General features: G+C 41.1%; 5 protein-coding genes and 1 pseudogene across 24 annotated transcripts in view; 2 read left to right on the forward strand and 4 right to left on the reverse strand.

Annotated features, from left to right (window-relative positions):
- The window catches only part of UBXN7 (UBX domain protein 7), a 55,261-nt gene extending 52,607 nt beyond the window's left edge, over positions 1 to 2,654 (reverse strand). Inside the window, exon 1 of one of the 2 annotated variants that reach the window (XM_059391186.1) lies at positions 2,492 to 2,654. In XM_059391186.1, the coding sequence (XP_059247169.1) occupies positions 2,492 to 2,654 (163 nt within the window). The remainder of the gene's footprint in view (positions 1 to 2,491) is intronic. The other variant, XM_059391187.1, reaches the window with a different exon arrangement.
- LOC132011896 (uncharacterized) lies at positions 1,508 to 2,549 on the forward strand (annotated as a pseudogene).
- A 24,530-nt stretch (positions 2,655 to 27,184) lies between the features above and the next one.
- RNF168 (ring finger protein 168) lies at positions 27,185 to 75,096 on the reverse strand. 4 transcript variants are annotated; one of them, XM_059391190.1, is made up of 7 exons: positions 75,060 to 75,096; positions 74,127 to 74,463; positions 55,557 to 55,633; positions 50,596 to 50,775; positions 47,456 to 47,577; positions 37,328 to 37,409; positions 27,185 to 33,318 (listed from the first exon to the last, which is right to left on the reverse strand). In XM_059391190.1, the coding sequence occupies exons 2-7, from the start codon at positions 74,425 to 74,427 to the stop codon at positions 32,362 to 32,364; spliced, it is 1,719 nt and encodes a 572-aa protein (XP_059247173.1). In that variant the 5' UTR covers positions 74,428 to 74,463; positions 75,060 to 75,096; the 3' UTR covers positions 27,185 to 32,361. The 4 variants fall into 4 exon arrangements, with proteins under 4 accessions (XP_059247173.1, XP_059247172.1, XP_059247171.1 ...); XM_059391189.1 differs by lacking the exon at positions 75,060 to 75,096 and adding an exon at positions 74,810 to 74,896; XM_059391188.1 differs by lacking the exon at positions 75,060 to 75,096 and adding an exon at positions 74,686 to 74,774.
- Positions 75,097 to 79,427: 4,331 nt separating this feature from the next.
- Positions 79,428 to 107,701, reverse strand: SMCO1 (single-pass membrane protein with coiled-coil domains 1). Of its 10 annotated transcripts, none has more exons than XM_059391194.1 (5): positions 107,583 to 107,701; positions 107,365 to 107,445; positions 84,230 to 84,338; positions 80,824 to 80,973; positions 79,428 to 80,404 (listed from the first exon to the last, which is right to left on the reverse strand). In XM_059391194.1, exons 3-5 carry the CDS (start codon positions 84,307 to 84,309, stop codon positions 79,960 to 79,962), a joined length of 675 nt encoding a protein of 224 aa, XP_059247177.1. In that variant the 5' UTR covers positions 84,310 to 84,338; positions 107,365 to 107,445; positions 107,583 to 107,701; the 3' UTR covers positions 79,428 to 79,959. The 10 variants fall into 10 exon arrangements, 7 of the variants coding, with proteins under 7 accessions (XP_059247177.1, XP_059247175.1, XP_059247176.1 ...); XM_059391192.1 differs by having other exon boundaries at positions 107,529 to 107,701; XM_059391193.1 differs by having other exon boundaries at positions 84,230 to 84,335; positions 107,365 to 107,701.
- Positions 107,702 to 122,833: 15,132 nt separating this feature from the next.
- WDR53 (WD repeat domain 53) lies at positions 122,834 to 136,953 on the reverse strand. 7 transcript variants are annotated; one of them, XM_059391203.1, is made up of 5 exons: positions 136,870 to 136,921; positions 135,286 to 135,390; positions 129,797 to 130,292; positions 123,281 to 123,455; positions 122,834 to 123,160 (listed from the first exon to the last, which is right to left on the reverse strand). In XM_059391203.1, exons 3-5 carry the CDS (start codon positions 130,274 to 130,276, stop codon positions 122,862 to 122,864), a joined length of 954 nt encoding a protein of 317 aa, XP_059247186.1. In that variant the 5' UTR covers positions 130,277 to 130,292; positions 135,286 to 135,390; positions 136,870 to 136,921; the 3' UTR covers positions 122,834 to 122,861. The 7 variants fall into 7 exon arrangements, with proteins under 7 accessions (XP_059247186.1, XP_059247183.1, XP_059247184.1 ...); XM_059391200.1 differs by having other exon boundaries at positions 122,834 to 123,455; positions 136,870 to 136,919; XM_059391201.1 differs by lacking the exon at positions 135,286 to 135,390 and having other exon boundaries at positions 122,834 to 123,455; positions 136,870 to 136,953.
- Positions 136,954 to 137,112: 159 nt separating this feature from the next.
- The window catches only part of FBXO45 (F-box protein 45), a 16,416-nt gene continuing 9,684 nt past the window's right edge, over positions 137,113 to 143,844 (forward strand). The window contains exon 1 of the mRNA XM_059391207.1: positions 137,113 to 137,649. Within this exon, the coding sequence (XP_059247190.1) occupies positions 137,335 to 137,649 (315 nt within the window). The 5' untranslated portion in view covers positions 137,113 to 137,334. The remainder of the gene's footprint in view (positions 137,650 to 143,844) is intronic.

A 143,844-nucleotide genomic window follows, 5' to 3' on the forward strand; every position in this document is an offset into this window, starting at 1 on the left:
CTTAAGGTCAATTTAATTCAGTCAACAATGAATAAATATCAAATGCCCTTTTATCATAAAAACTACAATTTAATACATGTGGACAGAACCCCTAACTTTCTTTTTTAAAATATGTGAAAAAGACTAAAGGAGTTAATCATGTGTTTCTAACAATCACTGTTTTGTTAAAAAAAAAAAAAAATCTCCGAATTTATTTTTTTTTAATTTTTTTTTTTTAATTTAAGTAATCTCTACACCCAGTATGGGACTCGAACTCATGACCCTGAGCTCAAGGGTCGCATGCTCTTGTGACTGAGCCTTCCAGGAGCCCCAGAATCCCCAGAATTATTAGTAGAAATTCATAATACATTAAGAACAATCTAAGGTATTTTCCCTTTTGCAGACTTCCAGATACCATTGTCTACTAAGGGTCTCCAACCTGATTCAGGAACAGAAAGGCCTGTGGCCAGGAAACAAGCCATGTAAGTTAGCAGACAGAAACAGAATTTAAAGCAAGTGAGACGTTTTATCTCACACTTTGGGTTTTGTTCATATCTAACAAAAATGCTGAATTAGAAAAAATAATGTGAGGTTCTGTGTTCCTGAAGGGGTGGTCGTTAGCATAGAAACGGTCTGAGATCCTGAAGTGGAGGTGATTAACATAAAAAACTGAAATTAAGGGACGCCTGGGTGGCTCAGTTGGTTAAGCAGCTGCCTTCGGCTCAGGTCATGATCCCAGCGTCCTGGGATCGAGTCCCACATCGGGCTCCTTGCTCCGCAGGGAGCCTGCTTCTCCGTCTGACTCTGCCTTCCACTCTGTCTGCCTGTGCTCGCTCTCACTCGCTCTGACAAATAAATAAAATCTTAAAAAAAAAAAAAAAAAACTGAAATTAAATAGGTGGCATCTTAAACCAACTCTAGAAATATCTAAAAATTAATAATTCCTTCTACATCTGATTCACTACAAAGATTTTTCTATAAAAAGGTAATGCTGCCAATATTAACTTATATACACAATAATTTTCTAATTTTCCCAATAACAGCAATCTGCTTAGACACTGGGAAATGCATTACATCCTTAACAGTCCAATCACAAAAATTTTAATATATTAAGAAAAGTTGATCATTTCAATCCTCATCCCAATTTTACTGCAATTTTACTTAGCCAATTTTGACGTGATGTTTCATGCCCAGCATCTAGATAACGCATCAAACGTCTAGTTGTCATTGCAGAGCAAAAGAGAAAACTAGCTTTAAATTATAAAACATCAACGCGCATACAACTGTCTGGGTAGAACAATATAAAATTTTACTTAATCAGATCTTACATGTCAAACTCTAGGTACAATAACAGTAGAAACATTCTCTGCACCTAAAAAATAACAAGATTAAGTATAGATCTACTCAGGGAACTAACATTCTAACCTCCTTCCAAAATGACAAACTAGAACGGCAAAATTACACTCAGGCACATGGAGTACTCTTCTCTCAAATCACTCCACAGAGAACTTCATCATTTGCTCCGCCCTCTAATAACTCATGCAAAAAAAGTTCAGCACCATCAGAGAGAAACAAGGCATAGAGAATTCATAGAATGGCTTAGGGCCTTTCCTCCAGGCGGTAAGAGGATCTCCGTGTGCCCTTTTCAGGGGTCCAAAGGGAAAGAATAACCGAGGATTTGGGGGATGCTGACACCCCAAAACTGACTTTCTCTCAAAGAAGTTTCTGCCGCCATCCCTATTTAATCAGCGGGAGGCTCCGGCGCCATCGTCCCAGTCTTTATGATTTTATTATGGGGAGGTGGGAAACGCCACCCAGGATTCCTCCAGGCCTTCCCTATTAGGGTTGGGGGGGGGTCCCCCTCATTCTTCTCTTAAAACCTCTGTCTTAAAGGTACTCCGCAGCAACCCCCCTTCTAGCGGCCTATCCCCCAGGATCGGTAAAGGCACTGCCGAACCCACCAGTCTCGCCGTTAAGGCGGGAGGGCCCGAGCACGCCAGGGCCACGGCGATGGCTCTGAGGGGCCCAGAAAGGGGAAGGGCAGGCCAGGGACTGGGGGAGAATGACCTGGCCGAGGAAGAATGGAAAAAGGAGGTAAGAGATGCACTGCACCCCAGAGCTGCACAGAGAAGAGAAGGTGATGAAGGAGGAGGAGGGCGGTGGCCCGGGTGCGGCCCCCCACCTCTCCCGCCCCCAGGTCCCCGGGCCGGCGGGGGCGGATGAGATCGGCCCATTCCCCGGGTCTCGACTGACAAGGGGGGCGTTGGGGGTAGTGGGGGTGTCTCCCTCCACACTGTGAGGAGGCCGAGAACGAGGTATGGGGTGCGCGGGGGGGCTGTCTCCCGCCTGAACCCGGAGACCCGACGCCGTCGTCGCCTCTTCCTCAGAAGGGAGGACGGGAGCTGTGGGTAAAGCCCGAGGGAGAAATGCATGAAGGTAAGGGGAAGCCCGGGACGGAACGGCCGTCCGCTCCAGACCCCACTCTCCACCTTCCGGTAACCGCGTCTCTTACCGGTGATGGCGGTGAACTGCTGAATTAACCCCTTCAGCGCCGACGACGCCGCGGAGCCCCCGTGGGCAGCCATCTTACCGCCGCCGCCGCTGCCGCCGAACAACAACACAGACACACACGGACCGCCCTCCCCCACCTCGCCGCGCGGTTTGCGCATGCTCATTGACCGCCCCCAAGCTCCGCCCCTCCCTCCCCGCCCCCCTCGCGGCGGTCGGCGCAGGCGCACTTCTAGACCGGTCCGGGAGCGCTCTCTGCTTTCCCCGTTGGTGGGCTGCCCGGTTGCTGCCTCCTGGCAGCATCCTTTACAACCTTTGGTTCCTCCTATTCAAGCTCCAAGGCCAGTCTCACAGGCGCGGTATCTGTTCCTGGTTTCCGCAATAAACTTCGGGCTCGGCAGGTAATAGGTTCTTTGCGTTTCAACTTCACAAGTTTTATTGACAGACCCAACTGCCGATGACAGTTTTTCCTTCTTTTTTTTTTGCAGTTCCATGGTCCTCTGCTAGGTTTTTTGCAGCTCCTATCAAAATACAAATCCTACACTCATCGCACTGAAGCGTCTTTCGCACCTGCTCTCCAACCCCTAAATTAATTGCCTAGCTAACCAGTGCGACGACCCATTCAACAAAAGTAAAATACAGAACCCTTCGTGCCAATAAAGCACTGGGTGCAGAGTCTGACATACAGCAGATTTAAATAAATTATTGTCCAGTCCACTTTCCTTCAATAAATTTGTCAACCCATGTCTCCCTTCAAGGTCTCACTTCGTTTCCTCACCTATAAAACGAGGAGGTGTCATTTAGGTAAAAATAAAAATGTTTTTGTATATACAGTGTGTATATATATACATATATAGAGAGAGAGAGAGCGGGCACTGGAAAGTTGTACTCAAAAGGATACTTACTGATGACCCCTAGAGAGGGAAGCAATAAAGGGGATGGAAAAGGGGAACTTTGAGTGTTTTTAACCCTTTATTTTTTAAAAAAGATTTTATTTATTTATTTTAGAGAGAGCATTTGCAGGTGAGTTGGGAGAGGGCAGAAGGAGAGGGGCAGGCAAACTCACTGAGAGCTGAGAGAGTGTGGCTGGATCTCATGACTCTGAGGTCTTGACCTGAGAGCAGAAATCAAGAGTGGGAGGCTCAACCCACAGATTCATCCAGTTGCCCCATCTTTTATTTGTAAACAAAGATAATATTAATACATTACTTACATTTTAAAAACAATTATAGGGGTGCACTAAAAATTGATGATCCCTCCCTTTATTTATGAGAATAAAATTAAGGAGACTGAATTTAGGTTCTAACCTCCCAACCACACATATTTTGCATCTACATAAGAAAATGGCCCAGTAAAACATGAGAGGAGTCATCTGGAAAACTAACCCATCCTCAGAGTGTGTAAATGTGCAGTTGGGGAGAATTAAGAAATAACCAAGTCAAGTCAAGATAACTATAAGGTTAGAGCTTCAGAAAGGTATGACTGATATCTTATGATTGAAGATATGATTGATATGATATCAGAAAACGGACTCCTGATCAAGAGTATTGTCAACTAAATAACAAAGATTGGTCCTAGCACCTACAGGTTGCTGCAATTCTCTGGGTGTGTTGGGGACTCCTAAGGACTAGTCATTTGGGAAGCTGTTTGGCTCACACTGACACAGAAGTACAAAAAAGAGGAAAACAAGGGCAAGAAACAGTGTGACCTCTTCATTACTTTAAAAAAAAATTTTTTTTTTTTTTTGAGAGTGAGTAAAGTGGTAAGAGTTTTATTAAGTGAGGGTACAGGAAAAGCTCTCAGGAGTGAGAGGGGTCCTGCCAGGGTTGCCCTTACTTACTGTTTTATTAAAGTTTTGGGTTTTTTTTTAAAGTAAGCTCTATACCCAATGTGGGACTTGAACTCACAACTCTGGGATCAAGAGTTGCACACTCCATGGGGTGCCTGGGTGGCTGTGAGTCAGTTAAGCATCTGACTCTTGATTTCAGCTCAGGTCGTGATCTCAGGCTCAGAAGATAGAGCCAGTAAGCTATGCTTACCATGGAGTCAGCTTCAGACTCTCTCTGTCTCCTTTGGACACCTGGGTGACTCAGTCAGCTGGGTGTCTGCCTTTGGCTCAGGGCATAATCCCAGGGTCCTGGGATTGAGGCCTGCATTGGGCTCTCTGCTCGGAGGGGAGCCTGCCTCTCTGCCTGCTTTGCCTGTTCCTCCCTCTGCTTGTGCTCTCTCTCTGACAAATAAATAAATAAAATCTTAAAAAAAAAAAAAGACTCTCTGTCTCCCGCTGCCCCTCCTCCTTGCACTTTCTTCCCCCCCACCCAAATAAATAAACCTTCATTTTTTTCTTTAATTTTTTTTCTTTTTTAAAAAAAGAATTTATTTATTTATTTGAGAGAGTGAGATAGAGAATGACCTGGGGGGGGGGGGTGGGCGGTGGAGGCAGATGGAGCGGGAGAAGCTGAGCAGGGAGCCCGACAGGGGTCTCAATCCCAGGACCCTGGGATCATGCCCTGAACCAAAGGCAGACACTTAATGACTGAGCCACCCAGGTGCCCCAAGAAAGTATATTTAAATACATTCTTCAAATCATAGAAAATATTTTTTAATGGACTATCCTCAGAAAAGAAACTGCAAAAATATTATATATTGAATAATGAAAAACTTAAAAAAATTTAAGAATATTTATTTGAGAGAAAGAAATAGAGATAGTGAGAGAGAGCATAAGCAGGGAGGAGAGGGAGAAACAGGCAGGGAGCCTGAGGTGGAGCTCGATCCCAGGACCGCAGGACCATGACCCAAGGCTGATGCTCAACTAAGTCACCCAGGCACTCTGAAAAATTGAAAATTTTTAATAATAAAGGGTAAATATCCCAAAGCTAAACATCGATTACTATTTGAATTATCTCACCAAATTACACTAGGATTTGTTTTTAATTTTAGGTCTAGTTTTAAAACAATCTGTAACATGTTACTGTACTTTAATGGAATGACAGTAAATGAGCTAGAAGAGATAGTCAACATAATCTGATTCAACACTAGCATTTTATCATGACTCTTCTGAGATTCAGAGTTTGAGAGAGTTAAGGTTACAAAACAATAGGGCAGAGCCTAGAATCCCAATTCCTTGAATCGTAGACAAATGTAAATGACATTGATTGTAAATGACAATATTTCTTTTGTTTAAAAAACATAACTATATTAGACAGCTTTTAAAAATTCAACTGTTGACACAAGACATAACAAAAATGTAAGGATAGACTGAAGGAGAAAGTAAAAAAGATATACAGAGGTAGTATTAAGAAAATGAAGGCTGGAGTAGCTGTATTAATTTCAGACAAGATAAATTTTAAAGCAAAATATATCATCAGAGATAAAGAGAGTCACTATATAATGGCAAAAAGAACAAGTAACCAGAAACATAAAATAATTCCAAACCTGTATGTACCCAATGATATTGTCTAAAGGGTGTATAAAAAAATTAATGTTTAAAGAAGAAATTTGACATATGCAATTATATAACCCTCTTCTCTCAGGCAAAAGTAGTAAAGATACAGAAAATACTTATTCTATTCAAGTATATGTGGAATAAAATAAAAATTGACCACAAGTCTCAACAAATGTCAAATAACCATTATAATACAGAACATGTTTTCTGAATACATATGGGTTAAATTAGAAATTATTTTAAAACAATAACTTAAAAAGAAATTCATATACCTGGAAAGTTAAAAACAAACTTCTAAATAACTCTCGGACCAAAGACAAAATAAAAATGGTGTCTCCTCCAGAGTACCAACAGATAACAGATGTCATTCAAATGATTTATAAAAGAACACATCTTAAAGGTATAGGGTAGGTGGGATATGTGGGAATCAAGGGTCAGTAGAGGATCTGGGACCTGCAATAGCAGAATAGTCACAACCTGTAGGTCCAAAGGGATAAGAGAGGTCTTACCAGAATCCGAAAGGACAGCGAATCATATTTGTAGAGCAGGCCACCTTTTCCCAAGCATGACCTCTCAAGGGATGTAATCAAGCTGAGGCAATCTCAAAGAAGAGATCAGGGAAAGAAATATTCTGACCTTGCTCTCCTCTCGTTTTATCTCCTGCCAGGAATCCCCACTGGGGACGGAGGGCACAGCAGCCCACTGATGTCCGTATAGGCAGCCTGTGGGCCAGAGAACAGGGTAGAGAAGGAAGGAAGAGAGTAGGTTTGGAGGGGCAAAGGGAAGTTGATAGGCACTAAGGGAAAGTGGAAAGTATTTAAAACTGAATGATCATGGCAACATATATCAAAATTTGTGGCATAGAGTTTTCATAGTACCTAAAGGAAAAGTATGTAAACTTAAATGTTTATATTAGAGAAGATTAGAAAATGAGTATTTCAACATCTAATCAAGTAGTTAGCTGGGTAGCGCAGTCAGTTAGACATCCAACTCTTGATTCCAGCCCGACTCATGATCTCAGGGTTGTGGGATTGAACCCCACCTTGGGCTCTGCACTCAGGGCAGAGTCTGCTCGTCCTTCCTCTGCTCCTCTCCACACTCACATTTTCTCTATCTCTCTCAGATAAATAAATGAAATCTTTTTTTAAAAAGTTACTAATGGAGCAACAGGGTAAACCTAGGGAAATTTGAAGGGGAAAATGCAGGAATCAATAAAGAGAAGGAAAAAAAGAGGATCCACATACCAAACTCTAAATCTGTGAAATTAACAAGTAAAATTTAAATCCTTTGGCAAATTATATTAAGAAAAAAAAGAAAAAGACAAACAATATTGAAATAATGAAAAAATGGAACATAGCAGATACAGCAGTAATTTTAAAAATAAAGGAATATTATGAACAATTTTAAGCCAATGAATTAGGAAATGAATAAATGGCAGCTTCTTGGAAAAATAAAATTTGCCAAAACTGATTCAACTATGAGTAGACTTATGACAATTAATGAAGCTACCACTCAAATAAACAGCCAGACCCAGATGATTTTATAGGTGATCTCTATCAAAAAAAATAAGAGGGCGCCTGGATGGCTCAGTGGGTTAAGCAGCTGCCTTCAGCTCAGGTCATGATCTCAGGGTCCTGGGATCGAGTCGCACATCGGGCTCTCTGCTCGGCAGGGAGCCTGCTTCCTCCTCTCTCTCTGCCTGCCTCTCTTCCTGCCTCTCTGCCTACTTGTGATCTCTCTCTGTCAAATAAATAAATAAATAAATCTTTAAAAAAAAATAAATAAGAGACAGATAATCCTAATATGCAATTATTATGCATAAATAATACACAAATTATTCCAGAGAGAGAAACAAAGGGGACAAACCCCTCCTTCTATGAGGTTAGGAGAACCTTATTATCAAAACCAAACAAAGCAGCAGATGAAAGCTCAGTCTCACTTAAGGTTACAAAAACAAAAATATTAAACAAAAATTTAGAAAGCCAGTTACACACACACGCACATGCATATACGAATATATTTTTTAATGAATCTATCTCGGGAATACAAGCATAATTTTACAGTAAAAAGATCTTTCAATGTAATTCATAACGGTGGAACGAATAAGAGAAGCCATTTGATTGATTTGATCAGATACAGAAAAACCAATGATATAAATCAATATCCCTTCACAAAACAACAAAAAATACTTAATCTAGGTAGAGAAAGAAACTTCTTCAACCTAATAAAATAAATTTACCAAAAGTACAGAGTAAACAGCATTATACTTAACAAAACATGTAAAGTATGCACTCTATCCCTATTTCTAGTCAACCAGTACACTGGAAATTCTAGCCTTAGCAGTAAGACAAGAAAGAATATGGGGTGCGTGGGTGGCCCAATCGCTTAAGTGTCTGCCTTCGGCTCAGGCCATTTTTTTAAAAGATTTTTTAAAATTTATTTGTCAGAGAGATAGAGCACAAGCAGAGGGAGTGGCAGGCAGAGGGAGAAGCAGGCTTCCCACTGAGCAAGGAGCCTGATCCAGGCTCTATCCCAAGACCCTGGGATTATGACCTGGATTGAAGGCAGACGCTTAACGGACTGAGCCACCCAGGCGTCCCCTCAGCTCAGGTCATGATTCCATGTCGTCCATTGTCCAGCTCCCTGCTCAGTGGGGAGTCCGCTTCTCCCTCTTTTTCTACCCCTCCTCCTTGCTCATGCTCCCTCTCTTGCATACTATCTCTCAAATAAATAAATAACATCTTTTAAAAAGAGAAAAAGACGGGGGCCTGGATTGCTCAGTTGGTTGAGCGACTGCCTTCAGGTCAGGTCATGGTCCTGGATCCCACATTGGCCTCCCTGCTGAGCAGGGAGTCTGCTTCTCCCTCTGACTTTCCCCCTCTCATGCTCACTCTCTCTCTCTTTCAAATAAATAAATAGAGAGAAAAAGACTATGTAAAAGAATTTTAAAAGAAAATTTAAAGTATTATTATAGATTATATGGTTACACAGAAAATCTAAGAGAATCAACAGACAAGTTTTAGAATCCATAAAAAAGTTCAGGTATATTTCTGGATATAAAACCAATATACACGTTTTATTTTATTTTGTTTTATTTTAGTTGGCTTCATGCTCAACATGGGGCTTGAATTTACAACCCAAGATCAAGAGTCACATGCTCCACTGACTGAGCCAGCCAGGTGCCCCCACCCCCAGTATACATATTCTAAAACTGTATTCCTAAACATGAGGAGCAAATAGTTTGAAGCTGCAAGTAAGAAAAAAAATCCATAATACCAACTAAGAATGTTTACATGAAGTATGTACCCAAGCATAGATTTAACAAAAATGTACAAAGTTTCATGAGGAAAATTATGAAATTTTATTGATAAAGTTTGCTTGATAAGCATTAATTAAAGAAATCTATATTCATGTATGGGAAGACTCAATATTATAAAGATGTCAATTTTGTATATATTAATCAATAAATTCAATGTTATTCCAATCAAAATACCACAGTTTCTCAAGTATTTTAATAAGGTGATTTTAAAAGTCAAGAACAAAGCATCAACAATAGTCAAGACACTTTTGAAGTAGAAGAACAAGGGGGAATTCTAACCCACTATATCCCAAGAATTATTGTAAAAGTATAGTAACTGAGCGTGTAAGGAAATGGTGGAAGATAGACAAATAGAGTCTATTTGGTTATTTTTTTTCGGTGTCTTTCAGGTGGACCCAGTATTACACTATCAAAAAAGAGACACAGGGGCGCCTGGGTGGCTCAGTGGATTAAGCCGCTGCCTTCGGCTCAGGTCATGATCTCAGTGTCCTGGGATCGAGCCCCGCATCGGGCTCTTTGCTCAGCGGGAGCCTGCTTCTCTCTCTCTCTCTGCCTGACTCTCCGCCTACTTGTGATCTCTCTCTCTGTCAAATAAATAAATAAAATCTTTCAAAAAAAAAAAAAAAAAAAAGAGACACAAACATCTGTGACAGAAGTGACCACAAATCAGTGAATAGACTAACACATCCATGACCCCGGTACAAATAAAATTGGTTCTCAACTCCACATAAAATACAAAAATAAATTACAGATTTATAAAAGATTTAATTAAGAGCGAAACTTGACAACCTGCGGAAGAGAATCTAGGGGCCTATGGGAAAGACTTGAAGTAGAACTGTTCGGCTAACTTAAGGAAGTGATACCATGCACATTTGGTGCTCCAGGGGGCGCCATTCCTGTGGAACACAAAGTGATCTCAGGAAAGCCTTCCAGTGGATCACAAAAGTCCTGATTAAGGAAGGGAAAGATATCTTCAAGAAGATATAAAAGTACAAGTCATAAAAGGAAAAAGTGATAATTTGATGACATCAAATTATAAATGTCTGTAATGTAAGCGGTGAGGCTGGAACTTAAACCCAAACAAAAATGAGCTCACAAAACTGCTGGGAAGTGGTGTGTTCATAACTGTAAAAAGAAAATCCAAAGAATGAAAATATTTTGGTTATTTTTTTCGGTGTCTTTCAGGTGGACCCAGTATTACACTATCAAAAAAGTGTATTATCGTGAGACAGGCATTAAGTCATTTAGGGTACTATGTAATAAATCAGGAAATCCCAACCTGGCTGGCTTAAATAATAAGAAAAGTTAGGGCAGGGTCTCTGTCCCAGTACCACAGGCTCCAGCTCTGTTTGTCTTGACTTCCCATCTGGCTGAGCTTTGTCCTATGCTGAAAGCAAGATATCAACAGCAGTTCCAAGCATCACATTCAGGTACTATAACATCCAGGGAAAGGGGTACCTGGGTGGCTCAGTGGGTTAAAGCCTCTGCCTTCAGCTCAGGTCATGATCCCAGGGTCCTGGGGTCAAGCCCTGCATCAGGTTCTCTGCTCAGCAGGGAGCCTGCTTCCCTCTCTGCCTCTCCTCTGCCTATTTGTGATCTCTGTCAAATAAATAAAGAAAGTCTTTTTTTTTTTTTTTTTTTTTTTAATCCGGGAAAGGAACTACTTACTTCATCTCTTCTAACAGGTCTTTTTTTTTTTTTTAATTGAGAAACATTTTCTAGAAGTCCCTTGGAAGGCTTTCCTTCAAAATTTATCAGTCTGAATTGAGTCACAATTTTGTTCCTAAAGCCGTCCCTGCCAAGGGATGTGAGATAAACATAACTGGTTTAGTAAAGCATATGGTGTTGTGGAGGAAGGTAGATGCCTCCTTAAAGTCTGGTGCTTTTAGGAAGAAAGAAGGAAGGGGATGGATGTTAATTAGGCAATCAGAATCTGCTCCATTCATAAAGTTTCACTCTAACACGATGAAATATTCCTTCACTACCTTTACCTAGAACCGTCTGAGTGATAATTAACCTGTCTCCAGGCTTCTTGATACCAGGAAAGTGGTGAAGAGTATGTTGATCATGGAAACTTCGATCTTCTCATACAAGACTTAAAAATTGGTGTAGGGGGACACCTGGGTGGTTCAGTGGGTTAAAGCCTCTGCCTTTGGCTCAGGTCATGATCTTAGGGTCCTGGGATGGATCCTTGAATCGGGCTCTCTGCTCGGCGGGGAGCCTGTTTCCCTTCCTCTCTCTCTGCGTGGCTCTCTGCCTACTTGTGATCTCTGTCAAATAAATAAATAAAATCTTTTAAAAAGATTTGTGTAGGGTTGGAGTTTTCTATTCCTATGGCTTTAACTATTTCCAGAATGTTCTGTAAATGAAATTACACAGGTTATATCCTTTTGAGTCCAGCTTCTTGCACTTAGAGTAATGTATTTCTGAGTCATGCATGTTACTCCTGTGTCAGTATTTCATTCCTTTTTATTGATGACTAAAATTTCATAGTAAGGAAGTACCACGGTCTGTTTATCCAGTCATCAGTTGAAGGTCTTTTGGGTTGTTTCCCGTTAGGGGGAATTATGAATATAGTGGACACAAACCCATTTATATGCTGTGTAAATATAAATTTTCACTTCTCTTGGGAAAATACCTAGGTATAGAATTGTTGGGTTGTATGGTGAATGTATGACTTTATAAGAATCTGATAAACTGCCCAGGGATTTTTTTTTTTTTAATTTTATTTATTTGACAGAGAGAAACAGCGAGAGAGGGAACATAAGCAGGGGGAGTGGGAGAGGGAGAAGCAGACTTCCCACTGAGCAGGGAGCCCGATGTGAGCCTCAATCCCAGAACTCTGGGGATCATGACTTGAGCCAAAGGCAGACGCTTAATGCTGAGCCACCCAGTGCCTAATTGCTATGAAAAAATGCTAACAATTGTTGGATCTAAGTAGTAATGTATTGGTGTTTGTTATGCTCTTCTTTCCACTTTTTTGTATTTTGAAACTTGTTTACCCATTCATCAGTTGAGATAGCTGAGAAAAGAAATTTTAATTTTTTAATTGATTTTTTTTTAGTAATCTCTACACCATATGTGGGGTTCAAACTTGTGACCCTGAGATCAAGAGTCACATGCTCTACCAACTGAGCCAGACAGTCACCTGAAATAGCTGAGAAAATTTAATTACTGTATTTTTAAAAAATATTTTATTTATTTATTTGACAGAGAGCACAACTTGGCAGAGAGGCAGACAGAGAGAGAGGAGGAAGCAGGCTCCCCGCTGAGCAGAGAGCCCGATGTGGGGCTCAATCCCAGGACCCTGGGATCATGACCTGAGCTGAAGGCAGAGACTTTAACCCACTGAGCCACCCAGGTGTCCCTAATTACTGTTTTTTTTTTCATTTCTATAAGTTCTATTTATATTTCAAATCTGGTTAGTCAATTTTTAAAAAACAATTTCTTGTTTCTTGAAGATGCTTTCAAACTAACATCTTATTTCTTTAAACATGATAATCGTAACTGTTTTTTAAAGGATTTTATTTATTTATTTGACAGAGAGCAAGAGCTCACAAGTAGGCAGAGAGGCAGGCGGGGGGGGGGGGCGGTGGCGGGGAGCAGGCTCCCTGCTGAGCAGAGAGCCTAATGTGGGGCTTGATCCCAGGACCCCGAGATCATGACCCGAGCTGAAGGCAGAGGCTTAACCCACTGAGCCACCCAGGCGTCCCTCATAACTAATTTTTAATCCGTGTCTGATAATTCCAGTATCTATTCATATTCTATCTGATTTATACTGCTTTTTATACATGATGCCTGGGTTTCTGTGTGTGTTTAGGTTTTATTGTTTTGTTTGGTTTTGTTTTTTACTGTGAGGTGCTTAGTTTTTTCCAAAAGTATTTATGGAAATTCTTTGAAGTCTAAGGGGAAGGCATGTTTCTCTCAAGATTTACCTTTGTTCCTGCCAACCATTTAGGTGCACTACCATATGGAGACCAATTTAAGTCCAAAGTGATTTTGAGGCTTTCTTTCTTTTTTCTTTTTTAAAAAGATTTTATTTATTTATTTATTTATTTGAGAGACAGAGAGAGAGCACAAGTGGGGTGAGGGGCAGAGGGAGAAGGAGAAGCAGACTCCCTGCTGAGCAAGGAGCCCAATGTGGGGCTTGAACTCAGGACCCTGGGATCATGACCTAGCTGAAGGTAGATGCTTAACCTACTGAGCGACCCAGGCGCCCCAATTTTGAGGCTTTCTGAATCACACAAGAGATACGAATTTGGGCCACTAATCAGCATGTGAGAGCTGGTCTCCGCTACACGTTCTCACAGACAGCCCCCACTCTCCATTACCCATCTCCAAGGCAAGTTTCCATGCAGCCCCATGGTGACGGGAGGTAGAAAGGGTATTTATTTCTGGTTCTCTCTCTCTTACCAGAGAGGGCCTAGTGTTATGGGGAATGTTTCATATTATACTCCTTTTATGGGCCAAATTGTGTCCACCTCCTTGTCCAATTCATATGTTGAAGTTCTGACCCTTTATGCCTCAGAATGTGTCTGCATTTGGAGATAGGGTCTTTAAAGAGGCGATTAAATTAAATGAGACAGAGTCGGTCATAATCCAGCCTGACTGGTTTTCTATATAAAGAGGAAATGTGGACACAAAAGGAGACACAAGGGATGCCCATGCACAGAGGGAAGACCATGGGAGGGCACCGGGAAAAGGCAGCTCCATCTGCAAGCCAGGGAGAGAAACCTCAGAATTAAACCAAACCTGTCAACCTCTTGACCTTTGATTTCCGGTCTCCAGGACTGTGAGACAATAAATTTCTGTTGTTTCAGCTCCCCAGTCTGCAGTACTTTGTTATGGTAGTCCTAGCCAAGGAATGCAACTCCCCACCTTGCACGTCCTGGCCTTTAACTTCTTTTAATTTTTTTTTTAAGATTTTATTTATTTATTTGACAGAGATCACAAGTAGGCAGAGAGGCAGGCAGAGAGAGAGGTGGAGGCAAGCTCCCTGCTGAGCAGAGAGCCCAACTCGGGGCTCAATCCCAGGACCCTAGGATCATGACCTGAGCTGAAGGCAGAGGCTTAACCCACTGAGCCATCCAGGCGCCCCAGCCTTTGACTTCTTTATTCCACACCCGGAGGGACTGTGAAAATTGTAGCTCACATGGGCCAGATCTGGCATATGCCCTCCAAGAAAGGAGACTTCACTGTTTCTTTTCCTTTCTGAGATCCTACATTTCTTCTCTCTGACTTTGGCCCGACAATTCTGTACTATCTTTTTTTGTCAGCTCTTTAGTGGTTTTATGAAGTTTTGATTTAAAATAGTATCCAGGATTTTTAGTTGTTTTTTTTGTAAGACAGTCTATCCAAATACCTCTCTCCACAGACCAGCTTTGCCAGAGCTGCAACACCATCGTGGTGAGGAGTTCATGTAAAGACGTCCACAGTCCCAGTACTGGAAGACTTCAAGAAGGAGCGAGGAAGGGAAGGAAGTGGAGGGAGAAGAGAGGAAGCAAGAGAGGGAGGCAGGTAGAGAAAGAAGGAGGGGAGAGAGTGGAAAAGTGGGAGAGGGAGAAAAAGGGAGAGAGATTGAGGGTGGGTGGAGAGAAAAGAAAAGTCAAGAAATAGCAGATCAGGGCACCTGGGTGGCTCGGTTGGTTAAGCAACTGCCTTCGGCTCGGGTCATGATCCTGGAGTCCTGGGATCAAGTCCCACATCGGGCCCTCTGCTCATCAGGGAGCCGGCTTCTCCCTCTGCCCCTCGCCCCTTGCATGCTTTCTCTCTCTCTCTCAAATAAATAGTCTTTAAAAAAAAAAAAAAGAAAAGAAATAGCAGATCAGACATGAGAGATGCACGGCCAACCTCAAATCCTCAAGGTTAGGAGAAGAAAGAATGATAATTTCCATCAAGAAGTTTAGAAGAAAAGTGAATTTTCAGAGAAAATGACCACGAGTACCGTTCAGAGTGATAATAAGACAACAAAGGATAAGACAGGAATAACATTTTTAGTTAAATGAAAGCTACCATGTGGTAAGTATAAATCTTAGTGCACAAGCTTATAGAACAAAACATATAATTTTATTTTTCCATAACTCCATTTAATTTTTATTATTTCCAGGGGATTCCAGGAGATCTTCCTTTAGTCCAGAGGTAGAGTAGCCTGGTAACTAATCATCAATTTAGTCCCAGATCTATAGTCCATGCCCTAGGGTTTTCTTTCTTTTCTTTTTTTTAATTTTATTTATTTTTTAGAGAGGGGGCAGAGAGTGAATGCATGAGAGAACACAAGCAGGGGGAGCACCAGAGAGAGGGGAGAAGCAGACTCCATGCTGAGCAGGGAGCCCGATGTAAGGCTCTGTCTCAGGACACTGAGATCATGACCTGGGCTGAAGGCAGCCACTTAGCCGACTGAGCCACCCAGGTGCCCTTTTTCTTTTGTTTTTATTTACCACCTTGAGACCTAGGTTTTGAAATTCAGAAGCCAAGAATTGACTCCTTTCCTTTTCCTGCTTCCGACTTTGTCTCGGCATTAATTAAGGATGGTTTTGGCTGTCAACAGCAGAAAACCTGAATACCAGTGGCTTGAGTAACAGGAAGTTATCTTTCTTATACAAGATGTCCAGAATCAGGCAGGCTGATACTGGTTTGGTGGAGACAGGCCTGATAACCCTTGGCCTTTTTTTCATATTTGTAAGATAGCTTTTGAAGCTCTAGACATCAAAATCAATGTTTGAGGCAGGAGGAAAGGGAAGGGCAAAGCAAAAACTTTCCCAGAAACCCCAAGCAGTTGTTGGTGTTTTTCTCATTGGCCATGATTGTGTTATAGGGCATAATCTCAGAAAATGAATTCTCAGCCAAAAGTCCCTGACGTTCATGATGATGGGACCTGGGTATTTGCCCCAAATTAGATTCCACAACATAAGAACTCCCTCTTATAGGGATGCCTGGGGGGGCTCAGTCGGTTAAGCGCCTACTTCAGCTCAGGTCATGATCTAAGGGTCTTGGGATAGAACCCAAAATCAGAACTCCCTGCTCAGTGGGGATTCTGCTTCTCCCTGCCCCTCCCCCTGCTCATGCTTTCTCTCTCCCTCTCTCTCTCAAATAAATAAATAAAATCTTTTCAAAAATGTCTGGGTTTTCAGGAGAACAAATAGGAGATAAGTTTTAGTAATGCTTGTCTATAATGTTATGATTGGTCTTTCTGTCTCTTTCAGGGTCGTAAAATTTCTCTGGAGAAGGAATTTGGGGGAGGTTTTGTTCCTGTTTTCCCTTCTGGGAGTAAATCTTCCCTGAAGAGGTATTCACGGCGGCCTTATTTCCTAGATGTTGCTTTTAGTCACATAAGAAAGCTCTGAGAAGGCTATTTTTTCTGCAATTGTTGAATCTCAAATGTCTTCAGCTTAAAATAATCTTTATACTAAGTGACATATTTTTGGGTGGCATGTTCTGAGCTCCCTTACTCAGCATTAGGTATTCTTACAAATCTATTGTTCTTGTGTTGAGTTCTCTCTCTCGGGACTAGGTTTTGAGACTCAAATCCTACAACTAATTTATTTTCCTCTCTTTTTTCCTGGCTGAACTCTTCCCAGAGAAATGAATGTCCAATAGCTTCAATGAGCAAATGTGACCAAATAATGCAAGTACAGAGTAAAATATTGGTTCATATCTCAAAAACAGATCCCGTCTTACATAGGTGACATCACTGAACCTCCTCAGCGATTCTGTGAGGAAGGGTTTATTTTCTGTTTCACAGCTGAGGAAACACTCAGAGAAGTCAGGACTTTGGTTACAAGGTAAATTTGAATCCACATCTATCTGATTCTAGAACTCTCTTCTTGTCACTTCACATATATTATGTATGCATCAGCCTTTGGAAGTGTAACCTGAAGGCTCCAGGCCTTATCAGCGCCTGGGGATGCGAATGGGGTCACATTAGCACTCACCAAGTCACCCTTCACTTTTTCACACAGGATCTCAGCCCCTTCACAATGTCTCCCAAAGAGATTCTCACAGAAGTTCAAGAACAAGTTTACTGAGTATTGCTTTTGTCTGGGCTCTTCTCCCTGGCGAGGAGACCTGACCCAAAACTGATGCTCATGCTGCCTGCTGTACCATGAGTAATGAGGTCCTTTTTCTCTGACCCAGCCATCTCAGGACTTCTGCCGACATCCGTGAGACAGGAATCGGCTCACTTTTGAGCTTGTAGGGAGAGTCAGATCCCATCGCAGACCCGATACCCAGCACAGGCTGGTGGTTGGGTTCGACGTGGTGGCAGCCACACGGAGCAGTCGGGAGCCCAGGCTGAAGTGGCTGCAGTAAGAGCTGGTAAAGCCAAGGGCATCCAAAGAGAGGATGCCATGTCCCTACTAAGTTTCTCTCTCCCCAAATCTTGGGCAGCTCCCTTCCCTGCTCACTTTCAATGGAGAACCTGAAAACTGGAGCCATCAGGCAAGAACTCCATTGACCTGGAGTCACAACACCCACAGATATGTCTGTGTCATTTCACTCACCCCATCCCTTCGCACAACGGAAAAGCCATCTCTCCTCCCGCTCAAGATCTATCCCTTCTTTCGCCTTCGTGTGTGTAGATGGCGACGTTCCTTCTCAACGAGAGCCTCTCCGCTGGCATTTCAGTGTGCCCAGGTGCCTCCTCTTCCCACCCAGCTCCCCACCTCCTTTCACAGAGAAACTTCCCTACGTTGTTGTCCACACAACCACCTCTGTTTTTCTCCTCTCCTACTCACTTCAGAACCACTGAATGCGCAACTCCACTCACACAGCACCCAGTCTGCTGGGGTCACCTAAGACTTCAAAGTTGTTAATTCCTATAGATGTTTATTGGTTTTTATCTCAGCTGAATTTTGGGGTAGAATTCAGCATTTGCTTATTCCTCCTTCTTAGGACAAGCTCTCGCTCTTAGCCTCCAAGGTACTGTATCTGCTCATCTTTCCTCCTATCTCTCTGGCCCTCCTGCCCTCTCTCTCCTCTGCGGCTGTTCTTCCCTGGTGGCCATTCACTGTGTCTCAGGGCTTGCCCAGGCCCATCCCTCTTTTCCTTTGTGGGGCAGGAAATCCTACCGTAGCCTCAGCTTTAAGTGCCAAAATTAAATGTGACTTACACATTTGAGGTGTTATATAAATAAATTAAATCCTTATGTTTACTTCATATAATTTATATTTAGCAAGGCAGCACATTTTGGGCTTCTGGGTGGTTCGGGTGACTCAGTCTGTTGAGTATCTGACTTTTGATCTCAGCTCAGGTCTTGATCTCAGGATTGTGAGTTCAAGCCCCACATTGTGCTCTGTGCTGAGCGTGGAGCCTTCTCAAAACACAAGTGCGTGCGTGCGTGTGCGCACGCACACACACACACAAAACAAGGCAGCACATTATACTTGAAAGAATTGGGTTTTAGACTCTGATCTGGATATAAATTCTGACTTTTTCCACTTACTGTCAGAATCCCCTTGGGAAGTGTTGACGGCCCGGGTCTCAAGTTCTTCCTCTAGAAAATGGGGCATCCCATGCCCTTACTTGGTGTCTAGAACTGCACATAATCCCTTCCTTTTTTCCTTCTAAATTGGATCTTCACTTATTCCCTTTCTGAACAGAATAGAGTCAGAGTCCCGTCTCTGGAGTCAAGTCCTCGGTTCAAATCCTTACTTGTCCTCACTATTTCTCTCTGACCTTGGGCAAATTACTCAATCTCCTTAAGTTTCAGGTTCCTTCATCTGTAAAATGGCATAAAATGGTATCTGCCTCACAGAATTGTTGAAAGGATTAGATGAGATGTTAAGCACATAGCATAGTACCTCACCATAGTTAGTTTTCAAGAAATGTTAACTCTTAGAAATATTATCTGATACATTTAGGCAGTCGTATTTCAGTTTTGATTACTTGAAACTTTAGGACTGTCCCCAAATAAGATGCAGTTTAGAGGTGATGAATGAAATTGAATAGCTCGAGGAGGCTGGCACACGTTTTACTAAGGTTAATAATAGAGTAAGTTAGACTCCCAAGTGTGACTCATAGGAGTATCATAATCTGAAACTCATACATCTGATGCCTGTAATTGGGACTTCTTTTAAACATATAATGATAATTTAGTTTTTAAATTTTATTTATTTATTTTAAGGAAGTTCTATATCCAGTATGAGACTCAAACCCATGGCCCCTAGATCAAGAGTCAAATGCTCTACCACCCCAATAAGCTAAATTTTTTATAATGAAGATGGAGGAAGCCAATACCTTCTGAATTTAGCATTTTTGCCTTTATAATCCAAAGTATGTGCTATTAGTAGTGCTATCCTTGACTGATGTCCATTATAATAAAGACCAATACATCCAAAGATCACATAATGTCTTTGTTCCTTGATATTGCTCCTGCATCCCTCCTCATCGAGAGCCCCAGGATCAGAAGGGGCATAAATGGGAAAGGTGTTGAAAAGCAAAGACAATTCTGGAAAGAGTGACCTGAGGGGGAGAATGAATGCTGGGATTATCCCAGGCAAGGTGTCTCTTCAACAGCATTTCCAGAAAAGCTCTGAACTATTTTTTTTTTTTTCGTGTTTTTTGTTGTTGTTGTTGTTTTTCTAGTAAGCTCCATGCCCAACATTGAGGCCAACATGGGGTTTGAACTCACGACCCTGAGATCAATACCTGAGTTGAGAGCAAGAGTTGGATGTTTAACCGACTGAGCCACCAGGTGCCTCTGCTCTTAATTTCAACTTGTCTTTAAATACCTGAAAATTTGTCACTGAAATGAATAAAAAGTATTTGGACACAATAAGTAGTCACATAATTGTATACAAGAATAGGGGTTCCTGGGTGGCTCAGTCGGTTAAGCATCTGACTTATATTGGCTCAGGTCCTAATCTCAGGGTCATGAGATGGGCTCCTTGAAGGGCTTAGAGCTCAGCCTCTGCGGGGAACCTGCCGAGATTCTCTCCTTTTGCCCCTCCTCCCACCCACACTCTCACGTGCTCTCTCTCCCTCTCTAAAATAAATAAATCTTTTCAAAAATATATTTAATTTGTTTATTAGGGAGAGGGAGCATGCATGAGCAGAGGGAGAAGCAGGCTCCCTGTGAGCAGGGAGCCAGATGCAGGACTCTATCCCAAGACCTTGAGATCATGGCCTGAGCCAAAGGCAGAGGCTTAACTGACTGAGAGACCCAGGCTCCCTAAGCTAAATAAATAAATCTTTAAAAAAAATAGTCCATGTGAATAGGTGTCATCTCCTCCTCATTACTGCTTAAAGATAGCTAAAATAAGGAATGGCGGAGAGAGTAGAAGAAATAGATGACTATCCCCAAATGTAGAGTGAAATTGTCATTTATATAGATCTGCAGACAGGGTAGAGAAACAGGTGAAGTTCAACACTCCTATTACTTTAAAATTACAAGCTTTAAAAAAATGTACCTTTATTAAGGACAAAATATGTGGAACTAGTATAATAACCTGAGGAAGCCATAAGGATTTTTTCCCCCTCCCTGTTAACTGTTTTCCTCTGTGGTCCAGGGGCTCTCTTGAGACACAGGGGAGCATGTAGGCAGGGGTGCCTTGTGATATGGGAACTATGCAAAGGGTCATCGAGTGATCCATAGGAACCAAAGAGCATGGGTTACAGATTTCATGGATTATTATTTTTTTAAAAATTTTATTTATTTGAGAGAGAGAGAAACAGAGAGAACATAAATGAGGGAGAGGCAGAAGCAGACTCCCCACTGAGCAGGGAGCCAGTGCGGGGCGTGATCCCAGCACCCTGGGATCATGACCTCAGCCGATGGTAGGTGCTTAAGTGACTGAGCCACCCAGGTGCCCCTTCATGGACTAATTTTTTAAAAATTGAGATATTAATTAGTTAAACTTGAGATAAAATTTACATGCAATAAAATGCATAATTTTAAGTGTACTGTTCAATGAGTTTTCAAGATATGGAACATTTCCATGATTTTCAGTAGCTGGTATGCTTCCTAGTCTAGTTAAGAGTACCACTCAGGGGCCTGGCAAGAGATAGATGGCTCAGTTAAAATGAGATAATTTGAGAAGAGGGATTATTTATAAAGGCGTGGGCATGGTGTGGGGAAAGCACAAGATGGTTCCTTGTAGCAATGCCAGAGAACTGTTACCACTCCTAGATCAGAAGGGTAGAGAGGAGGAAGCAGTTACCAGATCCAGGAAAGAGAGGCTGTGTGGTGAGTACTTCCTTACGGGGCTATGACTCAGTTGAGACATGCAGCCAGCCAGCCAGCCAAACCAGGGTGATCCTGGAGAGAGGTGGGGGAGATAAGCACTCCAATCATACCCACCTCTCCCTCTTATTTCCTGCTAAATATAATTCAACTAGAAGTCAGAGGGTTAGCAAGGCCCCTTACAGGTTATCTTCTTGGGGCATTCCAAGGACAAGAGTGAAAAGTGGAATCTGAAGGGGCAATCAGAAAATGGGTTATACTGATAAGTGAGTTTAAGGAAGATGGAGCAAGACCTCTGGTGGGAAGGTTTTCTTGCGGGGAGCGGCAAGTGGGGAGGAAAGGCTGTTGCAAACTCAGCGGTTTCTCAGGCCATATGATCTATATTGTTTAACTACTGATGCATAACAATGTAACCACAGGGGCGCCTGGGTGGCTCAGTGGGTTAAGCCTCTGCCTTCGGCTCAGGTCATGATCTCAGGGTCCTGGGATCGAGCCTTGGCTCACCGCTTCCCCCTCTCTCTGCCTGCCTCTCGCCTACTTGTGATCTCTCTCTCTCTCTCTCTGTCAAATAAATTAAAAAAAAAAAAAGGTAACCACAGTGTCTTGAAACAACAGCATGTAGATTATTACCCAGTCAGAAGCTGGGCACCGCTTAGCTACATCTTCTACCTGGGGTCTCGCAAGCGGGTATCGAGGTGTTGGTAGGGGCTGGGTTCTCATTTGGAGGCTCCAATGGGGGCAGGATCTACTTCCCTGCTCATGTGCTTATTGGCAGCATACTTCTCTGTAACATAGAGAATTTTTTTTTTAAGATTTTATTTATTTATTTGACACACAGAGATCACAAGTAGGCAGAGAGACAGAGAGAGAGGGGAAAGCAGGTTCCCCACTGAGCAGAGAGCCCGATGCGGGGCTTGATCCCAGGACCCTGAGACCATGACCTGAGAAGGCAGAGGTTTAACTCACTGAGCCACCCAGGTACCCCGAGAACTTTGGGTTTTGCTGGCTGTTGCTTTGAGGCTGTCCTCAGCTGCTAGAGGCCACTCATGCTTCCTTGCTGTGTGAGGTTCCCCAGTATGGCTTTAAACACTCATCGCTGGAACAGCCAGCCTGGGGAGGTTAAAAGGTGCAGTGGATCAGGAGCAGCCACTGGGCAAGAAGGGGAAATGCCAAGGGGTCCTAGAGGTGGAAGACCTCAGAAAAACATCAGCAAGCATTCATTTTCAGAAGGTGAGGGCCCCTGTGGGCTGAGGAACTCCTGTGTGCAGGTTCCTGGAACAAATAGGGCCAGGCATAAGCATTGCAGGGGAAAGCAGGGAAAGGCAGGGGGATGCAGGGAAAGGCAGGGGGTGGGCAGGAGAGGCAGGTAGAGAGGAAAGTTGACTAGTGGTGGTGAATTTGAGAGGGAATCCCTTTAGAAAGCAGGGACAGTATCCCTTGGTAGCAGCTACCGTGATTAAAGAAAAGGAAGCAGTAAGAGGCAAGAGACTGCCAGAAATAGAATGGGATTTTAGTTTTTATGGAAAAATAACAAGAGGGGCACCTGGGTGGCTCAGTCATTAAGCATCCGCCTTCGGTTCAGGTCATGATCCCAGGGTCCTGGGTTCAATCCCGGCACCCAGCTCCCTGCTCAGTGGGAAGCCGGGTTTGCCTTCTCCCATTCCCTCTGCTTGTGTTCCCTCTCTCACTGTGTTTCTCTCTGTCAAATAAATAAAATCTTAAAAGAAAAATAAGAATAGCCAGGTTATTGTGAGGGAAAAGAAAAAAGAGCAATTCAGGCAACTTGCTGTATCATAAAACTTCAGTAGTTAAAACTGTGTTAGACACACGGATGGATAGCATGGCAATGAAACAGAACGGGAAATCCAGATATAGACCGTAATATGTTTAGTATACAGTAAAGAGGCCTTCTCAGATCAGCGGTGATAATGGGCTTTTTTAAAAAAAACATGATTACTTAAAAATTAAAGAATAAATAAATTACTCTCGATATTGGGGTTGTGAGTTCAAGCCTCACACTGGATGGAGAGATTACTTAAAAAATTAAAGAATAAATTAAAAAAAAAACGTGATGGGGGTGCCTGGCTGGCTCAGTCAGAACATGCAACTCTTGATCTCAGGGTCATGTGTTTGAGCCCCACAGCAGATGTAGATACTACTAAACAAATAAACATATGAACTTAAAAAAATGGTGATAGGAAAACTGGATAAACAATGGGGGCAAAAAGTTGAACCATAATTACTCCATACAGTAGATTAAACATCAAATGAGTCACATACACTGAAATGTAAAACGTACACACACAGACACACACACACATTTCCGGGAGGGCGGGTAGGAAGGGTAATACCTCTATAGCTGTGGAGAAAATCCTTTTAACAAAAAAATCAGTATTTGTTTTTTAAATGATTAAAAATTAAATTATGTAAAGACACACTTCGGGGCGCCTGGGTGGCTCAGGGGGGTAAGCCTCTGCCTTCAGCTCAGGTCATGATCCCAGGGTCCTCGGATTGAGCCCTGCATCAGGCTCTCTGTTCAGCGGGGAGCCTGTTCCCCCCACCCTCTGCTTGCCTCTCTCCCTCCTCGTGATTTCTGTCAAATAAATAAATAAATAAATAAATCTTAAAAAAAAAAAAAAGACATACTTTAAACAAGGCCAAAAAAAAAAAAAAAAAAGGCTACTCAAGCCAAATGACAAATTGGTGTCAAAATATAATATTAACACTCAATAACTAAGACCTCAAATCTGTTTATTACCTAAGAAATGGACAGGTATGTTGGTGTCTGTTGATCAGCATTTCACAAAGCAAAGGTCAATCGTATATAGGGGAGCGTAATAGTATTGATGGTATGGAAAGTGTTCCCTGGCAATAGACCACTGATGATTAGCTGACTTCTAAAGGCTGTCACTGACTGGTTGGTTTTCAGAGGTGTGTTCAATGAATCAAGATGTCATTGATTCATTAGACAGGCTTATAACCTATTCTGGCAAGGTTACTTGTTACCACAGCTATAGAACAATCTATCTTTTTCTCAGAGTGTGGGGACTTTTTTATTCCCATTGGGAAATTTTTTTGTAACTTACTACAAAGAAAGGGCCAATATTCCCAAATACATAAAAAGTCCCTAGAAATCAAGAAGTCCAACAACTCAGAAAAATAAGAATGCAAACAGAAAAAAGTATTGTTCTTAGAACTTAAAAAAAAAGAAACTCACTTCAATCTCATTCAAAATAAGTGTTTTCTATAGTAACTGCTCTTAAGACTGGAGAAAAATAGAAACAGATTCCATAAAATTAAGGTAAAAATGAAAAAATAATGTTTTTTCTCTTCTCTCACCAAAATAACTTTTTGACATTTAAAAACGATTCAGTGGCGTGGGGGCACCTGGGTGGCTCAGTGGATTAAGCCACTGCCTTCGGCTTGGGTCATGAGTCCTGCATCGGGCTCTCTGCTTAGCAGGGAGCCTGCTTCCCTCTATCTCCTTCTCTGCCTGCCTCTCCGTCTGCTTGTGATTTCTCTCTGTCAAATAAACAAATAACATCTTAAAAAAAAAAAAAAAAAAAAGATTCTCTGGGGTGCCTGGGTGGCTCAGTTAAGTGTCTGTCTTTGGCTCAGGTCTGGATCCCAGGATCCTGGGATGGAGCCCCACCTTGGGTTTCCTGCTCAGTGGGGAGCCTGCTTCTCCCTCTGTCTCTGCCCACCCCCCATGCTCTCTCTCCCACTCACTCTCTCTCTCAAATAAATAAAATCTTTAAAGAAATAGAAAAATAAAAGTAAAAATAATTTAATGCAAAAGCCACCAAACTTAGAATAAATGTTTCAGAAAAATATATGGTACTCGAAGATTTTTTTTAAAGATTTTTTTTTAAGCCAAAGGTTGGGCTCCATTCTCATTTTTCTTTTCTTTTTTTTTTCTTTCTTTTTTTTTAATCTTTTGCTATTATGCAACATTAAAATTGCTACTTCTCCCCCTCTCCCAAAGACTTAGGTAATTAGGCCACTTACCTATTTTTTGGTTTGTAACCTGTTCTTATCAGCAACCCCCCAAAATTCTCTTCTAAAAATATACCAGTTAATGTAATTTTGAAATTTATGCAAATAAAAGCTTTAAGCAGTTTGCTATGCATTTGCCAATAGAAGTAATCAAGTAAAAAAATTTTTTTCTTACATGATGCTTTTGCAAGCAGGCAATCATTCTTTAAATCCTGGGATTTTGAACAGTTTTTAATTCAGTAAATTAAGAATACGGTTGTATAAACTACAACACTTCTAGCTCTTTGGAAGTGGAACAATTCTCTCACATGTTAAAACCAAATTGATCCGTGGTATTCTCTTAGTGCTCTTGCTAAAATTATACAATGTCTCTGCCATCTGATTTTTTTTGTAATCTAGGTTTACTCTGGAGAGTTACTTCATTATGATCTACTTCAATTACTCAAATGCCCTCCTTTAAATTTTATTCAGGATCTCTGAGATGTACCCAGAAACACACTCCTGGGAGCTCTGGGAATTTAGTGATACTGCTGGAGGCCTTCATTTTCCATACAAGAAATTTTAGAGAGGCGTGCCTCGCGTCCCTGTAGGTGAGGAACTGGGTAGCTGGTAGGGAGTCAGGACAATGGTGGCTTTAGGTGATGTTAGTCTGTGTGGAGTGGCACGCCCAAAATGCTGAATGATCAACTCTGATCAAGATGGGACACTCAGATACCATGAGCCCAACAGAAGCTGGGCAGCTGGGAAGGTTCTCCATTATTTACTTCCATAGATCCTTAGCAAAGTCTTACTTCTGCACATTTGTGCTTATGCATCTCCCCCCCCCCCCCACATTACTCCATCTTGTCAGGATAAAAGCTTTCTGTAGTTTTACCTTAGAAATTTCAAGACCTCTTAGTCCCAGAAACCACTGAAGGGAATCCTCTCTGGTGTGGTTCCCCCACCCTCTTCTCTCTCAGCTACAAAAGACATTTTCCCACTCTCCCAGGCTCCTCCTTCAGCAAGCTTCCCGCTCTATTATAGGAAGTACTAGGAGGCAAGAGGAAAAGGGTTGTCTTGGTTTTTGCTGTTCCTATCAGTGCTTCCCCAGCAGTAGCAGTTGACTTGTTTCCAAATTCAACTTTCCTAAAACAAGACTCGCTGGACCCTTTCGGAGCACCAGCAACACCTACGAGGGTTCTTTCTCAAAGGTTTGAACACCAGCTCCGCAGTACACCCTCCCCCACCTCTTAAGTGCCTCGTTCTAGTAACTCAGACTCTTCCCTTCTGTTTCCCAGCTCTGAGGGCAGTAGCCACTTCCTGCAGTTACCATCTTTGGGTTAGAGATGTGTTCGTTCCCTTTGGTCTAACACTTGTCTAACCAATTCCTTTTTATAACCTCTGCTGAAATACTGTGGTTCTTGTTTTCTTAACTGGACTCAGATCAATACACTACATTTGTCTACTATCAACTGAGCAAGGAATGGGGTTCTCATCCCCATCCTGGGACTCAGGAAAGTCTGGGGTTAGTCTAACCTGCAGTAAAAAATGGGACACAAAAGTCCATTACAGGACTTAAGAGAGGGAGATGAAGGATACAAAAACGTGGAGACTCCGATTTCCAGGGACAGAGCCTGATTGTGGCAACCTGGAACTACAAAAGCCAAATTGAAGAGGATAGTAAAAGTAAAATGTAGAGTCCCTTCAGTTGAACTCAAGGTTGCTCCAAGTCCTGCCAAGACAAGGCAAAATATTCTACGGGGAAAAACCAGACTCAAAATTTAAAGTTATAATTGTTTATTAAGAGCTTTATGCAGGAATAAGAAATGGGTCAACATACAGTAGTGGCTCAACTCCCATCTTTTTAATCTCAGAGTTTCTAGGGTTTCGCACACTTTTATGCACACCAGCTGTGAACCAGTACAGGGACTTGTAGAAGCCACTTAGGATTTCCGAGAATTCAGTTTCCTTTGGGAGGCCAGGGACTCTTGTGACCTGGGGACTTAGAAGCAGGGGTCTCTTGTGATGCAGGGAGCTGCAGACATGCCTGGCAGAGCTGAGTGGAGTCTCCATCAGTGGACGGAAGATAAATTGCAGCTTATTGGATGCCACATTTGGAGATTTATGGGAGACGAAAACAATGAACAAAGTGAGACTCTTCCAAAAGTGGGACTGGTGGAGTAGTGTGGTCAGAAAAGAGCCAGGCAGGAGGAATCATTGCTTATTCCAGTTCTTCTTTTGAATCAAGGCATGTGCCAGGTGCTTACCTCTTGATAGCAACTTGGTTGATTACATTAGGATTCCCATTTACAAATTAAGAAAGTGAGGTAATGGAAGGTAAGCAGTTCACCTAACAGGTAGAGACCAAATTAAGAAGGGAGGTCTAGGGGCGCCTGGGTGGTTCAGTCCATTAAGTGCCCAACTCTCCATCTCAGCTCCGGCTTGGGGTTGTGAGTTCAAGCCCTGTGCCAGGCTCCACGCTGGGTGTAGAGCACTTAAAACCAAAACCATTCTTAGCCCAAAAGTCCTACAAAAACACGAAGCTTGCAGAAGTGGCCCTGGGGGTGTACTTTACAGACCCCTGTGCTAGGGCTTCCAGTTGAGGTCCTGGTGTGTTCAATAGGCTCCCTTCCCTTGGTAGGTCATGAATGCTTTTTTTTTTTTTTTAAGATTTTATTTATTTATTTGACAGAGAGAGATCACAAGTAGATGGAGAGGCAGGCAGAGAGAGAGAGAGAGGGAAGCAGGCTCCCTGCCGAGCAGAGAGCCCGATGTGGGACTTGATCCCAGGACCCTGAGATCATGACCTGAGCTGAAGGCAGCGGCTTAACCCACTGAGCCACCCAGGCGCCCAGGTCATGAATGCTTTTGTCTCATCAGCAGTGTGAACCTGATGACAACTCTGCTTTTCTGAGGTTTTCAGCCTTTTAAGCCTCTGCCCTGAGCAGTTTGAAAACTCTGCAATTACCTTGATGGGAAAATTGGCCTTGTGTTGGATGACCCTCAAGTCTCCAATATTGTTATTCCAGCTTCATCAGAAGGCCAAGAGTTCTGCCAGTTTCTGTTCACTAGCAGCAGCCCTGATTCTTGTCCTGCATTCACAACAGGCACATGCTACCAGCAAAACCACTTTTTGGTTGCAAATACCATTTCACTTCTCATGTCTCCCTTCTCTAGAATCTTAGCCCTGAGTTTAGTCCTCATTGTTTCAGGAGCTCTCTGATGCTTTTCCGCAGGCAATTTTACATTTTTTTTTTTTACACCTTTTAAGGAGAGAGAGATCACAGAGGAAGAGGGAGAAGCAGACTCACTACTGAGCTCCATCCCAGGTCCCTGAGATCATGACCTAACCTGAAGGCAGACGCTTAACCGATTAAGCTACCCAGGTATCCTGGCAAGTTTACATTTCTTTCGTTTTTTTTTTTTTTTTTTTTTTAGAATTTTATTTATTTATTTGACATAGAGAGATCACAAGTAGGCAGAGAGGCAGGCAGAGAGAGAGGAAGGGAAGCAGGCCCCCTGCTGAGCAGAGAGCCCGATGCAGGACTTGATCCCAGGACCCTGAGACCATGACCCGAGCCGAAGGCAGTGGCTCAACCCACTGAGCCACCCAGGTGCCCCCAAGAAGTTTACATTTCTATCTGGCTCTTCTCATTACTCTCAGCAGGAATGTAGGCCTGCTGCAAATACATTCAAATCAACTCAGAATGCTATAGTTCTTTCCACACTGAAAAAAACTTCCTGAATTGATTTTTAATATGTAAAGGCAAAGAACACCCTTCAGAGTGGTGAAGGCTGAAATTAATAAGCTTCCTTTATCTTGCAATATCTTTAAAAAAAAGTTTTTGGTTTTTTTTTTAGGTTATTTCTAATATTCAACACCGTGCTCGAACTCACGATGCTGAGATCAGGAGTCCCAGGCTCTTCCGACTGAGCCAGTCAGATGCCCCCCTTTTTTTTTTTCCAGGTGCCCCTATTTGCAACATTTTTAAAAAAAGATTCATCTATTAATTTGAGAGAGAAAACGCGTGTGCAAGCATGGATAGGGCAGAGGGAGAACCCTGAGCCAACTCGCTGCTGAGCACAGAGCCAAATGCTGGGGTCAATTCCGGGACCCTGAGATCATGACCCGACGAGCCTAAATCAAGAGTCCATTACTCAACCAACTGAGCCACCCGGGTACTCTTATCTTGCAACATTTTAAAAACATTTAAATTTTGACTAGATGATATATTTGGTATGACTGAAAATTCAAAAAGTAGGAAAGAACACAGAGTGAAAAGTCATTCTTCCACCCTTATCTCCCAGCCACAAGGTTTCTCTCCCTGTTGGCAACATTTATTGCTTCTCTTTCTAGACATATTATGCAAATACATAGATCTATCTTTTCATATCAGTAACGTGGTTTTGTTGTTGTTAATTGCTATATAACAATTGTACCATCATTTAATATCTATTGATGTGACATTAAGGTTTTTTCTAAGCTTATTATTATAAACAGTGCCATACAAAAATATTTTGTACATGTCATTCTACACACATGTAAAGGCAGCTTTAGGAAATTCCTACAGATAGAATTGCCCAATTCAGAATTGGGGTTTTAAATTTTCTACTGATACCAACCAATACATAAGCGTGCTTATTTCCTCATACTCTTGCCAAGATTTAAACACACATACATACACAAAGCAAAACAAAAAAGCACCTTTATCTTAACTAATGTGAAGGGTAGACAGATGTATAAACCCGAGTATAAGTGACATTATGTATCTTTTCACACACTTAAAAGACATCTGTATTTCCTTTCCTGGGAACTGTTTCTTGGGAACAGTTCTAATTTTCCTTTTGAGTTATTAGTCATTTTCATAATCTATCAGCAGATCCTTGGTACAAAGGAAATGAGCTCTTCACGACAAATTGCATCTACTCCCCGCCCCTCCACCCCTCTCACCATTTGCCGTATTTTCCAATTTTCCATTATGGTGGTAATTTTTGTTATGCAGAACTTTTTAATTTTAGGTAGTTAATTTTTATTTTTTAATTGTGGTAAAATACATGTAATTGTCTTAATTTTTATTATTTTAATTTTCAGATTCTCAACCTTTGTATAGTTCTAGTGCTCCCTGAGAAGTTCAATATTCTCCTATCCCTCCACAAAAATGAGAGGAATAAGTAGCAATACACTCTAATGACTGACACAAAACATTTATTCGTTTCTAATGAAAAGAAATGTAAGGTAGGACTACCAGAAAAACTAATAGAGAAATTAAAATTTATCTTAAGGTCAGGAAGACTTCTTCACAAATGAGGGGTTAAATGCAGAAATCCTATATATGTCACACTATTTTCACCCCTTTTTGGTCATGGACTGTTCCAGAAAAATTTAATTATACAACTTTTGAGGAGTTCTAACAGTGTCTACCCTAAAATGTTAAGTGAAATTGCTCTTAGAAAAATATTGATTTGATGAGAAGACAGATTTTATCATATTTTGGAGAAATTTGGTTAGTTTCTGACTAGACTTCATTTTAGCACAATCATTACTCAGAGGGCAAAAACGTTTTTCTTTTTTTGAGAAAGAGCAAACTAAATTTTAAATTAGCATCAGAATTCTACCCATAATTACCCAATCAATATTGAAATAGATGCCATTAAGTATGCAAAGATTAACAGAATTTTAATTACAAAATTTGGAGAAAAAATCTTAATAATGTACAAAAATATTGATAAATTTAAGCTCGAATTAGCTCTAGATGTTTTATTTTTACTTCAAAAGGATGGACAACTAGAGATCAGCAGAAATGCTGTTAAAACTACTATTTGCTTAAAGTTGTTCATATCAATGTAAAAAAAAGATTAATGGTCTGTAAGTTAAATTTCACAAAATGAAATCACTGCCTTCTGATTTAACTTTCAAGGGTAAGACGGCAAAACCCAAGTATCAGACTTTCTTTTTCTGTCGATAAACACATATAATAGTCAGCATCAATACAAATGATAATATAAGGAAATAAACACATGGTTATATCTCAGGTCCCACAACAAAAGATATTATGATATTTAACTCTCCTATAGTAAAGTCCTACCCCACCCCCAGAATAGCAGATTAATAAAAAGGTGACATTCCTAAATTTCAGGCAATTTAGCAATTGATTTTGATTTTGACACCAGATACTATGGCATGAAAAGCTTTAAAACCCAAATGTTTTCCATGTCATTTAGCAAAGAGAGGAGGGAGAACCCTCTAATAAATGTCACCTGCTACTGCATCCCAGGCCCAGCTTCTGGTCACTCATTCCATTCCAACGCTTTCAATCAATCTGCTCCACTGAGCCGCACCCCAACTCTTCAACTCCCTTCGCATCAAGAGCCTAGTTTCCTTTCTGTCAACTAACTCCTAATTCTCCAGGAAACTCTTGATTTTTCTGATTTCACATTGATCACAAACCATTTTAAATCGAAGAAAATGCTATAATGGTTAAAATAATTAAAGTGGAGATGAAAACTAGATTCCTTTAGTGTTATGGGAGATGCATTTCAAGTGCTCTGCAAATATATGGGAAGTAGCAAGAGAACTTACCCTGCTGGGTTCCTAACTACTTGGTATGTATCATCTCACTTTGATTACTAGTTAAGACACGAAGGGAAGCAAAGGCTTTTGTAAAACATGCATTTCTGGGAAACAGAATGGCACTTGAAGATTTCTTCGGAGCTCGCCAAGGCATTCTTATACCCATAAGGATTGTCAAACTTAGTACACCACAGTTATTAAAAAAGCAAAGGATTGGGACTCCTGCTTACCACAGTTTGGCAGAAACACATTTATACATTCCTCCCTCATAATCATGCCATCCTTTATAGACAATGGGTGTGACCATTACAAAGAGTCTCTATATGAAAAAAGGCTTCCTAATCCATCCATTTGCTAGATTATAAAAACCTCTTTCTCCCCATACATTACTTTGTATACCTCTGAAACATCTGGAAAATACTTTTCTGTGACTTACTAGGCTGTAGGGAATTAGTGCTTTTAGATACATTAGTATTATCTCTAGAAGAATTTGGCATCTTTCTCCCATTAACATTAACTGAATGTTTCAACTGGATCTTAAAAGACGGCTGCCAATTTTCATTTTTCGAGCCTCTCCGAGATTTGGAATGCTCTGTATCAGTCTGTCTTTTGAAGTTCCTGTCTTTGGAATTCTTCCTCTGTCTATTTAGCAATCTGTCTGGAGGTGATGACGTAGGACGTAAATGATACTCATCTGGGGATCCTTTCTGCCGGTTTGGCTTCTTCTGTTCTTTATCTACTTCTTTCTGAAGCTGTAACGCTAATAACCTATCCTCTTCTTCTTGTTTATGTCTCTCAAAAAGTAAGCGTTCCAAATCTATCAGTTTTTGGGTAAAGTTGATTTCTGCTTCCTCTTGGTCTGAGGAAGCTTCGGGGAATGTTTTCCTTCTTTTTGCAGAAACGCACGGATCCCTGACTGCTTCAGACAAAGATTCTGGGTTTTTTCTTTTGGAAATATCCTTACTGATAGGTAGGCAAGACTCTTCATTTTCTGTCGTAACTGTATTACTTGCAGTTATCTGTGTCGTACCTGATACAGTGCACCCACTCTCGGTTTTGCCATAAGGCTTAGCTGCAGCTTCTCCAGAGCAGGGAACTCTGGCTTCAGGTCCTTCATGATTTAGGACACATAACTCTTTATCATGATTGGTTGGTCTCATTTTGACTTTTCCTTCAAGGCACCATTCTCTGCCACTGGCACATAACTGAGGCATAGGTGACTCTGAAGACTTTTCACCTTTTTCTTGAATTTCCATGCATATTTGTGGAGAAAGTGTTGGCATATCTTCCTCAATTTCTGTATCTTGCCATGCAGGGCTCTCTACAACACTACTGTCAGTTTTCTGTAGAAAACAGAAAAAGACTGACGTGAACCGGAGAAAAACATCAAGTCACAATACCGAAGTCTACTCTCTGAGTTTTCACAGTAAGATAGCATCACTACTAATAAAGCATATTAGTTCTTTTTTTAAAAAGATTTTATTTATATATTTGACAGAGAGAGATCACAAGTAGGCAGAGAGGCAGGCAGAGAGGGGGAAGCAGGCTCCCTGCTGAGCAGAGGACACCCCCCCCCAATGCGGGGCTTGATCCCAGGACCCTCAGACCATGACCTGAGCTGAAGGCTCAGGCTTAACCCACTGAGCCATTCAGGCGCCCCAATTCTTAATAGTATTTTTATTCTGTGTGCCAATTTAGATAAGGGCACTCCTTCGTTTTCACTCCCATTAAAACCTACAAACTAGATTTTGGGTATAGCCAATAAGCTGGCACCAGGACCTAACCTCTCTTTCACCTTATAAATTTCCCCTAGGCCATAGGTTTTTAGCCCCTTTTTGTGCCATGGACTCTTCACCTTTCGGCATTTTGGTGAAGCTTACAGACCTCTTCTGAATACTTTAAAATATAAAAATAAATCCATAGGATTATAATGGGAATAATTTGTACTGCAACACAATTATTAGAATTTCATTCCTAATGCAATGTGCAACTATTAATACATTAAATAATAAGATCTACTGAGGCAAGTCTAATCACTTGTAATGCTGAAGTAGGGACAAGTAACAATATTTTAAGAAACCTGCCACAAATTTAACATGATAAAAACCTGTGCTTTCCACTGATGATGACCAAAGGCACAGCTTTTGCTAACAGTATTACAGTTTGAAGTCTACATTTGTAACTAAAGGAATGAGAGTTGAGGTGAAAGTAAAGATAAACCTTTCCTTCCATTTAAGTTCATATATACTCTCTGGATTCTAACCACAGACCCAGGCCTTAGGTTAAAAACTCTTGCTTTAAAAAAAAAGAGAGAAAAAGAAAGAAAGAAAAGGGGGCGCCTGGGTGGCTCAGTGGGTTAAGCCGCTGCCTTCGGCTCAGGTCATGATCTCAGGGTTCTGAGATCGAGTCCCGTATCGGGCTCTCTGCTCTACAGGGAGTCTGCTTCCTCCTCTCTCTCTCTCTTCCTGCTTCTCTGCCTACTTGTGATCTCTCTCTGTCAAATAAATAAATAAAATCTTTAAAAAAAAAAAAGAAAGAAAGAAAGAAAAGAAGAGAAGAGCAGAAAAAAGAAACCCCTGACTTTTTGTCAGTATTATTTTTCTTTTCACTTATAGGTCTTAGGTAAGTAAATACCTAGAATTAGTTTTGACCACAGAAAAGCCTTAAGAAAGGCTTTGGTGAATATTTGCAAATGATGTATCAGATAAAGGGCTAGTATCCAAAAATCTATAAAAAACTTATCAACACCCAAAGAACAAATAATCCAATCAAGAAATGAGCAGAAGACATGAACAGACATTTCTGCAAAGACATCCAAATGGCCAACAGACACATGAAAAAGTGCTCCACATCATTCGGCGTCAGGGAAATACAAATCAAAACCACAATGAGATACCACCTCACACCAATTAGAATGGTTAAAATCAACAAGTCAGGAAACGACAGATGTTGGCGAGGATGTGGAGAAAGGGGAACCCTCCTACACTGTTGGTGGGAACGCAAACTGGTGCAGCCACTCTGGAAAACAGCATGGAGGCTCCTCAAAAAGTTGAAAATAGAAGTACCTGACAACCCAGCAATCACACTACTGGGTATTTATCCTGAAGATACAAACGTAGTGATCCAAAGGGGCATGTGCACCCGAATGTTTGCAGCAGCAATGTCCACAATAGCCGAACTATGGGAAGAACCTAGATGTCCATCAACAGATGAATGGATAAAAAAGATGTGGTTGGGGCGCTTGGGTGGCTCAGTGGGTTAAAGCCTCTGCCTTCAGCTCAGGTCATGATCTCGGGGTCCTGGGATCGAGTCCTGCGTCGGGCTCTCTGCTCAGTGGGGAGCCTGCTTCCCCCACTCTCTCTCTGCCTGCCTCTCTGCCTACTTGTGATCTCTGTCTGTTAAATAAATAAATAAACTCTCAAAAGAAAAAAAAGATGTGGTATATATATATACACGTGTGTATATATGGTATATATATACACACGTGTATATATATACACACATATACCTGTGGTGTATATACACACACACACATCTGTGGGGTGTGTGTGTGTGTGTGTGTGTGTGTGTGAGAGAGAATACTATGCAGCCATCAAAAGAAATGAAATCTTGCCATTTGCAATGATGTGGATTGAACTAGAGAGTATTATGCGGAGCACAATAAGTCAATCAGAGAAAGACAATTATCATATGATCTCCCTGATATGAGGAATTAGAGAGGCAGAGTGGGGGCTTGGGGGGTAGGAAAGGAAAATATGAAACAAGATGGGATCGGGAGGGAGACAAACCACAAGAGACTCTTAATCTCAGGAAACAAACTGAGGGTTGCTGGGAGGTCGGGGGGGGGGAGAAATAGAGTGCCTGGGTTAAGGACATTGGAGAGGGTATGTGCTACAATGAGTGCTGTGAATTGTGTAAGACTGATGATTCACAGACCTGTACCCCTGAAGCAAATAATACATTATATGTTAATAAAAAAGACAGACAGACAGACTGGCTTTGGTGAGAATTTGCCTCAGAACAAAAATTACTCCTTGTTGTTAGAGACCTTAAATCTATTCTTTTACCTATCTGCTTTGCCTTTATCATTTCTTATAGCATTTCTTACAAACCAGTCCCCTTTGGACTGGATAAATCCCAGGTTGCTTACCTGCTTTTGCTGTGAATATGAACACAAGGGTAGGACAAATATCCCTACACTACAAGTCCTCCTCCATCCTCAGTTCTAGTATGAGCCAGATCATTTGGACCTGAATCTTCCCTCTAGCATCTCTACTTAGGGGACTGTGCACAAGTCTCTTATTTGTGTGTGCCTTAGTTAACTCTTAACTGTAAAATGGGCACAAGAATGAATACCTACCTTAATAGAGTTGGTGCTTGTGGTGGACACTGAAGAAAATAATACACACATTATCTGGCACATGGTAAATGCCAATTAAATGACAGGTTTTAAACTACCTAGCTGAGTTTTTAAAAGATCTAGGAGCCTCTTAGTAAAGGGTTAACAAAACATCTCTGTAGGAAATCAACCTTGGCGTCAGCTCACATTTCCTAGTTCTATTTTCCTAAAAACCTGATAAAGGTGCAATGTCACCTGTCTTACTAGTTCACATAGCTTATGGTAAAAATGATTTTACTGGTGAACTGCATCTGTACTAGGAGAACTATGATGATCTATAAGCAAACAATGGGAAAACAAGTCTTGGGGCTTCTGTAAGTGACTTATAACTCTTCTGACCCGGTATGTTCCTTCCCAGGACCCCTGGAGGCTATACCCATGGGTTGTTACAATAAATAACTGACTCTTACAGGGAAGAGGGCTTCTGGGGCCTCCCCATTCTCTGCACTGTCTCATTTCCAGGTTGTCACTTAGGAGCTCTACAGTGAAGGTTCTTGGGGCACAGATACGCCTACTAGCATGCTTTGTTTCTTATCCTCTAATTTTCACTGACACTGAGGCTGGTACCAGGTGTAGCCTATTTGGTTTTGCAAGTTTGATTATCTAAGCCAGGCATCCACAACCCATGGCCCATGAACCAAATTCCGCCTGTTGCTTGCTTCTGTAAATAGTTTTACTTGATTAAAGCCTATTTGTTTATGTACTGTCTGTGGATGCTTTCACTCGAAAACATAGCTGAATAGTTGTGACAGAGTCCATAAGGCCACAAAGATATTTACTATCTGGCCCTTTAGAGAAATTTGTTGACCCCTAGTCTAGGGGAGCCTAAAATGACTAAGGAAGGGTATTCCCTATAGTACAGTGACTATAAAGAAGTTAGGAAACTACAAGTATTAGCAACCCATAGCGTTAGTAAATCTGCCAAAGGAAGAACATCTTTAGCATCCACATACCTTAGACATGCAGTTCTTTGGGCTTCCTTGTAAAATTTCAGACTGCGATGCTGACCCGAACTGAGATTTAGGTGACAAATACCTTACCAAAAAAAAAAAAAAAAAAAAAAAAGATTTACCAAAGTTTGAATGCTTTGACAGACAAGTGGCATGTGACCACTATAATAAGCCAGATTACCTATTTACATGAAGACTGTCTGATCTGTTTGGCTGATTTGATCACAAAGAGTGTATTCTAACTCCTTGTCTCAGGTATTTTGGCCCAATACAAGAGCAATACTTAAAAGGCTGGATATTATTATATTTTAGTGAAAAACAGCAGCAAAGGAAATAAAAGTCAAATCTAAATATTTAATTCTCAATAAACATCAGAACACAAGACTATAAAGTTGTTCCAAACGCAATTACATGACGTTTTAAATCAGGAGAAAAGAGATATTTCTTTTTAATGCCAGGAATTCTGGCTGTTTACTACATTTTTAATGTTTACCATTGGGAAAGCACTCATGATTAGATTCTCTACCACTCTTGTATAGAGATTTTGTTAGATACACATTTTGTATCAACTATCTGCCTAGAAAAATACAGATACATCAATATATCAGCATAAGGGTATCTCAAAACGTCTAAGCATCTTTAATAGGTTGTCTGCCACAGAAAACATGGAAGTTTGTAATACGATGAAAAAATGCTGTAAAACAAAAGGGAGTAAAAGGAGATAGCAGGTATATTTTAAAAACTGTAAAAAATTCAAACACATATATAACTATGCTTAAAAATGGCAAAGATGTCCTAAAATGTTGCCTGCCTTCAAGCAGTGGTAACTTTGGGTGATTTTCAAGGAGTATCTAGCTGTTGTTTTTATAATTAAAGAGAACAAAAGAAAAATGTCTGAACTGCAAATAATATGTAACACCCTAAGTTTCATTGTGTCCAAAGTACCAATTAGCATGTGGAACAATAAAATAAAATCTAGACAAAGATATCATTTAAGAACAAAGAATAATATCCCTTTTAGATCAAAGTTGAATCAAAATTTAGTTGAATCAATCTAAATACTTACTCTGCAAACTAAGTAAAAGAACTACCTTTTTTTTTTTCTTTTAGATTTTATTTATTTATTTGGCAGAGAAAGAGACAGGGAGAGAGGGAACACAAACCAGGGGAGTGGCAGAGGGAGAAGCAGGCTTACGGCTGAGCAGGGATCCCTGGGATCATGGCCTGAGCCAAAGGCAGAGGCCCAACAACTGAGCCACCCAGGTGCCCTAAGAACTACCTTTTCAATCAATAAGAAAACAGGAGCCCAGGTTTAGTCTCATTAATTAATTAATTAATTAATGGGAAAGCGTGTGCACGTATGTGCACGTGAAGGGGAGAGGCAGAAGGAAAGGGAGAAAGAATCTAAAGCAGCCTCCATGCCCAGCATGGAGCCTGACCTGTGGGACATGTGGCTCAATCCCACGACCCTAAGATCAAGACCTGAGTCAAATCAAGAGTTGGATGCATAACTGACTGAGCACACCTAATCTCATTTTAGTTTTGTTTCCCAAAGTTGAAGAATCCTTCTGCCAAAGCTGGATATTAGTTATCAAAATAGAATTACTACAGTGTAAGTTTTTTTTCTTTTTTGAACTCCATAAGCAGAGAAAACGTGACCAGATACTTATTCAACATAATCAGGAAAGATTGATGAACTATCCCAAATATTTTTTACGATAACTGGGTAATGTATGAATATATGCTCATTCTAAAAAAGTACAGAAATATAGGACATACATGCTACCATTCCTTTCCATTCCTATTTGCTTTCTCATATGTAACCAATTTAAAAAAAATATATGATTTCTATATAGTACACACTTTTTTTTTTTAAAGATTTATTTATTTAACAGATGACAAATTGGCAGATAGGCAGGTAGAGAGAGAGGGAAAAGCAGGCTCCCCAGCGAGCAGGGAGCCTGATGCGGGGCTCAATCCCAGGACCCTGAGATCATGACTGAAGCCGAAGGCAGAGGCTTAACCCACTGAGCCACCCTACAATATTTCTTTTTTAGAGGCGCCCCTACACTATCTCTTTTTTAAAACAATCATATTCTTCTGTGATTTCCTTTTTTCTCACTTATGTCTAAAGATCTAAGTATATAATATGTTTATCTCATGAAAACAATTAATTTACAAGAAAATAGTTGCAAAACATATGTAAGAATCATAATACACTGTGGTTCAAGGAGGGGGATACTAACTGGGAAAGGACACTAGTTAACCTTTTGGAAATACTCTGTAGCTTAATCTGGAAGATGCTTTATATGTAGTTAAAAATTCACCAAAACAACACTTAAGAATAGTGTACTTTAATATATGTATGTTACAATTTTTAAAAGTTTTAAATCTTTATATAAAAGCGCTTGTACTTGGGGCGCCTGGGTGGCTCCGTTGTTAAGCGTCTGCCTTTGGCTCCGGTCATGATCCCAGAGTCCTGGGATCCAGTCCCATGTCAGGCTCATGCACTGCAGGAGCAGTGCTTCTGCTTCTCCCTCTTCCACTCCCCCTGGCTGTCTCTCTGTCAAATAAATAAAATCTTAAAAAAAAAACAACAAAAAACATGGGGGGCCTGGGTGGCTCAGTGAGTTAAAGCCTCTGCCTTCGGCTCAGGTCATGATCCCAGGGTCCTGGGATCAAGCCCCACATTGGGCTCTCTGCTCTGCGGGGAGCCTGCTTCCTCCTCTCTCTCTCTCTCTCTGCCTGCCTCTCTGCCTACTTGTGATCTCTGTCTGTCAAATAAATAAAATCTTTAAAACAAACAAACAAACAAACAAAACCCCAAAAATCCCTTATACTTATCACCTAGCTTAAAGTAAGGGGAGGATCACTTATTTTAACAACCTTTATGGGGTCCCCTCTTTGTCCCCTCAGAGACTCGACTATCCTGAGTTTTCCCTTACCTTTTTTTAAAAAATATTTTATTTATTTATTTGACAGAGATCACAAGTAGGCAGAGAGGCAGGCAGAGAGAGGGGAAGGGAAGCAGGTTCCCCACTGAACAGAGAGCCCATTGTAGGGCTCGATCCCGGGACTCTGGGATCGTGACCTGAGCCGAAAGCAGAGGCTTTAACCCACTGAGCCACCCAGGCGCTCCTTCCCTTACTTTTAAAAATAGTTTTACCATACCTTTGAATCCTTAAACATGTATTCCTTAGTACTGAAGGATTTTGACCTTTACATAGACGGAACCATACCTCATGTATTCTATAACCTTTTTCTTCGCCCATTTTCATGATTTATGCGTGTTATTCTCAGCTAGATTCATTCTGACTGTTGGATAGTATTCAGTTCGACTTGGGGACATCTGGGTACTTCTGCTCTTTGCTATTATGAACAGCACTGGTGGGAACATTCCTCTATGTATCTTCTAGGGTTTCTTTGGCATCTATGCCCCCAGAGTTCTAGAGTATCAATCTTTTACACTTCCACCAAACACAGAAGTGCTCCTTATTGTCTACGATACTTAATACTGTCATAAAGCTATTTTTTTCCAATAGGATGAGTGTGAAATGCTACCTCACTGTGATTTTAATTTGTTTCCTCAATTACTAATAAGGTTCAGTATCTTTTCAAATATACATTAACTTTCAGGTTTCATTTACTATGAAGTCAAAGTTTTTTTTTTTTTTTTTAATATTTTATTTATTTATTTGACAGTGAGAGATCACAAGTAGGCAGAGAGGCGGGCAGAGAGAGAGGAGGGAAGCAGGCTACCTGCCGAGCAGAAAGCCTGATGTGGGGCCTGATCCCAGGACCCTGAGATCATGACCTGAACCGAAGGCAGCGGCTTAACCCACTGAGCCACCCAGGTGCCCCTGAAGTCAAAGTTTTTTACCTATTTTTCCTACTGATTGTTTTCTTACTCAGAGGTGGGTATTTCTTTAATAGTACATTACCTTTTCTCAGTTAAGTTAAAATTTCTTCTTTTTTAAAGCAGGCTCCATACCCATCATGGAGCCCAGCATGGGCCTGAATTCACTCATGAGATCAAGACATACACTGAGATCCAGGGTCAGATGCTTAACCTACTGAATCATCAAGGTACCCCAAGTTAAAATATCTTAAAGATAGAAGACCACCATTTTATTCTCTTAAAGGTATTTTGATAGAAACGTTCTTAATCTTATAATCTAATTACATGTTTTGCTCTTTAAAACTTCCTTCCCCAGGATGCCTGGGTGGCTCAGTCAGTGAAGTGTCTGCCTTCGGCTCAGGTCATGATCCCAGGGTGCTGGGAACCAGTCCTCCATTGGGCTCCTTGCTCAGCGGGGAGCATTCCTCTCCCTCTGCCTGCCACACCTCCTGCTTGCGCATGCTTGCTCTGACAAATAAATAAAATCTTCTCAAATAAAATCCTTCCCCAAAGATAATCTCCTTTATTATCAGTCTAAAGTTTCATAGTTTCATCCATCATAATTTTTCTACACAGTATGAGTAGAGATCCAAGCTCATCTTTTCCTTATATAATCAATTGTCCCAACAGCATTTATTGACAAATTCATCCTTCTGAACAGCTAAAGAGCAATGATGACTACTGTACTGGTTACCCAAAGTACCTCAAAACTTAGTGGTCTAAAACAGCAAATATTATCTCAGTTACTGAAGGTCAGAAATCCAAGGGCAGCTTAGCTGGGTGGTTCTAGCTCAGGATCTCTCATTAGAGTCTAGGGAAGATGTTGATCAGTGATCTAAAGGCTTGAGTGGAGCTAGAGGATCACCTTCCAAGAAGGCTCACTCAAAGGTTATTCTGAGGTCCTACTTCTTTACTGGTTGTTGGTAGAAGGCCCCAGTTCCTTACCACATGGGCTGCTCACAACAGGGCCGCTAAATTTTCCAGAGCAAATAATCCAAAAGAGAAAAGTCACATGTCTTTTACAACTTAGTCCCCAAATACCGTTCAGGTAATTCTATGTGTATACTTAAGTCCAGCCTCTATTCAAGGGGTGAAGAACTGGGCTCTGTCTTTTTGGGGGAAGAGTTTCAAAGAATTGGTGGGCATATTTTATAAACACCAAAGCCCTCATGAAGGCTGCAAAAATAGCTGTATTTCTAAACTACTACATTGCTTCACTTTGTTTATCCATCCCTGTGCAAGTATCATATATATTTATTTATACAATTTAAAGCATCCAACTCTCCACCACACATTTTCTCTCTCTTTGGTGGTATCTGAAAGCCCTTTCTCTTCTATATAAATTTTTAAGTCAGTATGTCAAGTCTAAGAAAAGGTTAGGATTGTGACAGATGTCAAAATTATCAAATTGGGATGCCTGGTGGCTCAGTCAGTTAAGCGTCTGCCTTTGGCTCAGGTCATGATCCCAGGGTCCTGGGATCAAGATCTGGCATCGGGCTCTTTGCTCAGTGGGGAGCCTGCTCTCCCCTCTGCTTGCCTCTCTCTGTGCTTGGGTTCTCTCTGTCTCTCTCTGACAAATAAATAAATAAAATCTTAAAAAAAAATTAGGACTGTGATTTCAATTGCACTGAAATCTGTTGGCCAGTTTGGGGAGATCTGACATTTAGCATTATTGTAATATTAGACATCTTCCAATTCATGAATCCTGCACATTTCTTTAATATGATAAAAATTTTTATAATATTCTCCATAAGGTCTTACAGATTTTACTGTAAATTTTTTTCTAAGGACTTTTTATTTTCTAATGCTATAATAAACTAAATCTTAGTTAAAGTTACATTTTCAACAGAACTTTTGTACAGATTTTATATCTACCAAACTTGCTAAACCCTTATTTTTTTTTTTTTTAAAGATTCTATTTATTGATTTGACAGAGAGAGACACAGGGAAAGACACAACAAGAGAGGGAACACAAGCAGAGAGGAGTAGGAGAGGGAGAGGCAGACTTCCCGAGGAGCAGGGAGCCCAATGTGGGGCTCGATCCCAGGACTCTGGGATCATGACTTGAGCCGAAGGCAGAAGCTTAACAACTAAACCACCCAGGCACCCCACCCTTATTAATTTTAAAAATATATCTCTGAACTCTCAGATTTGCAATATATTTTCTATATTCCATCTCTAATAACAATGGTTTCTTTTCCAAGCTCATATCTTTTGTTTCCTTTTATTATCTTACTGTGCAGACTGAAATCTCTAGAACGACACTGAACAGACGTGGTAAATAACAGACCACTCTTGTATTTTCCTGTTCTTAACGGGAATAATTTCAATTTCCTATCATAAAGTATGCTATCTGGTATAAATTTTCTAGCAGATATTCATTAACAGGTTAAGTTTATTCCTATTCCCACTTTATTAAGAATTATCATTCCCATGCTTTTGATATTGAAACAGTTAATGGGGGGGCACTTGGGTGGCTCAGTGAGTTAAGCCTCTGCCTTCGGCTCCAGTCATGATCTCAGGGTCCTGGGACTGAGCCCCACTTTGAGCTCTATGCACAACAGGGCGCCTGCTTCCCCCTCTCTTTCTGCCTGCCTCTCTCCCTACCTGTGGTATCTCCGTGTGACAAATAAAATCTTAAAAAAAAAAAAAGAAAGAAAGAAACAGTTAATGGGTTAATAGTTAATACGTTAACATTACATCATCATCTAATATTAAGTCAGTAATATATTCCTGGAATTGTCATTTTAAGTATATTCTTGGGCCACCTGAGTGACTTGGTCGGTTAAGCATCAGACTCCTGATTTTGGCTCAGGTCATGATCTCAGGGTCGTGATACAGAAAGCCTTGCATTGGGCTTTACGCCCAGCACGGAGTCTGCCTGGGATTTTTGCCCCTCCCTCTTCCTTCCCCTCTGTTCTTCCCAGATTGTGTACTTGAACTTTCTCCCTCTGTCTCTAAAATTAATTAACTAAATTTAAAATAAAGTATTTATTTACTTTCAGCTTTTCTCCCTTTTCTAATATGGCATTTAAGGATTTCTAAATACTTGAGTCCCCTCCCAAAAGTTTAGATGTATAATACTTTCAGTTTTATTATTTCCATCGAGATTTCTTTAGCCAAAGAATTACTCACCAGTTTTTCTTAATTTTCAAACACCTGAGTTTGTTAATCATTTTAAATTTGAGACAAAATCCATATAGCACAAAATAAACCATTTTAAAACATACAATTCAGTGGCATTTCATGAAGTTGTAAAACCATCACCTCTATTTCGTTCCAAAACATTTTTGTCATTCCCAAAGGAAACCATGCATATGTTAAGCAGTAACTTCCCCCATTCCCACCTCCCCAGCCACTGGCAACTCCTAACCTGCTTCCTATCTTATAGATTTACCTACTCTAGCTATTTCATATAAATAAATAAAATCATATAAAAGGCAACCGCTTTGTATGGCTTATTTCACAGAGCGTGTTTCTGAGGTTCATTTATGTTATAGCATGTATCAGTATGTCACTCCTTTTTAGAGCTGAGTAAATACACTGTTGTATGGCTTATACCACATTTTGTTTATCTATTCATCCTTCAATTGACATTTGCGTTTGTCCATCCTTTGGCTGTTTGAAGTGCTGACACAAACAGCTATGTACAGATATTTGTTTGAATTCCTGCTCTCAATTCTTTTGAATACATAGGTAAGAGCGGAATTGCTGGATCATATGGTAACTCTTTAACTTTCTGAGGAACTTCAAACTGTACCACTTTACATTCTCACTAGTAACTGTACAAGATTCCAATTTCTCCAATCCTCGGCCAACACTGATTTTCCTTTTTTTTGGATTACAGGCATCCTAGTGGATGTGAAGTGGTATCTAATCATGGTTTTCATCTGCATTTCCTAATAATACTAATCACTAATAATACCGGGAATCTTTACATGTGCTTACTGGCCATACGTATATCACTGGAAAAATGTCTATTCACGCCCTTTGCTTATTTTGGAACTGGATTCTTCGTCTTTAAAGTCATAGAAGAATTCCTTAATATAGTCCAGATATTAGTCCTTATTTGTTTTTAACTTTGCTTTAACTTTAATCTATTAGTTTCTTAATCTCTTCAATTTCTGCTTTTAAATTCATCTGTCCATTTTTAATTTTTATTTTTTTAAGTTTTTAAAAAAATTTTTATTTATTTATTTGACAGACAGAGATCACAAGTAGGCAGAGAGGCAGGCAGAGAGGTGGGGGAAGTAGGTTCCCTGCTGAGCAGACAGCCCAATGTAGGGCTTGATCCCAGGACCCTGAGATCATGACCTGAGCCAAAGGCAGAGGCTTTAACCCACTGAGCCATCCAGGCGCCCCCCATTTTTAAATATCTAGTAAATTTTTTTTAAAAAGATTTGTTTATTTACTTATTTATTTGACAGACAGAGATCACAAGTAGGCAGAGAGGTGGGGGAAGCAGGTTCCCTGCTGAGCAGAGAGCCCAATGAGGGGCTCGATCTCAGGACCCTGGGATCATGACCTGAGCCGAAGGCAGAGGCTTTAACCCACTGAGCCACCTAGGCTCAGTGGGTTATCTTTATTTTTGTCTTTATTTTTTTTATCTTTATTTATTTTTATCTTTATTTATTTCAAAGTATGTATTTAGGTACATGAAGATCCATTGACAGTTACATCCCTTAAGCAGAACAGTATTACATCGATATGAAAAATCTCTGCTTTTCTCTTAATGGTTTTGTCTTGATTTCTACTTTGCAAAATATCAGCGTTAATAATATTGATATTGAGACATCTATTTTTCTCTCTTAATAACAATCTCCTGTTTTAACTGCCCCCCAAATCTCTACCTCCCTGCTCCAAAATGAAAATTTCTGAGTTATGGAAGGACATAAAATTACCTGCACATATTTACTCAATTGAGCCAAAACCCCTTACATATTTTTATTAATTTATTTTTAAAATAGGCCCCAGGGGCACCCAGGTGGCTCAGTGGGTTAAAACCTCTGACTTCGGCTCAGGTCATGATCCTGGGGTTCTGGGATCAAGTCCCCTCCCTGGGGAGCCTGCTTCCTCCTCTCTCTCTGCCTGCCTCTCTGCCCACTTATGATCTCTGTCTGTCAAATAAATAAATAATATCTTTGAAAAAATAAAATAAAGTAAAATAGGCTCCATACCCAACAATGTGAGACTTGAACTCATGACCCTGAGATTAAGAGTTGCAAGACCTACCTACAAAGTGAGCCAACCAGCTGTCCCTATTTTTAAACTCTAGATTGTGGTTCTTAAATGTTTCCAATTGTTAATTACTATGGGAACGCTTATATCCTCATAAAATCATGAACTCTACCTGCTCCTGGGGGGGCATTATGAGGAGACTAAATCCACTCCACTACAGACTACCTGACTCGTGCTTTTTGTATAGTAGAGAAAAAATATAGTGCATAAACTGAGGGGATAAAAGGGTGGGGGAATGACCTAGATGGCAAGTTATAAACTATCAGTGAGGATGACCTTATATGAGACTAGCTTTTCTCATTTGAATCTAAACCAGGGGAAAAAGGAATCCAAGTGGTTAATTCTGAGAAAAAAGGAACATGAAAATCCTGAGCTATCAAGATAAAAAAAGACTTCAGGGACACCTAGGTGGCTTAGTCAGTTAAGCATCTGACTCTTGATTTTGGCTCAGGTCATGATTTCAGGGTTGTGAGAGTTAGCCCTGTGTCAGGCTCTATGCTGGGTGTGGAGCCTGCTTGGGATTTTCTCCTTCTCCCCTTGCCTCCCCTCCACCCCTCTCTTAAAACAAAACAAAACAAAACAAAATAAGGCTTCACATCTCTCTTCATGCTAACTAGGCATCTAAGCTATGTAAGTTGCACCCTTATTTTCACTTTACATCAATCTCCGACCTTTGGAGAGTTTTCATGCAAAGTTCATGGACCAAATCTTAACCATCAGCCGACTAAATGAGCAAAAACACCAGCATACAGTAAGTGATCAATAAATAATTGACAGAGGCACCTGGGTGACTCAGTCAGTTAAGTATCTGACTCTTGATTTTGGCTCAGGTCATGACCTCAGGGTTGTAAGATCAAGCCTCACATTGGGCTCCACTCTGGGCATGAAGCCTGCTTAAGATTGGCCCTCTGCAACCCTGTCTGTGCACACACACTCTGTTTCCCTCTCTCTCCCTCTCTAAATAATTACATACATATATATTCATGTTCACTTACTTATGAATATCTCCAGTGTTTGTTTGTTTGTTCTTACTTTTCTTTTGAGACTTGGTTGTGACTGTATCAGATTTTCTGGAATTCAAGGGCGAAGCCAAGGCACTTCCATCACTGAAATTGTTCTTCAACAGAAAAAGCATAACAAACATTATTTTAAAAAATTGTAATAAAATAAGCTATTATTTTAAGGTTTTTTTTTTTTTAAGATTTTTATTTATTTATTTGACAGATCACAAGTAGGCAGAGAGGCAGGCAGAGAGAGAGGAAGCAGGCTCCCCACTGAGCAGAGAGCCCGATGCAGGGCTCAATACCAGGACCCTGAGATCATGACCTGAGCCCAAGGCAGAGGCTTTAACCCACTGAGCCACCCAGGTGCCCCAATAAGCTATTATTTTGATTAATTCAGAGTCCACAACACAATTTTTCAGGAATTATGCTCACATTTAAATTCTACACATCCTTTGAATTATATGACCATGCAGAAATTAGTATAAATAGGATTATGTCCATCCAAGTTGGCCTACATTAATTATTTTTACTTTACATTATAAAGCACAAAGGGCATGATGATACTAATAACCCTTATTCTAATGAATGACTTCATATAATTATAATTACCTTAATCTATAGGGGAAAATTCAAAGACTGTGGATATACTTGGAATAAAAGGTAATTTTATGTAAAAGCGATTTAATTTAGGGATTTAAGAGCATACCAGTATCATAAATATTTACATGCTATACTAGTCTCATAAGCTTCTTACTATACTACTAGAAAAATTAATATACTTCATGGTATTACACAATTGGCCAAACTTTCTCAAGTAAACCTAGAATTCTTTTAAAATATCAATAGATCTACTCTTAAAATCTGTTTAAAACAAGAAGGTTTAGGTTTTTTGTTGTTGGTGTTTTTTTTTTTTAAAGATTTTATTTATTTATTTGACAGACAGAGATCACAAGTAGGCAGGGAGGCAAGCAGAGAGAGAGGGGGAAGCAGGCTCCCCGCTGAGCAGAAAGCCTGATGTGGGGCTTGATCCCAGGAACCTGGGATCATGACCCGAGCCAGAGGCAGAGGCTTTAACCCACTAAGCCACCCAGGCGCCCCCAAAACAAGAAGGTTTAGAAAAGACTGTTGACAGATAAAGATGACCCAAAATTTTCCTCTTTAATGTATTTTCTTACCTATGTCATTTATTTATTTATTTGACACACAGAGAGAGAGACAGTAAGAGAGGGAACACAAGCAGGAGGAATGTGAGAGGGAGAAGCAGACTCCCCACTGAGCAGGGATCCCAATGCAAGGCTTGATACCAGGACCCTGGGATCATGACCCGAGCAGAAGGCAGACACTAAACAACTGAGCCACCCAGATGCCCCTGTCATTTGCTGTTCTATTGATCAATGTCTTTTATTTAATTTCCGGATTATGTACCTTTTCAAAATTATTCTACTAAAATTTTAAAAAGAAGAAATATATGAAAAAGGGCAGGGGTGCCTGGGTGGCTCAGTTAGTTAAGCTTCTGACTTGACTTTGGCTGAGGTCATGATCTCAAGATCCATGTTAGGCTCCGTGCTGGGCATGGAGCCTGCCTGGGATTCTCTCTCTCTCCCACTCCCTCTGACCAACCTCCCCACCTCTAAAAAAGGGGGGGCATATAATCTAAAACTTAGGTACACTATCATGAATAGTATGCATCTCAAAAAAAAAAATCCCAATTCTGAATATACTTTGTTTTGGTAAGTGCATTTTAAGATACTTGTTCAAAAGCAGAGGAATTGTTTTTAGAGGTTCTCAAACCTGAATGTACACCAGGCTTCCCCAGATGTCTCTGGGAATGGTATTCCCCAAAACCCATCCTGAGAGATCTGATGCAGTAGATTTAGAACAGATATGAGAATTTGTATTTTAAACGAACCCAGGTGATTCTGCCAGGTTCGTTCAAATCACTGGGTCCCACTGTACTCTCAAGTCTTAAAAGTATGTCTTATCATCCTTCTATTCATTTAGTAATTTAACTATAGCAAGATAATAAAATCCAGGTCTAGTGTACTACTTAAAAATTAAATGTGCTTCACTTCCAAAAAGTGATTTGCATCCATGCAATGGAATATTATGCCATTCTTAAAAAGAATTAGATAAGACTATATGTATTCACAGGAACAATCTCTAAGATATGTCAAGTGAAAAAAGGCAAGGTAAAACAGTGTGACTGATAATGTTCTTTTTAGGTGAGTAAGAAAAGATAAACTGTTAGTAGTGCTAACCTTTGGGGCAAGAAACTAATGGAACAGGAATGAGAATACAGAGGTAGAAGGGGAGAAAGGAACCTTTCACTTTGAATAGCTTTCCTATATACTCTGAATTTACTAACATGTTAAAAACACTTGTTTACATATACTTCAATCAGAGCAAATATATAACAACATGCAAAAAACAACAATATACAAAAAAAGATTTGTTGTTGGGACGCCTGGGTGGCTCAGTTGGTTAAGCAGCTGCCTTCGGCTCAGGTCATGATCCCAGCATCCTGGGATCGAGTCCCGCATCCGGCTCCTTGCTCGGCAGGGAGCCTGCTTCTCCCTCTGCCTCTGCCTGCCATTCTGTCTGCCTGTGCTTGCTCTCGTCCTCTCGCTCTCTGATAAATAAATAAAAAATCTAAAAAAAAAAAAAAAAAAGTTTAAAAAAAAAAGATTTGTTGAAAAATATGTCACACTTGTTTACATATACTTCAATCAGAGCAAATATATAACAACATGCAAAAAACAACAATATACAAAAAAAGATTTGTTTTGTTGAAAAATATGTCAGAAATTGCTTCCAGTCATGGTGAAAGCTCTTTGAAAACCATGTTGTCGGGAAGCCTGGGTAGCACATTTGGTTAAGCGGCTGACTCTTAGTTTCAGCTCGGGTTGTGAACTCACGGGTGTGAGATCTAGCCCTGAGTCAGGCTTTGTACTCAGGGTGGTCAGTGTGAGATTCTTTCTCCCTTTCCCTCTGCCCCTCCCACTCATGCTCTCTCTCTCAAATAAGTAGATCCTTTAAAAAAAAAAGAAAAGAAAAGAAAAGAAAAGAAAGAAAACCACATAGTCTAAAGCAATAGGAACATTAATACTTCAAAGTTCTCTCCTAAAACTTACAATATTAATGCTTAGTTTTCTTGCTAGTTCTTCATCACTTTTCAGTTGTTCTTCCATCTCTCTTCGCCTTTTTTCTGCCTGTAGTTTTTCCTCCTCTTCCTCCTCTGCTAATAATTTCTGTATGTATTCTTCACTGGCTTTATTTTCTTCCTCCTTACTGGCTTGTCGCTCTGCCTCCACCTTAAAAATGATTAATAAAGAACATATCTCTGAACTTTTTAATATACTTGCAATATTCCTTTCTTTTTATTTTAAAGTAGGCTCTATGTCCAGTGCGCAGCCCAACACAGGGCTTGAACTCATGACCCTAATCAAGGCCTGAGCTGAGATCAAGAGTCAGACGCTTACCCAACTGAACCACCCAGGTGCCTCTATATTTGTAATATATTTTTTTTAAGATTTTATTTACTTATTTGAGAGTGAGAATGAGCAGTGGGAGAGGCAGAGGGAGAGAAAGAGAGAGAAGCAGACTCTTCCCTGCTGAGCAGGACCCAGCTACTGGGCTTGATCCCAGAACCTGGAGATCATGACCTGAGCCAAAGGCAGACGCTTAACCAACTGAGCCACCCAGGCACCCCTATACTTGTAATATTTCTTAAAAAGAATAGTAAAAGTAATAAAAAAGAACAAATTGGCAGGAACAAAATGTTTCAAATGGAGTACAAATCTGAAGGCAAATTCCTGCAGAACAGATCAAGAGGTCTCCTCAAGGAAGCCTTCCCTAGTCAGTCCAATGATATCTTGATCAAATTCCCATTCCTCTTCATCTCAGTCATAGAACACTTTCAACTACACTGTTTTAATATTTGTGGAAATGTCTCTAGGTAATACTTTTCCTCGGTTAACTCAATGCTATATGCTTACTAACTTAGGCCGAGGTTTCTGAACCAAACCCTAGCCAAGGGGATAGAATGATAAAAATTGACACTAATAAGGGTCTAACTGTGAAGCTAGGAAGAATACCTCAGGCCTAGGGCAGGAGTGGAGTGGCTGCCGAAGAAGCAACCACAATGGTGATTATGTAATTTACAGATGGGGAAACAGAGAAAAGCAGTAACTTTCTTAAGGTCATTAAGTGGCAGAGTGGAGACTCAAACTCAGATGCTAAGACTTAAGGCCATTCTTGTGATCATTTAAACAATTCCTGAAAGAAATAATACAAGAATCGTTTTAGAAATCCAAAGGATTTGACTCAAGAATAAGCCCTTGATCTAGTTCAAGTGTTGGGAGACATAAGGGAAAGTTTGTTGAAGACTAAGTTTTCTTGCTCCTAATGAAAGTCATTAGGAAACGACTGCTGCTTCTTCCTCTGCATGTTGTGTATGCACTTCAAGTTCAAAACTGTGCAGCCATTTTGCTATTAGCCTTAAGTTAAAGTAACTGACAAAGTTAACAAAGAAATGGAGCTGGAGCTCTGAATGAACTTCTGGAATTCCAGTTAATTAAAACCTTCTTATGTAAGGTAGTTTAAGTTGGGTTTTCTTTTACTTCTAGTCAAAAACATATTTACAGAACCTGTTCTCACTACATTGTTGAAAGAACTAAATTATTCCTTTAATTGCCACACAGGTACCCCCTTACTTAAGGGAGGCACAGTTAGTTAAGCGTCCAACTCTTGGTTTCAGCTCAGGTCATGATCTCATAGAGTTGTGAATTTGAGCCCCATGTCGGGCTCCAAGCTCTGTGCAGTCTGCTTGAGATTCTTTCTCCCTCGCCTTCTGCCCTTCCTGTTCATGCTCTCTCTCTCTCTCAAATAAATAAATCTTTATTTTAAAGATAAAATATAAAAATACTTTATATTTTTTATAAAAATATAAAAAAAACCCTTACTTAAGAACAGTGCTTAGACCATGTTAAGTTAACCATCATAATTATTTAATTTAAAAAAAAAATTTTTTTTAAAGATTTTATTTATTTGTCATAGAGAAAGCACAAGCAGGCAGAGTGGCAGGCAGAGGCAGAGAGAGAAGCAGGCTCCCTGCTGGACAAGGAGCCCGATAAGGGACTCGATCCCAGGACCCCAGGATCATGACCTGAGCCGAAGGCAGCAGCTTAACCTACTAAGCCACCCAGGCATCCCAATTTTTAAAAAATTTTTAAAAGATTTTCTTTATTTATTTGAAAGAGAGCATGAGAGGAGAGAACGTCAGAAGAAGCAGACTCCCCATGGAGCTGGGAGCCCAACGTGGGACTCGATCCCGGGGCCCTGGGATCATGACCTAAGCTGAAGGCAGATACCCAATCAACTGAGCCACCCAGGAACCCTTTAATTTTTTTTTTTTAATTTATTAGAGAGAGAGCAAAGTAGGGCAAAGAGTAGAGGGCAAAGGAGAAGCAGGCTCTCTGCTAGTCAGGGAGACCGATGCAGGACTCGATCCCAGGACTCTGGGATCATGACCTGAGCGGAAGGCAGATGCTTAACCAACTGAGCCACCAGATGCCCCAGCCATCATAATTATTTTCGGTCTTCTGGAACTTGCATGGTCCAATAAAATAGCCACTAACAACAGGTTGCTACTGAGTAATTAAAATGTGACTAGTCCAAATCTATACTGTAGTATAAAATACACAAAAGGATTTGAAGACCAAGTAAAAAATAATGTAAAAACTTTAGATGTTTATACTTTATATAATCAAGTCTTAATTATGTATAGTCTCATATATTATTATATAGTTAATGAATATAATTTTACATAGTATGTTTTATATTAATTACAAGTATTTTGGGTTACATGAAATATTTAACCATGTTGAACAAAATATACATTAAAATTAATTTCATCTGTTTTTTAAAAAATATCTAAAAAGTGTGGCTACTAGAAAATTAATTATAAATGGGTTCATATCCTACTTCTATTAGATAAACTGCTCTATACTAAGCAGGATTGTAGGGAAAATATTAGGGCTCTCCTAGTATTATAAAGTTCAAAGGCTCTTCTGTAAACATTACCCCCCTCTTTTTCCCATTAGGTTCTTCACAATTATCCTTCATGCTCTCCTCATCTAAACTTATTATTTGTGTCCCCCCAAATTCATATGCTGAACCCCTAATCCCTGATGTGACAATATGTGAAGGTAAAGGCCTTTGGGAGGTAACTGGGTTAAAAGGGTGAAGCCCCTATGAAAGGGATTAGCACCCTTATAAGGAAGAAACATGGGGCACCTGGGTGGCTCAGTGGGTTAAAGCCTCTGCCTTCAGCTCATGTCATGATCCCGGGGTCCTGGGATTGAGCCCTGCATCGGGCTCTCTGATCCGCAGGGAGCCTGCTTCCCTCTCTTTCTCTCTCTCTCTCTGCCTACTTGTGATTTGTCTGTCAAATAAATAAATAAAATCTTTAAAAAAAAAGAAGAAGAAACATCAGAGATATAATCTCTCTCTCTGCCATGTAGGACATAACAAATAGGCAGCCGTCCACAAGCTAGGAAGCAGGCCCTCATCCACCAGCAGATCTGCCTGTGCCTTGGTCTTGTACTTCCCAGATCCAGAACTATTTCTAGGAATTTTTTCTAAAGAAAAATGCTACCTGGGATGCCTGGGTGGCTCAGTTGGTTAAGCCACTACCTTCAAATCAGACCATGATCCCAGAGTCCTGGAATCGAGTCCCACTTCATGCTCCTTGCTCTGCAGGGAGCTTGCTTCTCTCTCTACCTCTGCCTGCCACTCTGCCTGCTTGCGCGTGCTCGCTCTCCTTCTCTCTCTCTCTGACAAATAAATAAATAAAATCTAAAGGAAAATGCTACCTGAAGAAAGTATTTAAAAAAAAAAAAACCTATGTTGTGTGCCTGGGTGGCTCAGTTAAGCAACTGCCTAGGGCTCAGGTCATAATCCTGGAGTCCTGGGATCAAATCCCACATCAGGCTCCCTGTTTGGTGGGAAGTCTGCTTCTCCCCCTGACCCCTCCCCTCTCATGCTCTCTCTCTCATTCTCACTCTTTCTCAAATAAATAAATTTTGGGGGGGTGCCTGGGTGGCTCAGTGGTCTCTGCCTTTGGCTCAGGTCATGATCCCACGGTCCTGGGATGGAGCGCCACATCGGGCTCTCTGATCAGCAGGGAGCCTGCTTCCTCCCTTCTCTCTGCCTGCCTCTCTGCCTACTTGTGATCTCTGTCTGTCAAATAAATAAATAAAATCTTAAAAAAAATAAAAATAAAAAAAGAAAAAGAAAAAGAAAATACTGGGAACTATCATATCTTACTCTCTTGAGTAATACGCAGTGATTTTCAGGGGATATTACCAAATAAAAAAAGCAAAGTCCAAAAGAATATATAGTACGCAATATTTAATAAAACAAGAGCAATTATATATCAGTTTATCTTTACAAAAAACACCTAAAAAAGGATAAACCACACAGTGATAAAATTGGTTATCTACAATGTGGTGCACACAGGGTAGATAAGATACAGGAGGGAATATCCTCTCTGTGAATAACTTTTTATGTTATTTTTACTTTTAGGTGCATGTTAATATTCTACACATTCAAAAAATATACAAAGAAATTAATAAGGATGGGAGGGGAAAAATGAAAAAAAATCACCATCACATAAGAGTGCCAATTATATGTAACGTTAGTAACTATTGTGAACACATGTAAAAAACAGATCTTTTGTAAAGTACATTAAAAATATTTATATTTCAATATATATTTTTTATACAGGAATATATGGGCACCTGAGTGGCTCAGTTAGTTAAATGTCCGACTCTTCATTTTGGCTCAGGTCATAACTATGGCTTATGGGATCAAGCCTCTCACAGGGTACCACACTGAGTGCCAAGCATGAAGCCTGCTTAAGAGTCTCTCTGTCCCTTTCCCTTTGCCCCTCCCCCAGACCACAGCGCACACATATACCCTCTCTCTAAAAAGAAATAAAATATTTTTCTAAACAAATACAAAACTGTATGTAAAATCTGAAATTGAAAACACAGGAGTATTCTTCCAAAAAGAGTAACTACTTAGTACCTACCTTGCTTATCTCCTCCTCATATTCTCTTCTCAATTCCCCGGGCTTGCTTAATAAGCGAACGGGCTGACAGTCATCAACTGTTTCAGATCAAAGAAAGAAAATAATATTATAGGCAACACAGAATTTTATGGCTAGCTTTGGTCTTTCATTAAACCTGTATTAATATGAAAATGTGAAATTAGAAAAAATGTAAAATCATTAATAGCTTAACTGCTGTGCCTGGGTGGCTCAGTGGGTTAAAGCCTCTGCCTTCAGCTCTGGTCGTGGCCCCAGGGTCCTGGGATGGAGCCCCACATGCGGCTCTCTGATCAGCAGAGAGCCTGTTTCCCTTCCTCTCTCTCTGCCTGCCTCTCTGCCTACTTGTAATCTCTGTCAAATAAATAAATAAAAATCTTAAAAAAATCATTAATAGCTTAGCAATACCTACTCTATGGTGTGCCGTTTTATTTCTTTTCTTCCCCTAAAGATTTTATTTTATTTTATTTTAATATTTTATTTACTTATTTGACAGAGATCACAGGTAGGTAGAGGCTGGCAGAGAGAGAGAGAGAGAGAGGGAAGCAGGCTCCCTGCTGAGCAGAGAGCCCAATGTGGGACTTGATCCCAGGACCCTGAGATCATGACCTGAGCCGAAGGCAGAGGCTTAACCCACTGAGCCACCCAGGCGCCCCTTAAGATTTTATTTTTAAGTAATCTCTACACCCAACATATACCTCAAACTTACACCCCCAAGATCAAGAGTCAGATATTCTTTTTTTGTTTTGTTTTGTTTTAGATTTTATTTATTTATTTGACAGACAAATCCCAAGTAGGCAGAGAGGCAGGTAGAGAGAGGGGGGAAAGCAGGCTCCCTGATGAGCAGAGAGCCCGACATGGGGCTCGATCCCAGGACCCTGGGATCATGACCTGAGCTGAAGGCAGAGGCCTTAACCCACTGAGCTACCCAACCGCCCCAAGAGTCACAGATTCTACTCGCTGTGCCAGCCAAGTGCCCCTATGAAATTCCACTTTTCTTTTCTTTTTTTTTTTTTTAAGATTTTTTAATTTGTTTCTTTGACACACACAGAGAGAGAATGCACACAAGGAGAGGGAGTAGCAGGCATAGGGAGAGGAAGAAGCAGGCTTCCCACTGAGCAGGAGCCCAATGTAGGGCTCATTCCCAGCATACCTAAGCCGAAAGCAGACGCTTAACTGACTGAGCCACCCAGGTACCCCTTATTTTTAAAAGATTTATTTATTTAAGAGAGAGAGAGAGAGGGAGAGAGCACGCACATGAGTGGGGGGAGGGGCAAAGGGAAAGGGAGAAGATGACTCTCCCCTGAGCAGGGTGCCAGATAAGGGGTTCAATCCCAGGACGTGGGATCATGACCTGAGCTGAAGGCAGACACTTAACCAACTGACCCACCCAGGCGCCCCTGGAATTCCATTTTATTTTATTTTTCTTTTTAAAGATTTTATTTATTTATTTGACAGAAAGAGATCACAAGTAGGCGGAGAGAGAGAGGAGGAAGCAGGCTCCCTGCAGAGCAGAGAGCCTGATACAGGGCTGGATCCCAGAACTCTGGGATCATGACCTGAGCTGAAGGCAGAGGCTTTAACCCACTAAGCCACCCAGGCGCCCCTGGAATTCCATTTTAAAAGAAGGTCCAGGGGGCGCCTGGGTGGCTCAGTGGGTTAAAACCTCTGCCTTTGGCTCAGGTCATGATCCCAGGGTCCTGGGATCGAGCCCCACATGGGGCTCTCTGCTCAGCTGGGAGCCTGCTTCCTCCTCTCTCTCTGCTTGCCTCTCTCTGCCTGCCTCTCTGCCTGCTTGTGATCTCTATCTGTCAAATACATAAATAAAAAATCTTTTAAATAAATAAATAATAAAATAAAATAAAAGAAAGTCCAGGGTTGCATAGCTGGCTCAATTAGTGGAGCGTGTAACTCTTGATGTTGTGGTTATGAGTTTTTTCTTTTTTTTTTTAAAGATTTTATTTATCTATTCATGAGAGACAAAGAGAGATAGATGCAGAAGGAGATACAGGCAGGGGGCCTGATGTGGGACTCAATCCCAGGACCCCGGGATTACAACCTGAGCCGAAAGCAAAGTTGAACCAACCAAGTCAGCCAGATGCCCTGAGGTGGTGAGTTTGAACCCCATGTTGGGTGTAGAGATTACTTAGATAAATAAAACTTTAAAAAAAAAAAAAAAAGAGAGAGAGAAAAGGAAAGAAAGTCCAGAGGTTTTCTGGTCCAAAATAGCACATGAATACATATACTTAACTCTTGTTCTAGAATATATTAAAATAACAGTACGAAAAAAAGTTTTTAAAAGTAATCTTAAAACAGCAAAGAGATTGGGGGTCAATCAGTAAACAAGAAACTTTAACGAATTTCTAGAAAATGGGAAGCAGATATAAAAGAGATGACATATATCTGAATGAAGAAAAATGCAACGCTCAGAAAGGAAGGTGAGGCGGGAGGAGATCTGCACCATATACTGGAAAAGCAGCCCAGGCTCAAAAACACAAGGCACAATAGAGACCACAGTGAGTTAAGTCGGGACAGGGAATTAAAAGTTCATGATCTGGGGGTGGAGGGGGTAGGGAAAGGAGAAAGTTTATGATCTGGGGTGCCTGGGTGGCTCAGATGGTTGGGCAGTTGCCTTTGGCTCCGACCATGATCCTGGATCCAGAATCCATCCTCATCAGGCTCCCTGCTCGGTGGGGAGTCTGCTCCTCCCTCTGACCCTCCCCCCCATGCTGTTTTCTCATTCTCTCTCTCTCTCAAATAAATAAACAGAATCTTGATAAAAGAAGTTCACGATCTGTTAAATCAGAATACTTGGTGGGTAGGCGTTTCTTCCTAGATGTGTGTATAAGTGCACATAAGCACATTCAAAGCTTATTTTAAAAGATGTATTTACGTATTTGAGAGAGGGCAGGAGCACTTGCATGAGTAGGGGACGGGAAAAGGGAGAGCAGGTTTCCTGTTGAGTGTGGAGCCTGACCAGAGGCTGAATCCTACAATCTTGAGATCACGACCTGAGCCTAAACCAAGAGTCAGATGCTTAACCCACTGAGCCTCCCAGGAGCCCTTCAATGGTTATTTTTTAAAGAAACTGAATTGCCTAGACAGAACCAGTACAGTTGTGGTAACTCAGAACAAAACCCTCTAAAATCTGGCACTTAACAGTGGGAAAGCATAATGGCCAAGCATAACCTCCAACAATGTCTGCCAGTCACCAATGGAGCATAACCTCCAGCAATGTCTGCCAGTACCAAGTGTACAAAGTACACTTATACTTGTACATAAGTCACCTTATGTACAAGTAAGGTTATTCTAGGCCCTCATTTAAAATTTTTTTTTGAAAGGCCTCATTTTTATTTTTATTTATTTATTTATTTATTTTTAAAAGATTTTTTTTATTTGAGACAGACATCATAAGTAGGCAGAGAGGCAGGCAGAGAAGGCGGGGGAAGCAGGCTCACTGCTGAGCAGGGAGCCGGATGTGGGGCTAGATTACAGGACCCTGGGATCATGACCTGAGACGAAGACAGAGGCTTTAACCCACTAAGCAACCCAGGTGACCTGAAGGGCCTCATTTTTAAATGTGAAAGTAAAACCAAGAATCACCAGACATTTCAAACTAATCTAGAGGATTAAAGAAACACTAAGTCACAAGAAAGGGAAAAAAATCATCTCAAGTTAAATCTAGAAAAAGAGAACCCAACTGCTTGTTCACAGGGGAAGCTATTACTCAACTCCAGCTGACTCCTGCCACCAGGAAACTTAGATCCCTCCTTGCCATATTTTCTGATTTTTCAAAACTTCCAGAAATCTGTATTTTAAAGTGAAATCTCCCAATTTTAGATGTCAGCACTGAATGGGTCACAGAAAGCCTGACTGTAGGCTTTACACGGCTTATAGACCAGCAGTTTGCAAATTCACAGAAGAATTAAAAACAGTAATGTAACTCCTTAACAGGTAGCAATGAAATATGCCAAATTCTTATTTTAGTTGTTGAGGATTCATTTGAGGCAATATAGTGGGAAATACAGGAGAGAGTATAAAGCTCCTGAAAAAAATAGTAGGAGCTAGAAACGATGCCCAAGAAGACAGGAGGGACGGCAGCACCTCAATTATAGGACTTTTTTTTTTTTTTCAAGATTTTAGTTATTTATTTGACAGAGTGATAGGGAGAGAGGCAACACAGCAGGGGCAGGAGAGGGAGAAGCAGGCTCCCTGCCGAACAAGGAGTCCAATGCGGGACTTGATCCCAGGACCCTTTGGATCATGACCCCAGCCAATGGCAGACGCTTAACGACTGAGCCACCGGGGCACCCAATTACAGCACTTCTGATAAAGGAGGATAGGGTATGTGTAGAGAGGTCGTGTAATACCAGATATGACAGCTTGAGGGTGGCAAATTTTTCCCATAAAGGCCAAGATAACAAATATTTTATGCTTTGCAGGCCACGTAGTCTTTGTTGCAGTGACCCAATTCCTGCAACTGTGGGCACAAACCAGACATTGATATAGACAAGTGCCTCTGTTCCAACAAAACTTCATTTCCAAAAAAAGACGGAGCCCAAATTTGGCCTGACTCTTGATTTCAGCTCAAGTCATGATCTCAGTGTCATGAGACTGAACCCTGCCTGGGGCTCCACGCTCAGTGAGTCAGCTTGAGATCTCTCTCCCTCTCTCTCTTAAATAAAATCTTTTTAAAAAGCTTAAAATGGTAAATTTTCTGTTATATGCATTTTACCACCATAAAAACAACAACAATCAAAACTTCTGTTAAGAAGAAAACCACAGGAGGATGCTTGTTTCCTTCCCCTTAGAGAGCAGTATGCTCTTTGTGGGCATTTTGTAGAACAAAAGCCACCTCGGATCACCCATAACCCATTGCTAATGTTTTGGGTGGCAACGCTGGATTTTCACTTAAATATTTAAAATGGCTTTGGAATAAACATTAAAAAAGAAAAAAGGAAACCACAGAGGTATAACACAGGCACCAAAGGCCCCACATAAGCAAATCAAGATTTAATACCTAACCTAACTTCAACGTCAACCTCCTCAAATGTAACCTCAAACTGGAATTTCATGTAGGCCAACCCCTGAGAGACCCCTTCCCCCTTAGGAGGGGGACCTTGCCCAAACACTGCATTCCTTGTTAATAAATATTATTATTATTTGTTAAATATGTTTTTAAATGTTTATGTTTTTAATTTTGTTTTAAATTTAAATATTTGTTTTATTTGTTTTTATTTAAGAGAGGGAGTAGGCGTGTGGGGGAGGGTGCAGGGGGAATCTCAAGCCGACTCAATGCTGAGTGCCAAGATTGATGTGGGGCTCGACCCCACGACCCTAAGATTGTGACCAGATTCAAAATCATAAGCCAGATTCTCAACCAACTGAGTCACCCAGGCAACCCATCATTTTTTTTTTAAATGACTCCTCTCTGCCGTTCTTTTCCTGTAGCTCAGAGGAGCCCTCTACTGCTTGCTGGATAAGAATTCAATAAAGTCAAACAGATCTTCAAATTTACTGGTTAAATTTTGTTTTTTAATACTTTTATATGACAAATATCACAAAATTAAACAAGTGGGAGAAGTTACTTGCAAATACATAAATCAACAGAGAATTAAATTTTCCCACTGTACTAAATATTGCAGTCTTACAATGAATGTTCTCCTGAGCAGCCAAGATTCATTAAAGGAATTTTATCCTCATACTCTTTACTTTATTCTGAAAGAAAAATCCAAGTTAATCAAAGAACTGAATGTTCAAAACTGGGCCAAAACCAAAAGTCACAATAAGCCTAACTTGAACAATTCAAGTTGTTCAAGGCTTGAACAATTCAAGCCTAACTGAAAGTTTATAAAATCACTTTCATCACTCAATTTGACTCCGCTTGCATCATCACGGAAATAAGAGTTTTCTTCTCCCAATTAAATCTGCTCATCTAATCTTCCTCTGAAGCCTGTAAGTTTCCTTGATTCTTCCTAGTTTCTAGCAGTTTGCCACCAATCTTTGGTATTCATTGGAGATGCAACACTCCAACCCTCTGTCTTCACATAGTGTTCTCACTGTGGGTTTTCATATCCTCCTCCTCCTGTGTATGTCTGTCTCTGTTCAATTTTCCCCTTTTAATGAGGACACCAGTCATAATAGATTAAGGCCCACAACACTAATGATCTAAACTTGACTAACTCTGTAAAGATCCTATTTCCAAATAAGGTCCAAAAAACAAAGTATTAGAGGCTAGTATTTCAACATATGCTTTTAAGAAAACACAATTCAACATATTTCTGGTCCTCACCGAAAAACTGTAAAATATTACTGAGAGAAACTGAAGACCGAAATGAATGGAGAGAGAGATTATCTTCATGGGTACAAAAGCTCTATGATGTTACGATGTCAATTCTCCCCAAACTGATCTAAAGATTCAACACAACCCAAGTCAACCCCTACTATGCTCTTGCTAGAAAATGAAAGGATGATGAAAAATCTACATGAAAATAGAAAGGACCTAGAATACCCAAAGCCAACATGAAAAATAATAATAAAGTTGGAGAGCTATTATGATGTGAGTTTGACTTTCCATAAAGCCACAGTAATCAACAGTGTGATTTTAACATTAAAGCCAACAAATCAATGGAACAGAATAGACTCACACTGGGTAAGAAAAGCCATTTCGACAAAGGTACAGGAGTAGGTGGTATCTGTATAGGAAAAAATTAACCACAACCCCTATCTCACAAGGTATTCACAAAATTTGAAATGGACCATAAACCTAAACATAAAAGCTAAAACTATAAAGCTTTTAGGGGAAAAAATATAAGTACTTTTTTCTTAAGATTTTTAAATTGGACAGAGACACAGCGAGAGAGGGAACACAAGCAGCAGGAGTAGAAGAGGGAGAGAAGCAGGCTTCCCTCTAAGCAGGGACCCCAATGTGGGGCTCAATTCCAGGACCCTGGGATCACGACCTGAGATGAAGGTAGAAGCTTACCGACTGAACCACCCAGGTGCCTCCACAGAAACACTTTTTTCAAAGATTTATTTGTTTGAGGGAGCGAATCCCGAGCAGACTCCATGTTGAGTGCAGAGCCTGACTCTCGAGGCCTAATCCCATGACCCATGAGATCATGACCTGAGCCAAAAACAAGAGCTGTATGCTTAACTAACTGAGCCACACAGATGCCCCAGAAATATTTTAATATTACTATAAAGGATAAAGTTTTTTAGGATATAGAAAGCAATAACCATAAAAGGAAAAGTTTATTAATTAGACTTCATGAAAATTAAAAAGTTCAGCTCAACAGATTACCTGATTGGCTCAGTCAGTGGAGCATAAGACTCTTGGTCTTGAGGCTATGAGTTTGAACCTCAAGTTGGGTGTAGAGATTACTTAAAATAAATAAGTAATAAAATCTTGGAAAAAAACATTCAGCTCATCAAGACATTATTAAGAAAACAAGCACAATAAATAAATAAATAAAATCTTTATAAATAGTAATACAAAGATAACTCTAGAAGCAAAAGATTCCAACGATACTTCATAATGGAAGATATATAAATGGTCAATAAACAATAAAAACAGACTCAACATCATCAGTCAACAGGAAATGCAAATTAAAACTACAATGAGATAAGACTACAAATCTATCAGAATGGTTAAAACTAAATAGATAGGTAACATCAAATGTTAGTGAGCACGTTGTGAAAGAACTGAAGGTATCCTCCCAAACCCCACCCAATTCTGTGTTGAAACCCTAACCCAACCCTATAGTTTTTGGAGGTAAAGCTTAGGGAATAATTAGGTCAGAAGTGTAGCTTCTGGCTCACTGGCTGGTTTTAGTGCCTATACAAGAGGCCAGAGAGCGAGCTAACATTCTACCACGTGAAGACATAACCAGGAAGAGGGCATTCACAACGAACTAAGTCAGACAGCCTCTGGATCTTGGACTTCGCAGCCTCCAGAACTATGGAAAAATAAACTTCTTTGTTAAAGCCACCCAGTCTATATACTTTGTTACAGCAGTCCAAATTAAGACAGATGTGCAGAAACGAGAATTTGAAAATATTGTTGCTGGGATTAGAAAATAATACAACCATTTTGGAAAATAACAGTACATAGTTTTTTCTTCTTTTTTCCCAAACCCACTGCCTGTTTATTAATATATAATGTATTATTTGCCCCAGGGGTGCAGGTCTGTGAATCACCAGGCTTACACATTTCACAGCAGATAGTACATAATTTCTTATATAACCAAACATATACCTACTCTAAGCAATTCCACTCCCAGGTATTTGCCCAAGAAAACACAAAAACACATGACTACAAAAAAGCAAAACGAAACAAAACTACTTCAAGAATCTTAACAACAGGGCGCCTGGGTGGCTCAGTGGGTTAAGCCTCTGCCTTCAGCTCAGGTCATGATCTCAGGGTCCTGGGATCGAGTCCCGAGTCGGGCTCTCTGCTCAGCAGGGAGCCTGCTTCCTCCTCTCTCTCTCTCTGCCTGCCTCTCTGCCTACTTGTGATCTCTCTCTGTCAAATAAATAAATAAAATCTTTAAAAAAAAAAAAAAAAGAATCTTAACAACAACTTTATTCCCAATAGCCCAAATCTGGAAACAGCTGAGACACCAAGAACCGGAGAAGTGCCAATAAAGTATACTATAGTTAATCAGTAGGATGATACTTTAACAAGAAATAAACTACTAATACCCTCAAGATGAATCTCAAACATTAGTAAGTAAAAATTAGTAAGTAAAAAAATCTTACACTAAAGTATATACACAACATGATTACTATTATAGGCTGAACTGTATCCCCCAAAAAGATACACTGAAGTCCTAATATTGGTACTAAGAATGGGACCTTCCTGGGAAATGGCTGTTGTGGACATAACTGAATTCATAGTGGAGTAGGATGGGCCCTTAATGCAATATCGCTGGTATCCTTATAAAAAAGGAGAGAGATAGAGAGTGGAGACAGTCATGTAAGGTACAGGTAGAACGCCATGTGACTATGGAGGCAGAGATTAGAGTTATGCAGCTGTAAGCCAAGGAGTACCATGAACTATCAGCAACACCCACGAGCTAAGAGAAGACATGAAAAAACAGGAAAGAAAGAAAGAAAAGAAAAGAAAGGCAGGCATGGAACAGATTCTTCTCTAGAGCCTTTAAGAGAATACATCCCTGCTGACACCCTGATTTTGGGTTTCTAGCCCCCAGAATTGTGGGAAAATAAATTTCTGTTGAGCCACCTAGTTTGTGGTACTTCATTATATGAACCCTAGTAAACTTATAGAATTCCATGTATATGAAGTTCTGGAAAAGGCAAAACTTACCTATGGTGGGGAAAAAAATAAAACCACTGGTTGACTTATGGAGGGGAGGGGGTGGAGATTAACTAGAAAGGACATGAGGGTACCTTCAAAGGTGATGGTAATACTTTGTACTTTTATAAGGGTTCATGTTACAAGAGGTTATATATATGTGAACACTCAGTGAAGGTACAATTAAGATTTGTGCATTACACTGTATGTAAATTTACATTAAAAGAGTTATAAGCTGGGCGACTGGGTGGCTCAGTGGGTTAAGCCTCTGCCTTCAGCTCAGGTCATGATCTCAGGGTCCTGGAATCAAGGCCCGCATCGGGCTCTCTGCTCAGCGGGGAGTCCGCTTCTCCCTCTCTCTGCCTGCCTCTCTGCCTACTTGTGATCTCTCTTTCTCTCTATTTCAAATAAATAAATAAAATCTTAAAAAAAAAAGTTATAAGCTAACATTGATCCCTCATTGATCCCTCATAATATGTGTACTTAAATATTTAAGGGAAACTGAAATGAAAAAAAAAAAAAAAAGAAAAAAGATCCGTGACACAGCAAATATAAAATATTGTCCATGGTGCCTGGCTCAGGTTACGATTCCAGGACCCTGGGACTGAACCCCACATTGGGCTCCCTGCTCATTGGGGAACCTGCTTCTTCCTCTATCTACCTCTGCAGCTCCCTGTTTGCTCTGTCTCTCTCTCTCTCAAATAAATAAATAAAATCTTAACTAAACTAAAATATTGCCAGGATGCGGTGGCTCGGTGAGCTAAGTGTCTGCCTTTGGTTCAGGTCAAGAACCCAGGGTCCTGGGATAAGTCCTGCATTGGGCTCCTTGCTCAGTGGGGAGCCTGCTTCTCCCTTGGCCTGCTTTGCCTGCTGCTTCTCATTTGTGCTCTTTCTCTCACTCTCTCTCTGACAAATAAGTAAAATCTTTTTAAAAAAATAAAATAAGTAAAATAAAATACTGTCAAATCTCATTATGGATATATAACAGTTTACTATAGAATTCTTTCAACTTTTCTGTATGTTTAAAATTTTTCTTTTTTTTTTTTTTTTAAGATTTTATTTATTTATTTGACAGAGAGAGATCACAAGCAGGCAGAGAGGCAGGCAGAGAGAGAGGAGGAAGCAGGCTCCTTGCTGAGCAGAGAGCCCGATGCGGGCCTCGATCCCAGGACCCTGAGATCATGACCTGAGCCGAAGGCAGCGGCTTAACCCACTGAGCCACCCAGGCGCCCATGTTTAAAATTTTTCAAAAAAAATTTTTTTTTCATAACAAAATGCTGAAAAAAAAAATAAGTACACTACCAAAATTTCTTTTTAAAAAAAAGGACGCCTGGGTGGCTCAGTCATTAGGCTTCTGCCTTCACTGGGATCGAGCCCCGCATCCGGCTCCCTGCTTGGCGGGAAGCCTGCTTCTCCCTCTCCCAATACCCCTGCTTGTGATCCCTCTCTCGCTGCGTCTCTACCAAACAAATAAATAAAATTTAAAAAAAAGAAGAAAGAAAGAAAGAAACAAAAACCAAATGTTGGTAGAATGTGGTTCAACTACAACTCTCATACATACTGGTACGACTATAAATTGGTAAAACCACTCTGGAAAACTGGCAAGATCTTCTAAGGTCTATTCTACATGTAACACCCACCATGGGGTGGTCTTAGACTATACTCAACATTTAAACTCAGAAAATGACCATAGGATCACATCTGGCATTAATCTAATAGCATGAGAACAAGGAGGCCAGATAATTCTTCCTCTACAACAACCAGCATTTCTTATAGCAACAATAAAGGCACAGGTTCCTCACAAGGAACATGCTCAGTTACAACGGTCACTATTCCCAGAAAAGCACAAAGCACAATATCCCAATCAGTATTTATAATTCCGTCCAATAGAGGGGCAATTTGTCAGTTGGGGATCATTTTTCCCATTAAACAATGTTGCCTAGTAACATCATTAACATTCTTAGCCTCAGGTTTTGGGGGAAATAAAACTAGAGATTTAATCAAAGGATGGATCCTCATCTAGCACAGGAAAGGATTTAACTTTTTTTTTTTTTTTTAGTGGCACCTGGAGAGCTCAGCGGGTTAAGCCTCTGCCTTTGGCTCATGTCATGATCTCAGGGTCCTGGGATCAAGCCCTGCATCAAAGGGCTCTCTGCTCAGCAGGGAGCCTGCTTCCCCTGCCCACCCCCCTCTGCCTACTTGTGATCTCTTGCTTTCTGTGTCAAATAAATTTTTAAAAAATAATTAAAAAGAAATTTAAAAAATAAGGGATTTTATTTATTTGTCAGCGAGAGCGAATCTGCACAAACAGGGGAGCAGCAGGAAGGAGAAGCAGGCTTCCTGCTGAGCAAGGAGCCCATGTGGGACCTGATCCCAGGATCCTGTTATTATGACCTGAGCCAAAGGCTGATGCTAACCTATTGAGCCACCCAGGCATCCCAAGATTTAACTTTTTATCCACACTCTGTGAACCCCAAATTCCATTCTTAGGTATATGAATATAGCCAACAGAAATGTAGACATAAGTTCACCAAAATACAAGTATAAAAATGTTACAGCACTATTCATAACAGCCCAAAATGCCCAATATCAATGGATGTAACATTTTTCATTGTTTTCACTATTTAATATCCATACAACATAGTACTATACAGCAGTGAAAACAAACCCATGTCACATATATCATGGATCAATTTCCCAATATATGCTATAGATATGCTATCTAAAGAAGCCAGACACAAGACACAAGATGCCCTTTTTTAAAAGGTTCAGAACAGGTAAAAACAATCTATGGTGTCAAACGTCAGGAGAGTAGTTACAGGGACGGCAAGTGACTAGAGACTGGGCCACAAGGAAAACTTAGGAGTTCTGGTAAAGTTCTGGGTCTTGGCCTGAATGCTGGTTATACAGACATTTTCACTTCAAAAATTCACTGAACTGCAGATTTACAATTTGTACACTTTGGCGGGGGGCGGGGGGAAGCAAGCGTGCACAAGCAGGTGCACATGCACTTGGGCAGGGGAAGGAAGGGCAGAGGGAGAGGGAGCCAAGCAGGCTCCATTTCACAACCCTAAGATTGTGACCTGAGCCGAAATCAAGAGTTGGATGCTTAACTGACTGAGCCACCCAGGAGCCCTTGATTTGTATACTTTTGTATATACGTTATACTACAATAGAATTTACATGAAAAATCAAGGAGAATCAACCTCCGGGACAGTAAAGTGAGGAGATCTGTAGAAGAGTTCTTCAACAAAACAACCACAACTAGAGAATAGATAACTGGTCCTATAAAAATCCCTGGAAATTATCCTAGGAACATATAGCAAATGAAGAAATATTTCCCTCAAAACTTACTAAATCTTATTAAGAAAAATGAGAAACTCTGGCACTTGAGCCATAACCACCTCCCCCCACTACCCAGCTAAACAAGAGGGAGGCTCCATTCCAAGCGGGGTTGCCAAGCCAGGGCTCCCTGTCTCCCCAGCTCCAGGTAAAGCGCTATGGGATCCCTCTGGGAGAAACAAACTGCCAGCATGTCTTATCCCTTCCAACTCACTGTTGCAGAGGCTGAATTCCAGGTAAGTGGACCTGAGAGACTGTGGGCTCCCTTCCTCCATCCACTTTAAACGTACAGAGGAGAAACGTTACCCCCAGCACAGCAGGTAGAGAACACTATGGCCCCATTGCCCTCAACACAGCTCATTTATAGGGCAAAGGTTCTAGGGCAGGCAAGCCAATTAGACTGGAGGCTACTCTGCCAGCCTACTGTCTTGTTCATAAAGAAGCCAGCCATCGTCTTGCCTCTAGCTCTAGAACATTGACTCAGCTTTTGCCCACGGAAAGAGGCAGACCATAAGAACTGAGAGCTCCAAAGATCTCCCGCAAAGAAAATAAGTTTATTTAGAACAGAATGTGGAGAAGTCCAAGCATTAATACCAGTTTGCATACCTGGCTCAGTCAGTTAAGCATCTGCCTAGGGCTCAGGTCGCGATCTCAGGATCCTGGGATGGAGCCCTGCTTCTCCTTCTCCTTCAGCCCCTCCCCCACCCTCGTGGTGGGGATATAAATAAATAAAATCTTTATTAAAAAAAACAACAACAACAAAAAAAACCACACAAGTTTTGGTGGTAAGCACTTAGAAGGCCAATGGAGTGCTGTCAGCAAAATGGAGAGCAGGCAGCTCCAAGCTCTCATCCCTCCATATAGACATCAAAAAACAAGTAGAAACTATCAGAGCCAACATCGTCAGAACCTGGAGAACAATCAAAGGTTTACCAACCAAGAAAATGGTGAATCAAGTAAAAGGCAACTTCAAAACAGTAGGAAAGATTTTTACTCTTGTCCCACCTCCTCCTTAGTGTAGTGGCAGTTTTAAAGGATGCCCACATTCTCAGAATAGGCCACTGGTTCCTATTCTATAGGGGGTGGAACATACCTAGGGCAAGACACATGCTCCAAAAACACACAAGACCCCCAGACTTTCACCTTGGGCTGATCCCTAGGCTCAGTGCAAGCCTGGCTAAGGGTTGAAGGACCGCCTCTGCACTAGCCAATGTTCCAAGACAAAAAGTGCTTTTTTTCTTTTTGTTGTCGTTGTTGTTGTTTTTAGCTCCTGACATTAAAGGAAATCTGTCAAAATGCTAACTTAACGCAAGCTAAGGCACAGAGACTTATGTGACCACATACAAGGCATATAGTCTTTGCAAAAATAGTTTGGGAAGTTAGTAAACAAATGGACTATTACAGCCTTCAACAATCAAAATAATGGTAAACTCTGAGGAAAGGGAAGAATCTGACTTCAGCATCACCCCATTCAAATGTCTAATTTTCGAAGAAAAAAAAAATCACAAGGCATACAAAGAAACAAGAAAGGATGGACAATTCAAAGGAATGAAATAAGTCAACAGAAGCTATTTTTGAGGGGTCCAGACATCAGATTTACTACCTAAAAACTTTAAAACAGCAATTTTATCAACAAATGGCACTGGGAAAACTGGATATCCACACATAAAAAAATGAAGATGGACCTTATCCCATACCATATTTAAAAAATTAACTCAAGGGTGCCTGGGTGGCTCAGGGTGAAAGCCTCTGCCTTCGGCTCAGGTCATGATCTCAGGGTCCTGGGATGGAGCCTGCATTGGGCTCTCTGCTCAGCGGAGGGCCTGCTTCCCTTCCCCTCTCTCTGCCTGCCTCTCTGCCTGCTTGTGATCTCTGTCAAATAAATAAATAAAATCTTTAAAAAAAAAAAATTTACTCAAAATGGATTAGACCTAAATTAAGACCTAAAACTATAAAGTTCCTAGAAGAAAACAGGGAAAAAGCTTCATGACATTGAAATTAAACAATGATTTTTTGGATATAACACCAAAACCACAAGCAACAAAACCAAAAATAGACAAACAGGACTACATCAAACTTAAAAATTTCTGCGCATCAAAGGACACAATTAGCAGAGTGGAATGGCAACCTATGGTATGGGAGAAAATATCTGCAAATCACATCTGATAAGGAGTTAATATCTAGAATATAAAAACACCACCAACAACTCAATAATAAAAAACCAAATAAGCAAATAAAAAAAAATGAGCAATTAAAATGAGCGGAAAAAAGACCTGAATTTCTCCAAAGAAGATAAACAAAGGGCCAAAAAACACATGAAAAGATGTTCAAAATCATTAGGGAAATGTAAATAAAAATCACAATGAGATAGCATCTCATACCCATTAGGATGGTTCCATCTGAAATAAACAACAACAACAAAAACAAAACAAACCCCAGAAAGTAAGAAAGTAACAAGTGCTGAGAAGGATATGGAAAAATGGAGTCCTTGCACACTGCTGGTGGGAATAAGAGTGCAGCTGCTACGGAAAAATATGGCATGCTCTCAAAACAAACGAACAAAAAAACAACCCACAAAACAAACAAACTGAAAGGCAGAATTAGCATATAATCTAGCAATTCCCTCCTGGGTACATACTCAAAGGAGCTGAAAGCAGGAACTCAAAAAAAACTCCTGTACACCACTGTTCCCAGGACCATTATTCACAATAGCCAAAAGGTAGAAGTAACCCAAGTGTCCAGTGATGAATAAACAAAATGTGGTAAATATATTCAATGGAATATTATTCAGCCATAGAAAGGAATGAAATTCTTTTTTTTTTTTTTAAGTAGGCTCCACAACGGGCACGGAGCCCAATGAGGGGTTCAAACTCACGACCCAGAGATCAACACCTGAGCTGAGATCAAGGGGGCTGGATGCTTAACTGACTGAACCATACAAGCGCCACAGAAAGGAATGCAATTCTAACACATGCTACACAATGGATGAACCCTGAAGACATCTAAGTGAAATAAGCCAGATACAAATGGACAAATACTATGATTCTACTTATATAAGATACCTAAAGTGGTCAAATTCATAGAAACAGAATGGTAATTAAAGGTCGGGAGGGAGAGGAAACTGAGGAGTTAATATTTAATGGGTATGGAGTTTCAGTTTGGGAAGATGAAAGCGTTCTGGAGAAGAATGGTGATGATTGTACACCTGTGTGACTACACTTAATGCCACTGAACTGTACAATTAAAAACAGTGCAGGGGCGCCTGGGTGGCTCAGTGGGTTAAGCCTCTGTTTTCAGCTCAGGTCCATGGTCTCAGGGTCCTGGGATCAAGCCCAAGGCTCTCTGCTCCCCACCCCCCCGCCACCTGCCTCTCTGCCTACTTGAGATCTCTGTCAAATATAAATAAATAAAATCTTAAAAAAAAAAAAAAACCCACAGCGGAAATGGTAAATTTTGTGATGCATACTCTATGACAATTAAAAAGACACACATACTAAGGTACCTCACACCTACTAGGATGTCTATTTAAAAAATAAAAATTTAGAAAACACCAAAAAACCATTGGATAAAAAGTGTTGGTGAGGATGTGGAGAAACTGGAACCATTATATACTGCAGATGGGAATGTAGAATGGCACAGCACCATGGAAAAGTTTGGCAGTTCCTTGAAAAGTTAAACATAGAATTACCATATGAGGGATGCCTGGGTGGCTCGGTCACTAAAAGCATCTGCCTTCAGCTCACCTCATGATCCCAGAGTTCTGGGATGAGTCCTTGCTCAGCGGGGAGCCTGGTTCTCCCTCTGCCTGCTCTGCCTGCGGCTCTCCCTGCTGTGTGCTCTGTTTCTGACAAATAAATAAATAAAATCTTTTTAAAAAATCCTTTCTACATTAAAACAAACAAACAAACAAAAAAAACAAAAGAATTACCATATGACCCAACACTTCCACTCCTAGGCACATACACAAAGAACAGGAAATGTTCAAATACTTATACACGAATATTTATATCAGCACTACTCCAATAGCCCCAAAATGGAAACAATGCAAGTGTCCAACAATGGATCAAGATATAAACAAAATATATACAATCCAGAAAATATTATTCAGCTCTACAAAGGAACGAAGTACTGATACATTCTACAACTATGTATAATCTTGGAAACATCAAGTGAAAGAAGTCTGACATAATAGATCATATATTGTATGAATTCACTTGTATGATCTATCTAGTACAAGCAAATTCATGGACACAAAGTTGACAGAAACTTGGAAAGGATGGGAAAGGAGAAGAATGGGGAGTCACTGCCAAATGGTTAAAGAATCTGGGGTAATGGAAAAGATTTGGAGGGGCACCTGGGTGGCTTAATCAGTTAAGTGTCTGCCTTCAGCTCAGGTCAGGATCCCAAGGTCCTGGGATAGATACACCTGCATCAGGATCCCTGATCATCCGGGAATCTGCTTCTCCATCTACCCACCCCCATCCCTTTGCTCTCTCTCTCTCAATAAATAAAATCTTTAAAAAAATTTGGGTGGGGGCGCTTGGGTGGCTCAGTGGGTTAAAGCCTCTGCCTTTGGCTCAGGTCATGATCCCAGGGTCCTAGGATCGAGCCCCACATCAGGCTCTCTGCTCGGCGGGGAGCCTGCTTCCCCCTCCTCTCTCCCTGCTTGCCTCTCTGCCTACTTGTGATCTCTGTCTGTCAAATACATAAATAAAACCTTTAAAAAAATTTTTTGGAAACATAGTGGTGATGGTTGTACACTATGAATATAATTAATACCACTGAATTGTGCACTAAAAATCATTAAAATGGCAAATTCTATGCTATATATTTTTAACCACAATACTGGAAAACCTAAGGATGTGAAATACCAAAACAAGTGAACTGTACACTTTAAATGTATCAAATCTATGTGCAGATACCAATAATGGTTTTAATAAAGCACAACTACTGCTGAAAACATCATTAAAATGGCAAATTTGTTACACATATTTAGCAAAATAAAAGTAATTCCCCCCAAAAAAGGCAAATACACCAGACCGAAAGCACCATATTCAAAGTCTAGACAAAAAACACTGCCTGGTGTAAGGATCACCCAGGTGTGCTACAGCCAAGTGTTTAGTATGGGGCACACTGAATAGCTAGCTACTGAGGGTACAGGGTGGGCGGCTTTATATAAAAATAACTGAACCGGGGCGCCTGGGTGGCTCAGTGGGTTAAAGCCTTTGCCTTCGGCTCAGGTTGTGATCCCGGGATCCTAGGATCCAGCCCTGCCTCCGACTCTCTGCTAGGCAGGGAGTCTGCTTCTTCCTCCCTCTTTTCTTTGCCTGCCTCTCTGCCTACTTGTGATCTCTGTCTGTCAAATGAATAAATAAAATCTTAAAAAAAAAAAAAAAAAAAGAATAACTAAACTAGATGGAACTGGTCCCTGAAAGCTATTTGAGGTTCACTGCATGCTTAAGGGAAGAATTAAATGAATGGAGATATACTGCTGTAGTCAAGTAAGTTAAAGAAAATAACTGAAAGTAAAAGAAACAGTAATACAGGAATCCAGTACCTTCTGTACTTCTGGGGTTGCTCTACTGACTACTGCTCATCTGTGGATATTTATATAACTTTCACATGACTGAACTGCTCTATGTGGGCCATTCTTCTGGTTTGTTTCTTTGTCATCTTCAATCCAACAAACAACTGAATGCAGCCTGGACATCCTCTCAATTAACAAAACGTTACCATCGACCTCAATCAACATTTCGGGGCCCATAAAACCCAAATCTCCAATAAAGATTTAGACTAATATTAATCGGCTTTTTGTTCTTTTCGAAAATGATTAGTGGTGATTCACTTTTTAAAGGATTTTGATTTTTCAGACAACACGGACGCAGGGTTTTACTCACCTATTTCCTCCGATTCCTGCCCAGAGACTCTAAGCTTGCATTCCTTCGGATAGTGTTTTTGGATTAATTCCCACAGTTCCATGTTGACAAGAGAATTTCTTCGGGTGTGGTATCGGGTCCACGAAGAGACCCGGCGGCGACAGAAGGGACAGCATAGACTTGCCTTTTCGACAGTCGATTGGAAGCATGGGTTACAGAGCGTGTGATTACAAGGCAGTGTTACGGGCTCGATTAGGATTTCCACACAGATGCGGCACAGGCATTCCGACAAGGAGGGGATGGCGTTTTGGGGTACAGCCATTTTTATATGCTAAAAAGGCACACTCAACATCAATACCTGAAAGAGAAAGAATCTTAATTCCGGCCCAACTACGGAGAAAGGAAACTAACACCTTTGTGCTTAAATATTATGCCCAGTAGCGTATCAGAATTCAGAGACTGGGAGCATCCCATAACGTCTTGAAGCAAAAGGGCGCTTTACGATCCAGGGAGACGGGGCTGCCCCGGAAGGCGGCGTGTTTATCCATGTTTAAGACAAATGTCGGGTAATGAAACGAACCTTTCCGTCGGGAGACCGAGGCTGCTCCGAGGCATTAACACAACCGTTGCGGCAAGGCCGACGGTGCGCTCCAGCTCTCCCGCGCGGCGGGAGGTACGCGCCAAGTGCCCCTCCTCCCTCTTACCCGCGGAGGGTGCTCCCGTAGCTCCCGGCTGCCAAGCCCGAGGCCGCCCAGGCGCGAAGCTCGGGGCCGCAGCTCCGGGAAGAACGCTGTTTCCGCCCGGGCGGCGGGCTGCGCGGGAGCACGACTTCCGTTTTACCGTTGCTGTGGCAGCAGCACGTGAGCCCCCACGTTCCACCTTTCGTGCACCTTGAGCCGTTTCCCGGCGCTCTGAGCCCACAGTCCCCTTTCTTCGCTCAGCCCCAAACCTAACCTTGGCAGCGGCGCCGTAGCAACCCGACAAGGGCCAGTGACGTCACAACTGCCCAACTAAACGGCCCCTCCCACCCAGAGAACCGCCCAAGGGCCGACACAGCTGACGTTCGGCTGGGCGGGACTTCCGGGTCCTGTCCGCGCCGCCCGCCCCGGCCTGCGCCGCTCCCGCCCGGCCGAGGGCCCGCCCTTTACGTTACAGTCCCTTTCACTGCGGACAGCGGTGAGTGTCCTGAGGTTGGTCTCCGGCAGGAAAAGGGAAGCGTCAAGACAAATTAAGGACCAAACAGAAATTTTGAAAATTCTTCCCTCTTCTTAAAATCTGCTCCTCACACTACTTTTCTGTTTCTGCTATCTTGTACCAAACCTCTCAGGTCGCTTTCTAGAGTTCTTCTTAAATTCCACTTATCAGTGAGATCATAAGATAATTGTTTTGCTCTGATTGACTAATTTTGCTTAGCATAATACCCTCTGGTTCCATCCACATCAAATGCAACTAATTTCTGTGCATTGATTTTATATCTTGATACTTTACTGAATTCCTATATGAGTTCTAGCAATTTTGGGGTGGAGTCTTTTGGGTTTTCTACTTAGAGTATCATGTCATCTGCAAAGAGTGAGAGTTTGACTTCTTTGCTGATTCTGATGCTTTTTATTTCTTTTTGTTGTCTGACTGCTGAGGCTAGGACTTCTAGTACTATATTAAACAGCAGTGGTGATAGTGGACATCCCTGCCATGTTGCTGTCTGTAGAGGGAAAGCTCTTAGTTTTTTCCCATTGAGAAAAAACTGTGGGTTTATCATAAATGGCTCTTATGATATTGAAGTATGTACTCTCTATGCCTACACTGTGAAGAGTTGGTTTTTTGGTGTTTTTTTTTTTTTTAAGGTTTTTGTATATTTGTATATGTGCTGCCGAAGCGAGCACAAGGTTTTTGTATATTTGTAAGAGACAGGGAGAACACAGAGAGTGGCAGGCAGAGGGAGAAGCAGACTCCCCACTGAACAGAGAACCCGATGCAGGACACTTGATCCCAGAACCTTGGGATCATGACCTGAGCTGAAGGCAGATCCTTAACCGACTGAGCCACCCAGGCATCCCACCGTGAAGAGTTTGTTTTTTTTTTTTTAAGATTTTTTCTTTATTTATCTGACAGAGATCACAAGTAAGCAGAGAGGCAGGCAGGGAGAGAGGAGGAAGCAGGCTACCTGCAGAGCAGAAAGCCCGATGTGGGGCTCGATCCCAGGACCCCGGGATCATGACCTGAGCTGAAGGCAGAGGCCCAACCCACTGAGCCACCCAGGTGCCCCCCACCGTGAAGAGTTTTAATCAAGAAAGAATGTTATACTTTATCAAATGCTTTTTCTGCATCTACTGAGAGGATCATATGGTTCTTGTCTGTCCTTTTATTTATATAGTGTATCACACTGATTGATTTGCAGATGTTGGACCAACCTTGCAGCCCAGGAATAAATCCCACTTGGTTGTGGTGGATAATCCTTTTAAACCATCAGTTCATTTCCATAGCAGTTTCATAGGGCTTAGAAAACAAACTACAGGGTGCCTCAGTCCTGGGGTTTAGCAGTCATGTGCATCATTTATGATGTACTCCTGTATTATTAAATTTCAATCTAGAACAATCAAAATTACAAAGGAAGTGAAAAAATATTTTAACATTTTATGCATTCTGAAATAAGTTTTTTCACTTTGATACTAAGTTCTTGTCCTGACACCTGATCCTACTGTTTTGAATTCTATGATAAAAGTAGGTTTTGGGATGCCTGGCTGGCTCAGTAGGTGGAGCATGTGACTCTTGATCTCATATGAGCATGAGCCCCACATTGGGTGTAAAGATTACTTAAATTTTTTTTAATTTAAAAAAAAGTAGGGCACCTGGGTGGCTCAGTTGTTAAGCAGTTACCTTCAGCTCAGGTCGTGATCTAGGGTCCTGGGATCGAGCCCCACATCAGACTCCCTGCTCTGCGGGAAGCCTGCTTCTCCTCTCCCTCTCCTTCTGCTTGTGTTCCCTTGTGTTCTAGCTGTCTCTCTCTCTCTCTCTCTCTGTCAAATAAAGAAAATCTTTAAAAAAATAAAAGTAGGTTTTGGCTAGAAAAACCATGGGGATTAAATAGACCAATCCCTAGTACTTCAGAACAAAGCCGAGAGACAGAAAATAGAATGATGGTTGCCAAGGGCCAGGAGAGTTATTGTTTAATGGGTACAGAGTTTATTTTCAGATGGACGGTAGTGATGGTTGCACAATATTATGAATGTATATACTACACTGAACTGTCCACTTAAAAGTGGTTTAGAGGGTAAATTTTATGTTGTATGTATTTTATCACAATAAGAATTTTTTTTTAAAAAACAATGAAAAGCAGGCCTGAGTTTTTTGAGGAAATGTTACTTAGATGTAAAGGAAGAGAAAAAAATCACTGCATAAATAAGTCTTTAAGGTCTTTTGGGTTTGCTGAGGCCATGGAAGTTGGCCAGATGGTTTCTAGATGCCGCCAAAGCAAAGAGGTGTGGGCCCTTGGTAGAACATTTTGGGAGCTTTTGTTTTGTTTTAATGTGAATTCGGAAAACTTTGGTTGTCATCTACTTAGATTACTCCTTAGATTTCCATGATATCAACACTTGAGCCTAAAATTTTAGGCTCCCTAATATAGTTCCAACTTTCTTTTTGCTGTGGAATATCCCATTATTCTCTTAAGATTTTTTAAGATTTATTTGTTTTTTTTAAGATTTATTTATTTATTTGAGAGAGAGAGAGTGCATGAGTGCAGTGGGGATGGGCACAAGAGAGGAGAGAAACTCATGCTGACTCTGTGCTGAGTGTGGAGCCCAATTTGAGGCTGGATCCCACGATCCCAAGATCATGACCTGAGCTAAAACCAAGAAATGGACACCCAACTGAGCCACACAGTTGCCCTTCTCCCATTATTTTTTAAAACATTCAACTATGATTTAGTCACTGGCATCCAGATCTTGTGCTTTCAGGCCATAGTTTGAAATCTTAATTCATCCTAATGTTTTACTTTGTTGTTTTGACTACTTGAAGGATCAATTCAGTATGCCTCTTCCCGGAAGTATTTCTCTATCACACAGTGATAACCCTCCTCTGAACTCACCCTGTCATTTATTGCTTAGTGATAGTGGGTTTTTGTAGTCTTTTTATGTAACTCTTGCATTTTGATTTCTATGTTCAGATATTTATGCTTATGTAATGTGCTTCCTTACCTTTCCTTGGCTTTGCTCACTTTCTGGACCCACAGTCCCTTGCTCTGCCTGATGCTGACCTATTGCATTTCTAGAATCTCTTCCTTCACTTCAGAATTCCAGTAAAGCACTGACTGAGCAAGGCAGGCACTGGCTTCTCACTGGCTCCTGGGAGGGCTTAAATGATGCATCCTGGAAGTATGGGGGGGACGGAGGGGTCACTCTCTACAGAACAAACGTCAGCCAACTGAAAACAGTAGACTAAGTGAGCATGACAGAAAAATGCCCTTTCCATCTTCCTTCCAAGGCATGGTTTCTCCAAACAGTGTGTCTGGAGAGGTCAAGACTGCATTCTTTTTTTTTTCCAAGATGTTACTTTTAAGTAATCTCTGCACCCAAAATGGGGCTCAAACTTACAACCTTGAGATGGAGAGTCAAATGCTCTACTGACTGAGCCAACCAGATGCTCCAAGACTGAGTGCATTTATCTACCAAGCAAGCTGCTGTGTCTCATGGCTCATTTTCAAAGAGGGGCCAGCAAGGATTGTATTATTTCGAATCCTCTGCCTAACTCCTTCCAGAGTGTCACCTCATTTTGGTTAATCTGAATCTGTATGTCTCAAATAAAGCATAAGCATAAGCATTTAACCTTTACCTGGGAGATGGGGTCTGCATTTTCAAATGTTTCTGCTATTCACAGCACCTTGTACATGGCATTTGGTGTTCAATAATTTTTAAACATTTTTTAGATTTTATTTATTTATTTAAAGATTTTATTTATTTATTTGGCAGACAGAGATCACAAGTAGGCAGAGAGGCAGGTGGGGGGGTGGGAAGCAGGCTCCCTGCTGAGCAGAGAGCCGGATTCGAGGCTCCATCCCATGACCTTGAGATCATGACCTGAGCCAAAGGCAGAGGCTTTAACCCACTGAGCCACCCAAGCACCCCTTTAGATTTTATGTTTAAGTAATTTCTGTATCCAATGTGGGGCCCGAACCTACAACCCTGAGGATCAAGAACCATGTGCTCTTATCAACGGAGCCAGCCAAGTGCCCCGGTGAATATTTTAATACATAGTCAATGTGTAAGAGTTCCATTTCCAGTGTAAAATAACTATGGTAGTGTACCAGAGAAAAAAATGCACAACATACAATATATATTAGGTGTTTTTATTGTTGTTTTTTTTTTGTCTTTTAGTATGTAGTACATTCACATGGCTCAAAATTCAAAAATTTACAAAATGGAGTAACAGTGAAAATAATTCCTCCTACTTTTGACCCCTAGCCTCTTTGTTTTTTCTCCTGACACAACCAATGTTCTTACTTTCTAATATATCTCTCCAGAAAAAGTTTATGAATTTTGTGGATATATTAGCTTGTGTGTGTGTGTGTGTGTGTGTGTGTATGTTTTTGCCCTTTGCCCTTTTTTCCTACTTCACAATATATAGGAAATATTTGAAAACAATACACCTTGGTGATAACTCCATATCATTTTACAGTTACACAAAGAACTTCTTCATTCTCTAATATTGCTACACAAAAAGTATCCATTGTATCAATTTATCATATTTAAGGCTTCCCTCACTTTTGCTATAAAAATAAACCTGTAATAAATTGTACATGCATCTTTTCCCCCCATTTGCAAGATAAATTCCTAGAAGTAGAACCTCTTGGTCATCAAAATTAGTTTCTGACTGATGGTAGCAACTCTTTTAGCAATGATTTTTGCTCTTCGGGGGCCCTCACTGCTTTTCCCTTCTCAATGATCTGAACAGCCTTCAGCAAACCATCCTGCAGAGCCTGATTCTTTACCATGTTAGTGATTAGGAAAGTGATATCCCTGATATACATCTGTCTCACTTTAGCACCATAGTATTCTGCCCTGTGGCCATGGGCAATAAAGAAGGTACAAAGTGCTGTGATATCTCCTTCTTGCAGCCCACACTCCTCCAGGACAGACTCCCACACAACTCCAATGCGCTGGTTCTTGACTTTTCGTCTCAGGATAGAGGTTAAGGTGGGAAGACCTCGCACCAGGTCTGGCAGCTTGTCAAGCACACGAGTGTGCAAGCAGATGAGAACTTCAATGACATAGCTGTATAAAATATTCAGTTCCATTGAAGTGAATCTACAAAAAATGTGGAGAGCTTCTTAATCAGTAGAACTCTTTCTGCACAAACAAACAAACAATTCTACTTGGATACAAAACCACGAGAAGAACCATTTTAGAAAGTATTTTAGAAAATATTTTAAAACGAGGACCTGCGCTATACAGGATAGCTTAGTTCTCAGGCCATTCATACTACACATTTCTCAAAAGCATCACCCATTTCTGTGTTAAGCAAGACATTGGCAAACAAGAGACACTGTGACAAGATGTATATGACAGTGCTGGCATATGAATGGCTGCTCAAGTTAAACTTTTTTGAATGAATTGATCTCAGAAAATAGCATTTCTTCACAATCCATTGAAATTCAAGTTTAGAAAGACGGCTGCAAGCTCTCACAAAGCCACAAAATTCCACCAATTTCTCACTGCATACTCACTTGGGGGCCAGAACTGCTCTCCACAGCTCATCCTGGGCTGCCTGGCTTGCCAAAGCCTTGCTGTGCTGTTCAAATCTCTGGGTCAGACTATCCTTGGTGAAGTCCATTTCTTTAAACTGTGCTGCTAAACCTTGGAGTTTGTGATCTACTCTATAGGATAAAAGAATCAAGGGAGACTTTAGGACAAGGGACAAAACTAAGATTTTGCCTTAAAGCTCTAATATATTGTTTATAATCACTATTAATTGGGGTAGCTATTTAAATTTAAGATGACGGATAGATATTCGTATTTGCCGTTCTCTTTAGCCATCATCCTAATTCCTATGTTCCTTATATTGCCAAACTTTTAATGGTCTAATTACTTGAATGATCTGCCACCTCTTGATTTTGTATTGTACTTTATACTTTCAGAAGTATTTTAGGGGCACCTGTCTGGCTAAGTTAATGGAGCCTGTAACTCTCAATCTCAGGGTCTTGAGTTCAAGACCCACACTGGGCATACAGCCTACTTTAAAGAAAGAGGTACTTTAAATACAAGCATTACTTTGATTCTCACAGCAGCCATAAGAAGTGAAGCAGTAATTTTTATCATTCTACTGATAAAGAAACCCAAGGGTGCGTGGTGGGCTCAGTCAGAAGAGTGTGGGACTTTTGATCCCCATGTCATGAGTTCAAGCCCTACATGGGCATAGAGATTACTTAAAAAAAAACAAAAAAAAAAAAAACAAAAAAAAAACAGCTTAACAGATAAAGAAATTGAGTCTCCAAGAGATTGAGACCCAATGTCATAGCTAGCCAGTGCTGGGACCTGTATTTAATAAGGTGCATTTCTCTACTCTACTCTGACTGCCCCAATCCTATCCTACCTTCAAGGATAAGCTCACTTTGCACTGTTTGTTTGAGTCCACTAGCCTTTCTGCCCGGGGACCACCCAGCCAAAGACTTAATTTTCACAGGGACTGCCTCCACTACCTGTCCCTCCCCACCTCCTGCTTTATTTTTAGAGTTAGCATTTCATGAATGAAATTGTAAGCTGTTTGAGGGAGGGAATCAGAGACTATTTCTCCAGGTAAGAATAGTCACCCAGAGTGACTATTTCTGGGTGGCTCAGTAGTTAAGCGTCTGCCTTTGGCTCAGGTCAGGATCCTAGAGTCCTGGGATCAAGCCCTACTTCGGGCTCTCTGCTCAGTGGGAAGCCTGCTTCTCCTCCCACTCTCCCTGCTTGTGTTCCTCTTCCTGTCAAATAAATACATTAGAAAAAACTTTGAAAAAAAAAAAAAAGACCATTTCTGGGACATCTTTACACCTATTCCCTAATATCTAGAAAAGGCCTTAGACAGAACTAATAAAATACATCTCATATGACCGACGTCCCTGATGGGAATGAGTTGCTGAGCTGCTGTGTAACCCCGCAGGGGCATTTGGGTAGCTCTAAAAAGCCTTAATCATCAGGGGGCGCTGTGGCACCAGAATTACGTCAAACTGAATCACAGGGAACTGAAACAACTCAGTTGCCTGAAGGGCCCCGCATTTTTTTTTTTTCATCAAAGAAGTGATACACTAATATACATACCACGTCCCTGAGCTTCTATGTCCCAGTTCTTCTATGACCAGGTTCTGTCCTTTACCATCTTTTCTTCTTGATCCTCACTTTATCTTAAGGCTAATTCAGCTTCAGGTACCACATCTCTCCTAAGCGCTAGACCCATATCTTTATGTTTTGTGCATCTCCACCTGGGTGGAGATGTCAAACTCAGCTGTCCTAAACTGAGAGGCCAACTATCCCTCACCCCCATCATCAGAAATTACTGTAGTGGAATCTTCTTACTGTTCAGGATATTTTGTTTACATACAGATAAGGCCCACTATGAAATGTTTGGTGTTTTGCAATGTCATCTGGCATACTGTTTTGTATTAACTTTGACACCTTTAAGACTATGTTGCTTGTAGGTCATTTTCAGCTTGTCAAGTCAGTGTAAAAGTTCACAATTGTTAACAGTTTTTTTGGAAGCCTCTCACCAAAAAGCATTCCCATACCTTTCCAAATAAATCCTAAACCACATGTCTGCAAATTCAAGTCTGTTTTCTACAATTCCCCAGATTAGTGATACCACCATCTATTCAATTACTTGAACTAAAAATCTCAGAATAATTTTTACCTTTTTTTTCTCCCTCTCCATTAATGCCTCTAAATTATCCCTTCATCTCTATCACCAGTGAGCCAGTTAATAATTATCTTACACTTTGACCTAGGATTGCAGTAGCCTAACTGAATCCTTGCTTTCAATTTCTCTTCAATTAGCTACTACTAATCCATCCTCTAGAAATATGCTGTTGCCATTTTTAAAAGACTTTATTATTTATTTAAGAGAGAGAGAGGAGGAGGAGCAGAGAGGAGAGGGAGAAGTAGGGAGCCTGATGCATGCAGGACTCCATCCCAGGACTCTGGGATCATGACCTGAGCCGAAGGTGGACACTTAACCGACTGAGCCACCCAGAGACCCCAAAATGTTTCTTAAAAAAAATTTTTTTTTTAAATTTCTTTATTTTTCAGTGAGAGAGAGAGAGAGAAGGAGAAAAAGCACAAGCGGGGGAGGGGCAGGCAGAGGAAGAAGCAACCTCCCCACTGAACAAGGAGCCCAATGTGGGACTTAATTCCAAGACCGTGGGATCATGACCTGAGCCGAAGGCAGACACTTACCTGACTGAGCCACCTAGGCATCCCTAGAAATGTGCTTCTGAAACATAATTCTGTTCATGTAACTCAACCGATTATCCATGTTGCCCGTTGATACAGTTAGAGCCAAACTCGGTATCTTCAGGAGGATAAACATAAAACCTTTAACCGTTGCTCTTATCTTCTGCCAGTCCTTTCATAGCCTAGTCACTAATCACGTGAGACATCTAGCAGCTGACTGAAAAGAGCATGGGATTCCAGGGATCTGTGGCTTCCATATACTTTTCCTCACCCCAGAATTCCTTCCCGTATTTTTCTTTCTCATAACCCTTTACTCACACTTTAAGATCTAGCTTAAATGTCTCTCTATAAAGGGTCCCTTTTCCGAGTATAAAAGGCAAAATTAATTGATCCTTTCTTCCTGTCCTCCGGGCTCTTTAGGAAAATCACATTAAATTCTAGTATTTTTGAATACTTATGGTCTCCCTATAGGCTTTGAACTCCTTGAGGACAGAAAACATGTTTTACTTATTTTGTATACCTAGAATATAGCACATGCATTAATTGAATGAAGTCACCTGGAATGGAAATAATTTTTATTATTAATTTATATTTTTTAACTTAAAAAATATAAAGTGGTTTAAACTTACACCACTTTAAACAGAGATAGAATTCTAATTAGCATATCTATAGTTCTTTGCCTGTTTTTATTCTTTATTCTTCTCTTACCCATCTTCCCAGTAAAAGCAGACAATGCTTGCTCCCTCCCTGGAGCCCTTAGGAACCTTTTCATCGCCTCCTTCAAGCATATCAGGGTTGTGGTTTCATTGTTCATCTTCTTAAGGCAAAATGAAAGGAAACAAAATAAGGAAAACAAAAACCTAGTGGAGGTTTGAATCCAGGGTTTTCTGTTGTCTTCCACACAGCAACAGGCAGCGGCAGGATGAGTATTTGATCTAAATTCTGTCTGAAAGGTCACTCAGTACAAGAAGCTTTTAATAGCTTGTATATCCAAATATAGTTTCAAAGAACTCATCGTGTGAGCACAGGTGTCCTAGAACGCACTGTAATATTTGCTTTTGTAAAGTGAGCCATAGTACATCAACAAACGAGATGTAATCATGGCTCTGCGTGTATTCCAGCAAATGTATATATGGATATATACGAGGATTAAATTTGATGGAAATATTACTCTCAAATTTTAACAGCTTAATTATTCAACTATAATCTTAAATTAAGTTTAAAGAGATCTCCTGACCTTATATGTAGTATTATATCAATGCCAAAAATCTAATCATCCTCAAAAAATAATAAATATTGAGAGTTTCTAGTATTGGATTAAGTATTGAAAATAAAAACAAGAGTTCCTGGATGGCTTGGTTGGTTAAGGGTCTGCCTTCCGTTCAAGTCATGATCTGGGAGTTCCAGAATGGAGCCCTGCATCAGGCTCCCTGCTCAGAGGGGAGTCTGCTTCTCCCTCTGCCCCTCACCCTGCTGGCATGCTCTTTCTCTCCCTCAAATAAATCCTTAAAAATAAATACATACATACACACATACATATATATGTATGTACATAAATACGTAACAAAATAAAAACAGACATAAAACAGGACCCCTGAATTTAATGTGTTTAAACTCTAATTGGGAAGGTAGGACATACACTTAAAAAGAAAATGCATATACAAGGTTGTGCACCAAATAGGTACAGACCATAAAAATCATAGATTAGAGTAAGTCACTGTAAGTGCCTATTTAGCTAGAGCAGCTCCATCCTGACACTGTTCCCCCCCATCCCCCCAGCCCCCCCACCCCCGCCCCCAGCCCAGGGAACTTACTTAAAAACAAGTCCCAGAAACTAGTCCCAGGTAACAAAGCCCAAATACAAGGGTGGGTCAGGCCAGGTGGAGGTATTCAATCAGTGGGGGCACATACTGCTCCTAGCTACCGAGGAGTATGCGCCCCACCCTTTGGGTACCTTTTGGGTGCCCATTCTTTTTTTTTTTTTTTTTTTAAGGATTTTATTTATTTATTTGACAGACAGAGATCACAAGTAGGCAGAGAGGCAGGCAGAGAGAGACTGAGAGAGGGAAGCAGGCTCCCTGCTGAGCAGAGAGCCCGATGTGGGACTCGATCCCAGGACCCTGAGATCATGACCTGAGCCGAAGGCAGAGGCTTAACCCACTGAGCCACCCAGGTGCCCTTGGGTGCCCATTCTGACCAAGGTGATAGGCTAGTTCAAATATCTACATAGGGAAAATTGTAATTCAATTGGTCACTTACGTGTGACCTAGCAGGACTGTGCAGCTTTCTCTGTGTTACAATCTCATTGGCCACCTGTGTGTGGCCAGGCCCAACCACATGACCTTTGCCCATAAAAGCTAGTCTGTAAGGCAGAGAGTGGTCGCCTCTTTGCAAGAGACGGCCTGGGCTGGTCAGTTTGATTCTCGATGTTTGGCGCAAAATAAAGCTTTGCTTGACCTTTGCTTTTTATTAGTCTTGCTCCTTTGACCATGGACCCAACATCACTAAATCCTTGGATAATTGAGAAATGCTAACATTGAAAGTAGAAATTGAGCTTATCCTTAAAGGAAAAGTAGGTCTTTGATTATTGAGCCCCGCATCGGGCTCTCCACTCAGCAAGGAGCCTGCTTCCTCCTCTCTCTCTGCCGGTCCCTCTGACTACTTGTGATTTCTGTCAGTCAAATAAATAAATAAAATCTTTAAAAAAAAAAAAAAGAACATAGGTGAGGTTCGGTGGGGTGAGGTCCGGAGCTGAAGACCAAGAAAGAATTCTTGAGACATCTTTGGTGTAAAGTGATGATTTATTAAATTAAAGCACACGGACAGGACCCACGGGCAGAAAGAGCTGCTGCCTTGGGGTTGTGAGGGGTGGCAGGTTATATATTACCGGTTTGGAGGCAGTAAGGAAAAAAGGGAGGTTTCAATAGAACTTTCATATGCTAAAGAGGACCTACAGGATACCGGATGCCTTGAGGCCTTGTCATTGTCAAGGTGTTTTCCTCTAGCAAGGTATTAACATTAAGATAGTTGGGAGACTCCTAAAGAATGTCACAATATATCCCACCCAGGAATGGGAGTGGGGGAAGGTTTCAGGGTGTCAGCCTTTTGCTTTGTTCTCAGCCAGCCTTCTGTTCCCTCATCATTGTGAGCAAAATCACAAAGGCAAAGTAGATGATGTGGTCAGGAAACAATGGGTGGATATGCTTTAAGCAAAAAATTCATGTGAGGGGGCACCTGGTTGGCTCAGTGGGTTAAAGCCTCTGCCTTCGGCTCAGGTCATGATCCTGGGGTCCTGGGATTGAGCCCCACGGTCGGTCGGGCTCTCTGCTCAGTGGGGAGCCTGCCTCTCTGCCTACTTGTGCTCTCTGTCAAATAAATAAAATCTTTTTTTTTAAAATTCATGTGAGGAAACAACAACATTTAACAAAATCTTAATAAAATCATTTATTTATTTGACAGAGAGAGAGAGAGCACAAGCAGGGGGAGAAGCAGAAGGAGAAGGAGAAGCAGAGAGCCTACCATGGGGCTCAATCGATCACAGGACCTCAGGATCCTGACCTGAGCTGAAGGCACTTGCTTAACTACTGAGCCACCCAGGTGCCCCTGAAAAAATAAAATCTTAAAACAAAAAAACAAAACTCAACCACTTTTTACTATTTGAAGTGTATGGCTCTGTGGTGTTAAGCATGTTTATCCTGTGGCCCAGCCATCACCAGCAGCCTTCTCCAGAACATTTTCATCCTCCCCAGCTGAAACTCTATACCCATTAAATACCAGCTCCACATTCTCTCCTCTCAGTCCCTGAAACCACCACTCTACTTTTTGTCCCTATGAATTTCAGTCCTCCAAGTCCTGAAATAAGTGGAATTGTATACTATTTGTCCTTTTGTGACTGGGAGGAAAGTTTTTCTGGTGACAGAAAACATACACATAGTAGAAGTGGTCTCTCTTCATCTCTCATATTGTTGAATCTTCGTGTCATGCCTGGTACTGCGGCAGTCACCTTCCATGACCATGAGGGGAACGAGCTGCAGAGAGCAAGCCAAGACAGCAGAGCAGACAGATGAAAAGAAACTAACATGACAAAAAGAAGTATGAACGTTCCTTAAGAAATTAGAAGTGGCAATCATATAAACCTGCAATCTCACTTCAGGGGATATAGTTTTAAAAAATTGAAAGTGGATGTTAGAAGAGGTATCTGCACTCCGATGTTCCTTGCAGGATTACTCCCAATAGCCAAGTTACGGAACAACCTAAACTGTCCAGAAAGAAAGAAATCCAGCTGTTGTGTCAATGTGGATGGGCCTTGAGGACATTGTGCTAAGTAAAATAAGCCAGACAGAGAAAAACAAATACTGCAGAGTTAATCACTTATATATGAAATCTACACAAAAAGTCAAACTCAGAAACAGGAAATAGAAAAGTGGTTGCCATGGGTGGATTGATATGTTTTGGAATACAGGTGAGGTTCGGTGGGGTGAGGTCCGGAACCAATGGCCAAGAAAGAATTCTCAAGATGTTTTTGGTGCAAAATCGTTTTATTAAAACATGGGGACAGAAACCCAAACCAGAAACCTCTCACCAAATTAATGTCTCCCAGAATAATTCCCGTGCTAGTGTGCTTATTTTAAGGCATAAGTTTGCCTTATTAAGCCTTTCATAGTTGGGCTTCTGTTCTTTTGTTTTTTTAAAGGTTTTATTTATTTGTCAGAGAGAGCAGAAGGAGGGGGAGCAGCAGGCAGAGAAGAAGCAGGCTCCCCACTGAGAAAGTAGCTCGATGCGGGTTTCGGTCCTGCAATCATGACTAGAGCCCAAAGCAGACATTTAACGGACTGAGCCACCCAGGCTCCCTTTGGGCTTCTGTTCTTAAGGAGTTAAGAGTTCAGTGAAGGATACTTTGTATATCAGGTTCCTCTTTGCGAAGGTTTCTTCTGAAGCCCTTCATTGCTTTCTTAGGGGTAGATCAGTGGCTAGAACCTTGACAAGGATATGAAACAGAAGGAAGGAGAGAATGGTGGGGACTTTGATTTTGCTGCAATCTCTCTCTCCTGCTCAGAATAAGGCATTGTGGAACCCCACCCCCGGAAGAATGTTTGGAGAAGGCGAAGAGTAAAAAAAAGTTGTGCTCTGGGGTCAGAGCCTACCAATTGCAGCCAGTACTGTTTCCTCTTGGGTCCTATCTGCCTATCCAGATCCAGTATATGTTCCCTTCTCACCACTTTCACTGACTACCTCTTTTTTTTTTTAAGATTTTATTTTTAGGGACGCCTGGGTGGCTCAGTTGGTTAAGCAGCTGCCTTCGGCTCAGGTCATGATCCCAGCGTCCTGGGATCGAGTCCCATATCGGGCTCCTTGCTCCGCAGGGAGCCTGCTTCTCCCTCTGACTCTGCCTTCCACTCTGTCTGCCTGTGCTCGCTCTCACTCTCTCTCTCTCACAAACAAATAAATAAAATCTTAAAAAAAAAAACAAAAAACTAAGATATCTTTGTAAAAAAAAAAAATAAGATTTTATTTTTATTTATTTGAGAGAGAGAGAGAGAAAGAGAGCACAAATGGGGGTGAGGAGGGGTAGAGGGAGAGGGAAAAGCGGATTCCCCTGAGCAGTGAGCCCAATCCCAGGACTGATTCCAGGACCCTGAGATCATAACCAGAGCTGAAGGCAGACACTTAACCAACTGAGCCACCCAGGTGGCCCCCACTGACTACCTCTTGTCTGTGTAGACCTAAACAATACCAGCTGATCACTTTATCCTTGATTGCCTGATTGCCTTTTATCCAGTCCAAACTTTTATAATGTCCAGATCTGCCAGGTTCATCTTCCTTATCCTCCTGGTCCCCTGTCATATTGCTTTCCAAACTATTTTTTTAACTAGTCAATTTGTTGTTTTAAAGATTTTATCTGTTTTTTTGACAGAGACACAGGGAGAGAGGGAACTCAAGGCAAGGAAGGGGGAGAGGGAGAAGCAGGCTCCCCACTGAGCAGGGAGTCCGATGTGGGGCTGGATCCCAGGACCCCGGGACCATGAACTGAGCCAAAGGCAGACACTTAACGACTGAGCCACCCAGGTGCCCCCTCAACTTGTTTTTTTGAAAGCAGTTTTAGGCTCACAGCCAAAAGAGCCAAAAGTACAGACAGGATCACCTTGCCCTCAGACAGGCATAGCTTCCCCCACTATAGACCTCCTCACCACAGCGGTTATAGTACCCACTTCTGATGAGCGTACAGACTCATCATTATCTCCCAAAGTGCATAGTTTACATTAGGGTTCACTCTTGGTGGTGTCCATTCTATGGGTTTTGACAAATGTATAATAACATGTATGTATTCACCATTCTAATAGTATACAGAATAGTTCCACTGTTCTAAAACTTCTGTGGTTTGCCTACTCACCTCTCCTTCCTGCCCCGCTGCCCACCCCCAACCCCTGGTAACCACTGATCATTTTATGGTCTCTGTACTTTTACCTTTTCCAGAACGTCATATGGCTGGAATCATACAGTATGGAGCCTTTTCAATTGATTTCTTTCACTCATACTATGCATTTAAGTTTCCTCCATGTCTTTTCATGGCTTGATAACTCAGTTCTTTTTGGTGCTGAATTAATATTTCATTGTCTGGATGTGCCACAATTTCTTTATTCATTCACCTCCTAGAAAAATCTTGAATATTTCCAAGTTTTGGCAATTATTAATGAAACTGCTATAAACATCCATGTGCAGGTTTTTGTAAGGGCCTAAGTTTTCAGTTTATTTGAGTAAATACCAAGGAGCATGATTGCTGGATTACATGGTTAAGAGGATGTTTATGTTTGTAAGAAACTGCCAAGCTGTCTTTCAAAGTGGCTGTACCATTCCACATTTCTACCAGCAGTGAATGATAGTTTTTGTTGCTTCTCATCCTTGCCAACACTTGGTGTTGTCACTGTTTTGGATTTTGGCCATTTAAATAGATGTGTAGTTGTATGTTATTGTTTTAATTTGCATTTCCCCAATGACAAATGACGTTAAGCTTCATGGCTTACTTGCCATCTGTGTATCTTCTTTGGTGAAATGTCTGTCCAGGTGTTTTGCCCTTTTTATTTTTTATTTAAAAATTTTTTTGTTGTTGTTGTGCCCTTTTTAAAAAATCAGCTTATTTCTTATTATTGAGTTTTAAGGGTTCTTGGCACATTTATCAGTTGTGTCTTTTTCAAATATTTCCTCCCACAAAACTTTTTTTTTTTTAAAGATTTTATTTTATTTTTTTATTTGACAGATAGAGATCACAAGTAGGCAGAAAGGCAAGTAGGGAGAGGGGGGAAGCAGGCTCCCCACTGAGCAGGGAGCCTGATGTGGGTCTCGATCCCAGGACCCTGGGATCATGACCTGAGCCGAAGGCAGAGGCTTTAACCCTGTATCCCTTCCTGCTTTTTATTGCAGGGCATAGATCTTTGAAAGAATGCTGTGCTCAACAGCTGAACAGAGGGACGCCTGGGTGGCTCAGTGGGTTAAGCAGCTGCCTTTGGCTCAGGTCATGATCCCGGTGTCCTGGGATCGAGTCCCACATCGGGCTCCTTGCTTGGCAGGGAGCCTGCTGCTCTGTCTGCCTGTGCTTGCACTCTCTCTCTCTAACAAATAAATAAATAAAATATTAAAAAAAAAAAAAAGTTGAACAGAAGTACCAGCAAATAAATAGGACTCTGCTCTGCTAAGACCAACACCTGAAGACAACAAACCTCTAAAGCTGCAGCAAGGGTTGCCGTATATTATAGAGCTGAATCATGTACTAACAATCAAATTCTTTGAGAACGATACTTTCAGTACTGAACTCAAAGTATAGATACCAAACAGAGTAATGTTAATTTCAGAGGCTTCTAACTCAGGGAGAAGATCCAGGAGTTTTTGCTAGAGATTAAGTTACCATTAGCAAGCTTACTAACAGCCATCTTGCCCTAAGAGTTCTTTTAACAGTAGGACATGTGCAAAGAAATAGAATTTGTTAAAATGATACTTTGTTCCTGGGGCTGTCAACCTGGTTTTGTCCATTTTGCGCTTTTACTCATAGTGCAATCTTAAGAAAGATGTATGCAGTCCAGATACTTACTACCACAGTCAGAGAAATAAGTTCCTTAATTAGTGAGTTTATACAGACTATATAATGTCTGAGCTTGTATTATAGAAAGAGAATTCTTTTTTTTAAAAAATATTTTATTTATTTATTTGACAGACAAAGATCACAAGTAGGCAGACAGGCAGGCAGAGAGAGAGGAGGAGGAGGAAGCAGGCTCCCCACAGAGCAGAGAGGCTTGATCCCAGGATCCTGAGACCATGACCAGAGCTGAAGGCAAAGGCTTTAACCCACTGAGCCACCCAGGTACCCCTAGAAAGAGAATTCTATACATTTTATCAGTTCTATTGCCAGACTCACCCCTGCAGCTGGCCCAGTCACCATATAAAAACAAGATCCAGACAACTGTACTGATTCTAGGCCATCACTCCATTTGCTTGCTACCTGCTTATGTTTCCTTCTCCCTTACTTCTAGATTCCAGTTTCTAAAACCTGGTTTAGTGTCCTACAGGCCGAACTATCCTTGGGCTCTGATCAGATTGACACAAATTTTTGTTCTACGACTTCTTAGTTCCATCATTAGTTAGTTCTATCTATTAATTAATTAATTCTACCTATTAATTGATGGAGCCCATGATCAAAGGAGCGAGACTGATACAAAGCAAAGGTCAAGCAAAGCTTTATTTCACGCCAGTATGGAGAATCAAACTGATCGGTCAGGGCCGTCCCTTATGGAGAAAGCGACGACGCCCAGCTTCACAGACTAGCTTTTATAGAGCAAAGGCCATATGGTTGAACCTGGCCAATGAGATTGTCTCCACCTGACCTGACCCATCCTTGTATTCGGGCTCTGTTATCTCCACCTGACCTGACCAGTACTGGTTTCCCAGACTTGCTTCTAAGTACGTTCCTCTAGGGGTGGGGGGCAGGGTCAGTTTAAGTTTTACTGCACAAACAACAGAATGGCTGTTCAACCAAGATGGAGTCGCCCTGGCTAAGTGGGCCCTTATATTAATATCTCTCAGCCCCTATTTCTATATTTATAAAATGGGGATCATAGCAGTAGCAAAAAACCTTTGGAGGGGTTAGTGTACTTTGTGTCAGGTTCCTTTCCTTCGCTGTCTCATTTTTCTACTTCTGTACTGTATGTGCTTCCTGGAATCACCTCAATTCTCCTTTGTGTGAATCTGTGCAATTCTCATCATAGGTCCTGCTCTAGGGTAAGCTAAATTAAGACTACACCCTTACTATCTGTTTCACATTTCTTGTTCAAGCATTAATCTCAAAGAACCTTAGCAGGTCCTACCAGTTAGAGCAGCTATTAATCCCAAAATGTGTGTTAGTTTCAATTTTATTTTACACATATAGGTACATTCATAGGTAGTGGAGTTCTTATAGAAGCTTCCATTAAGAAGCAGCTAAAAAAGACATACACATGGTTTACCTACTTCAAGTCTACTGAATTTTTAAAAATTAATAAAGACATTTTATTTTTGCTTTTTTAAAGATTTATTTATTTATTTTAGAGAGCGAGCAGGGCGGGGAGGGGCCGAGAGTGAGAGAATCCTGAAGTAGACTCCTTGCTAAATGTGGAGCCTGACATAGGGCTCTATATCATGACCCTGAGATCATGACCAGAGCAAGAATCCAGTCAGCTGTTTAACCAACTGAGCCACTCACCCACCTGCCCCAATTAATGACATTTTAAAAATTGAAGTAAATTTACATATACACAGAAAGCTGTATATCATAAGCTTGATGACTATGATGTGATATAATAAGAAATTTATATTTAGTTTTTGTCCCAGTTCTGGGCACAGAGCTAATAAAACTCTTGGTTAACTTAAGTGATAAGAATCATAAGAACATCTGTTATGTTTTCTGTCTCCAGCTCCCAAAACAGGTGAAAAACAGCTCCAGAATGATACAAGCGAAAGGAGTGCCTTCTGTTATTTATAAAAAGCCCCTTTCAAACACACCTGAGTTTATGGTAATGAGGGAATTTTTAAGCAAGCCCCCAAGGATAAGGGCTGGTAGCAAGTGAACCACCAGTGATTATAGAGTTGTAATTTTCAGCCCCACCCCTCAACCCCAGGGGAAAGGGCTGGAGTTTAAGTTAATCACTAATGGCCAACACTTTATCAGTCATGCCTACTCTAATGAAACCTCAAAAAAAAAAAAAAAATCCTAACCAAAAGGGTTTGGAGAGCTTCTGGGTTGGTGAACAAGAACACATCCATAGGTCAGGAGAGTGAGTGATGTACCCCAATCTCCACAGAGACAGAAGCTCCTATGCTCAGGACCCTTCTGGACCTCCCCTTATGTATCTCTCATTTGGCTCTTCGTTTATGTTCTTTAGTATATCCTTTGTAATAAATCAGTAATAACAATAAACTATCTCCCTGGTTCTATAAGCCATTCTAACTAATTATCCAGTTTGAAGAAAGGGTAATGGGAACCTGACAACTTGGGACTTACAATTGGTTTTTGAAATGGGGACAGTCTTGAGGGACTAAGTCCTTACCTTGCAGGGTCTGTGCTAACTCTTGGGGGTTAGTTTTAGAATTGCATTAAATTGTAGGACACCTCTCCAGGGTCTTCCAAGAACTGGAGAACGGCTTGGTGTGGAAAATCCCACACATCTGGTGTCAGAAGTATTGAGTATAGAGAGGAAATGGTGCTTTTCCTTTCAGATTTATCACAGAGTGAACACCTTCATGTAACTTTAGCCCAAATCAAGAAATAAAATATGGCCAACATGCCAGAATTGGCATGGTCTTCAGGGGCCCTCCCAATTATTGCTCTCCTTCTCTTCCCAAAACATAACTACTGCTGTGGTTTTGGAATGTTGGTGAGGTCAGGGACCAATAACCAAGAAAAAATTCTCAAGACGTCTTTGGTGCAAAATGGTGGGTTTCTTAAAGCACAAGGACAGGACCCCTGGGCAGAAAGAGCTGCTGCATTAGGGTTATGGGGGATGACTGATTATATACTTGGAATTGGGGGAGTTAAGGGAGATTTGCAAAAGAACTTTCATGTGCTAAAGAAGACCTACAAGATATTGAAGATACTGGAGGCCTTGCCATTGTCAAGTTAGGGTTATTTTCCCCTCTAGTAAAGCATTGACATTAAGATAGTTGGGCGTTTCCTGATGAAACCTCACACATATCCCACCTAGGAGTGGGGATGGGTGTTTGCAGGTTGTCAGCTTGTGCTTTGTCCTCAGCTGGCCTTTTGCTCCCTAATCAACTACTATGTCTCAGTATAGGTTAGTTTTGCCCATTTTTAAACCTTTTTGTAAATGGAATCATGCAGTGTGTTATTTTAATAGCTTTATTGAGGTATAATTTGCATATCATATAATTGACCCATTTTAAATGTGCAATTCAAGAGTTTTTAGCATATTCACAGAGCTGTGCAGCCATCACCATAATCAATGCTGAACATTGACATCACTACAAAAAGAAACCCTGTGCCCATCAGTAGTCACTCCCCATTCCTTCCTAACCCTTCTACCCCCTGCCCCAGCACTAGGAACCATTTATCTACTTTTTGTCTTGTTGGGTCCCCAATGTTGGGTCCCCCAATAATGGGTCCATGATCAAAAGAGTGAGACTGATACAAAGCAAAGGTCAAGCCCCTTACAGAGAGGATGACCCCTCCCTGCTTTCCAGACTAACTTTTATAGAGCAGGTTTTTTTTTTTAAGATTTTATTTATTTATTTGACAGAGAGAGATCACAAGTAGATGGAGAGGCAGGCAGAGAGAGAGAGAGGGAAGCAGGCTCCCCGCTGAGCAGAGAGCCCGACTCGGGACTCGATCCCAGGACCCTGAGATCATGACCTGAGCCGAAGGCAGCGGCTTAACCACTGAGCCACCCAGGCGCCCTATAGAGCAGTTTTATATATAACTTTTATATATAACTTTTATAGACCCTTTATAAAGGCCATGTGGTTGGGCCTGGCCACACACAGGTGGCTAACTGAATTACAATTCACCCCATAGTAGCTATGGAAACTAGCCTATCACCTTGGTAGCTAGGAGACAGTATGCGCCCCCACTGATTGAATGTCTCCACCTAACCTGACCCACCCTTGTATTTGGGCTGTTACCTGGGACTGGTTTCCCAGACTTGATTTTAAGTAAGTTCCCCTGGGGGGGGCAAGGTCAATTTAAGTTTTACTGCATAAACAACAAAATGGCTGTTCAACCGAGGTAGGGCCGCTCTGGCTAAATAGGCCCTTACAGTCTCTATAGATTTTTTTGTTCTGGATATTTCATGTAAGTAGGATCATACAATATACAGTTATTTGGGACTGCCTCTTTTTCTTAGCATAATGTTTCCAAGACTCATCCACATTATAGTACATATCTATATGTCGTTCCTTTTTATTGCTGAATAATATTTCATTATGCCATGCAGTGGACTGAATTGTATCCCCCAGAATTCATATACTGAAATCCATTGTGACTGTATTTGGAAATAGGGACTTTTAAAGAGATAATTAAGGTTATATGAGGTTGTAAGTGTAGAGGCCTAATCCAATATGACTAGTGTCCTTATAAGAAAATAAGATCAATGAATCTGAAGACAGAGCAATAAAGACTCTTTAAACTGAAGTACAGAGAAGTAAGGCTCAAAAATAATTAACAAAGCCTCAGTAGAGGGGCACCTGGGTGGCTCAGTGGGTTAAAGCCTCAGGTCATGATCCCAGGGTCCTGGGCTCAGGTCATGATCCCAGAGTCTTGGGATCGAGCCCCGAATCAGGCTCTCTGCTCAGTGGGGAGCCTGCTTCCCCTCTCTCTCTGCCTGCCTCTCTGCCTACATGTGATCTCTGTCTATCAAATAAATAAATAAAATCCTTAAAAAAAAGCCTCAGTAGACTATGAGACAATATCAAGAATTCTAATATATATATATATTAGAATTCTGGAAAGAGAGGGAGGAGGTAGAAAAAAATACTTGATAGAAGAAATGTGTCCAAATACGACACATATAAGTCCAAGAAGTTCAAAGTCATCAAGCAGTGTATGTATATGCTGCTGCTTGGGCTTCTTCTTCATATACATATATTAAGATGGAAAAGCATGTCAAAGATGCCTAGTTGATAACACTTTCTTGCATAACTGAAATTTGCTAAGAGGGTAGAAATTAAGTGTCTTCACTGAGGGAAAAAAAGAAATATGTGTGGTGATGGATGTGATAATTAACTAGATGGGCAGAATCCTTTTACAATGTGTGTGTCTTACAAATCATCACATTGAGCACTTTAAATATCTTATAATTTTGCCAATAAAGCTGGAAAGAAAAAACCATACTAAAGCACATCAAAATCAAATTGTTGAAAGATAGTGATGAAGAGAACATCTTAAAAGCACCAAAGGGGAAAAAAAGATTCAATAAATACAGAGAAACAAAAATAAACATTACTGATGATTTCCCATCAGAAACAATACAATTAAACAAAACAAAAACACAGGGGAAAAAACTATCAACCTATAGTTCTCTATCCAACAAAAATATCCTGCAAAATTGAAGGTGAAATAAAAAGACATTCATAAATAAGAAAGGTAAGATTGGAGTAGGGTGGGCCCTTACTCCAATATGACTAGTATTGTCTTAGTTCTTTTAGGCTGTTATTAAAAATATATATATCACAGGCCTGGTAGCTTATAAACACAGGAATTGGGACACCTGGGTCCCTGCATTGGGCTCCTTTCTCAGTGGGGAGCCTGCTTCTCCCTCTATGTGTGCTCCCTCCATCTCTCATTCTCTCTCTCAAATAAATAAAATCTTTAAAAAAAAAGTAAATATACACAGGAATTTATTATTTATTTATTTAGTTTAAGCTTTTTAATTTATTTATTTAACAGACAGAGATCACAAGCAGGCAGAGAGGCAGAGGGCAAGAGAGACGGAGGAAGCAGGCTCCCTGCTGAGCAGAGAGCCAGATGTGGGGTTCAATCCAAGGACCCTGGGATCATGACCCGAGCTGAAGGCAGAGGCCTTAACCCACTGAGCCACCCAGCTGCCCCAGGAATTAATTTTTCATAGTTCTGGAGGCTGGAAAATCCAAGATCAAGGCACCAGCATGACTGCCTTCTGGTGAGGGCCGTTTTCCTATTTCGTAGCTGCTATCTCCCTGTTGTATCCTTACATGATGCAAGAGGCTAGGGATCTCTCTTGAGTCTCTTTTGTAAGGCACTAATCCTTTTCACTAGGCCTCCACCCTCCTGACCTCAGCACATTACAAAGGCCCTACCTCTAAAAACCTTTGGGGTTAGCTTTCAACATATACATTTTAGGGGGGTCACGTTTAAGTGTCTTCATAAGAAGAGACGAGACCCAGAGAGAGACACATAAGGGTAGACGGTTGTGTCAAGAGAAAGACAGATTGTAATCCGAGAGGCTATTAACCATGGAATGCCAAGGTTTGCTGAACTAAGAGATGTAAAGGATTCTCCCCTCAGGCTTCAGACTGATGATACCTGGTTTGCAGACTTCTGGTTTCCAGAAAATTCTTAAGACATATTCTTTTATGGCTTCAGCCACCCGGCTTATAGTACTTTGTTATGGCAGTGCTAAGAAACTAATATGCCATGTGTCCCTAGAGAAATGAAAATGTATATCCACAATATATTTGTATGTGAATATTCATAGAAGCTGCATTTATAATAGCTTGAACTAGAAACAAGCTAAGTTTCCATCAATATGTGAATCAATTGACAAAGTGTGATATATTCATACAATATTACTCAGCATTAAAATTGAATATACCATGGATAAATACAACAAAATATACAAATTTCAAAAACATGCTAAGAACAAGACATTATGCTGTATGATTCTGTTGAAGTTTGAAAATAGGCAAAACTTACCTATCATGAGAGATACTGGTTCTGTGATAATTATTCGGACAAAGGTTTGCTAAAACTCAGTGAGCTATATACTTAACTTTTAAAATTATGTAAACTAGGGGCGCCTGGGTGGCTCAGTGGGTTAAGCCGCTGCCTTTGGCTCAGGTCATGATCTCAGGATCCTGGGATCGAGTCCCACATCGGGCTCTCTGCTCAGCAGGGAGCCTGCTTCCTCCTCTCTCTCTGCCTGCCTCTCTGCCTACTTGTGATCTTTGTCTGTCAAATAAATAAATAAAATCTTAAAAAAAAATTATGTAAACTATACCCAACACTGTTGATCAAAATATGCTGTAAAAACTTATAATGAATATTTGTAGCAGCTTTAGTCATAATAAACAAAAACTGGAAACAACCAAAATGTTGCCCATCAATTGATGAGTAGGTAGATAAATTGTGGTTTAGCCATATGTGTCAGTCTTCTGGGGCTATCGATGTGATTTTTGGAGTAGTGTCTGGAGCCAATAGGCAAGAAAGAATTCTTGAGACATCTCTGGCGCAAAAAGGTGGTTTTATTAAAACAAGGGGACCGGACTCCTGAGCAGAAAGCATGGCTAACACTTCAGGATTGTGAGTAGTAACTGATTATATACTTTGGGGTTGGGGAAAGTGAAGATAAGGGACGTTCCAAAAAGACTTTAATATGCTAAAGAAGACTCACAGGTTCCTGGAGGCCTTGCTATTGTCAAACTAGGGTTGTTCCCCCCACTCCTCCAGCAAAGCATTAACATTAAGAAAGTTAGGAGTGGGGCGCCTGGGTGGCTCAGTGGGTTAAAGCCTCTGCCTTCTGCTCAGGTCATGATCTCGGGGTCCTGGGATCAAGCCCCGCATCGGGCTCTCTGCTCAGCAGGGAGCCTGCTTCCCCATCTCTCTGCCTGCTATTCTGCCTACTTGTGATCTCTGTCAAATAAATAAATAAAATATAAAAAAAAATAAATTTAGGAGTTATTGTGCTCTGCCTATCTCAAGTATTTCTCAGTGGGGTGCAGGTTATAAAAGGACATTTAATTTATCTACGTTTCTTTCTTCCTTTGTTTTCTACATCAGCTACCATGACAGAATACATATAGGCTGGGTGGCATTTCATTTTTCTCATAGTTTTGGTGGCTGGAAGTCCAAGATCAAGGTGTCGCAGGTTTGATTTCTCCTGAAATCTCTCTCCATGGCTTGCAGATTTCTATTGACTTCTTACTGTGTTCTCCATAGCCTTTTCTCTTGTACATGCACCTCTTTGGTGTCTCTTCTTGGAAGCACAGTAGTCATATTGGATTGGGGCCCCACCCTTATGACTTCATTTAACCTTTATTACCTCTTTTATGACCCTCTTTAGTCATAGTGGGAGTTAAGGCTTCACCATATGAATTCGTGAATGTTGGGGGAACAATTCAGTCCATAGCAATTTTTTTATAGTTTTCATTTCTGTCCTTATTTGTTCATGTTTTCCTTAAATCCTGACAATGTTTATAATAGCTCTTTTATTTTTTTATTTATTAAGATTTTACTTATTTATTTGACACACACACACAGAGACAGTGAGAGAAGGAATACAGGCCCCGGGAATGGGAGAGGGATAAGCAGGCTTCCTGCTGAGCAGAGAGCTCGATGTGGGGCTTGATCCCAGGACCCTGGGATCATGACCTGAGCTGAAGGCAGACGCTTAATGACTGAGCCACAGGCATCCCTAGAACATAGCTTTTTAAAAAACAGACTTTAAACACCATTAATTCTATCATATATGTCATATAAAGTTGTTTTGTTAGGGTTTGTAATCAAAGGAGCGAGACTGATACAAAGCGAAGGTCAAACAAAGTTTTATTTCACGCCAAGCATCGAGAATCAAACTGACCGGCCAGGGCCATCTCTTGCAAAGAGGGGACCCCTCTCAGCCTCACAAACTAACTTTTATAGAGGTAGTTTAGCCGGGCTATACACAGGTGGCCAATGAGATTGCAGTACACAGAGAAAACTGCACAGTCATGCTAAGTCTGCCACGCACAGAAAAAAACTGCTAGGTAACACACGGGTGGCCAACTGAATTTCACTTTACCCTAGTAGATATATGTGTGCCCCACTGATTGGATGTCTTCACCTGGCCTGACCCGCCCTTGTATCTAGGCTTTCCAAGTAAATTCCTCTGGGAGGGGCAGGGTCAATCTAAGTTTACTGCATGGGGTCAATCTAAGTTTACTGCATAAACACAAAATGACTCCCTCTGGCCAACCAGGCCCTTATATTCCCCCCTTTTCTTTGGAGATTAGTCAAATCCTTGCCTTTTCAGCCAGTTCTATGTTCTCTGGTTCTAAGGGGTTATATTGAGCATGTAAGTCTAACATTTTTATCGCTCTAGTTTTCTTTTGTACCAATGACACTAGTGCACATGAGTGTCACATGAGTGACATCGGCTGATGAGTTAGCCATTTACCACTTCATCTAATTTCCTACCTATACTTTACATAACAGGCAATAATAAGAGCAACAATAAACTCATAGTCTTTTGAGTCTTAGCTTTAGTCCATGGTCAGCGGGGTCCATTGGCTGAGGCTTCCACCTCTGGGGGGCGTCTTTGTCCTCAGCTCGATTGACGTGACCCACGTGAATCCAGGCCCTGATGCCTTCTACTTTTATCGCTGTGGGGGTGGTCAGGATAACAGTAAATGGTCCCTTCCAGTGAGGCTCCAAGTTCCCCACTTGATAGCGATGTATCCAAACCAAGTCCCCCAGTTGGTAAGGATGTGGTTCCACCTCTGTCTCCGTCCCAGTGTGGGCAGTCCAGATCCCTGCATGGGCTTTAAGACAGACTGTAATGCCTGCAGTGACTGGAGTATAGACTGATCAGTAATTTCTGCTACTCTGTCCTCTTGTAGCCGAGGACAGAGTGGGGGGGGGGTGTCTCCCAAACATTATTTCAAATGCGGTCACCTTGTTTAAATAGGGTGTACACCATGCCCTGAGGAGGGATAAAGGAAGGAGATCCACCCATCCACCGCCAGTCTTCAGAATTAGTTTTGACAAGGTCTCTTTAAGAGTCTGGTTCATTCTCTCTACTTGCCCGGAACTCTGGGGCCAATAGGCACAATGTAGTTTCCAATTTGTGCCCACAGCCTTGGCCAATGTCTGTGAGACTGAGCTTACAAATGCAGGGCCACTGTCTGACCCAATTGCGAGAGGCAGCCCAAACCTAGGAATTATTTCTTCTAGTAGCCTCTTTTGCCTACCACTCCTGCTGTCTCATGTATGGTAGAAAAAGCCTCTACCCAGCCTAAAAGGTATCTACAAAAACTAATATATACTTTTGCCCATATTTTCCGAGTTTCATTTCTGTAAAATCTATTTCCCAATAAATTCCTGGTTTTTTACCTCTTTCTTTTTTCCCTCTTCCCATTCTAGTTCCTCCCACATTAACTGCCTGGCATTGAGCACATCTATCAACTACATCCTGAACCATATACCCTAATTTAGAAACCTGGAATTGCTTGCCTATAAGGTCCTTGAGTTTGCGTGACCCCAAATAAGTACCCTGATGTATCTGCTCTACTAACTTCTTACTTAGTCTTTTTCCCTCTTCCCATTCTAGTTCCTCCCACATTAACTGACTGGCATTGAGCACATCTATCAACTATATCCTGAACCATACGTCCTAATTTAGAAACCTGGAACCGCTTGCCTTTAAGTTCCTTGAGTTTGCGTGACCCCAAATGAGTACCCTGATGTATCTGGTTTACTAACTTATTACCTAGTCTTCGAGGAAGAATTAACTTTCCTCTTTTAGTCTTAGCCCCGTCACCTTCATAGTCTAATTTAGCCCATTTTTGTAAAGACTTTAAATCTTCCTCTGAATAGTCTGGTTTTTCTGGTAGGGCTAGAGCTGGGAGTATAACCAGCTCTTGCACTGTTTCTCAGGCTGCTTGCTTTGCGGCTCGATCTGCTAATTGGTTTCCTTTTGTAATCAGATCAGTCCCCTTTTGGTGTCCTGAGCAATTCATAACAGCCACCTCTTTTGGGTCCCAAATAGCCTGGAGGAGAACCAATATTTCTCCTCTGTTTTAATTCCTTTTCCTTCTGCTTTTAATAGACCCCTTTCTATATAAATAGCCCCATGTATATGGAGAATAGCAAAAGCATACCTGCTGTCCGTATAGATGTTGGCGGTTTTACCTTTGGCCATCTGCAGTGCCTTAGTGAGTGCAATCAGTTCCGCTTTTTGTGCAGAAGTTCCACGTGGCAGGGCTGCTGTCCAGAGTTCCTGCTCAGGAGAAACCACTGCAGCCCCCGTACCTCTTTCCGTCGACCATGTAGCTACTCCCATCTGTGAATAGAGTCATCTCGGCATCCGGGAGGGGAATGTCTCTGAGATCCAGCATTATTCCACGAGACGTGTGGATGGTCAGCCAGCTCCTCTGGCAGCAGTGTGGCTGGATTTAGTACCACCAGGGGCTGGAAGGTCACTCTTGGTTCATTGAGGAGGAGGGCCTGAAACCCTGTCACTCGGGTTTTCATCATCCAACAGTCGGGTGGAGTCCGGAGAAGGACCTGGATACGTGGGTGGTGGTCAAGATGAGATTTTGACCCAAAGTCAAAATTTGCATCCTTGCAAAGTCAAACCTTGCATCCTTGACCAGGAGGGCCGTGGCAGCAATTATGCAAAGGCACGGGGGTGGGGGGAACCCAGTTGCTACTGGATCTAGTTTCTTGCTAAGATAGGCTACTGGCCTTTGCCAAGGCCCCAGAGTCTGAGTTAAAACTCCTTTGGTCACCCCTGCTTTTTCATCCACATACAAGTGGAAGGGCTTGGTAACATCTGGGATGGCCAATGCTTGGGCACTCAGTAAGGCTGTTTGTAATTCCCCAAATGCTCCTTCTGCCTCAGCTGTCCACTCTATCACAGTGAGCCCTCCTTTTGCCAGTTCGTAGAGAGGTAGGGCAATCTCTGCAAACCACGGTATCCACAGCCTACAGTAGCCTACCGTCCCAAGAAACTCCCTCACTTGTCGGGACATGGTGGGGCGGGGGTATCGGGTGATCACCTGTTTCCTGGACTCAGACAGTGAACGCACTCCTTCGTGGATATCAAAGCCTAAATAAGTGGCGTGGCTCTGACAGAGCTGTGCTTTCTTCGCTGGCACCTGACACCCTTTTCCTGCAGAGTCTGTAAGAGAGCTCTCGTCCTCCCGCAAACATGACTCATAGTCCTCAGCAGCTACTAGCAAGTCATCAACGTACTATAACAGAGTGACTCCTGGGTTGGAGGTTCTGTACTCATGAAAGTCCTCATGTAGGGCCTCGTCGAAGATAGTGGGCGAATTCTTGAACCCTTGGGAAGTCTTGTCCAGGTGAACTGACTTTGGAATCCTTCCTGTGGGTCAGACCACTCAAAAGCAAAAAGGTGCTGAGAACTCCTTTGCTAAAACATGCAGAAAAAATGCATCCTTGAGATCTAAGATGGTATACACAGTTCTTTTGGGGCCCAGGAAGGAGAGTAGGGTATAGGGGTTAGGCACTGTCGGGTGGATATCTTCAACCCATTTGTTAAGTTCCCGCAAGTCCTGGACGGATTGGTACTCCCCAGTCTCGGCCTTCTTGATGGGCAGCAAAGGTGTGTTCCATGGAGATTTGCAAGGAACTAGGATCCCGTCTCCTCAGAGGTGGTTAATGTGTTTTCTGATCCCTTCCTTTGCTTCCCAGGGTAGGAGGGTACTGCCAAATGCAAACAGCCATAGCTGTTGCCTTTAATTGTACTACCACTGGAGGTTGTTCCTTGGCCAAGCCAGGGAGCTTCCCTTCTGCCCAGACTTCAGGAATCTCATCCTGTAGGATTTGGAGAAGGCTCCCCCACTTTGTCTCCTCTGGTTTTGAGACTGGCTTGTAAAAGAGGTAGTCATCTACTGCTGCCATAAGCACTCATACAGTGGGTTGTCTCTAGGTTACAGTCATGCCTCCTTCCGAGAACTGAATGCCAGCTCTTAACTTGTGGAGGAGATCTCTTCCCATCAAGTTATATGGGGCATTAGGGAGGACCAAAAATTGATGTTTAAACTATTCCTGAGGCCAAATTTAAAGTCCTTTCTGTTGCCCATTTATGTCTCTCTGTGCCATTTGCTCCTTGTACCCAGACTTCCTCTCCAAGTAGTTTTCCCATAGGTTTAAGTAATGATGAAAATTGGGCTCCCGTGTCCATCAAAAAAATCAACGGATTTCCCTTCAACTTTAATTTTTACTCCAGTGGCCAGCATTGCCGTCTTCTTTTGGGGGCACTCCATGGCCCAATGTCCTTTTTCCTTACAGTAAGCACACTGATCTGAATCTAAGTCTTCCCACCTGCCTTCTCTGTGCTTAGGCTTTTCCTTCCATTTACTATCCCCTACCCATCTCCTCCTCGCCTCATGTAATGCCAAAACCTTAACCAGTTTTTTCCTCTGTTTTTATCCTCTTGTGCATCCCTGTTGTTAAACACCTTTTCTGCTATTCCCACTAACTCAGTCAGATTCTTCCCTTCAAATCCTTCAATTTTCTGAAGTTTTCTATATCTGGGGCTGACTGACTGACAAAGCAAGATTGTCTAAGTGAGCCATCATGCAACTTCCCTGAAGTTTACCTCAAGTTGTCTAGCTTAAGTAAACAAACATTTAAAGACAATCAAATCTAGAATTTAACATCCATAAAAGTGTGTTATTAAAACACAATTTTTCTCTCTAAATAACCCTCGTTTTCAGAGATAGCCAAACCAGGACTAATTTATTTGAAAAACAAGTCCACTTTTAACAAGCTTGGCCTAATTATTTACATAAGCTCAGCAAAAACAGTGAGGGATCATATACATCTTTTAGAATCTGCTCTGCTGGAGCTTCTCATAAGGAATCTCTAGGTTGAACTTATGATAGCCTCTCCAGGCCAGAAGCCAAGCTACATACTTGCCATCAGACATGCCTGCAATATCTGTCAATTTGGGCAAATTCCTCTTCCTGAGGCCTCCAAAGAATCCTGAGGTTCCTGCACCTTCCAGGAAGTAACATCCTTTACTCACCTGGTGAGGCTGCTGGCAACTCTTTAAGCAAGGTATCAGGCCAACAGTTCCAAAGGGCTTTACATTTCCAGGTTTTATAAAGTCAGCCTTAGTTCCTTTAAGCTATCTAGTCATATATGAGTCTTTTTTTTTTTTTTTAAAGTATGCAGATAATGAGTTTACTAGGTTTCCCTCCCATCATGAATGATGTCACAGACAAAGGGAGGGGGATCTTTCAGATGCTGTCCTGCTTGTGTCCCTCATGGGAACTTAGGAGTGTCTTAGCTAAGGTCTGTCCGCATAAACCCCGCACCAGACTACTCCGTGGAGTAGATGACTGTTATGCCATATGACGCCCGTGAGACTCAGGGTGCAGCCCACTCAGACTTTGTAGTGGAAGCGGTGGAGCCGTACAGACACATTTGCACAGTCAGGCACTCTTCAGATTCAAACAGGTTGGACATCCTCCCCTTTGGGTATCCCTGGCTAATGGGAGGTGATCAGTCTCCCCCCTTCCATTCTTTTACGAATGGATTTAGCTCCGACAGTGGCCTCGGGGCTGTTTTTCTCTCTTTTTACATATCTCCTACTTTTTACATACAGAGTTGCTTTTCTCATTTCCATCAGTCTTAATTACACTTAACAGAATTTTGTACTCTTAGAAATACCTTAACCTCTATTGAAGACTAAATATAAACCAATTGTGAGTTGTTACAACAGAATTCTTTAGATGGCAAATTTATCAATCAGTTAAGTACAGAACATGTTCACCAGCAGATTTCAAAAGCACAAACCCAGTTCCAGCAGCCAACACTCTAGCATTTTATCCCATTTGGTTAAGACCTAGGTGTCCAACAAATCTAATTCCATTTGTCATTCAAGCAACCCTTCACAGTTTCAGGTTACCAAAGACTTCGGAAGCCACTTTAACAATTACCTATTAAAACCTTGAGACAGGATGCCTGGGTGGCTCAGTGGGTTAAGCTGCTGCCTTCAGCTCAGGTCATGATCTCAGGGTCCTGGGATCGAGTCCCGCATCTGCTCAGCAGGGAGCCTGCTTCCTCCTCTCTCTCTCTCTCTCTCTGCCTACTTGTGATCTCTCTCTGTCAAATAAATAAATAAAATCTTAAACAAAAACAAAAACAAAAACCTTGAGACAGACAAATAACCATCTCCACTTCAGATGTCATGCTCTCCTGCCAGCAAGGGGGAGAGACTCGGCAGTCCATGTCGGGCCAGAGAAGGCAAGGAATTCCCCAAAACAAAGGGAGTTTCAGCAGCTGCTTGGGAATATTCCTTAAAGTCTCTGTCCCGAGGTCAGTTCATCCTGTAGTGCCAGTTCAGCTTACCAAAAGTGGCCCACTAGGCACTCATATTCCACGCCCAGCTCCAATGAGCATCACCTTAACGTGGCATTAGACTAACCCCAGTTGGCTCCAGTCATAGCCCTTAACACACAAAATGAGTGAGCGAGAAGCCTCACATCTATTATGAGGAACGGAGAGATGAAAGTCAGAGTCCCTTTACTCTCTGCTTGCCCCATTCCTTCAGTCGTAACAAACAACACAACAGACAACAAAAGGACCAGGCAAAGACAAGCAAAGCAGGCCCAACTATTCTTACCCATAACCTGCCACTGGTGGGGGCTTTCTTTATCCCCCAACTTCCCAGGGGGAGTCAACCCCCCCCAACTGCCCAGGGGAACTCGAACCCCCCCAACCGTCTAGGGGGACTCGAACCTCCCATCGATCTACCAGCAGAGGGATGGGGTGTTTCCGCATCCACTCCAGCCCTGGGGAGCATGGCTGCATCCAGCTTATCCCCTTTGGGCCATACCCTGGAGCTCCAACCAGACAGACAGGTAGGATCCCGTGATCTTACCTCTGGAGGCTTTTCCCAAAAATTCCGATGCTGGCTCAGTTCTCATTGTTTGAATCCGGGTGCTCCCTCCAATGTGAGGATCTGTAATCAAAGGAGCGAGACTGATACAAACCGAAGGTCAAGCAAAGCTTCATTTCGCACCAAGCATCGAGAATCAAACTGACCGGCCAGGGCCATCTCTTGCAAAGAGGGGACCCCTCTCAGCCTCACAAACTAACTTTTATAGAGGTAGTTTAGCCGGGCTATACACAGGTGGCCAATGAGATTGCAATACACAGAGAAAACAGCACAGTCATGCTAAGTCTGCCACGCACAGAAAAAAAACTGCTAGGTAACACACGGGTGGCCAATTGAAATTTAATTTACCCTAGTAGATATATGCGCGCCCCACTGATTGGATGTCTTCACCTGGCCTGACCTGCCCTTGTATCTAGGCTTTGCAAGTAAGTTCCTCTGGGAGGGGCAGGGTCAATCTAAGTTTACTGCATAAACACAAAATGACTGCCTCTGGCCAACCAGGCCCTTACAGTTTCTCCTGATTAGTTTTTCTCCTGAGTATAGGTCACATTTTCTTGGTATTTCAGTATCTAGAGAATTTTCTAAAAAGAAGTTCACCAATGTGAAGTGACAATTCTGTGGATTTTACTATATTCACTGTAAGGGCCTATTTAGCCAGAGGATTCCATCTTGGATTAAACAGTCATTTTGTTGTTTACGCAGTAAAACTTAAACTGTCCTTGCCCCTCTTCCCCCCAGGGGACTTACTTAAAAACAAGTCCCAGAAACCGGTCCCAGGTAACAAAGCCCAAATACAAGGATGGGTCAGGCCAGGTGGAGACATTCAGTCAGTGGGGGCACATACTGTCTCCTAGCTACCAAGGAGTATGGGCCCCACCTTTTGGGCGCCAATTCTGCCCAAGGTGATAGGCTAGTTCAAATGTCTACTATAGGGTAAATTGTAATTCAGTTGGTCACTTATGTGTGACCTAGCATGACTGTGTAGCTTTCTGTGTGTTACAATCTCATTGGCCACCTGTGCGTGGCCAGGCCCAGCCACATGGCCTTTGCCTTTAAAAGGCTAGTCTGTGGGGGCAGAGAGAGGTTGCCTTCTCTGTAAGAGGGGCGACCCTGAACATTCGGTTTGATTCTTGATGCTTGGCGCGAAATAAAGCTTTGCTTGACCTTTGCTTTGTATCAGTCTCGCTCCTTTAATCACAGGCCCATTAATGGGGGACCTTTTATTCACAAAGTTTTATAACCATCACCAAATCTAAGTTTAGAACATTTTAGTTCACCCAAAAGGAAATCCCAAACCATTAGTCACTCTCCATTCCTTTCATGCCCCCAGCCTTAAACAACCACTAATCTACTTCTTAGCTCTATAAATTTTGGTGTGTTCCTTTAAAAATGTCAAGTTTGGGGTGGTTGTGTGGCCAAGTGGTCTAAGGTGCTGGATTTAGGGGGGAAAATGTTGAATTTTATCCTGGTAGGCTCTTTAGTATGAGTTAGAATGGTCCTTTCAAGGCTTGTTATTAAGCTCTCAAGTAGCCTTTTCTGTAGGTCTAATTTAGTCCTACTGAATGTGTTGGGTCAATAAAGTCAACACGTCTCCCAACAAGATCTCTCAACACCAAAGTCTCTCTGATGGTTGTTCAGCTTATAGTTCTCCAGTAGGCTTTCTTTGCTTAGCCTCATGGAGTCTCATCTTATGTCTGCAAAGCATTGTATTTGACCAAAGACATAAGGAAACTCCTATGCAGATTTCTGGATCTCATTCTTTGCACCATTTCATATGTCTAGTATTCTGCTCTGTAACTTTTAGCTGCCTCAGTTTCTATAGGCTCTGACTTTTTTCTCCTCAGATCATCAACTCTTCCAAGCTTTACTTGGGATCCCCCCCCCTTTTTTTAAGATTTTATTTGAGGGGTGCCTGGGTGGCTTAGTTGGTTAAGCATCTGCCTTTGGCTCAGGTCATGATCCCAGAGTCCTGGGATCATGCAGGACTTGATCCCTCAGGGCTCTCTGCTTAGTGGGCGTCTGCTGTGCCTCTCCATCTGCCTGCCACTCCTCCTGTTTGTGCTCTCTCTCTGTTTCAAAAAATAAAATCTTAAAAAATATATTTATTTAACATCTTTTAAAGAAATCTTTAAAAAAAAGATTTTATTTATTTGAGAAAGATAGAGAGAACACGAGCAGAGGGGAAGGTCAGAAGGTGAGGGAGGGGACTGCCCACTGAGTGGGGAGCCCCGTGTGGGGCTCCACCCCAGGACCCCAAGATCATGACCTGAGCTGAAGGCAGATGCTTAACCAACTGAGACTCCTTGGCTTATCTCTCTCTTTTTTAAATTTTATTTAAAGATTTTATTTATTTATTTGACAGAGAGAGATAACAAGTAAGCGCAGAGAAAGAGAGAGAGAGAGAGAGAGAGGAGGAAGCAGGCTCCCAGCCAAGCAGAGAGCCCAATGTGGGACTCGATCCCTGGACCCTGAGATCATGACCTGAGATGAAGGCAGAGGCTTAACCCACTGAACCACCCAGGCACTCACTTTTTAAAAATTTTTATTCTTTTATTTTTTAAAGATTTTATTTATTTATTTGACAGTGAGAGAGGGAACATAAGCAGAAGGAGTGATAGAGGGAGAAGCATGCTTCTTGCTGAGCAGGGAGCCTGGTGGAGGGCTCGATCCCAGAGCCCTGGGATCATGACCCAAGCTGAAGGCATACACCTAAGGACAGAGTCACGCAGTTGCCCCCCAGCTTTTTTTATTTTATTTTATTTTTTTTTTAAGATTTATCTATTTATTAGTGGGAGATGGGAGAGGTAGAGAGAAAGGGAGAGAATCTCAACCAGACTACTTGCTGAGGGTGGAGGCTGATATGGAGCTTGATCCCATGACCCTGAGATCATGAACTGAGTAGAAACCAAGAGTCCAACACTTAACCAACTGAGCCATCCAGTCACTGTGTCCTCTCTATGCTGATATTTTGTAAATGCTACCAGGAAGAAAGCTATGGAAATTGTAGGGCTCACTTCATTTTTCTCCCCTTCTCTCAGTAATCAGTGTACTGTGCTGCCTGTGGTCCGATGACTGAAAATAACTATTTCACACTTATTATGTTAGGTCCATGATCAAAGGAGTGAGACTGATACAAAGCAAAGGTCAAGCAAAACTTTATTTCGAGCCAAGTATGGATCAAACCGACTGGTCGGGGCAGCCTCTTACAGAGAAGGCGACCCCTCCCGGCCTCACAGACTAACTTTTTTTTTTTTTTTTTAGATTTATTTATTTAATTATTTGACAGAGAGATCACAAGTAGGCAGAGAGGTAGGCAGAGAGAGAGAGAGAGGAGGAAGCAGGCTTCCCACAGAGCAAAGAGCCTGATGCTGGGCTCAATCCCAGGACCCTGAGATCATGACCTGAGCCGAAGGCAGAGGCTTTAACCCTCTAGTCACCCAGGTGCCCCACACAGACTAACACACACACAAGGTGGCCAATGAGATTGTAACACACAGAGAAAGTTGCATAGTCATGCTAGGACATACACTGGTGGCCAATTGAATTACAATTCACCCTATAGTAGATATTTGAACTAGCCTATTACCTTGGTCAGAATTGGCGCCCAAAAGGCACCTAAAAGGCGCCCAAAAGGCAGGGCCCACATTTTTAGGGAGATAGTGATTGGATGTCTCCACCTGGCCTGACCTGACCTTGTATTTGGGCTCTGTTACCTGGGCTGTTACCTGGGACTGGTTGACCATATTTTACTAGTTTCTGGGACTTGCTTTTAAGTAAGTCCCCTGGAGGGGGTGGCAGGGTCAGTTTAAGTTATACTGAATAAACAACAAAATGGCTGTTCAACCGAGATGGAGCCACTCTGGCTAAATAGGCCATTACAGTTATAGTTATCTAGTTGCATATGATGGGAGGTTTAGTCTGATATCAGTTACTCTGTCATGGCTAGACGTGTGTATTTTTTTTTAAGATTTTTAATTTTTTAAATTTTATTTGACAGATGGAGATCACAAGTAGGCAGAAAGGCAGGCAGAGAGAGGAAGGAAAGCAGACTCTCTTCCGAGCAGAGAGCCCGATGCCGGGCTCGATCCCAGAACCCTGGGACCATGACCCGAGCCACGGCAGAAGCTTTAAACACTGAGCCACCCAGGCTCAGTGTGTATTATTTTTTGACTGGTTCCTTTTTGCCCAATATTATGTTTGTAAGACTCACGCTTTTTTAAAATTTATTTATTTTTAAAAATTTATTTATTTATTTATTTATTTTTAAGTATTCTATACCCCCAATGTGGGGCTCGAACTCACAACCCCTAGACCAAAAGTCACATGTTCTGCTAAGTCAGCCAGGCACTCCTTATGCTTGTTGAGTGAAATATTTAGCTCACTTTTTATTTCCGTTTGGTATTCCATAACAGAATATATCACAATTTACTTATACATTCTATTGTTGGACATTTGAGTAGTTTCCATTTTGGAGCTATTCTAAGTAATACTGCTATAAACATTCTTGTACCTGTCTTTTGGTACACGAATTCCTGTCGAGTATAGATCTAGAAATGGAATTGCTGGATGGGTTATGTACATTGTCAGGTTTACATGTACTGCCAGTTAGTTTTACGAAATAGTTGCACCAATTTTCATGCTCATGTATGGAAACCCAGTGACTCCATGCTTCAGCATCTGGTACTGTCAACTTTTTCAAAGTTAGGCATTCTGGTGGGTGTGTTTTAGCTTATACTTTCCAGTGTCCAATGCAGTTGATCAACTTTTCTTATGTTTGTTGCCCTTCTGTATATCTATTGGCCTATTCATATCTTTTGCCCAATTTTCTGTTGGATTGTCTGATTTTTTCTTTTATTAATTGATCAGTTAGTCAGTTATTTTTTCATTCTGGATTCCAGTCCTTTGTCAGTTATAAAATGCACATATCTTATTTCCACTCTGGTTTGCCTTTTTTATCCTCTTAACAGTGTATTTTGATGAACAGAGGTTCTTAATTTTAATGTAGATTTTGTCTTCATTAAATTAATTTAAAGTTATCCAATTTATCCATGCTTTCATTTTGATGTCTTCTATTTGAAATCTTTAATACTTCAAGGTCATGAAACCATTTTTCTTCTTTTTTTTAATTTAGAAGGTTTATTACTTTACCTATCACATTTAGATCTGAAGCACACCTAGAAATAATTTTTGGATTAGTGTAAAGAATCAATATTAACTTCTTCTCCATATGGATATACAATCGAACAAATCCCATTTATTGCAAAGACTGTCCTTTTCTCACTGCTCTACAGTGCACGTTTGTCACTAATTGAGTTTGCATGTTTATAAATATCTATTTCTATTCTTTATTCTTCCTCATTGGTCTATGTATCTATTCTTGTGCCCATACCACATTCGTAGTTACTGTAGCTTTATAATAAGTGTATCATATAGTGTGAGTCCTCCATTCTAGGCCATGTGCATTTTTAAAAAAAGATTTTATTTATTCATTTCAGAGACAGAGAGAGCACAAGTAGGCAGATCAGCAGGCAGAGGAGAGGGAGAAGCGGGCTCTTTGAGGAGCAGGGAGCCTGATGTGGGACTCGATCCCAAGACCCCGGGATCATGACCCAAGCCAAAAGCAGCCACTTAACTGACTGAGCCACCCAGGTGCCCCCATCTGCATTTTTAAAAAGATTTATTTATTTATTTATAAATTAACTGAGAGGGAGAGAGAATCCTCAAGCAGGCTCCACACTCAGCGGGGAACCTGACAGGGAGTTTGATACCAGGACAGGAGTCCTGGTAATCATGACCTGAGTCAAAATCAAGAGCTGGCTGCTTGATCGACTGAGCCATCAAGATGTCCCTAGACCATTTGCATTTTCATATAAAATTTACAACATGCTGCCTAATTTTTATAACAGTACTAGCTGGGATTGATTAGAATTACACTGACATCTTTATAATACTTTATCTTCTAATTCATGAATATGATAAAACCCTCTTTTAGATTTTAATTTGTCTCAAGCATGTTTTACACTTTTTATCTGTAGAGTTATTTTGTTTTTCATTTTATTAGTATTTGATGTTTCCTGTTGCTATTATAAGTGGTATTTTTAATTTTTCCTTTATTGTTGCTGTTATATAGGAATACTACCATTTTTTATATATTTATCTTTTTATTCAGCAACCTTAATAAATCCATTTTTAATTTTTGCAATTCATCTCTAGATTCTTTTGATTTTCTGAATACATAATCATGTCTGTAAATAACTGTTTTACTTCTTTTTTTATGGCTTTTTTTTTCCTTGCCATATTGTACTACCTAGGACCTCCAGTAGAATGTCAAATACAAATAATGGTGGAGATATCCTTCTCATCTCTTGTTTCCAGTATCAGAGAGAAATGTGTCAATATTTGTCACATGTCTAAATAATTCATGTATCAAAGAATAAATCACAATGAAAAATTAAAATGTTATATTGAAAAAGCTAGAATGTTATATTAGAGCACTAATGAAAGTGTGGCACATAAAATTGGAAGGATGTAGGTAAAGCCATACTTAGAAGAAATTGTATGGTCTTAAATGCATATATGCCAAAGGGAGGGGGAGCTAAAAAATCAATGAGCTAAGTGTCCATCTCAAAGTGTTAGAAAATGGACAAATTAAACCTGAAGATAGCAGAATGAAGGAAATAATAATAATTGGAGCAGCAATTAAGCAGAAAACAAATAATAGTATTATCAAAGGCAAATATTGCTTCTTTGAAAAGGCTATTAAAATTTAAAAAACTCCTGACAAGGGACACCTGCGTGGCTCGGTTGGTTGAGCACATGCTGACTCTTGATCTCAGCTCAGGTCTTGATCTCAGGGTCATGAATTCAAGCCCTGCAGGTTTCATGCTGGGCATGGAGCCTATTTAAAAAACAGAAAAAAGAAAAAAAGAAAAAAAACCCCTTATGACAAGGCTAATAAAAGAGGATATTATAACAAATTCATGACAGTAATTTGAAAATACATGAAATCCAGTTTGCTGTATGTATCAATAGTTTGTTCCTTCTTTTTAAAATTTGTTGTTGTTGTTGTTAGTTTTTTGTTTGTTTGTTCCTTTTTATTCTGAGTAGTATTCCACAGTATGGATATATCAGATTGTTTAACCATTTACCTCTTTAAGGAATCTAGGCTAATTCCAGTTTGGGGCTATCCATGAATAAAGCTGCTATAAACTTTCACGTACAGGTTTTTATGAGAACATATGTTTAAACGCTCAGGAGAGCAATTGCTGGGTTACATGGTTTGGGCACATTTTTTGGTAGGAAAATGCCAAACTGTTTTCCAGGGTAGCTGTACCATTTTACATTCCCACCAGCGACAAATGAGAGATCTAATTTCTCCCACATTCTTACCAGCAGTTGGTGTTGTCATTGTTTTTTATTTTAGCCATTCTGACAGGTGTGCAAATCAATTGAAAAATGTATTTCATTCTAATTATTTAGTATTTTAAAATGATTTTACTTTTATGTAATCTCTACATCCAATTTGGGGCTTGAATTCACAACCCTGAGATAGAGAGTCTCATGTTCTACCTACTGAGCCGGCTAGGTGCCCCTACACCATTTAGTATTTTTGAAGGGTGAGTTGATCTGCAACATATTGAACCTCTAATTGGTACTGAACTGGGTTTTTGAGGAACAGGACTCAGGCATCTAGATATTTTCTTTTTTTAATATATATATTTCTTTTAAATTTTTTTTTAAATTTTTTAATTTTTAATTTTTTAAGTTTTTTAAAAAAAATTATTTGATAGAGAGAGAGCGAGAGAGGGAACATAACAAGCAGGGGTAGGGGGAGAGGGAGACGCAGGCTTTCCAGCAGAGCAGGGAACCCGATGTGGGGCTCCATCCCAGGATCCTGGGATCATGACCAAAGCCGAAGGCAGATGCTTAAGGACCGAGCCACCCAGGCGCCCCTCTAGATATTTTTAAATCTTCATTGGTGGATCTGATTTGCAGCTAAGTTTATGAAGACATCCTAGTCTCAAAGGACAAGAGCTTTGAAGGAAAAGTCATCCTTTGAAGAAATAGCCATATCCAATGATGGGAATGTCATAGACAATGAAAATACGTGGTAGGATAGTAGGGCTGAATGACATTTCCAAAATACAAACAAGGATTCTTAACCCTGGAAAATATTTTTGGAAAATAGTTATTTAAACTTTCAAAAACTCAAAAAATTGATTTCATTTAATTTTTTTCCCTCCCCCATCTCCAAATGGAGGTCTACTTAATTTTAGAGAGGTCTACTTAGACAAAAATTAATTAAAATTTTGGTATTTAAAAAATAAATGGTTATTTAGAGCATGAAGAATTCCTTATTAACAAGAAAGAAGAAAGAAAGTTGAGAAGAAGATGTATAATTGTCCAAATCACTTAGAAAAAAATAGAAAAAAGTCCAGGTCCGGGCTAATCAAGTTATTTGACTAATCCGAGGCTATCAAAATCTGTGAAAACAAAAGAAGTTATGGATTATGTCTCTAGGGGGCGCTAAATCTCTACAGAGCAATGCAGGAAAGGAAAATGTTAAAAATTCTAAGAATCAAAAAACGTAATGCTTCGTGAATAACACGGATTAGAAAATTAGAGTGTATTATTAAGAAAGGAACAAGGCTAAGTGTAAGCGATTTAAGGGAAGCAAAGAGAAAGAAATGTCTACTAGTCTCCCCTCTGGTTTAAGGAGTCCAGTAATCCTCCAAATCACCCTGCCTCTCCAGTGCAGCCAGACTCCTGACTAGTAACAGCTCTGTGCCATTTTGGAGAGCTGATGGTAATGACACCAGAATGGCAAGGACCAGTCCGGGCAGATAAGGGAGGTCTAAGTAGTCAAACCTGCCCAGCCTCTTGTGCTCCCTACATGGATTTAGGGCTCTAGGATCCACCCAGTCACTGAAACCAAAAACTTAGGGCTTCATTCTTGACTCTAATACCTCCTACTAATAATGTGACTAGTTTTCCCATCTGGCTATTTTGGAATTTATTCTGAACAATCTATGCTTCTCCAAAATATCCTCTTCCACAGCAAACTACTGGTACCACGCTTGCAATTTCCCCACATTCCCCAGCAACATCAATTCATCCTAGTCTCACATGGATGGAGATGCTAAAGGCCACTCCGGAAGATTTTCAAGACTCTTATCTACAAGTCCATGCATTCAAGCTTGAGTACTGTATGTTTTTTAAAATATAAAAAAATTAGGCTCCTAGGATTGATTAGTAATTATGTTGAAATTATTTTTAGTATAATGTTGCTTAAATATGTCCAAATGCATCATTAGTATCAACTTCTTTTAACTCTTATGTGACTATAAAATGAAAAGAAACATACATATTAAATACAAACCAAATTACAACTAATAAAATTAAATTGCCAACATTAATTTATTGTGATGGCTGATGCTGTTTTGCTGAAACTAAATTACCTCTCACATGGATTTGGCACTAATTGCTTTAGAGGAGGTTCTTTGCATTTGGCAAATTGATACTACCTTGGGCAGAGCAATGACTCAGTTATAAGACATTTCTCTAATTGAATTACGTGCATCACTTGGTTCATGCATTCTCACTTTATAAATTTTAGATTTACAGAATTCTGTAAAAAAAAAAGCAAACTACACCTGCCATTTATTTTAAAACATTTTTTCTTCTTTCTTCCTTTTTTCTTCCTTCCTTTCCTTTTTCTCTCTTCCTTCCTTTTTCTTTCCTTCCTCCCTCCATTTCTTTCTCCATCCTTCCTTCCTTCCTTTCCTCTCTTTTGTAATCTCTACACCCCACATAGGGCTCGAACTCACAGCCCCAAGATCAAGAGTCACATGCTGTTCCAACTGAGCCAGTCAGGCGCCCCTAAAACATTTTTAAATTTTATTAGTTTTTTCAGCCAAAGATACTCTATGACATGATAAATTCTTCCTGTTAATTTCTGCTACTGCTGTTAATGGAGAACCGATAATGGAACATTGGAGAGGGGTGGTTATTGACACTTGTGTTTAGTGACTCTACTGGCTCTGGAGGACTGGTGTCTGCTGAATAAAGTGTTTCTGTTGAACACATGCCCAGTTTAAACTCTTGTTTGTATTGATATTTCTAAGGTCACAACTTAAAAATTAGGAAAAAAGAATGGAAAAAACATTAACATAAATTGTGGAAACTAAAGGGCAAAAAGTCCCAATTTTAAGTGAAAAAGTAGTAATGATAAAGCAAGACACACAGTCATGGTGTGAGACTGCTTGCACTTTATATAAACTAGGGCATTGGGTGGTAATAGGCTTGAAGAGAGCCCTAAGACACTTGTCTTGAAAATACACTTGTACAGCTTGCAACCTTTCTTTAAAAAATCCATTTTGAATGTAATTTACATACAATAAAATTCAGTAATTATAAAAATATGATTTGCTGAGTTTTGACAAATATTTACAGTCCTATGACCACCACCACAATTAAGATAAAGAGCATAGGACATTACCCTTATTACCACCAAAAGTTCTCTTGCACTTTTTTGCAATCAATCCTGTCCCCTACCTCTGACTTCTGGTAACCTCTATTTTCTCCTTTGTCCTTCATGCAGCATTTTGTGTCCAGCTCCCATCATGCATCATGTTTTTTTTTTTTTTTTTTTTTTTAAAGATTTTATTTATTTATTTGACAGAGAGAGATCACAAGCAGGCAGAGAGGCAGGCAGAGAGAGAGGAGGAAGCAGGCTCCCTGCTGAGCAGAGAGCCCGATGTGGGCCTCGATCCCAGGACCCTGAGATCATGACCTGAGCGGAAGGCAGCGGCTTAACCCACTGAGCCACCCAGGCGCCCCCATGCATCATGTTTTTGAAATTCATCCATGTCGTTGCAAGTATCAGTTTGTTGCTCTTACTGCTCTGCAGTGTTCTGCTGCATGCACAAACCACAATTTGTTCCAAGGGTCACCCACTGATGGCTATTTGGTTTGTTTTCAACTGGCTATTATTATAAGGCAAGTAGCATAAACCTTTCGGTAGAGATCTTTGTGTGGACACAAGTTTTTATTTCTCTTGGGTAAATATCTAGGAATGGAACTGCTGGGTCATATAGTAAATATATGTTTGACTTTGTAAAAACTGCCAAACTTTTTTCCTAAGTGGCTGTTCCATTTTTCATTCTTAACAACAATGTAGGAAGAGTTCCAATTGGTTTGCATCTTCACCAACATTGTCTGTCTTTAAATTTTTGCCCTTTTAACAGATGTGTCTAGACATAACATTGTGGTATTAATTTGGTTATTCACTGATACCTTTTCATGCATTTATTCTCCATTTGTTTTTTTTTAATTATTCTTTTAAAAATTTTATTTATTTATTTGAGAGAGAGAGATAAAGAGCATGAGAGGGGAGGAGGTCAGAGGGAGAAGCAGACTCCCCATGGAGCTGGGAGCCCGATGCGGACTCTATCCCGGGACTCCGGGATCATGACCTGAGCCGAAGGCAGTCACTTAACCAACTGAGCCACCCAGGTGCCCTTATTATCCATTTGTAATCCACTTTGGAAAGGTGTCTGTTCAAATATTTTCCTTATTTTTTTAATTGATTGTTTTCTTGAGTTGTTAAAGTTCCTTATATCATCTGTATGTAAATCCTTTAGCAGGTTTATGTTCTATAAATAATTTTTTCCCAGTCCATAGCTTGCCTTTTCATTTTTTTTTTTTTAAAGATTTTATTTGAGAGAGAAAAAGCAGAGTGACTGAGAGAAAGCATGAACGGGGGTGAGGGGAAGAGGGAGAGGGATATGCAGACTCCCTGCTGGGTAGGATCCTGATTATCAGGGCTTGATCTCAGGACCCTGGGATCATGACCTGAGCTGAAGGCAGCTGCTTAACCAACTGAGCCACCCAGATGGCCCAGCTGTTCTGAATGTTTATGGCATTAAAGACTCAAGTGAAGGGGCATTTCTGCTCTAGTAAACTAGAGAATTCTGCTCCCTATGCCCTAATAGAAAACTTCTCTTTTGCTTAGGCAGTCTGAGTGGGTATGTTATCAGCAACCAAAAGAAGTTTAGGGTTGATGTTTCAACCCTGGTTTAAGTACTTCTTACCTTGTTCCCATTAATTTATTCAGACTCAATAGCCAAAAAGATGCTGTACTTGGGTAATTTTTCAAAGGATCCCTCTAAAACCTCCAGAGATTAGCCATGAGCATTAGTTCGTCCTGATATTTTAATATTAGAATCATTGGATAAGCATAATATTATAATGATGGTATTTTCATTCCATTTAACAGGGACATAAAAGAACCTTAGAGGATTTCTAACTCAAGCTGTTCACTTTCACGGAAACTAAAGCCCAAATTGGAAAGAGCCTTGCCCAGTGTTAGAATTAGAACCTTGTTTCTGTCAACACTCAGGCCAAGGTGATTTGACAGTGATTTGTTTTTTTTTTTTAAAGTAATCCCTGGGGGCACCTGGGTGGCTCAGTTGGTTAAGCCTCTGGCTTCGGCTCAGGTCATAATCTCAGGTCCTGGGATCCAGCCCCCCATTATCGGGCTCTCTACTCAGCAGGGAGCCTGCTTCCTCCTCTCTGTCTGCCTGCCTCTCTGCCTACTTGTGATCTGTCAAATAAATGAATGAAATTAAAAAAAAAAAGTAATCTCTGTTCCCAATGTGCAGATCAAACTCACAACCCCCAGATGAAGAGTTGCAAGCTCCACTAACTGTGCCCGCTGCCCCTGACAGTGAATTTTTTTTTTTTAGAGCCAAGATGGTATTGTCCTTTCTTTAAATTCCAAGTGAGATCACTCAACAATATTTATTGATTGCCCACTTAATTGGTCAGGACTCTTAGTTGTAAGTTAAAAAAAAAAAAAGTCTCCAGGAATACATTTGTTTCATGTACTGTTGTTTCAAGGCTCCAAATCACCGTATCTTTTTCAACTCTAGGAAAGACTTTCTGTAGGTGGGGTACCTGTAGACTCACATCTTACCAGTTTAGCTACCCCAGCAGTGCATGCTGGATTATCCTTGGATTTCTCAGTTATGTGAGCAAAAAAACTCCTTTTTGTTCCCTTAAGCCAATTTGAATTTGGTTTCTGTCACTGCAAAGTGTTCAGACTAAAATCACACTTATCAGAAAATTCTTTGCAAACAAGGATAATGATAACCAGATTCTCTTTTAAACATGGAATGTAAGAGTAGTTAGTATAAGGACACCTAGGTGTCTCCGTTGGATCGGACTTGATTTCGGCTCTGGTCATGATCTCAGGATCTCAGATCCAGCCCCATGCTGGGTTCAACAGTGGGCATGGAGCCTGCTTAAGAATCTCCCTTACCTGGGGGCGCAAGGGTGGCACAGTAGGTTAAAGCCTCTGCCTTCAGCTCAGGTCATGATCCCAGGGTTCTGGGATTGAGCCCCACATTGGGCTCTCTGCTCAGCAGGGAGCCTACTTCCCTTCCCCTCTCTCTCTGCCTGCTTGTGATCTGGGTCTGTCAAATAAATAAATAAAATCTTAAAAAAAAAAAAAAATCTCCCTTGCCGGGGTGCCTGGGTGGCTCATTGGGTTAAGCCTCTGCCTTTGGTTCAGGTTATGATCCCAGGGTCCTGGGATTGAGCCCCACATTGGGCTCTCTGCTCAGCAGGGAGCCTGCTTCCCCCTCGCTCTCTGCCTGCCTCTCTGCCTACTTGTGATCTCTGTCAAATAAATAAATTAAAAAATCTTAAAAAGGAAAGAGAAAAAAAGAATCTCCCTTGCCCCACTCCCACCCCCTAATTGCCCTGAAGCTCTTCAAAAAAAAGAAAAGAAAAAAGAGCAGGCAAGGTAAGTAGAAGCAGAAAGAACGCATAGAGAAGACAGCCACCCAGGCCTGATATACTACTACCTTCATTTCTTTTTTTTTTTTTTTTTAAGATTTTATTTCTTTATTTGCGAGAACAGGAGAAAGAGAGAGCACGAGTATGCATGCAAGGAGAGGGATAGTGGGAGAGGGAGAATTCCAAGCACACTCTGGGCTTAGCCAGGCTATGTCCCACAAACCGAGATCACGACCTGAGCTGAAACCAAGAGCCAGATGCTCAGCGAACTGAGCCACCCAAGCGCCCCATATTCTTTACCTCTTTTATCTCTTCTCTACTTTTTATCTTTTTAAAAAAAATTTTTTTTAGAATGATTTTCCTTTTCTATATCTATTTAATTGAGAGAGTGAGACAGAGAGCATGAAAGGGGAGAGGGTCAGAGGGAGAGACAGACTCCCCACCAAGCAGGGAGCCGGATGTGGGACTCTATCCCAGGACTCCAGGATCATGACCTGAGCCAAAGGCAGTCGTCCAACCAACTGAGCCACACAGGCACCCTACTTTTTATCTTCTTAGAATTTCTTGTTCATGGAGCACCTGGGTGGCTGTGTGGGTTAAAGCCTCTGCCTTCGGCTCAGGTCATGATCCCAGGGTCCTGGGATCCAGCCCCCCATGGGGCTCTCTGCTCAGCGGGGAGCCTGCTTCCCCTTCTTTCTCTGCCTGCCTCTCTTCGTACTTGTGATCTCTGTCTCTCTGTTAAATAAATAAATAAAATCTTAAAAAAAAAAAAAAGAATTTCTTGTTCGTAACTTCAGCCTATTCTTGGTTCTGTCAGCATCACAGCTTGGATTACTGCAAAATATCCTAAACTGATTTGACTCTGAAGTCCTTTTCTTAGAAACAACACCAAGTAATTGTCAGCAAAGCCTTCTGGGCTTTACACGGAACAAGCAAGAACAGGTTTCCTCTTCCACCTTGGTAAGGCTCCTCATGACATCCTAGGATCTGAAATAACCAGTTATAACTAACGTGGTGACTACACTTGGAATAGATCACATGTGGGCTTCCCTGAGGCAGGAGGCTTGACAAGACAACCAAGATCCTTTCTAGGTAAGTAATCATGCCTGCAGTTTTCCTGGTTCTTTGTTACTTAATATCTTTTTTTTTTTTTTTTTTTTTTTAAAGATTTTATTTATTTATTTGACAGAGAGAGATCACAAGTAGGCAGAGAGGCAGGCAGAGAGAGAGGAAGGGAAGCAGGCTCCCTGCTGAGCAGAGAGCCCGATGTGGGACTCGATCCCAGGACCCTGAGACCATGACCTGAGCCGAAGGCAGCGGCTTAACCCACTGAGCCACCCAGGCACCCCTGTTACTTAATATCTTTAAGTCTCAATTACTATGGCAATAAAATGAGAGAAATCACCCACATCATGGATTTGGAAGAAGAAATGAAACATGTAAAATGGCTGGTATAATATGGCCATTACACAGTGAATATTCTCCTCCCTCAAATTTTAATATGTCACTTACTATATAAAGTATTACCCAATTATCTTTCATTCCGATGCCTTATAATTTATACGATGGAATAATACTATTCCACATATGACAAACATTAAGAATGACAAAAATGAACCATCAGGATTTTTTTTAAACTATAAAAAGTTGATGCAGTTTTTCAAATGATTTTATTGGATTTAAAATTCCTTTAAGGGATATACAGATATACAACTAGTTTGATCAGCTACTAATATATTTTGGTATCCCTTTATTCTTGTACTTAAGAGCCAGTTCACTTTTTCTCCGTGTTCAATACTTAGCTTTGGTAAAATTTTGCCATGCTCTTCTTCATCTGCTGAAGCATGAGTGTTTCCACCCCGCTTCGTATAAGATGCTCTCTTAGTTTTCTTCCTGTGAGTAGGTTTCGTAGGACTCTTCTGTTTTTTTTCAACTTCACTGCTTACATCCCACAACATTATCTTCCCATCATTCCCTCCTGTAAGCAGCAAATAGGATTCTGGCAGAAAGCAGACCTGGGATACTCCCAAAGAATGGCCCTTAAATCCAAATTCTTGTTCACACTTAACTCCCATCACCCTAAAGATTCGAACCTTACCATCTTCTGCACCACAGCTAAAAATATTACCACAGGATGCCACAGACACGGAGTGGGCTAAAGCAGGGTTTAAAAGCTGACCAGGCGATTGTGGGCTTTCCATCTCTTCTGTTTCATCTTCCTGCAAATTTGTAATCCAGAGTGGCCGTGATTTCTGAAGGTTCCATAGCATTACCTTTAAATAAGAGGGAGTTATGCAAACAGAGATTTAGCCATTTTGCTCAATTACCATGCTTATTCCACTTCTAATAAAGTCACCAAAGTAGTCTCATAATAATTACTACAACACAGGCACAGCAATATTAAATTTTTAAAAATTCACACAGCACTATAATATGCCAGGGGAATGCTACCCTGGTGCCAAAACCAGGATGCCAGTCGGCAGTGAGGTAGAATTTAGAAAACAAGATCCTAAATAACTTGTGATTAACAACCCCATTAAAGTGCAATCCAGGGGCGCCTGGGTGGCTCAGTGGTTTGGGCTGCTGCCTTCGGCTCGGGTCATGATCTCAGGGTCCTGGGATGGAGCCCCGCATCGGGCTCTCTGCTCCGCAGGAAGCCTGCTTCCCTCTCTCTCTCTCTCTCTGCCTGCCTCTCTGCCTACTTGTGATCTCTGTCTGTCAAATAAATAAATAAAATCTTTAAAAAAAAAAAAATAAATAAAGTGCAATCCACATTCTTAAGCAATTGCCAATTCAAGTCATTGTACCCTTATCTCTGCAAGTAAAATGGAAGAGTATGAAATGTATTTAATTTTTAAAAATACTTTATTTATTTGACAGAGAGAGAAAGCACAAACAGGGGGATCGGCAGAGGGAGAGGGAGAAGACTCCCCTCTGAGCAAGGAAAATGATGTGGGGCTTGATCCCGGGCCGTGGGATCATGACTTAAGCTGAAGGCAGATGCTTAACTGACTGAGCCATCCAGGCACCCTGAAATCATTAATAAATAATGAGATTTATTAATTTTAGCCTATGCCAGTTGCAAGTCAAAAAGCCCGTCCAGTTAAATAAATGAAATCTGGAACGCTTTCTCTTTCCTTTCACATTACTTAAATTACCCATTTTAGGGGCTTACCTCAAGTCCCTATCCCTCTAGGACGTCTTTTCTAACTATTCCATAGCTTACTTCTCTCCCATATTTAATTTCTATGCTATTTACCAACATATACTACTAGCTCGTCAGTTTCCTGAGATTTAATTCTTCTTTTTTAAAAATTTTAAGTAGACTTCATGCCCAGTATGGGGCAGGAACTCATTACCCCAAGATCAAGAATCACATACTCCACTGCTAAGCCAGCCAGGAACCCTGAGATTTAATTCTTCTTTGCTAATATCTAGCACAATGCCCGGAAAAGCAGAAGTTCCATACTTGTCTGTTGGTTAATTTGACATCCTGATACATGCAGGTTTTTTGTTGTTTCATACTATGATTTTGGATCTACTAAATTGATTTAAATGAAAGGCTAACTAAAACCTGTATAAAACGAAATAAAAAGCTTTGTGAATTGATTTTACTCTATAATCTAGTGATGCATTTTATTCCCACAGCAACTAATCTGAAAAGGAGAATATTCATCATATTTCAGAGAATAGACAGCCTTATTTTACCATCTAATATCTCTTAAAAATATTTTATTTATTTATTTGAAAGAAAAAGTGCATGTGCAAGTGGGCAGAGGGGAAAAGGGGAGAAAGAGAAAAAAAGAGAGAGAATCTCGAGCAGACTCCACACCGAGTACAGAGCCCAACGATGGGCTCCATCCTTAGACCCTGAGGTCATGACTTGAGCCGAAACCAAGAGTCAGATGCTTAATAACTGAGCCACCCAGGCGCCCCATATTTTACCAACTAGTATTAGCTCATAATTATGAGTCACAATTTAAATGGACACTAGAATAAGCATGACCATGTTCAGTCAAAAGCATAGATCTGAACTGACAAAATTACTACTGCTGGGATGCCTGGGTGGCTCTGTCAGTTAAACTGCCTTCGGCTCAGGTCATGATCCCTGTGTCCTGGGATTAAGTCCCAAGTCAGGCTCCCTGCTAAGCGGGGCGTCTGCTTCTCCCTCTGCCTCTGCAGCTCCCCCTACTTGTGTTCTCTCTTTCTGACAAATAAATATTTTTTTTTTTTTAAAGATTACTACTGCTGATGATACTAACAATTTGGTTTTCTTTTGACAGTAACTTCCCTCAACTTAGCCTTCCAAAAGAAGTGACATCTAGTAACACTTATATTGTTTCTATCAAGGAAGCACTGAACCCTTCTGGATTAGATTTATAACATTAACTAAGTAGCCAGCAGTTGCTATTTGACTGAAGACAGAATACTAAAAAAATCAAAATAAAGTAAAATAAAGAAATATCAGAAACTATAACAAAGATGAACAAGTACTAAAATGTAAGGTGGAGGGGTGCCTGGGTGGCTCAGTCATTAAGCATCTGCCTCTGGCTCAGGTCATGATCCCAGGGTCCTGGGATTGAGCCCTGCATTGGGCTCCCTGCTTGGTGGGGAACCTGCTTCTCTCTTCCACTCCCCCCTGCTTATGTTCCCTTCTCTTGCTGTGTCTCTCTGTCAAATAAAGAAATAAAATCTTTAAAAATGTAATGTGAAACAGGGTGCCTGGGTGGCACAGTGAGTTGGGCCTCTGCTTTCGGCTCAGGTCATAATCTCGGGATCCTGGGATCAGGTCCCGCATTGGGCTCTCTCCTCAGCAGGGAGCCTGCTTCCTCCTCTCTCTCAATCTGCCTACTTGTGATCTCTCTCTGTCAAATAAATAAAATCTTTAAAAAAAAATGTAATGTGAAACAATCTCTATAAAAATGTCTAAACACAAGGAAGACAGACATTTCAAAATCTGCTAGCTTGAATGTCTTGGTAGGTATCCCCAAGTCTTTCTTGCACAGTCCTGCATTGATGCTTGGATTATATTTTCTGTCCTCGTAAGACATCTAAACAAGAACTATACCCAGAGTGTTTTCAGCAGCTTACACACTTTTTTGTATTTACTGAAATCATCTAATTGTAGTAATAGTCATCTCAGATTCTACCAATTCAAAAATCATTTCCAAATACTGAAGATTCCAGACTGTTCCTGCCTGGACATTCTCTATACCCCCACTTTACTCTTCCTAACTGCTGAATATTCTAAGGTGTTTCACAATTTCTCAACCACTGGTTCCAGCGGTGTCACCCTAAGAAGGAAAGCAAGAGATACTGAAAGAAACAAATTCAAAAGCTTGGGGTTTATGATCCTACAAAATGTCAGAGGAGGAGAAAGTGAACAACTGGCAAACGTTCAGAAGTGAAAGCAATCACATCAGTAAGACTCCACTCATGAATTGCTCCTCCTACAAAAACATTTCTTTCCACACGGAAGAATTATCTTCAAGGAAAAAAAAGCCTCTTTTATCAGCCTGATCCTTAAGTGCTGGTACTAGTGATCTTTCAAACTCCAGAAAGAACACTAACCTTTGAATCATTTATTTTCAGATGTGGAAAGGGCAAAAAAAATCAATGTTTATGCGACAGAAATATAGGATGGTCTTAAATTTCCAAAGGTCTTTACAAGAGAAAACTATTTGAGTGGTGGCTACCCATGTATTTATTTAATGTTATTTTTTTAAATTTTTATTATTTTTTAAGATTTTTAAAATTTATTTGACAGAGATCACAAGTAGGCAGAGAGGCAGGCAGAGAGAGCGGAGGAAGCAGGCTCCCAGACGAGCAGAGAGTCCTGAGATCATGACCTGAGCCGAAGGCAGAGGCTTAACCCACTGAGCCACCCAGGCGCCCCTTATGTTATTCTTATATTTAACCATTTTATATTTTATAGCTACTTAATAAATATTAAGCAGTCTCAAATTTTTTTTTAAAAAAGATTTTATTTATTTGACAGGGAGAAAGACAGCGAGAGAGGGAATACAAGCAGGGGAGTGCGAGAGGGAGAAGCAGGCTCCCCCCGCCAGGAGCAGGGAGCCAGACTCGGGGCTCAATCCCAGGACCCTAGAATCACGACCTGAGCCAAAGGCAGCCGCCTAACTGATTGACCCACCCACGTACCCCTCAAATGTCTTAATTAACCACTTTAAGGTCCCTGCCCCTCTAAGTGTGCTTGCCTAATTATTTAAACCTATCTAGATTGAAAGATATAATTTTTATAATTTCTATAATAACAAAGATAGTTACAATGAACGCATCTACTATGTGTGGCAATAATTCAATTCCTGCCTTGAGATAAAATATTTGTTCAGAGAGAAAGCAATCCCAAAATTAACCTGATAAGAATTCCCTTCCACTACTGTATGTATATTCTTTTTTAAAAAGATTTTATTTGTTTATTTGACAGATCACAAGTAGGCAGAGAGGCAGGCAGAGAGAGAGGGGGAAGCAGGCTCCCTACTGAGCAGGGAGCCTGATGGGGGGCTCGATCCCAGGACCCTGGGATCATGGCCTGAGCCAAAAGTAGAGGCTTTAACCCACTGAGCCACACAGGTGCCCCTGTATCTACATTCTTGGACCCTTCCATGCTGGCTATTCTTAAAGTTTAGAATAATACTAGATAGCCAGGTTTTAAGAAGTAAACTGTGGAATATATTACAGTTTCAACTTCAGATAAGGAAAGTAATTTCTTAAAAGCATAGTTGAGCTGTCTTACCACTGTTGGTATAGCACGACCCAATGCAGAAATTAATCTACAGTGGCATTTTAGTAAGTCTTGGGAGTCAAATCATCTAAATCTGCTTCTCACAAAATACTTATATCCTATACTGTCCTCTAGCAGCTGCCTGCCACTATAACTTCTCTCCTAGAACTGGAGGCAAAATATAAATTCTGGACGCCCATTTCTTATGTAATGTGAAAAGTATATAGGTTATTTTTGCACACTGAATTGTTTACTGCTATGCCTAGTAAGTTAATGAACCAGTGACTGACAACTGGTATTAAGCTGAAGAATGAAAGAATGAGAGGCTCCTGGATGGCTCAGTGGGTTAAAGCCTCTACCTTTGGCTCAGGTCATGATCCCAGGGTCCTGGGATCACATTTTAGGTAAGACAGTTCTTTACTGTTTAGGGACTGTCCCAGCACTTTAAGACACTCCCTGATTCTGCCTACTAAATACCAGTAGCTTGGGGGAGGGTAATGGCAGTCATTATAAAAATAACAACAAGCAGCCTCATTTTCTTCTGACTTTTGAGTGGGTGCAGAGGGTAGAGAAGGGAACAGTAAATGTTGTTGGCCACAAAGATAGACAAATCTTTGATGCTATTAATGGAATCACAGAGTCTTGAAAGATAACTGGACACAGTTAAGGATGTAGATTAAATGCCTATAACAGTGCAGGGCACACAGGCACACACTGGTTTTTTTTCTAGAACTCACCTGTTCCCAAACCAAGAACTTTTTCTACTACATTACACATGATATCCTGCTTGATACCACTGATATCACAGAAAAAACATACAGGCTTTGGAGCCAGAGAGAATGAAGATTGGAATCTCAATTCAGGCAGCTATGTGGACACTTATTTTAAACCTCAGTCTCATTTCTAAAAAAGAAATAGTAACTACCAGGGTGTGGTTAGAGTGAAGACTAATATATGTAAAGCTGGCAAGTACTAAGTGCTCACCAAAGAGAAGTCATGATTATTCTCACTCCAGTGACACAAGATTTACTTTTAAGAAGTACATCTGCTTTGAGAAAATTCAAGCTATCAGGGGCAGAGGGGGAGCTTTCTTTTATTAAAACAAAATCTGGGGGCACCTGGGTGGTTCAGTTGGTTAAATGTCTGCTTTTGGCTTGGGTCATGAACCCAGGGTCCTGAATCAAGCTTGGCAGGGATCTGCTTCTCCCTCTCCTCCCTGCTTGGCTCCCTCTCTCTCTCAAATAAATAAAATCTTAACAAACCCGAAATCTGCTTCTATAGGACTTCTATTTAGACTAGCACATTCTACTTTTCCCACTCATGAAAACCAAGAATTAAACACTTCCATTTCCTCCACAAAATGGAGTTTCTAGATACATCTTCTCTCCTGATGGCTTTCTTCTGAATTTGGTCTAACTTGTGATATTCCTTTCAAAACTCAATGAATGCAATGCTCTGATCTTGGTCACCAATACACAATACTTCAATAGATGTACCACAGAATTTTAAAGTAAAAACAAAAAAATCCTTATTTTTAAAAAAAGTTTCTATAGAGTGGGTGATAAAGTCTGCCTTTAGCATGCTCTTTTCTTTAAAAAGATATTTAGAATCAAATATTTGAATTCCCAGAGTTTATGACTCTCAGGTATAGAGAAAGGAAAGCTAAAGGATAAATGATTACTTTGTGAATGAAACCTACTAGGCTTTGTCAAGTTAGCATTAAAAATGCAGTAGAAGTAAGGCTAATGATTCATACATAGAAAAGACATGTCAGTAGAGAACAGAAAAAGCAAGGATTTACTTAGCCTGATCAGTAATTTGATCATTCCTAATTTAGAAATTATCCAAGTACTCTCTGCAAAGCATTACCTGCATATCCAGTCCACATGATACCAGGCTCTGAGGCCTTTGAGGCCGAAAAGCTACAGAGGAACAGATATTGGAATGTCTCTTCAGTGATCTGCTAACTTTCTTATTTTCCAAGTCTAGGATTTTAATTGACCCAGAGTCATCAGCAGAAGCCAGCAGGTTTTCAGTGTCATTCAATGAGAGGCAATTGATTTCTTCTTCATTCACATGAAAATGGTCCATGGAACCTTTGAGGGACCGGACATCCAGTAAGCTAATGGTTTCTCCATGTGAGGCATAGAGCTTGGTGGGGCAGGAGGGAGAGAATAAGACACTGGTAACATCATCAGCTCCTTGGAAGCGTGTATGTCCTAAAGGAGTCCCATCTTCACCCCAAGCCATGAGATCACCACCCTCTGCTCCAGAAGCCACTAGCCCTTCTTGACTTGCATTCAGGCAGAGAATAGGAGAAGAATGTCCACCAGTCCATTTGACAGCCATTATGGCCCAGGAGACCCTGAGAGGAGGGGGAAAAACTACAATCTCTTATTTAAGATCCTGATGGTAGCAGACAAATGCAATATGCAGTATTTCATTTAAATATTTTTTAAAAGACATCTAAAAAAAACTGAATTAAAAAAAAAAAGACATTTGAAGATCAAGTCTACAAAAGCCTAGCTAAGACACAGGATCATGGGGCCCCTGGCTGGCACATGCATAAACAGGCTTTCTTTGTAATCAGGGTCCCAGGCAAACCTGGTCTCCCAGTATTTGATGTGGGGCCCACACAAGAATAAACATTATAGGGGGACCTGGGTAGCTCAGTCGGTTAAGTGTATGCCTTCCACTCTGGTCATGATCCTGGGGTCCTGGGATTGAGCCCCATGTTGGGTTCCCTGCCTAGCGGGGCCTGCTTCTCCCTTTCCCTCTGCCCTCTACACCCCAATTCATTCTCTACCCCTCCTGAAATAAATAAATCTTAAAACAAACAAACAAACATTATATACTTAAACTAAGAAAATACTTTTTTAAAAGAGATCTGCTTGGGGCGCCTGGGTGGCTCAGTGGGTTAAGCCTCTGACTTCGTCTCAGGTCATTATCTCAGGGTTTTGGGATTGAGCCCTGTATCAGGCTCTCTGCTCAGCAGGGAGCTTGCTTCCCCCTCTCTCTGCCTGCCTCTATGCCTAATTAATGATCTCTGTCTGCCAAATAAATAAATAAATAAATATTTTTTTTAAAAAGAGAGAGAGCTGCTCAATCATTAGGTTATATCTTTTATCTGAATGTTTTAGAGAATAGATTCTCTGGGTTTGAATAGATCTACTATATATTATTAGCTGGGTGACTTTGGGCAAGTTACTGAACTTCTCTGTGATTCATTTTCCTTCTTTATAAAATTGGGGTGGTAATAATAATAGCACCATTTTATAGGATCATAGAAAAGTAAATAAAATATGTAAAGCACATATAATAGTGTTTTGTACATGAGTGCTCAACAAATATTACCATTATCACTTTTTTTTAAAGTAATCTCTACAACCAACGTGGGGCTTGAACCCACAACCCGAAATCAAGAGTGGCAAGCTCCATCAACTGAGCCAGTCAGATGCCCCTCACTTTTCCCAATTTTATTAGGCTGGTCAAAGTGGCATCTTGGATCTACACCAATGGTGCTCAAAGTATAACCTCCAGACTGTGAGCATCACCTAGGAACTTAGAAATTACCCAACACCACCCTAGACCAACTGAACCAGAAATACTGGGGTTGGGGCCCAGCCATGTGTTTTAACAAGCCCTCCAGGTGATGCTGAGGTATGCTAAAATTTGAGAATACTACACCAATAATCATCCAGGGAAATGATTAAAAAAAGACCCTTGGGTTTTACCACTAGAGACTAATTCAGTACGTTATTTAACTTTATTCTCAAGACAACCCTTCTGTTTAATATTATTCCATTTTAAAGATAATAAAACTTGAGTTTCAGAAGTGTTAAATAATTTGATCAAAGTCACCTGGCCTTTAAGATTTGACCCGATATAAAGGGATCCCAAATTTTTATTTTATTAAAGATTTTATTTATTTGACAGCGAGAGAGAGCAGGAGAGCACAGCAGGGGAGTGGCAGAGGGAGAAGCAGGGAGCCTGATGTGGGGCTTGATCCCAGGACCCTGGGATGATGACCCAAGCCAAAGGCAGTTGCTTAACCAACTGAGCCTCCCAGGCGTCCCTGGCTCCCTAATTTTTGAATAACGAAGACTGTCTTCTAACAATTCCACTGACAATAGTTACTTTTTTGGTTAAGATTTTATTTATTTATTTGACAGACAGAGATCACAGGTAGGCAGAGAGGCAGGCGGAGAGAGAGGAGGAAGCAGGCTCCCGGACAACCAGAGAGCCCGATGTGGGGCTAGATCCCAAGACCCTGGGATCATAACCTGAGCTGAAGGCAGAAGCTTTAACCCACTAAGCCACCCAGGAACCCCTTGACAATAGTTTTCAACTTTAGTATTCTCTGAAAGTACAGAAAATAAACAAAAGTCACAAATAATTCATTACTGCTTTTTAAAATTTTATTTTTAAAGATTTAGTGAGTGGTGTGCTGATACAAGCAGGGGGAGGGGAAAGCAGAGAGGGAGGAAGAAGCAGGCTCCCTGTTGAGCAAAGAGCTTGATACCCTGCTCCCTGGCTTGCTGACCTGGATGGAAGGCAGACTCTTAAAGGACTGAGCCACCAAGGGACCCTTCATTATGGCTTTTATTTTTTTTTTATTTTTTAAAGATTTTATTTATTTATTTGACAGAGATCACAAGTAGGCAGAGAGGCGGGCAGAGAGAGAGAGAGGAGGAAGCAGGCTCCCTGCTGAGCAGAGAGCCCGATGCGGGACTCGATCCCAGGACCCTGAGATCATGACCTGAGCCGAAGGCAGCGGCTTAACCCACTGAGCCACCCAGGCGCCCCTCATTATGGCTTTTAAATGTACTCACGTATTTTTACTATTTTTTATTAAAGTTTATTTATTTATTTATCTCTACACCCAACATGGGGCTCACATTCATAACCCTGAGATCAAGAGTCACATGCTCTACTGAATAAGCCAGCCAGGTACCCCATACTCACGTATTTTTAATTTTCTTATCACCCGCTTACACTTAACAGTAGTGCTTATGTGCAAAATTTAGAATCCTGATACACTAGGCATCCCGGATTTATACAATGAAATTGCCACATAAGAGTACCCTGCCTCAACTGCATGTTGGGTAAATCAAAAAAGGAAATAAGGGCAATTTATGTAACTCTAAATGTTCAGACAAAAAGAAGCAAACAAATCTACCTGAACAAATTTAATGTTTAATTTCACAAGCCAAGGGAGAATTTCTCTACTGAGAAACTGCCACAGCTGCTTTCATATTTTCAGATATGACACCTGAATTCAATCCAATTGTACAGATAAATTTCCTAATATTGTTTTGAAAACTAATTTAAAGTACTGGCAATCTGCCTAAAGTTTCTATTCCTGACACAAAGCTTACTTCCTCCCATTTTTAGGCACTCACACATACACAAAATAACTAGACTGCTAAAAAAAACCTTTCAGTAATCAAAGTAACAGAGGGGTGGGGGAAGTAACAGAAACATGGTCACAAAATCATATATAGCAATTTTCATAAAGAGGACAAAATGGGAAAGACAAAAAGATACTTTATTTCAGCAGAAGCACTGAATTAGAATACAGAGGAAACTAATTAGAGACCAAAGCAAGTAAGTTTTAAAGGAGAGGTTTGGAGAGGAAATGACTCAGAGAGAGGTAAAGACAGGGAACTCTGGTGGTTTGATTTTTGCTGACAAGTAATGGAACAGAAGTTAAATAATTTTCTACCAAAAAATAGTTAAATAATTTTCTACCATAAAAAACTTGTGCCAAATGCTCAAGATAAGCCAAGAAAAAAGAACACTTAGCACAATTTAAAATGAAAGGTATTAATATTTAGACTTAGGGACTGTCATCTGTGGTGACTACTGATTTGTCAGATAATAGAGACAATATACTACCTTAAAATATGAAATTTGTAGTAACCATTGAAAATGCCACTTCAATTACAAATAATTTTGTTTAGGGGCACCTGGGTGGCTCAGTTGGTTAAGAGGCTGCCTTTGGCTCAAGTCATGATCCCAGTGTCCTGGGACAGAGCCCCGCATCAGGCTCCCTGCTCAGCGGGAAGCCTGCTTCTCTCTCTTCCACTCCCCCTGCTTGTGCTCCCTCTCTCACTGTGTCTTGCTCTGTCAAATGAATAAATAAAATATTAAAAAACAAAAACAAATAATTTTGTTTAACTCTTTTCTTTAGAGATCTGATCACGTATTTCCTACATTAGTTTTAGTTTTTCTACAGTGAAACAACTTTAAAGTCCGGAAGTCTGTCCTCTACAGCTTTAGGATTTTATGTGTATAGAGGTTTTGGATCCCTGCTGGGATTTTAGGTTTTATCTATGACAAGAATGAAATAGGGCTTCTAGTACTTCTATTTCTCCATCACATTTTCTACCCACAGGGGACCTAAATAAATGCTGACTATCAGACAAAGTATATTACTTCTAAATATAATTTTTTTAAAGGAAACGATTAACTCAATTTTAAAGACCCATTTGGTTAAGCTCACCCCAAGTGTGAGGAATTAGGCAATAAATGGATTTTGTACTTAAAGGAATTATTATAGATAAGAAAACTGTTCCCGTAAATTCTTCCATAATGGAAGCAGTAATATCTACCTATTAATCTCATAAGAACAAGGTCAGCTCTACCTTAACCTCTTAAACAAATTAAACTTCTAATCTCTACATCATATGGATAATATTTACTGATCACTATTAGAAAAATAAAAATAGAGACCTATTAGCTTAAGCAGACTATTAATCACTGAGTCAACCAGAGCCCCCCAAATCACGTTTCCTTAGTCTACAAAATTATTCTTATTACTTAAAACACACCCAAAAACCACCGTCAAAAAGTATTAACAATAGACTGCTGTGGTAGAAGGCAGTGGGGAAAAATATATAATTAAATCTGAGTTAAAGGAAAACAATCTTTCAGAAATGATTTGTCAAGCCACTGTTTCTTGTTTTTCTCTTACTGGGACTGGAAAGCCTACCAGAAGTAGGTAGTGCCACTATTTCCATATTCAGGTATCAGGTCAACAAGTTTCTCTTCTCATAGGTAACGTCTAAGGGTAATGTCTAAAGCACAGCAAGTAATCATGTCCTCCTGTGAATGACTCTAATTAGATAATAGATTCCTTCAACACCTATGAGATCATAGAGAGGGCAGGGAAAGGTGGGGTATCTTAGGTGAGGTATCTTGAGAGCAGTTTTAGAAAGGGTAGAGGACAAAGATGGAAGTTCTGAACAGTCAGTCAGAGGGCCAGAGGGTACTAAAAATTGGGGAGGGGCAAGGTCAGGAGGCCGATTTGTAGAAAGAAAAGAACTTAGTCATAAAGAAAATCTTTTCCAGGGCACCTGAGTGGCTCAGTCGGTTAGGCATCTGACTCTTGATCTCAGCTCAGGTCTTCATCTCCAGGTGGTGAGTTCAAACCTTCATGGGGATCCACACTGAGTATGGAGCTTATTTAGAAAAAAAAAATTTTTTTAGGGGCGCCTGGGTGGCTCAGTGGGTTAAACCTCTGCCTTCGGTTCAAGGGTCCTGGGATTGAGCCCCACATCCGGCTCTCTGCTCAGCAGGGAGCCTGCTTCCCCACCCCTTTCCCTGCCTGCCTCTCTACCTATATGTGATTTCTGCCTGTCAAATAAATAAATAAAATCTTTAAATTTATTTAAAAAAAAAAAAAAGAAAGAAAAAACTTTAAAAGAAATCTAAGTTCCTTCTCAGACAAAACTTGGACCTCCTTCCTTGGATGTCTTACAGTTCAAAGTTGAAAATGAATAATGAATAAAACTTCCTAGCCTGAGATTACAGTACCATTCAAATAATATCACTATCACTATAGTAAATGTAAGCCAACTTTTCTTCACATGTGTAGGGTTTTCCACAGTTGGCCTTGATGTGGAGAAGCTGGATAGCGACCAAAATGATTCAAGGCCTATGGCATCAGCACTAATAAGGAAAGAATCTGGGATACTAAGCTGGGAGAAAAAACAAAACAAAACAAACATCCGGGATGACGAGACTAGCAAATAATAATCAAACACCATTTACCATAGAGTAGAGAAGGCAGTTGCTGTTCTTTTGTTTTTAATGGTGAACTAGAAATGTATTATACACGGCAGGGGAACTACTTAAAAAGATTTCTTACTACATAAAGGCAAGACAGTGGAGTTCACTACTGAAGGAATCTGTGAGCCCTATTATAGTAATAACCTCTGAGTTGTTTTGAGAGTTATATAAAACCCGAGTAAAGGACTCTACCACAGTGCCTTGTTCACATGATGGCTAGTATTTTCCCTCACTAAATATTCTTTAAAACCTGTCAGGAAACTTCTGGTCACTTAGGAAAATGCAGTATGACCAAATGCGTAAATTCTTTCACTTCCAAGATGTCATCTGTAATTACAGCCTCCACATCATTCTCCCTTTTGGAATGCCTAATTATATAAAAACACGCTGCCTTGATCCGCCTACTAATCGGGTTAGTAGGAAAGACTGGGAAAGGCTGCTTTTTGTCCAAAAGAATGGAGCACTTCATCAGCAATTACACGGCACTTTGAGGCTATCCAAACATTTGGGCGGGGGTAGGGGAAGATTCAAATGACGACCTTACTTGCTAAATATACGATATTCGGATTAAGTAGATGTTCTGATTAAGTACACTACCAATAAAGAACAAAAGGGTCTGACCAGGAGAAGACGACCTCAGCTGCTAAAAGTAAAGAAAGAAGATCCAATTCAAGCCGAAGGTGGAAAGCTAGGAACTGGCTAGCAAAGCGAGGGAAGTTTCATGCGTTAGGTTGGAGCCTGAGGCAGGGATCTGACACAGGGAAACCTCACAGGGAAAGGGGCCCAGGAAGGCGGACGCGAGACCACTAGATCAAAAAGAGGAAAAGGCACCGGAGGACAGCCACAAAACCGCAGCGCTAGCCTCATACCTGCGCTTCCCGCTTCCCTCCTCGGCGCCTCGCGATGACCTCACCCGTGAGCGCCCAATCCCATGTAGGACTGGGCGCCGGGCGCCTCAGCCAAACAGTCACATCCGGGGCCGAGAGGAACCGCGAGCGAGCTGGGCGTGCGCCCTTGCTTCGTGCCCTCAACCAGTATGGCGGAGCCACGGGCGCGCCGCGGGGAGGCCGTGCGAGTCGGGCGGTTCCGACGCCCGCGCTGAGCCGGGGAGGAGGGGCGGGGGACGCCCGTGCAGCCGGTGCGTCTGCCCTTAGTGAGGCGGGGCGCGCGGCGGACGCCCCCGGGCAGGGGCGGGAGTGGTGGAGGGCCGGTGGTTGGCTGTGAAAGGGGCGGTGAGCGAGGTTCTCCGGTCGCAAGGCGAGGCTTGGCCTCCCCAGCAGAGACGGGGAGAAGCGGCGGCGGCAGCGGCGGCCCTTGGGCCGGCTGGTGAGGCGATGGCGGCGCCAGCCCCGGGGCCTGGGGGAGCCTCCGGCGGGGCTGGCTGTAGCGGCGGCGGCGGCGCGGTCGGCGGCTCGGGCTCAGGGTCTGCGGGGGCAGGGGGCCGGCTGCCTAGCCGGGTGCTGGAATTGGTGTTCTCCTACCTGGAGCTGTCCGAGCTGCGAAGCTGCGCCCTGGTGTGCAAGCACTGGTACCGCTGCCTGCACGGTGATGAGAACAGCGAGGTGTGGCGGAGCCTTTGCGCCCGCAGCCTGGCAGAAGAGGCTCTACGCACGGACATCCTCTGCAACCTGCCCAGCTACAAGGCCAAGGTGAGGGAGCCCCGGGCCACGCCGCTGCCCCCAGTCCCGCTTCTCTGCGCCGCGCTCAGTCTCAGTGCTGCTCATCTAAGCTCTGACTCAGACTCCTCGCCTCACCATCCCGCCTTTGCGCGGCTGCAGTCAATACCTTACCTCACCTCCCCCCTCCATAAAGATCCTCTTCTCTTTGAAGTTCTGCTCCTTAACCTACCCCACTTCCGTGATGTACTTTTTAAAGGACCAGATAGTTTGCAATTCCTGGTTCCCATCACTCATTCCACTTTCCACAGTCTTCTCCCCAAAAGGCAGGCCACCTCCCCCTCCATTTTTGTACCTTTCAGTACTCTTATCTTGTTTTTTATGAGGTCATCTCGGCTGTCTTAACACCGGCTTAGTTTCTAAGATGTTTGCTTTCTCCCCACATTCACCTCACCTTTTCCAGGCTCTGATTTTTAACTGTCCCCCCCCCCCGCCCCTATTTTCTCCCAAGTTCTCTAATTCCCTCCATTATGTTTCGGGCTTATGAGTGTGGTCCTAGACATTCTACTGTGGTCGTAAACTTTCTACGTGGTCGTAGGCATTCTACTAGGTTTCAAGATACAGGCTTTAACAGAACATCCCTTTCTCCCCCATGGGCACCACTTAACTGTCCTAATCCTGCCTTGTCTCACTATTTGGCTACTTCTCTGCCAACTTTTTCATAGTTCCACCTTGATGGTATGCCTTTTCTGTTCCATTTGTCATCTAATGTGCTGATACCGGTTTTGCTGCCTTTTTGCCTCCTAGTTTCTTGGGCATACTCCTGCCTTGTTCATATACAAGTGAAAATTTCAAGTAACAGGTTATGGCAGGGCTGAGAAGATTCTTCAGGCAATATAAACAAAGGCCTGGAGCTTGTATTCAGTTGGATAGATAACTGTTCAGTACAGCAGTCACTGGGAGCAAATATGAGAGAGGATGAAGCCTGCCCTAGAATGTGGTAAACATAAAAAAATACATTAATAACTAAAAAGGGTATATACCACTTTTCAAACTAGACTGCCAAGGAGGGGAGTCAGAGTAAGAAGTAAATTTTTTTCTTTATGAAATAGATGTAAAATTTATTCTTATGTAATAAAGGAAATTTTCGTTTAATACAATAAGGAATATTGCCATTATGTATGTCAACTATCAAATTTTTATTAAGTGAAATAACGTTAATTTATTAGGACAATATTTGTACATGGTGGATGCTTAGTGGATACTAGTTGTAATTTATGTAGTAGAGCGCAGAACATGGCAGTTTTGTCCTGCTTTGCCTGAAAACAGATAGGCTTCATACATTTTATTTAGCTTTTTAAAAAATAAACCTTATTGTTTTTAACTTATTTTCAACAAGACCTTTTTGTAATTGGTCTGTAATGTATCTATTTACAGGAGTACAGATTCATATTATAGTTTGTGTTAGGTAATGTGTTCATGTGAGCCAACATGCAAAAGAAGCAAAATAATATCAGCAAAATGTCTTCTTTTGCATGTTTGCATGTTTTGCATGTTGCACCAGCCACCCAGTTTAGTTTCCTTTCTTGTATGCAGCCTATGTTACCTGTTTTTTGTATTCTTACAGAGATATTTTAGGTTTCTTAGGTTTTTAAACACTTCGTGTGTCTTTCTACCACACTCATGGTAGGTATTGTAAACTAGTACTAATCATATGTTCATTCAGATGTTGCAGAACTTTTCTTGCATGTCTTGAGAAATAAAAGATTAATTCAAAAGAAGTCAGATAGCCTAGTAAGGAAGTCCTCAGTCAAGGAGAGAAGAAAAATGTATAGAAATAACACATGATAGAAATTATTCTTGTTAGAGTTATTATAAATACTGGAAATATATATATTCACACACACTAGAACTTCAGTGAAAGGAAAGATGTACAAGTTGAGTGGAGGCTTGGAGAAGTTTTGAGGTTAGAATTATATTTGAGCTGAATTTTAAAGATAGGATTTGAACATTTTACTAAGAAGAAATACCCTGAGCAAAGCAGGACAAGAGGAAAGCAAAGGATTTGTAGAGTGTATGTTTTTATTTTAAAAAACGTGAGTGCCAGGCACTGTGCTCAGTTTTGCAAATGCAGTGGAATAAAAACAGACCCAAAACTTTATGGATGCCTTACTTTTTGGAGCTTACAGTTTAGTGGGGAGTGGGGAGATAGATAATTAATAAAATCATCATACAGTTATAAAATTGCATCTGTGGTAGGTACTGTGAAGGAGAAGTACATAGTACTCTGAATGTCAGTAATGGAGGATTTGACCAAGGTAGGGAGGTCAAGGAAGGCTTTCTCTGAGGATACAATGCATGAAGTAAAATCTGAATAGTAAGGCCAAGGGGAGAGAAAAGAGCCTTCCAGGAGGAAACTTGATGAGTATGAGGGGTAGAAAACGCATCAGTGTGGCTGCATCATGGAGAGCAAAGGTGAGACAGGTTTTAGAGAAAATGAAAGAGGTGGGTTGAGGCCAAACTATAGGGAAGCCATTTTGAATTGTAAGCAAGAGGGGGTTAGGAGTGTGGAGATTGGTGTGATTTTTTTTTTTTTTTTTTGCATTTTTAAGAGGTTATTTCTGACTTCAGTATAGAGAACAGATTGGAGGAGGACCTTAGAAATATGGGTAGATCAGTTAGGAAGTGGGTAGTGTAGGAGATGGGGAGAAATGTAGGAAATATTTAGAAAGTAAAATCTACAGGACTTGGCAATAGATTTGAAATAGGGGTGAGGGAGAGGGAGGTGCTAAGAATGACTTCTAGATATCTCAATTATATAATTATGGGAATCACCTGGGCTAGATTTAGGAGGAATAGCCTGAGTTCAATTTTGGTAGGGTAGAATTTACAGTGTTTTTGAGACAGCTGAGAGATTTCAGATAGGCAGCTGTTACAATTTGGAGCTTAGAGGAAAGACTAGAGATATAAAAGGGTTTAGGGAGACTGAATTGAAGAAGTGGGAGTATAATTGTAAAGGTATGTTGAGACTAGATATACTATGGATGTTCTTGGCATATCGGCTTCATTGTATAGTTTGGGCTTTATTCTCCCATTTTAAACCATAGAAGTTTGCACAGAGGAGTGACAAGAGCTGTGGTTTAGAAGAACTAAGCCATAAGATGAATTGGACAGAACAGGAGTTAGTACCTGTACCAGAGGTTCTTAAGAACGGAACAAATACGCAGAGCGGAGAAGAGGATGTCTGGGAGAGCTATCACAGAGAACAAATGCACATAAGTGGACAGCTGACTGGGAGTGAATGAGATGAAGAAGAAGAAAGATAAAGTCCTAGGATTTCCAGGGAGCCTGTCCAGCTAAGAGGAGGATGGGAATAGGCATAGGATAGCATAAAACTCAAAAGTATTTGGAATTTCCAGTCTATTTAAGATTTGTCTTCTTTTTAAAAGTTCATATTTTAGGCTACCTGGGATTTATTTGACAGAGAGAGATCACAAGTAGGCAGAGAGGCAGGCAGAGAGAGAGAGGAGGAAACAGGCTCCCCGCTGAGCAGAGAGCCCGTCGCGGGACTCGATCCCAGGACCCTGAGATCATGACCCGAGCCGAAGGCAGTGGCTTAACCCACTGAGCCACCCAGGCGCCCCTAAAATTGTTTGTTTTAATGTAAAATTTAGGTTGTGCATTAGACTGTGAGAAAGGAACTATGGATTGTTTTTTATTTATTAATTTGTGTATTTATTTTTCCATTTCATCTGAATTTTTCAGATGAAAAATTATCTTAACTATAAGGATATAAATAAAAGAAAAATTATCAAAAAGTATTGAAAAGATAAGGACACTTAACACAGTAACAATGTCAATATCAATGAAGTATAAGGAAATTAATAATTCCTTAATGTAACCAAATTGTTAAAATTTTCAATTGTTTCAGAAATGTCAAATGCTATAATTTTAATTTTAAGTTTATTTAATCAAGATCTATATAAGGTTCTCATGGCAAACAGTTGATATATTTCTTAAGGCTATTTTATTTCATTCATTCATTCATTCATTCATTTATAAAAGATTTTATTTATTTGAGAGAGAATGAGAGAGAGCATGAGAGCAGGGAGGGTCAAAGGGAGAAGCAGACTCCTGGTCAATCAGGAAGCCTGATGCGGGACTTAAACCTGGGACTCCAGAATCATGACTTGAGCCAAAGGCAGTTGTCTTAAAGGCTATTTTAGCCAACAGATTCTGCCTCCTTCTTTCCTAACTTCCATTCCTGCAACTTCAACTTATCTGTTGAAGAAATCAGGTTGTTTACTCTGTTTCCCTCAATCTGGACTTTGCAGATTTCATTCCCATAGTGTTCCTTAACATGCCCTTCTGTTCTAGGCTGAGAGAAGTTGGACAATTTAGTAAGATTAGTGTTGTTTTCCTGTTGTTTTTCAATATATTTTTTACTGGAATCAAGTAGTTGGGTTGGATACAGACTTCTTGTTTGTTTTAGAAAAATTTTTTTTTAAGATTTTATTTATTCATTTGACAGAGATCACAAGTAGGTGGAGAGAGAGAGGAGGAAGCAGACTCCCTGCCAAGGAGAGAGCCCGATGCGGGACTCGATCAGGACCCTGAGATCATGACCTGAACCGAAGGCAGAGGCTTAACCCACTGAGCTATCTAGGTGCCCTGTTTGTTTGTTTTTAAGATTTTATTTGTCAGAGAGAGAGAGCATGCACAAGCAGGGGGAGAGGCAGGCTCCCCACTGAGGAAGGAGCCTAATGTGGGACTTGATCCCAGGAGGCTGGGGTCATGACCTAAGGCAGACGTTTAACCTCCTGAGCCACCCAGACATCCCAGGTTGGATACAGACTTAAATGTTGTATGGTGCCAACTATGATGGATAAGAACTTAGGAGAGAGAAATTGGGGATTGGGTGGTTCCAGTTAGACTACCTTCATATAGGTGGCAAGACTAGATCTCGTCTTAGAGGATATAGGATGTGTTTGAGAAGGAAAGCAGGTATATTACAGAGAGGGAGAATGACGTGAAGTTAGAAAGGGAAGTAGGAAGAACCATACCTGAAGGGCTTTGAAAACCAGGAAGAAAAATTCACAGTTAATATGGTAGTTAGTATGGAACCATCTGTGGTTATTGAACTGGGATGAAATGTAATAAAGGTGCTCTTTTAGAAAACTAGGTCTGGAAAGAAATTAGGAAGAGAGTTAAGGACTGAGTTCTGGAGAGTTTTAGGGGGCAGAAGTAGGATGGCCACCAGAAAAGAGTACAGTGAAGAAAGATCAGTCCAGAGTAGTAGGAAGAAGTCAGAAATCTGAAGAAGTGGCTGTCAACAATGTCTCTGTGACAAAGAGAAGAAGCATAGAGAAAAAGCAATTAGTATTTATAAGAATTGGGGAATAGACATAGGTAAGTATGTTAAAAATTTTATAATAAAGATTTTATAAAGTATTTTATATTTTAGTTGTTAAACCCTCTTGAGTTTTTTAATACTTAATATATTGGGGACATTTTACTCTCCCATTTAATCTTATGTTCTGATTTTTTTTAATGTGCTTAAAAGTAGGAACAGATAGGAAAAAATTTAGAAATATTTCAGTATGATAGCCTCCTAAATCAAGCAGGAGTTTTGTTTGTTTTTTGTCTCTGGTCTTCAGTGCAACAGTGAAGCAGTGAGGTACTGGCGAATAGTAACTGAACACTGGATGAAGAGATACCTGACTTCTCTTTGGGGTTCTTGCTCTAACTAGCTGTTGAGTTTTAGGTCTGTGTCCTCATCCCTGTGTTGCACTAGGTCTTTTTGAGGCCCCTCATAATGAAATCTTTGATTCTGGAGTTGGTGGCTTAGGTTAACTAAAGCAATAGGCCCCAACCTTTGGCTGCTTTGAGGTAGTTTGAATAAAGTAAAGAAAGAATTTCAGCAAACATACAAAGCAAACACTTTTTTTCTCCCTCTCCCAAATCAAAAACTTTAAATTACTAAAGCATGGGAAGTGTTTACTATTTGTACAGAGTAGAAATTTTTGTACGGGGTTTTGGAAGCTTAAAAAACTGGTTAGTGCAGGTCAACTAATCTGTCCTATCAGTGATAGCTATTCGTATTGACTATTTCCTTATAAACGCTAGTGTTTGAAATTAGGTGCTATTTATGGGGTTATTTGATTTGGTAACATGAGAGTGGTGCTGTCTCAATATGTGAGTAATAATTGGCAAGGGAGCTGAGGATCT

This window comes from Mustela nigripes, chromosome 2 (genome assembly GCF_022355385.1).
Source record: "Mustela nigripes isolate SB6536 chromosome 2, MUSNIG.SB6536, whole genome shotgun sequence".
In the NCBI taxonomy this organism is placed as follows: domain Eukaryota; kingdom Metazoa; phylum Chordata; class Mammalia; order Carnivora; family Mustelidae; genus Mustela; species Mustela nigripes.

Bases quoted from the DNA above. Each gene is read 5' to 3' on its own strand.
- RNF168 (XM_059391190.1), bottom strand. From the start codon at position 74,427: ATGGCTGTACCCCAAAACGCCATCCCCTCCTTGTCGGAATGCCTGTGC. The intron at 55,634-74,126 runs GTGAGTAAAACC...GATCTGAAACAG, and splicing joins GCAGGAATCGGAGGAAATAG to TTGATGACTGTCAGCCCGTT. The intron at 33,319-37,327 runs GTATGTGGATGC...TGTTTTCTACAG, and splicing joins CAAAGAACTGCATGTCTAAG to AAAACTGACAGTAGTGTTGT.
- SMCO1 (XM_059391194.1), bottom strand. From the start codon at position 84,309: ATGCTTGAAGGAGGCGATGAAAAGGTTCCTAAGGGCTCCAGGGAGGGA. The intron at 80,974-84,229 runs GTAAGAGAAGAA...TTTATCCTATAG, and splicing joins TGCTTTTACTGGGAAGATGG to AGTAGATCACAAACTCCAAG. The intron at 80,405-80,823 runs GTGAGTATGCAG...CATTTTTTGTAG, and splicing joins AGAGCAGTTCTGGCCCCCAA to ATTCACTTCAATGGAACTGA.
- WDR53 (XM_059391201.1), bottom strand. From the start codon at position 130,276: ATGGCTGTCAAATGGACTGGTGGACATTCTTCTCCTATTCTCTGCCTG. The intron at 123,456-129,796 runs GTAATGCTTTGC...TCTTATTTAAAG, and splicing joins CATGTGGACTGGATATGCAG to GTAATGCTATGGAACCTTCA.